General features: G+C 36.0%; 6 protein-coding genes, 1 long non-coding RNA gene and 1 pseudogene across 22 annotated transcripts; 3 read left to right on the forward strand and 5 right to left on the reverse strand.

Annotated features, from left to right (window-relative positions):
• The first annotated feature begins 9663 nt into the window (after window positions 1-9663).
• On the forward strand, window positions 9664-90625 carry LOC143304086 (omega-amidase NIT2-A-like). 7 transcript variants are annotated; one of them, XR_013060779.1, is made up of 6 exons: window positions 9674-9786; window positions 87987-88082; window positions 88159-88437; window positions 88513-88781; window positions 88865-88961; window positions 89124-89600. XR_013060779.1 is itself a non-coding variant. In XM_076626422.1 (4 exons), the coding sequence occupies exons 2-4, from the start codon at window positions 13445-13447 to the stop codon at window positions 14504-14506; spliced, it is 387 nt and encodes a 128-aa protein (XP_076482537.1). In that variant the 5' UTR covers window positions 9664-9786; window positions 13344-13444; the 3' UTR covers window positions 14507-16380. The 7 variants fall into 7 exon arrangements, 2 of the variants coding, with proteins under 2 accessions (XP_076482537.1, XP_076482538.1); XR_013060775.1 differs by lacking the exon at window positions 9674-9786 and adding an exon at window positions 87596-87803; XR_013060776.1 differs by lacking the exon at window positions 9674-9786 and adding an exon at window positions 87596-87774.
• On the reverse strand, window positions 10875-11700 carry LOC143304088 (venom serine protease Bi-VSP-like). 3 transcript variants are annotated; one of them, XM_076626428.1, is made up of 3 exons: window positions 11654-11700; window positions 11385-11582; window positions 10875-11186 (listed from the first exon to the last, which is right to left on the reverse strand). In XM_076626428.1, the coding sequence occupies exons 1-3, from the start codon at window positions 11670-11672 to the stop codon at window positions 11107-11109; spliced, it is 297 nt and encodes a 98-aa protein (XP_076482543.1). In that variant the 5' UTR covers window positions 11673-11700; the 3' UTR covers window positions 10875-11106. The 3 variants fall into 3 exon arrangements, with proteins under 3 accessions (XP_076482543.1, XP_076482542.1, XP_076482541.1); XM_076626427.1 differs by lacking the exon at window positions 11654-11700 and having other exon boundaries at window positions 10875-11019; window positions 11091-11186; window positions 11385-11652; XM_076626426.1 differs by lacking the exon at window positions 11654-11700 and having other exon boundaries at window positions 11385-11652.
• LOC143304113 (uncharacterized) lies at window positions 66600-67870 on the reverse strand. Its single transcript, XM_076626479.1, has one exon. It carries the CDS (start codon window positions 67517-67519, stop codon window positions 66689-66691), a length of 831 nt encoding a protein of 276 aa, XP_076482594.1. The 5' UTR covers window positions 67520-67870; the 3' UTR covers window positions 66600-66688.
• Window positions 68446-71090, forward strand: LOC117165279 (survival motor neuron protein-like). 5 transcript variants are annotated; one of them, XM_076626420.1, is made up of 6 exons: window positions 68446-68490; window positions 69608-69790; window positions 69916-70030; window positions 70418-70715; window positions 70836-70915; window positions 70984-71090. In XM_076626420.1, the coding sequence occupies exons 1-6, from the start codon at window positions 68461-68463 to the stop codon at window positions 71040-71042; spliced, it is 765 nt and encodes a 254-aa protein (XP_076482535.1). In that variant the 5' UTR covers window positions 68446-68460; the 3' UTR covers window positions 71043-71090. The 5 variants fall into 5 exon arrangements, with proteins under 5 accessions (XP_076482535.1, XP_076482536.1, XP_033204602.2 ...); XM_076626421.1 differs by lacking the exon at window positions 68446-68490 and adding an exon at window positions 68506-68941; XM_033348711.2 differs by lacking the exon at window positions 68446-68490 and adding an exon at window positions 68981-69427.
• LOC117165622 (katanin p60 ATPase-containing subunit A-like 2) lies at window positions 71090-74939 on the reverse strand (annotated as a pseudogene).
• LOC143304089 (uncharacterized) lies at window positions 75128-85093 on the forward strand. Of its 2 annotated transcripts, none has more exons than XR_013060782.1 (3): window positions 75128-75773; window positions 76528-76620; window positions 84437-85093. It is a non-coding gene; the product is annotated as an uncharacterized LOC143304089 (long non-coding RNA). The 2 variants fall into 2 exon arrangements; XR_013060781.1 differs by lacking the exon at window positions 84437-85093 and adding an exon at window positions 77203-77756.
• On the reverse strand, window positions 81733-87139 carry LOC143304087 (omega-amidase NIT2-like). Of its 3 annotated transcripts, XR_013060780.1 has the most exons (5): window positions 87028-87139; window positions 83289-83473; window positions 82788-82896; window positions 82180-82453; window positions 81733-82067 (listed from the first exon to the last, which is right to left on the reverse strand). XR_013060780.1 is itself a non-coding variant. In XM_076626425.1 (4 exons), exons 2-4 carry the CDS (start codon window positions 83370-83372, stop codon window positions 81976-81978), a joined length of 285 nt encoding a protein of 94 aa, XP_076482540.1. In that variant the 5' UTR covers window positions 83373-83473; window positions 87028-87139; the 3' UTR covers window positions 81733-81975. The 3 variants fall into 3 exon arrangements, 2 of the variants coding, with proteins under 2 accessions (XP_076482540.1, XP_076482539.1); XM_076626425.1 differs by lacking the exon at window positions 82180-82453; XM_076626424.1 differs by having other exon boundaries at window positions 81733-82453.
• A 40123-nt stretch (window positions 90626-130748) lies between the features above and the next one.
• LOC117165456 (uncharacterized) lies at window positions 130749-132933 on the reverse strand. Its single transcript, XM_076626478.1, has 6 exons — window positions 132514-132933; window positions 132108-132294; window positions 131863-132035; window positions 131407-131778; window positions 131221-131323; window positions 130749-131147 (listed from the first exon to the last, which is right to left on the reverse strand). Exons 1-5 carry the CDS (start codon window positions 132856-132858, stop codon window positions 131228-131230), a joined length of 1173 nt encoding a protein of 390 aa, XP_076482593.1. The 5' UTR covers window positions 132859-132933; the 3' UTR covers window positions 130749-131147; window positions 131221-131227.
• Between the last annotated feature and the right edge of the window lie 11246 nt (window positions 132934-144179).

A 144179-nucleotide genomic window follows, 5' to 3' on the forward strand; every position in this document is an offset into this window, starting at 1 on the left:
AGATATATAATTAAATTATTATTAATAATAGGTAATATTAATTTATAATTATTTATTTATTTATATATATATATATACGTCGGGTTTACATTAGAATTAGGGTTAGGGGCGTGAAACGAATCTTCGTTTGGGTTACACGTTGTCGTTATGCAATAGAGAAGACATTGACTAGTGCAAATACGATTACCATAGAACCGGACAAATAACCGTGGTAATTAGATACTCGAGAGACTAATGACAATGATCCTAGGTTCAATAACGAATCCGCGTTCAGAAGTAATGGTACTGACTGTAGAAACTATTATATATTAATGATATGAATGAAAGTACAGAAGAAAATATTGTTTTAACTGTACATGAAAAGGATGCTGTTGTAAATTCCAATGAAGAAAAAAAAATGTTTCTGCAGAACAAAGACGAATGAAGAACGCTGAAATTGTAAATGAAGAATTTAATTCGATAGGTTAAGCACGAAAAAGTGATGGAACAATTATAGAAGTAATTTCAACAGAAATTGTGGCTCAAGAAGTTTCTGAAAATTGTAGCCAGAAATACAATTATGACATATTAAATCATACAAAGACAAGAAACGATTCTATAACTCCTATTACCTCAGGAGTAATTAGTGATCTAGAAACTGCAGATGACATTGATATTAAAGAAAAGAATAACAAGAAACAACAAATGGAAATGGCAAGATTGATCTTTTGATAGTTCACATAAAATTAATGTAGAAAAGAAAATTATTCATAATAAAATTGTCGTACTTATACATGTTGCTAATACAGAAGGAAGGAATAAATCTATAAGTGAAGCAGATAAAGTGCGCATAACTAACAAAAGAAGTGTCATTCAGGATATCTTTGATGATTGGGGCATTGAAAATGCAGATGACAGTCAGTCGGTATCTAAAGCTCCAGATACTGTGGAAATTGAATTGAAAAGTTTACTAAATGACACAAAAACACGAACTATAGAGGAAAGCACAGTTGTACTGGTTGACGAAGAAATTACATGCATGGAAAAAGAACCAGTTGTAGATGCTGAAAAGGTTTTAGAAGTTGCTAGACAAAACAAAGAAATGCAAGTATCAAAGGAACAACTGGATAACAATCAAACTATAAAGAAACAACAAGATAGTATAAAACCATTACTCAAAGACCACTAACTCATTCTATATCACAGGCTGTTAGAAAGTCTACAAAAGATTCAACACGTGATACTGCGGCATTTCGTCAAACTTAGCAAATTATCCCTATTAATCGTAGTCGAAATTTAACCAGCCAACAACCTTCACAGGTTGAAATAGCAAAAGCATATACCACGACGAAGAAGAACAAGTACAAGTCGAGCCAGTCAGAGTCCAATTCCATCGCTCCATACTGAGGAAACACTAAGATTTTGGAGGACCAAAATCAATCTAAAGAGGGGGGTATGTGACATCAATCACATCTCAACCTACATCAGTGATAATACATCGACACCCGACCTTCGGACACTTTTGGACACATCACCACCTTATCATCATAGCATACACCAAGACTGTGAGGCACCTTAGTCCACATCAGAGATAGGATATGGACCCCCGACCTTTGGACACTTTTGGATACATCACCACCTTATCATCATAGCATACACCAAGGCTGTGATGCACCAAAGTCCACATCAGAGATAGGATATGGACCCCCGACCTTCGGACACTTTTCTACATCATAACCTACACCTATCCCCTCAACATCCTAAAACCAAAACGTATATAAACCGAGACTTCACCCAGCTCGGGCAGTTCTTGTTCCTCTTCTAGTTGCTGTACTCATACAACCCTTATTCTCCGGTTCGGTGTTATTTTGTAAGTGTTTATAATAAAGTTTTATAAAGGAAAATAAGTAGTTGGGTTACGACTCAGCCTTCTTACTACCACCCAAGTACCAACTTTACGTGACAGGAGCCGCCTCGGACCTAAGACTGATAATATAGGACTTGGGTTAAGTAGTAGAAAGGTAGTCGCGATACACTGTGTGGTTTTTAATAGTTCTTACACACGGTGTGTACGCGAACCTTTCCCACCAAACTAGATTAAGAGTGGGGCCGCTCCACTGGGATACGTCGCAAGAGAGGGTAGGAGATCCGACCGGCCTTGGATACAGTATCCGGCCGTGGGAGGGAGGAATCCGTCTTCAATGTCTCTGCCATGTACATAGCTTTGTTTCCCCCTCCTTCCATTGTATCTAAGGCATGAGCCTGCTAGGTAAGCCTTACTGATGAGTCCACTAGCAGGCTCTGGACGAAACACACTTTTTTTCTTCTTTTTCTCCGTCTTCCTTCATATATCCGTGATAATTGTAGCCTGCTGGCTGTAGATGTCGCTTGCCGGGGTGTAGTACTGCTGTATTTCCTTCTTATTTAGATGTCGTGGAAGAAAAATCGGACTTTGGAAGAGTACGAGGCGTCGGGATTTGAACCCGGGATCCGAACGTTTGTACTCTATGGCGCTAACCACTGCGCCGCCGTCGTCCGACACTAGTTGGTTTCGAGTGGTGAGATTTGCGTTCTCGTGTGCCGCCACGAGAGGAAATCTCAGTGTGGGTGTGCTTTCTGAACGAAGAACGCGGATTCGTTGTTCACACTTTTCGTTAGGAAAGTGAGGGTGCCCATTGATTATAGCCAACGTTAATGAATGAAGATAGGAGGAGGAAGCCTCCTACCAACGTGGCTCGTGGGTGACATTGTTTATTGGAAAAATAACTACCCGCTTTCTCCGTTATTTGTAAGAGTGCGCAATAAACCTAAGCATTGTTCTAAGGACCATCCATAAACCGAAAACACTTACAGGGTTAGAGATTCCTTCAAGCTATTAAGATTACGTCAAAGGATTCAGTTTATAGGATATAGTATGTAGTAGATCAGTATATAGTATAAAGTTTCAGACGGCGCACGGACCATCGTACGCGCCGTAACAGAGAGAGTTATAAGAATATACATAAAATGTAATTAAACATCGCAAAAGTAACTTAATTAGAAATGACTAGAATGTATGATGTATAATATAATGAATTCAAATTGTCTAAAAAATATTACAAATTTATAGAGATTTTACTATAAAATGTTTTTAACAGAAGCTGATACAGTTATATAGCATTTTCAAGCATTTACGAACATTAATGTACGAATTTGAAATTAGCAATATTGAAGCGCGGTACTCGGAAAGACGAATGTACATGGATAATTGTATGCACTAATCAACGATACGGTTATAATTGCATGCTTGATAGAAAAATATCATCGTAAAATTGATATGATTTCATGGAAACGCGTCTAACTTGGTATCTCGAAAGTATCTTAAGCAAACTAATTAGCGTGCCTGTTATGTCTTTTAAAATGTAAATTAACATGTAACAAAGAAACCTTCATCAATTTGATTCGCTTCAAACTGCGCAAATAAGTAGTATAAATAATATTTGTGATAGATTTGGCATCAATTCCATGTTTCCTTTAATATTTGCCTTTAGAAAGTTCAATTCGTTTCACGATTATACAAATTACTAAAAAAATGTCTATATTAGTAATTTATTTATTTTGCATTAATCGTGACATGTTAGTTGCATTATGTTATATGTAAACTACCACAGAGGAAAAATGATAATCTTTCAGTTATTAGTTTTCTGATTTTAATGTCATTTTATGAGTACTTTAACACGAGGTACTTGTAAATGAAAACAACCAATTAGGTCTAAAAACATAAGCCTGTTACCAAGACTCTTATTAAATTGAACAAGCTTTTCAAAAATCGAACGTGTATATTAACGCGAACTTATTATTTGACTGATTTGACTGACATCCGAAATTGGTGAGATCATATGAAATTTTGCTTTTCGCGGTTCGGTGTATAAGAACGCGTCACCGATTGCTCAACTTTCGATATAAAAAGCGGATCAAGTCTACCGGATTATCCTACAGACACGCATTAATTCGTAAGAGTTAGTCATCATCTGGATAATAATTATCTGAAGAAACTTTCAACGTGAAAATATAAAATTTTCATTGATTACATATTGCGTTCGCCATAATTGAAAAAATGGTAAACCTTCGATCTCATCTTTCTAATACACATTTTCTTTACCTCGTGATAAATAAATTCTTGGAAATTTAGGAAAATTTTCAGTGATCATTTTAAGGAATTTGACAAATTTCCAACGAGACTATGTGACACCGTTAGGTAAAAGTGATTCAAATGTAGTAGCGATATTAAACGAGAAATCTATAAAGGTGTCATTAGAAATTCTAAGAATGTCTCTGCATCTTTCTCTTAGGTATCACGCCAATAGTTTTCATTACCGTGATGTAATATTTATCATGCTTATTTTGTACGTAAAACGAATCGTTGGAATATTCCCGAAGCTAACGAAGCATTTCCCAAAAGTTAAACCGAAGAAATTAACGCGAATAGTTAAGTGAAATTTTTCCATTAACTTGCTGACCAACCGGCAAATAAAAAATCATAAAAATTGTTTCAATGTGTTGAGGTCACGGATAACTTCTTTTTTCATTGACGATTACCAAACAGGTAAAATTTCGAAATTGTACGAAGGCCACGTGACCAGATCGTATTGGAATTTGAAGTGCATGGAAAAAGACAACTCGAAGTACAAACCTTGAGCTGTACTACTCGAAGTACAAACGTGAACTAATGGATGCAGAAAAGCAATTAACGCCAAACATTCGAACAGCATCTTGGAGCCCGTCATTGTTCTGAAATAAAAGAAGTGACGAATTAAAAAGACGCAGGACTAATAATAATAAAGGAAACTTAGTTCGTATTATAAATTGAATTTACATTAGAAAAGAAGCACGATCAAGCGAAACAGATCGTAGAAATGACAAATATCATCGATATACGTTTCAGTGTAATTTCACTTTTGAAAATTATTTAGTTTAATACGATCGTATTCATCGCTCTGAAACTTTCATTGTGCTGCAATTTGTGCTGCGTCTTTTTAATTTCTCTATCTTTCTGTGTTTTCGGAAAAATTACTTGAAAGATTAAGAATTGCTTGCCTTATTTTATTTTCGATTAGTTAGGATTTGATTATTCCAGGTAAGCTTTATTATTTATAACAGGTTTTATCACTTGTTTATTATTTAGGAGTTTGTTATTTTAGGATTAGTACCTTTTAGGATTTCTTATCCTTCGAGTTTCTGTTTCAGATATCTAGGTCTATTTCAAGATGTTTTATTACATTAGGATTATTTATTCGATTAAGATAATTTAAGAGTTTCACAATGTACAAAGAAATAATCGCGTGAAATTTAGATTTATGCTTTAAACGTATTAAACACGCGGTAATTTCAATGTCTATAGCCTCGAACGTGTTCTGATTAGTTGTGTCATTGTCTGTGACATTGAAATCACAAAAATCCATTGCAAGTGTGCTGTCATGCAATGTGGATGTAATTGGGTTTTTTGGGTATTTCCTGTATCATCTGATTTGTACAGTACTATTTTAACGCAAGGACAGGAAACTTATTATATATTTCCCGTCCATTATTTGAATCGTTGTGAAGTGTAACGAATTATATTCGATTCGAGGAGATGTTAATGAATTACTCATTTCATATGTAATTACATGGAAATAAAAATCATTGCAAAAATAATTGATCTAATGACAACGGAATTTCCAATATTTTTTTGTTTCGTCACGTCTTTTTCATAATATATCTTTTATAGGTACGTGATTTATTAATCGTTCGAATGGAAATAATTATTCGTATGATATTCAAATGATTCTAGCCATAAAATAAATTAAAACGATACCTGTCAATGATATGCAATCTGCGTATGACGTCAACCTCGATCTATGCTTATACAAGAAATTTTATCAATCAATGACTAGATATACAATAATCAAATATTATAAAATTTCCTGAAAACCTTTAGGTGTTAATATTAAGGTGTTAATATCTTTAATATTTGCAAGTTATTGTTTAGCGCTAATTAGTTAGAATGTAACAAGTGGTGTACCAGAATTGAGATAATTAAGCCACACGAACAATCTTATTTAGATCTTTTTAATTTTTTAATTCTCTTTTGCTCTAATACTTCGTAAAATTAATCTTCATTAGCTACTACACTTCATAGAATAACAAGAGATAATTTTTCTTATATAACGTTTCATTCATAAAATCTATCATTAAAGTATATCTTCATAAAAATATCATTCCATACTAACGGTATATTTGGTGTCATACGAGATAACAGTTACCAGTGATGACATATGTAACTTTATAAAGATATCTCGTTTTATTATATATTAAAAGAATGTACTCATTGCTGCTATATTTCAGATGAAAAAAAGGAGGCAATGATTTTACAGTAAAATCGTTCGTTTACAACTGATTCATTTACATTTCATGATAATACTGTGCATTCTGAATATGCTATGATTTGGTTTAAAATAATAAATAGTCCATTCTTGCATACTATTGCTCCAGCTTTACTTGTATTTTCGATATTGGTATAAATAGAAAGACAATTAATGTCGTTCGAGTCTATTTTCGGATCATTTATATTACGTTTAATCCATATAGTTATTATATGAGACATAGTATCGTAAAAATTGAAAGAATAAAACGTTCGTACAGGAAGTACATTTTATAAGAACTCCAACAAATCTGCGTGTGCACCTAAAATACAAACTGATAGTGATTGTTCATAAGTTTATATAGATTATCTAATGTCAATCGAAGGTATCAATTCTTTTTCTCCATAAGAGTACTTTTTCATTTATATGTGTTCAAAAATACATGTGTTCAACCGTGAAGCATATGTCACCTACAACGAAAAAGAGTTTTCCTATACTTAATATTTCCTTTATATACCTATGAAAGTCTATTCTTCGCGTAGTATGAAATTATGAATAAATCTGAAATATTGTTCAATCTGAAAAGAAAAATAACTTATTGACATCATTCATTGATACGAGATTCAGAATGTTTGTTTTGTCTTGCAGAAAAAGAAGGCAGCCCTTTCTTTTAATGTGAAATAGAAAGCGAAAATTTGAAAACAGATTTTTTGGAAATTTACTTGCAAATATCGTTTTCAATATCGTGATTTTCTTCCCAATGGTACTGTACTTTCAAATTTTCCAGTATCCCTCTAAAAACAAAAAGTCGAACCTCGTTATTATTAACGTAGGCATTATAAGGAAGAGAAGTATTAGAAAGCAGCTCCTTTTTATTATGGATTTCTTTATAATCATGTAAATAAGAAATTCCGGAAATTTTTTCCTCAAGAATTTAATTCTTGTGTTTTGATTGATAATTATTACACTGCATACTAACTTTTCGCATACTGTTCGCGTCTAACAATTTCCTAATAATAACTACTTCAAAATTACATATGTTCTTGCACGAATTCAAAAGTACGTATGATACAATTACAATTGATTCTAAAATAATAATTATTTGAAGATATTAAGATACTAATTAAACGAGTCACTATATTTCAAAATCTGGAACAACAAATTTTTATTTATAAAAAATGAAACTGTGGTTATATATTCTTTGTCATGATGCTATTTCTTATTACCATGTCGACATTTTTTAAAATTCATTTTGTTATCTCTACGCAATATGAAAATTCATATACTGCTTAATATTTTTTACATATTATCCATCCACCGCATGATATCTCCTGAAAAATCAAAATATTAATGTTATATTATTACAATGCTTCTTAAATTTCAATTTTTGACAAATTTGAAATCCAATATATTTTGCACAATTATTATTTATCAAAAAATTCTAAGTTAGTAACTTTCTTTTCAAATGGCAAATAACATATACTTTGACTTACCTGTAACTTTTTGCTCCTAATCATCATTTCCCCTTATAGAACATCATTATTGTTCTTATAATTACTACCAGTGTCATAGATATTGTAGTGGCTACAACTGAATTAATAGAAAATGATAAATAACTGTGTATAACACTAACACATAACTGTGTATAACAATGACACATAACTTTTACTTACATATCAGTCGATAAGGGATTACTGTGATATCCTGTTGATGTTTCTTAAGGCACTTGATTAGGTGTGATACGGTATCATTCCTTATGGTATACTGTAGATAAGTATTTTAGAAAATGACAAGAATAAATATAAATTATTCAGAGGTTCCAGTTTCGGCTTAGACATAAATACAGGACCATTTGCAAAGAAGAAAGGGTGCGTTTCTACAGCCTCGTTATAGTAACCATGAATACCAATCTCTGAATTACTGGTTACTAAACATAAATATCCTATAAAATTTAATATATTTCTTTAATTTTTAATACATACATGAGTTAGTAGTTCTAAATTATGAATCATCCTACCTGTGATATTACACTTTTCCTTATAATATCATCACTCAAGTGAACAACATTAAGATCATGTAAACCATGTCATCCTATCTTACTGTGAAGATACTTAGTTATGTTATCTAACATTATAAAAATATCATCAAATTCAAGTCCTTTTATTCACATCACATGGCCACGACCATCTGGTTCTTCGTTATATAATGTTCTAAAATTTGTCGTACATATAGGATGTACAAACCGTGATATCAAGGTATCAGTTCTTCCTTCCCAAGGGACAGTTTCATTAAAATTCTGATAGAATTAAAAATTAATCATTAATATTCTAACAATCATATATGTTAAATACATTATAGTCAACGATATATACCTGAGCGAATGTAGGGGTCATTCCTTGATAATTATAAATGTCATCAGCCCACATCATTGTGCCACTTCTTTGTACTCCAGCCTCTAGATTAACAGCCTAAACAAACATACAAAATTTTATAGAAGCTGTACAAAATATAGTATATATGCGCAATATTGAAGCGTTCAAGGGGATATAAAGGTAATGTACATCACATACACGTGTACTCTCATGCAACAAAATACAATTAGATTTAATAGTATAAGCTCTTTTATTCATCATAATAGATTGGAAATTTAAGTGTCTTATGAGGGTGAGTAAAAAGTTACCCGCTCTGTCGGTATATAATTTATTTTAAGCAATTGTCAAAAAAGACATACATCATTTTTTGACGTAATCACTCAATTTCTGTATACACTTTGTCCATTTGCTGAAGGATCTTCGTATTTTCTCATTAAAAAATGTTTTGGGCTGAGCTGCGAACCACGAATGCATCGTCGTCTTCACCTTTTCATCAGCTTTTTCGGCATCCATCTCGCACAAACTTTTTAAAACCCAAATCTGTCGTGCACTATTGCATAAGCAGAGCCGTGGCTGATTTGCAAATGATTTGCCACATTATCCAGCGTCACTCGTCTATTCCATAGAGCATAAGTTCATGAGCACGTTCAATGTTGTCATCGTGGATGTGGACGGGCGTCCAGCTGTTTTTTCATAACACTTCTGCGATCTTCTTTGAACTTTTGTGCCCATTCAAACACACTTCGTGACAAAACACTTTCTCCATAATGTGCATTAAATCTTTGATAAATATAGGCATCAAACATAACCTTCGACCACAAGAAACGAATCACAGCATCCTGCACTGTTTTCCTGCAAATCACCATTGCAAAGCGCCATTACTCGCGCAACGGTCACAAACGAATTGACGTAACACAATGAAACCTACGCAGCAGCAATGAACAGATATTGACGTCATACGAAGAGTGCAGATGGATCAATACGGTGGACAGAAGTTTTAACTATCTGGAGTGCGGATAAATTTTTACCGAGAGTCGTATAGGAATCTATAATCTGTAAGTACACCCTTGGCTGAATGGAAATTTCTCTTACATATGGCCAAAAATGCAGAAACAGTGTATTGAATTGGAAAGTGATAAAAAATAAGTGAAGTTTCGAGGTTGCATGTGATTGCATGAGTACACAGGACGTTTTTAGCGAATAAAAAATAATTTTGAAAGACACGAGACTTATCTTGTATTTTATGCACTCTCTGTGTCTGAATCTCCAGAAGCACTCTATCTTATGAAGTGTTTTAGATTAGCCGGAAAATTTTGTATGTACATACAAGAAGTATACGATCTAAGTGGAATATTCCATTATTCTCTTGATACAACAGAAACGAAATTTACAGAACTTCTCAGAAAGTTGGTTTATTATTACCAAATTAATAGAATTAATATACGTTTATCATCTTTACATACCTAAGTCGTGAAGGTTTATCGTGCGTAGAAAATTAGTGTCGTTTCAAAGTTACATTTCGTACATTTTAAGCCTATAATTTGTAACGTACAAAACAATGTAAATTTGAGCTGTTTCTTATCTCCACAATAAGAAAATCCAACTTTACGTTTTTTACACAATGATATTTATGGAACAGTAATATCATATTACTGCATCGCTTGGAGAATGAAGTCAAGGTACGATGTGACCCTAGTGTAAACGCTGGGATACCCAGCTGTGCCGCACTTATAAGCATAAGACACAATACCTATTAAATACAAGGTTAATTCATGTTGTATCAGCAGTGGTCCGCCGCGGTCAGCCTGAAAGGATCGTTAAATTTTTAATCAAAGATACTGAAATATATCGATCGAATTGTATTGAAATTATACTTATATACAGTAATAATCTTCTATTGATTTGTGTATTGAAATACTCCAATTTATAATGTACATGTTATATGTATTTTGAGCAAAACTAAGATTAGAAGGAAATTAGATTAAATACCATAATGAGGTGTGAGAAGTGGGCAAAACTATTGAATTGTGTTTATCTATTATTTCTAATGTTTAAGACGTCGATTTGATGTTAATTCGAATTGACGTGTCTTCAGATACCGTATAGTTTGTAGTAACTCTGTAACTTAATTACCGTACAAGAATCCTCTCTACCCTGAGCATGTTCGGTGCATATTATACCATCAGTGATATCAGGTGCATTAGGAAATTTGGAATAAGCTATTTTGCATTCGGCGTTCTTAATCACTGGCATTTGTACTTCCATTAATGCATTACGTCGTGGTCGTCCTACGAAGAAAATAAGAAAGATATTTAAGACTGGAACTGTTTAATTTTATTATAAAATTGATATCACTTACTATATCTTAATGCTCCTCATCCAGCAACAAGGGGGTTATAGCCGACGAAGTTGCTCTTTCGTAGGGGCTCTTTCGTACAAATGGGATATACGTACCCTGAAAAATAAAAAAATAAATGAAAATGCAGGAAACGAATGACCAAAAGTATGAGAAAGAATTGTACACGCTTTATGACACAATATATGTGTAGAGTAAGAAATTTCAGGATATGATACTTCAGTAATACTCAATAGCATATATATATATATATATATATATATATATATATATATATATATATATTTGAGGACTTACTCGAAAATGGCACCTCCTCCACCAATCTAAGAATGGCAATATTATGATTGTGTATGTTTTCTATTCCACCCATATGTGCACAATGTGCTGCGGTCAAAACATGCCTAGCCGATATCAGGGAACCTCCGCACTTCCATAGTGGTTTGTCTGGGTTTCGGGGATTACGAAAACCTAATGCAGCGATCCATGGCCAAGCGCCTAAAATGCAATAGTCATAGTTGTGAATATACATAATTTTTTCTCACATAACGAGTAACAACGATTATTACCTATTCGATATTCGATCATACAGCAGACGATAAGTATATACGTACAAATACTCTGAAATAGAGATTTGATAAAGACAGAAATTAAATTTTTATTCCAGTGGAATAAAAATTATTAAATAATTCTATATAATTTCTATTTGAACTATACTGAACTATAAAGCTCAAACGTGTAATTTCTACCCTAACAGTTTTTGATCTCTATCCATATTATTACTCCTATATCAATTTTTTATTTCAAGCAAAAAGATACTCTTCCTAACATGAAGTAAAAGAAAGAAATAATTCAAGTTAATAAGTAAAGTTACTACCGATAAAATCATAGCATTATTATTTAGTCTAATTGAAATATACATTGATGTGCTGTTTAATGCCTTTAAAGTTCATTCTTTGCAGTAAATGGCTTATTATTAATCGGAAGGAAAGTCATAAAACGTACCAAGTTCAGCTGGTTTACCATCGACCACCCTGGTATGAGAGACGTTGCTAAAACCACAGTATGGTGGTCGCAAAGCCTTATACTTATACACAGTTTTTATTGAAATTTCTCTCTTCTCTTTGTTTGGATCGTTCGGACAGCAAACGATCGTAACATTGCCCTGGTATCTGCACACTGATCGTCTATAAAAATCGGTGGCTGTACGGTACTGTATCCGCCATATTTCTTGCAGAGGTTTACATTTTCTGTAGTCAAGGCACCTGCCTTCTTGATTGTCCGGTGTGGTACATTCTGGATCAAACAATTTTAAAACATTTATACAGTTCAAAGATGCGTAAGAAAGCGATACCGATTACTCAACCTTCGAAGTAAAAAGCTGATCAAGTCCACCGGATTGCCCTACAGACACGTATTAATCCGTAAGAGTTAGTCATCATGTTGATAATAATTATCTAAAGAAACTCACGTGAAAATATAAAATTTTAATTGTTATATTAATAATTTAATTATAATTTAATAATAATAATTTAATTTAAAATGAGTGAGGGCTAGGAGATCATTTGTATCGGTGGAGATAGGAGTTAGCGGGCGGGAATTGAGGACTGCTTCTATTTCTATGATAAGAGTATTACTGTGTTAAGCTCATATGTTTCTGTTTCTCCACTCGCGCTGCGCCATAATATCCTTTGATATTTCCGATCCTCTGGTCGTACGAGGAATTGCCGATACATTTTCTCGATGTCGCCAGTGAGTACGTACTGATGAGCGCGGAATCTAATTAATATACAAAATAAATTGTGAATTGATTCGAGAATATAGGATTTCCCCATTTTCATGATTATCGTGATTTTTGTATAAATATATTTTTTAACATACTAATAATTAGGTACTTATAAATTAGTATTATCAATTATTTTGCATTTATAATTCCGCCTCTAGTATAAGTGTTAATTGAAAACTAACTTTATGTTTCAAAAAGTACTAGCAAAGTCGTTGAGTAACAAGCCACTGATGCTAACACAAATAGCATTGTCGTAATTAAATATTTCTAAATATTCATTTTTCATTTTGAACCTGTAGAAACAATTTATTATATATACTATTAGCTAAGTAATTGCATATTTAATTAAGTCGAAATATAAAACTTAGTTATTTTGATAATTTAGAAAATAAAAAACTGACAAACATTTCAATTTAATTTATGGTTGGAACAAAAGACAGTTATTTTTCATTAATTGAAATATTGCAATGCAGAGTACTTTCCAAAATACGCCGAGAGTATTCCTGATGGTGAAACGAGCGTTGCTTCATCGAACGCAGCTAAAGAAAACAACATCTATGTAGTTGGTGGTACGATGCCTGAAATAGAGGGCGATAAATTGTACAATACCTGTACTATTTGGGGTCCCGATGGAACTTTGATAGCAAAACACCGAAAGGTAAGTAATATATTCCTTTATGGCTTTGAATTTGAAAATATTGGGGTGAAGAAAGTGACTCTATCTAGGAATAATTTAGGAATATACATATGTACATACGTATACTATAACCAATTCTATAATTTACGGTTTATAAAATACGTTATGATACGGGAAACGCCCATTTTTGTTGTAATGTGTTTGTTGTTGTATAAATTTTTCACATACTTAAAATATTATTATACTTATTTTTTCTCCTTTTTAAACATTATTAAATGATAAGATTTTTTAATAAAAGAAAGTGATAAAAACGCTGTCAGTTATTAAATAAAAAATAATTAAAGTTTAGGAGTTGGTAATTTTGATATTAAATTACAAAAGTTGCAGCAATAGAATTGGCGACCACATTTTTATGTTATTAGGTACATCTATTCGACATCGACATTCCTAATAAGATTACTTTTCGAGAGAGTGATTCACTCAGTCCTGGTAACTCCCTAACGACGTTCGATGTGAAGGGCTGCAAAATAGGTATTGGCATTTGCTATGATATTAGATTCGAGGAAATGGCACGCATTTATCGGAACAAAGGTACAGTAACTTAATCGATCAATACTTAACTAGCAAAAAATTAAATATCTTTCTTAAATATATTCTATATAAAATTAATATAATCTGTAACTCTGTATAAAAAGAAGCTTAATTTTAAAAACCAGTATATTTGCTGAAAATGAAACAAATAAAAGAATTAAAAGCACAATAAGAGGACTGTCCTCGCATATTCAGAAATGATGGAATGTGAACCGTGCAACTACGAAGTTAATTGGTATTCGGTGGCTTCATATTTCCTGCTTCTCTGGGTTAGGTTGCCAAATGCTGATATATCCAGCGGCATTCAAAATGACCACTGGACCATTGCACTGGTCATTACTTCAGCGTTCCAGAGCGAATGATAGTCAATTATACGTTGCCTGCATATCACCGGCTCGTGTTCCTTAAGCAAGTTACGTCGCATGGGGACATACACAGTTGACCAATCCCTAGGGAAAGAATCTTTACGATTTGGAAACTCAAGAGAATATGGCAGTCACCGATATCAAAAAAAAAAAAAAAAAACTGGCGAACCGTGTGTTACCACAACGAGACACGCGATGCTATTTGTCGCTTTAAATTGTGCCGCAACTCGTTTTTGAGATCTTTGCCAGGGGCACGTTAAAATATGCTGAAAATATATTTCTGGCTTTTCTGGGGTTTAACTGAAATATGACAAATAACGTTGTAAAACATATGTACTTATGACTTACAGAGTAATTGAGTGTACAAAATATATAGTATACAAAATAGCCAGCGATTTAGGACTTTAAAAGATCAAAAGAAAAGAAAAGAAAAGAAGAAAGATAATATGTTGTGGCAGTCTAAGTCGATCTAAGAAAATAGATAAAGGGAGGGAGGGGCAAAGCTAGTTAATCTGGAAAGAATCCAAGCGTCAATTTCAAGCATTTACAGAGAATCAAGCGGGCTGGTTAAAGTCGTGAGTTGAGCAATTATCCCGCGTTAGGTTCAATCAGGTTAGTCCCACGCGAAATTGATCCAACCATGCGAAAACGAGTGTATTCTGATTTCTGTCGCAGATACTTCTGGCTAGTGCAGTACCTACACGGTGGTTGTTGAAATAGCCGCTTCTCATCTACTTTCCGCAGCGCGGACATCATCCTTTGATCCCTTACGACTAACGAAGTTTTCAAAGATGTACGGCAGTTTGAGATTCTACTTGAAAATGATCATCATTGCGGTCTGTGTGCCGTCTGCTCTTCTTTTTGTTCTTCCGTTAAAGACTGGTAAGTTGATACTGATTAATTATGCGATCGAAACCCTATATAATTGCTATAAAAATTCCGCTAATATAATATTCCTTCTTTCTTGTATCTGTCTGCCACTCAGGTCGTTTTACTAATTACAATAAGTAATTTCGACTTCTTTGCGCACTCTTTTAACGCATTCTAGACCAAAAGAAATTCATATCAGTCAGTAGGCAGGGGTATAATATACATATTTTATATATAACTTATGTAATAATGTATATATCATGTTAATTTCATATTTTTTTCAATATAGAATTATTATGTATGTCGGGTTTACATTAGAATTAGGGTTAGGGGCGTGAAACGAATCTTCGTTTGGGTTACACGTTGTCGTTATGCAATAGAGAAGACATTGACTAGTGCAAATACGATTATTACAGAACCGGACAAGTAACCGTGGTAGTTAGGTACTCGAGAAACTAATGAAAATGATCCTAGGTTCAATAACGAATCCGCGGTCGACGGGATGATAGATGAACGTACTCACAAAATCAAAGTCGGACGCGTAATATTCACTGATCGTAAAGAGTTACTCCTTTCATCAATGAGATCGCGAGCGAGAATGCCTTTCCCGTCCCGATGATGCCACAGAGGAAAACTATAATGGGGTGTGTCTAAGGATACGAGATCATCGGGTTCATCGAGAAAAGCCTTTGTTCAGAAAGTAAGGGAAATTGGCGTTGTTGCTAATTGGTCAATCTCCATATCGGTGGTTAGAAAAAGATGCTAGCCGCCCTCGAGGGAAAGTTGCTAGTGGGAGACGCCGCTCGTTGAAAAATATGTCTCCCCTATCTTCCCGTAGTTGGGACAAAGACTGTTTGTCTGTTTGAAGGACTTTAGTTAACTAAACCTTAAGATTTATAACGGGCCCTCGGGCTAGTCGAACATGTACTGCGGAGACGCATCGACATCTGGCAATCATCTTACTCGAAGAATAGGGTCTGCGTGTGGCGAGCCACGGGACAGAAACCGTTGGAATGTTTACTGTCGCGTGTCGCCACGAATATTTCTTTTAAGGAGAGCTATAGAATTACTCCATACCTTTGTTAAACAAAGCGTTCATCCCGTAACCGCGGCTACGTTCGGCGACTGACTGTGGCCTCGAGCCCAAGCTCATTATCACAACTCTCGAACAATTACAATCGGATTGAATAACTACAATTGTTCAATTACAGACTCCGGTGTTCTTTCATCTCCGACATATATATATTTTTTACATTTGTAGTTGCGCACAGATTTTATTAAAGAAAAGTGTTAACAATGTGTTTTCATGATTTATTTCTCGCGACTGACTTCCATTAATCCCTAATATTCCTGTCGCTATACGCGTGTAAATCTAACATGGCTGCTCATAAATGTCATCAGTAAAGTTATAGTGACGGGTCTTTAGTTTTGTTTAATATCGAAGTAATTTTCCGTCTGCCGCTCGCTTTTCCTTATTCTACCGCAATTAGAACATTTATTTATTAATATTGCTTTAAAGTGACAAAAGTATAGTTCGTGTGAATATACGTATATATATATATATATATATATATATATATATATATATATATATATATATTTATGTTGTGTGTCATTTTAATATGGCTAATGTTTTGTAATTCTTCGATTGCGTTATTTATTGTTTTGAGTAGTTTATTTTATAGAGTATTCGATAATATAAATATATATATATATATATATACGTATTCATATGCATATTTCTCTTGGCAGTGTAGTATTCATACGAAATGAAATGTCAATTATTTATTTATCCTTTACCGGAATGTAGGCTAGTTTTAAGTATGTATCTTAGATTATCGGTTTGATAGAATTCGCACACATATATATATTTCTGACAATGTAACCTTCATTTCTTTAATAATACAATATTGTATGTTTTATGTATTCGTTAAACTATTAGTTTTTGACTTCATGTATACTTATATTTCATAAATTGATAATATTGTATTTGTTGCATAGTATTGGAAGCACTGTCTCTAATATTTACTAGGTTATTACATGTTCGGCATATATGTTTATACTTATATGTAACTCTCCAAATTGATTGATTGAAATATATTTATATATATATATATTCCTGGCGTTTCAATTATTTTCCCCTTTTGTAGTTATTCTTATTTCCTGGTTTATTTAGAATTGTGTGTATATGTATTTTGTTTATTGGTTGGATCCGTTAATCGCCCTCGTTTTGTTAATCCTTCCTTTCGTTTCGTAGTGCCGTGTGTTCCTTTGTGCATTCAAATCCTTATTCGCGTGTTTTGTATAGAATGGTTTTCTTGTTCTTGTTACGGCGCGTGCGGAGCGCGGGACGTGACATCCCCGCCCTTGGAGTTCAAATTTCCAAAGGAAATTTGACTGATGGTATCTCTGAGTTCGCTCAAGGCGGACGTAGATGTCGTTGGTAGTTGAGTGACTACCGGTGTTATCGATATCCCTTGAGGTTGTGCAGTTTGATCATCGATATTTCGTCTTCTTTTGAGGTATAGTAGCGGGTGGGTGACTGAGCCGCATATTGCTCCTAATAGGGCGATTCCGCATTCGTAAGTTTCACGTAACTGGTATCCGTGTGCGGCTATATATATTATTGTCTTGATTAGTTTAAATATTGCGAGTATTCCAAATATTGCTGCACTGACAGTTCCAAATTCCATAAAACCAGTCCATAAGCTTGATACGGTATTTTTCGCTATTGTCGTTAATGTGTTTTGTCCATCATTCCCAGGATGTTTACTGTTCCAGGGACGATTGTTTTTCCTGTTGCTCCTCTGGCCAATGCGTTCAAGACTGCAGATTTTCTGCCGGGAACATGACGTGGTCCCGTAGTGCATCGAGGTCTTTTGGGTATACATTCCGCTCGTGGCCAACGACGATGGTGCTGAATATCGCCACGTTTGGCGCACGTCCGGGCGGAGTTCCTGTGGTGCGATTCCTTTGCCAAACGGGTAGTTCCGAGTAGCATTTTGTTGTATGTCGTACCTTTACTTGTACCGGAATGCATTTGACTATATGGACCGCTTCTCCTGCGATCAAAGCCATGTGTCCTGGGTTTTGGTTATGATGTATGCAAATTCGTCGGGCGGTAAGTTTGCCAAGCTTAAAGCGTTCTCTATTAGTTTCTTCTGTGTGGTGTATCTTTGTGTCAGTGTATCATGGTATAATGTTTTCATTTCTCGAGTTTATCAGAAATAGGAATAACCTTTTATAGAAAAAGAAAATTTTATATTTATATATATTTGTTAAGGAAATTCGAGGATATGGGAATACAAATTATTGCCTACATTTCCCACACAACAGTTATACATCTATATTACTCTCTGAAGAACGTCTTGCACGCACGCTGGTCGCCAACCGACTATCCTAGATTCTTCTAACATCTGGCAACAGTCTTTTGTCACCACTAAGACCTTGACGCCCTCTGGCCCTTACACACACACTCTCATGTGCAGTGTAAATGTATCACTTCCCTAACAATGTTATATTTTTTTTCTTTCCTTTTTTCTTCTTCCCCTTTTTCTTTTTTTTTTGCTTTTTTTTATTGTTAAAACCTTTGTTTTATTTTAGGTTTTACGTACTTGTTATCAGTGAAAATAAATATTATGAATACTACTTGGATTGTAATTATATACATATATGCGTACGTATTGGTAAGTAGTATAAATGAGATTTGTTTTATTGTTATAAATATATAAGTATATATCATCAATAGGAATAAATATCACAAATGTACCTTGTTTTCGAGTATATATACATATATGCGCGTGCAATGGTAAATATGACGGCTTATTTTCATGAGTCACTTGCATTATCAATGGAAGTGAATGTTATAAATATCGCCTACTTTACAACATGCGTGTATATATATATAGTGATGAACATAAGTGAAAATTATATGCATAGTTATAAATGTTGTTTGTTTACAGGTGGATAGCATCAGTGTTTGGTTTCGTGAGTGGCGTACAAATACTTTGCAGTTCCACTGTGTGGATTGCTATTCATGTTTTTCCATCCGTCGTTCAGAAAATGGTTGATGAGTTCGCCATCAGTTCTGTACACACATATAAAAATAGTTAATGTATATATGTAGTATCGTGAGTGAGAGGCCTGGGAGTTGGCGGGTGAACCGCGTGGAATGTCGCGAGAGCCGAGGCGTTTGTTTTTGATCGCGTAGTTTTGGAAAGAGGAGACCTACGTGATCTTGGCCACGAGCGGTTGCCAAGGGACGGGAAAAAAGGAATCAACAAACAAAGTTTGCGAGTGGCGTTGCCGAGAGAGTGTTGATTGCATTTTGTGAAAGTCGAGTCGTTATCTAATTATTTAGTTGTGCTGTTTTCTGTACGTTTGGTGTGAATAGTTCAGGTTGAACAACAATCGTCTTTTTCTGTCCGATTAACATCTGTATCATCCATTCCTTGTAAATATATTATATCACGATATTACATTTTTGGGGGCTCGTCCGGGATTGGACAAGACAGAAAACGAAACGGTTTAACAGAGCTATTCGAGCTAGTTGTGAATTTACCGGTACGCGGTGCGATAAAAGACGATATCGTTGACTGTTTAAGTTTGTGTAGTGTGAAAAATGGCAAACGTTGGGGACGAACGATTGTCGGGTGAAGAGGGTTCGACGCTGGAGGAGCTGAGGAGTAAGCTCGCGCGAATGAACCTCCCTATATCTGGTGCGAGGTCAGTGCTGATTGCAAGGCTGAATCGGGCGTGTAGGGCTGGACAATCGTATCCTAAGGGATCGACGGGCGGTGAAGACCTAACCGGTCAACGAGATTTAGGAAATGTACAGAGAGCTGAGCGTGATTGTAACGAAGATGAAAATTTTGAGAAAATGAATACGAAGGAGTTGAAGGAGCGCCTCGCTAGTTTGGGTTTAAAAACGACGGGAAGAAAAGTAGAATTACGCGCACGGCTACAAGCGGCCATGGATGGTAATGACATATCGTCGGAAGAAGAAAGCGACGACGAAAGTGAGTATGAAGATGACAAAAAAGACGCAAGAGGATACAAGAAAGGTACGCGAAGGGTGTATCAGGACCGTGATGAATATTGTCGAAGGGCATGTGTTGGTTCGACACTGAGTTTTAGAGACGTCGAAGATGCATTAGAGTCGTTTAGTGGCAACAAAGGTGAAAATGTCGAACGATGGTTCGAGTCGTTCGAGGAAGTAGCTGATACGTGCATGTGGTCGGATGGGCAGAAGGCAGTCTACGCGAGGAAGCTGCTGAAGGGATCAGCGAAAATATTTGCGAGCTTCGAGTGTCATGCCAGGACTTGGCATGAGTTGAAGAGGGGGCTAGTGAAAGAATTTTCGAGGAAAGTCAACAGTAGGCAAGTACATCAGAAACTTGAAGAAACAAAAAAGGAGAGTGATGAAGCATGTTTGGCTTACATGTACCGCATGCTCGAAATAGCCAACCATGTGGACATAGAGGAGGAAGCAAAGGTGGAATACATCGTGGATGGAATAATAGACGACGAGAACAATAAGGCTATATTGTACGGCGCTACGTCAATCAAAGAGTTGAGGAAGAGGTTAGTGATGTACGAAGAGCAGAAGAGTCGCAGAGTAAAGTCGATTGTGAAGCCGGCTAAAACCCAGAAGAACGGGAAGCCCAGTCAATCTGTAGATGCAATGAAGAAAAGAAGATGCTTCATTTGCGGTAGTGAGGATCATCTAAGTGTTAAGTGTCCGGAGAGGGGAGAAGGTGTTAGGTGTTCCGAGTGCAGCGGATTTGGACATATTGCAGCGAGGTGTACGGCACGACTGAAAGAGACTTGCGTAGTGTCAAGATCCGAAAAGGGGAAGTATGTGAAGGAAGTGGCGATAGATGATTGTAGGTTTGTGGCACTAGTGGATACGGGTAGTGATCTCACGTTCATTCGATCAGACGAGTATGCGAGGTTAGGGTCACCACCCCTAGGTAAATGCACGCTTAAGTTCGACGGTGTTGGTTCCGCTGGCAATGAGACCTGGGGTGAATTCACCAAGGTAATGACGGTTGATGGGTGTAAACTGCCAATCACTTTGCACGTTGTTTCAAACAAAATATTGACGAAGCACGGCCTGTTGTTAGGCACTGATTTTCTGGATCAGGTAGAGTTACGGGTTAAACGAGGCGAAGTGACTTTCTTGCGGCTTGACGAACAGACTAACAAAGACGTGCCGGATGTGTTTAGAGTTAACGTGGTAGAACAGACCGACGAAACAGACCTAACACACGTACGGGAACCGCATTATCGTGAAGCGATTCGCGATATCGTTAGGGGGTATAGGCCGGAGAAAAAGCGGGACGTTGGGATAACGGCAAAAATCGTTTTAAAGAGTGACAAACCTGTGGTTCGAAGGCCGCGAAGATGGGCGCCTTCGGAGAAAAATGAGGTGGACGAGTTGATGGAATTATGGACAAATGAAGGCACAATAAAACCGTCAAACTCAGAGTATGCAAGTCCCATAGTTGTAGTTAGAAAGAAAGATGGTTCTATCAGAGTCTGTGTTGATTTTCACGAGCTTAATGAACTTATTGAGTGTCCACATTTCCCATTGCCTTTAATTGATGATATTTTAGATGCATTGCAAGGTACTCAGTTTTTCACAACGTTGGATTTAAGGAATGGTTTTTTCACGTGTGTTTAGACAAAGACAGCCGAAAATATACATCTTTCGTTACGCCATCGGGGCAATATGAATTTTTGAAGTTGCCGTTTGGTTTAAAGATTTCACCCATTGTGTTTCAGAAGTATATTTCGATGATCTTTAAGGAACTAGTAGGTAAAGGTATTGTTATCGTGTATATGGATGACATTATTATTCTTGCAAAGAATTTAGAGGAGGCGTGGGAACGTTTGCAAATGGTCATAGAGTTAGCTGAGCAGTATGGGCTAATTATAAACTGGGGAAAATGTCGTTTTCTGCAGCAGGAAATTGAATATTTGGGGTATATAGTCTCAAAAAATACCATAAGGCCGTCTACACATAAAACTAGGGCAGTAGCAAACTTTCCCAAGCCAACATCTGTTAAAAAGGTTCAGAGTTTTTTGGGACTTACGGGGTACTTTCGAAAATTTATTAGGGGATACGCGAAGATTGCTAAGCCTTTGACGGATTTGTTGAAAAAGGAGGTAAAATTTCAGTTCGGCGATCGAGAAGTAGAGGCCTTTGAAATCTTGAAAACAGCGCTTGTCAACGAACCAGTGTTAAAGTTGTATAGAATGGGCGCGGAGACTGAGTTGCATACAGACGCGTCCGCAGAGGGTTACGGAGCAATTTTAACGCAACTAGATCTGGACGATGGAAAATTCCATCCGGTCTACTTTGCCAGCGGAAAAACAACTCCCGCCGAGGCAAAGTACACCAGTTACAAACTGGAAGTACTAGCAATTGTAAAAGCGTTGAACAAGTTTAGAATATATCTGTTAGGTATGCCGTTTACTATCGTCGCGGATTGCCAAGCGTTTGCTATGACAATGAAAAAGAAAGATTTGTGTGTGCGTGTAGCCAGATGGGCCTTGTTACTAGACGAGTTTAAGTATCAGGTGTGTCATAGGCCAGGTAAAAGCAAGCAGCATGTGGATGCTCTGAGTAGAAACCCCCTGCCGAGCACTATGTATGTAACGGAAAGTGAAGACGGGCTGATTGCACGGTTGAGAAGTGCACAGAACAAGGACGTTGAAGTCCATAGGATTTTAGACGCCGCAACGTGCAATCAGGTCGATGGGTATGTAATAAGGAACAATATTTTGTATAAAGAGTGTAAGGATGATGTGTTAATAGTAGTACCGAAGGCTATGCAGGTTCAGGTAGTCAGGCAGGCGCACGAGCGTGGGCATTTTGGGGTCACCAAAACAGAAGCTATAGTCAAGAAGGACTTTTGGTTTAAGGGGCTACGTGAAAAGGTCGAGCATGTGGTATCTAACTGTCTCGATTGTATCCTAGCCGAACGAAAATTGGGCAAGCAAGAGGGATATCTAAATCCGTTAGACAAAGGTGACACACCGTTAGACACTTACCATATTGACCATGCGGGCCCTATGACAGCTACAAAGAAAAGATACGCACACATCTTTGTAGTAGTGGATGCGTTCACGAAGTTTACGTGGCTTTATCCTACTAGATCTACTGATACCGCGGATGTTATCGATCGACTGAAGAAGCAAGCGGCTGTTTTTGGGAAACCATGACGAATTATCTCTGATCGGGGAACAGCGTTCACATCCAACGCGTTCCAAGAGTATTGCGAAGAAGAAAATATAAAGCATTTATTAGTCACGACGGGGGCGCCGAGGGGGAACGGGCAGGTAGAGAGGGTAAACAGGACACTCATACCTTTACTAAGTAAACTGACTGCCCCTAAACCCGATGATTGGTATAAACATGTCGACCAAGTACAGAAATACCTGAATTTTACATTAAACAGGAGCACGGGAAAAACTCCTTTCCAGCTACTTGTCGGGGTCGAGATGCAAACTAAAGAAGACCCACAGATCCGAAAATTGGTTGAAGAGGAATGGGTGGTGGAATTCGAAGAGCAACGTCGTGAACTGCGTGAGGACGCGAAAAAGAAAATTGCTGCTACTCAAGAGGAAAATCGGAGGCACTACAACAAAAGAAGAAAAGGTGCGAAACAGTACCTAAGTGGAGAGTTGGTGGCCATAAAGAGAACGCAGTTTGGCCCAGGATTAAAACTGGGAGGAAGATTTTTGGGTCCGTACCGGATAGTGCGAGCAATGCGGAATGATCGCTACATTGTGGAGAAGGTAGGAGAGCATGAGGGGCCAAAACGGTCATCAACTACTGCTGATTTTATGAAACCTTGGGTCATAAACGCCGAAAGTGACGCATCTGATGACAGCGAGATAGAAGGCAACATCTGAGGGCAGATGTTATTGCAGGATGGCAGAGTGTAGTATCGTGAGTGAGAGGCCTGGGAGTTGGCGGGTGAACCGCGTGGAATGTCGCGAGAGCCGAGGCGTTTGTTTTTGATCGCGTAGTTTTGGAAAGAGGAGACCTACGTGATCTTGGCCACGAGCGGTTGCCAAGGGACGGGAGAAAAAGAATCAACAAACGGAGTTTGCGAGTGGCGTTGCCGAGAGAGTGTTGATTGCATTTTGTGAAAGTCGAGTCGTTATCTAATTATTTAGTTGTGCTGTTTTCTGTACGTTTGTGTGAATAGTTCAGGTTGAACAACAATCGTCTTTTTCTGTCCGATTAACATCTGTATCATCCATTCCTTGTAAATATATTATATCACGATATTACATATATATACTATTTATTTATTTTTTTATATATATAATTTTCGTTTGGATCTGTTCCTTTGTACGAATACTGTATCCCTGTATATAATATAATATGTATAATATGTTATAATTATGTTAGTTGTTATTTATTATATATAGTTTCCTTAACTCTCTCCCCCTTTTTCTTGTTTTTTTTTTTTTTTTTTTATTAGTACCTAACATTGCTATTATGATGCTGTATTGTATTGCATTGGCTGTTATTTGTATGTGCGCGCGACGAATTTTTCAACATGGTCGCTCGCGTGTCTCTTTGGTATGGCGTTGGTTTAATGTCAACAGTAACGTGTTGTTGAAATAACTAATTAATTGTTAATCACTATAATTTTATTTAGAAGTGTTTTGTAATATTGTTTTGTGTTTCATGATATTGTGTGTGTCAATACCGTGTGCTACTTTAATGCGATAGCGTGGATTGTATTGTTACCGAATTTCAATAGTCATTGTTTCGATTATACGTGACTTGCATTTATGTAAGTCTCGTTTAATTTATTTAATGTTTTGTGTATTGTGTTACCAGTTATTTCGTGTAGCATAACTTTATTCCTTTGCACCGAGTTCAGTCATGTCTTGTCGTTAATATTTAGTTAGTCTATCTTGATTAACATATATATTTAACAAATATTTAAGAAACAATGGCGAGTGTAGTGGAATCGTTGGACGAAGAAATGGTTTTGACATTGTCGGAAAAGCTTAAAGCATGGGATGCGAACTTTCCCGATATGAGTGCAAAACTCGCCGAATTACAAAGCGGCTTATTCGAACTTAAAACAACACAAGAACCTAAAACACCCGTATCGCCGCCGACAACGCAACAAGAGACGGTCCAGCCGAGTGGACATACCCAGCCAATTAAGCTAAAAGATGCGATCGAATCGGTGCCAGTGTTTGACGGATATCGACCATCGGTATTCCACTTTTTAAGAGCTTGTGAGCGCGCGCGAAATATGATTCCCAGATATCAAGAACCTCAATTGGTAAAATTGTTAGTAAATAAGCTCCGTGGACACGCGCTCCTCGCCATCGAAGACACAGAATTAATGAGTCTAAACGATTTCGGAAACAAATTAAAGGATCTATTCGGCCCAAAGAAATTTCTTAACGAATATAAAGGGGAATTAGGAACGATATTTCAACGACCCGGGGAAGACATATTACATTATATGGATCGCGTTAGAAATCTTAGATTGGCAATAATGGACGGAGAAAGAGGCGACTACGGCATCATATCCCCCGATATCCAAGATACTATAGATTGGGAAACGAAAGAAGCTTTCGTTAAAGGACTTCCGAACGAGGTATATGTGCGAGTAAAAATAGCAGGGTACCATACTTTAGAAGATGCGTATCGTCAAGCCGTCAAAGCAACACACGAATTGAAACAAATAACCGATAGAACGCGACCCCAACGACCGACACCCTCGAACTATTACAGACGCGACAACGCACATCCTTCGAACACTAACAACAATATCAGGAACAACCGCCAAGATCGAAGATCGCTACCTCCATCGCAGAATTTTTTGAATTCTACAAGACAAAATATCACGTGTAACTATTGCAAAAAACCCGGGCATCTAGTGAAAGACTGTTACAAATTTAAAGCCCGAGTAGATGCCGGATTAATCGTACCCTATGCTTCGAGACCATCGGGAAACCAAACACGTCCTTCGGGAGAATGGGGCGAGCCACGAAGGAACGATACGCCGAATCGCCCAAGAGTACAGGCGGCAACCAGGCGACCGGCGCCGACGGCAACAAACACAACAAGGACAGCCACCCCCGCGAGATCGACTCCACCACCCATAACGAGAGACAGAGCGAACGCAATGCCGACCATAAGATCGAACGAACAACCACTAAATATTGTGGGGGAGTCATCCCACAACCAAACGAGGTCACAGACAGAGAATCCAGAATCTCAAGGCAAAAGGAAAAGAGTGAAGCACAAGCAACCGGCGAAGGAAAATCATCAGGAGTTGAATTCAGATTCGGAAGGCGACCTCTCCGAATTATTTCAATAAAATTTAACGATTCCCCAACGACCCCAACTGCACGAATAGTTTCCCCAGATCTAAAGACTAAGACGAGTTTATTATTAGACTCTGGATCGGAAATCAACATTATCAAGAAACCTGCTATACTCGATTCAGCCATCATCGACGAAAAGGAATCAATCGAAGTGCGAGGAATTACGGCAACGAGCCTGGTCTTCTTAGGGCAGACGGTAATACAGGTTGCGGGCCATCCGGTTGTTTTTCATGTAGTCGATGATTCATTGCTAATCGATCAAGACGGAATCCTAGGATCCGAATTTTTTGCAGGTTGTAAGGCTCGTTTAGATTATGAGGGAAAACATATCAGATGGGGAAATATTTATATTCCCTTCGATACTAAAGAAAAAATAATTATACCGAAGCGAAGTTCAATAACGTGTTCGATTAATATCGCTAATCCAGAGATAAAAGAGGGATTTATTCCAAGAATCGAGCCGAACAAGGGAATCTATGTTGGTAATGCAGTTGTGAGGAATCATAAAGGAAAAGGTTACATAAGAGTAATAAATACTACTTCGAGAGATTACGTATTTACAACACCAACGATGGTAATTAAAGAATTTGAAAATCCCCCCCCCCCCGCCCCCCGCTTCCTAGGACAGCGTGCAATACAGTTCTAAGATCGGAGGAAAGTAGATACGATAAAATAAATGAGTTACTACGACTCGAACATTTGAACGAAGAAGAAAAGGAAAATGCTAGAAAATTGATTCGTAATAATCAAGATAGGTTTCATATTCCAGGAGATACATTGGAAGCAACCGAAGTTCTGGAACATAGGATAATTACAACGGATAATATACCCATCAATACTAAACAGTATCGATATCCACCAATACATCGAGAAGAAATAAATCGACAGGTCCAAGAACTACTAGATACGGGCGTAGTGGAACCATCAATATCTCCATATAACTCCCCGTTATGGATTGTGCCCAAAAACCCGATTCGCAAGGAAATAAGCGCTGGAGATTAGTCATCGATTATAGAAAATTGAACGATAAAACGATTGGCGATGCCTTCCCACTACCCAACATTACAGAAATATTGGATCAATTAGGAAGTGCAAAATATTTTTCCACGTCTGACTTGGCATCGGGCTTTCACCAGATCCGTATGTCACAGGAAGATGCCCACAAAACTGCATTTTCGACACCATACGGGCATTTTCAATTCAAAAGAATGCCCTTTGGATTAAAAGATGCCCCAGCAACATTTCAACGTTTGATGAATTCAATATTATCTGGTCTGCAAGGAATAGAACTATTCGTCTATCTGGATGACATAGCGATTTATTCCACGTCTCTCCAAGAACACGAAATTAAATTTAATAAATTAATGGAAAGACTGAGGAAAGCTAAATTACGATTACAACCTGATAAGTGCGAATTTTTACGACACGAGGTGAATTATTTAGGACATATAATTAGTGAGGATGGCGTGAAACCCGACCCAAAGAAAGTCGAAGCCGTATCAAAATTTCCACGACCAAAGAGGGCGAAAAATATCAAACAATTTCTGGGACTAGCAGGATATTACAGAAGATTTATACCCCGATTTCCCCAAGGTCGCGAAACCATTGACACAACTATTAAAGAAAGACACTCCCTTTAAATGGACAGAAAATCAAGAAAACGCATTCAATAATTTAAAGACAGCGTTAGTGACGAAACCCATCCTGCAATATCCAGACTTTTCTAAACCCTTTAACCTTACTACAGACGCATCAGGATATGCAATAAGCGGTGTACTGAGTCAAGGGCCAATCGGAAAGGATTTGCCGATTGCGTATGCCTCAAGGCTATTAAATCCCGCCGAACAAAACTACTCTACCATAGAAAAGGAGTGTCTGGCAATTGTTTACAGCGCAATGCACTTCCGACCGTATCTTTACGGAAGAAAGTTTACCATCGTAACCGATCATAAACCTTTAGTGTGGATGCATTCTATCAAAGATCCTACTTCAAGAATTTGGAAATGGAAATTAAAGTTATCGGACTTCGAATTTGATATTGTATACAAAGAAGGCAGGGCGAACGCAAACGCAGACGCATTATCTAGGAACCCTCCGAAAGTTTGTTTACCAATCAGAAAGAGAGAGGAAGTCTCACCGATTCGCTATCCTGTCTCAAAAAGATTCGAAATAGATACGTCAACCGAAGACTCTCCCATATTCGAAGCTAAACCACACGTCTTGCCTCAATCCAGTGATTCTAAAAATCAAGGAAAGGGTTTTAACCGAAAACATTTTACAATAGAAGAAACCCCCATAAAATATTTAGACCAAGCATTAGCAGAAATCGATGTAAGTACAGATAGAGAAATAACCAATCGAGAAAAAGAAGGCACGGATACAACAAGCGAAAAAGAGACCTCCACTGTAATTCCAGAACTAATTCAACAACGAGAAAAGGACACGAGACCTACGATAATTGCGGAACTAAGAATTTCAGAAACCCGAGACTCAATTGCGAGAGTAAATGACCATAAAGTAGTATTTATAGATATACATGGCAATCCGATAGATAAAGGAGCCTTAGAAATGAAGGAAACGGGAAAATTACCTCGTTATGAAGATTTAATGTTAGAAAAAGCAAGATTGAATTACGATTCTGGAAAATACATTGTATTCCTACCGATAAAGGAAAATAGAAATATTCCAATAACACCAGAAAATTTATTAAACTCGCTAAGATCTCTATTAGACGCAATAAATGAAAAACAGTTAACTTCGTTCAGCATTAGCAAAGGAAACTTGGAGGAAATACCCTGGCGATATACAATCAGAAAATTAAAGGAAATATTTATGGAAAAAACCTTAACCATCACCATTTGCACTGGGGAAGTAATTACCCCATCTGTGGAAGCGCGGAACAACATAATACGAGAAAAACATGAATCAAGCGTAGCAGGACACAAAGGAATAACAAAAACTTATCAAAGAATACGACAACATTACTATTGGGAAAATATGAAAAAGGAAATTCAAGATTACGTAATAACATGTAAGGAATGCCAATTGAAGAAACTCACAAGAATAAAAGCAAAGCAACCAATGGTACTTACAGACACACCAGGTAAAGCGTTCGATAAGGTTAGTATGGATATTATAGGTCCATTACCAAAAACCCAAAAGGGAAACGAATATATATCAACTATCCAAGACTTATTAACAAAATACTCAATTGGGATTCCACTAGGAGGAATCTCTTCAGCGGAGATAGCGGACGTTTTTGTAAAGCGATTTATTTGTCGTTTCGGGTCACCGAGAGCTATTCTCACTGATCAAGGAACGAACTTTACATCCTCACTAATGAAGAAAGTAGCAAAGAGATTCCGCATCAAACAATATACCACGACGGCATATCATCCACAAAGTAACGGTTCAATCGAAAGATCTCACCACGTGCTGATAGAATATCTCAAATTATACATTGAAAATTCCAAAAATTGGGACGAATGGGTAGAATTAGCTATGTTTTCCTATAATACCTCTGTACACGAAGGAACGAAATTCTCCCCGCACGAATTAGTTTTTGGACATCTAGCCAGAGAACCTACTGGTGAAGTAATAATCGAAGAGAACATGGAACCAACTTACGCAGAATATCTCGAAGATCTGTTCGATAAAATTAACACCGTACAACGAATGGCAAGAGAAAATTTGATAAAATCCAAACTAAGATCAAAAGAATATTACGACCGACGAATCAACCCCCAAGATTTTAAAGTAGGAGATTCGATATATTTACTAAAAGAACCCAGTAAAGGAAAATTCTCCGATCAATATACTGGACCATACAAAGTGCTAGAAATCTTGCAGAACCAAAACGTCAAGATCGAAGTAAAAGGGATTCCGCGAACGGTGCATTTAAACAAGTTAAAACTAGCGCATAATCGAAATAAGCAATGAATAAAGCGATTTCAGTGGGCAACGTAGTGCGGTAGTATATGTTATAGTGCTGTTCGTCGAATAATACAGATATCGAACACCTAAAAGGAAAAAGGAAAATTATTATACGTGTGTCAATTATTGCTTAAATATAAAACGTGTTAACTCAATGAACAATTAACTAGTGAAAGTGAAAGTTACCTTGTGAACAAGTGATCAACATACAAGAAAGTGTACGTGCAAGTATAGGTTATGGATCGTTGTTCGTGGAACACAATGTATGACAGCTACCTAAAATAAGTGAATAAATTAGTTTCAATTGTCTCGGTGCAAAATACAAGATTACTAAATGTTATAATTATATTATGGATAAATCAAAAGGAGGTGTAACACTGTTCGTCGAATAATACAGATAGCGAAAACCTAAAAAGAAAAAGGGAAAATTATTATGTGTACTCCAATTATTGTTTGAATATACAACATGTCGATTCAATAAATAATTAAAAGAGGGGAAGTGAAAGTTACCTTGTAAACAAGTAATCATCATACAAGAAGGTCTACATGCAAAATAGGTTATGGCTCCCTGCTCGCGGAACACCATGTACCAGCTGAAAATAAACGAACGAATTAACTTCAATTGCCTTAATGCAAAGAGCAGCATCGCTAAATGTTATAACGGTGCTGTGGAGGCGTGGCACTGTTCGTCGAATGACACAGATAGCGGAAACTTGGAAAAAGAAAAGAAGTTTATTACGAGTGTTCCAATTACTGTTTGAATGTAAAACGTGTTAGTTCAACGAATAACGAAAACAGTGAAAGTGCAACTTACCTCGTGAACAATCAATCACCATACAAGGAAGTGTACATGCATGGATTTCGCAGATTAACAAGAAGAAATAAAATAGCTGATAAATATAGAAAGTGGTTAGAAAATAATTAAGATAGATTAATTGAGAGTTAGTAATAAATATAACCGGAGTAAAAGGATATTTTATTATGTATTAATCTACGTAGTATTGTTATATTATTATATCTAACATGTAGAAATGGATTTTGTACGCATATATGTATATAATTCCAATCCAAGTAGTATTCATAATATTTATTTTCACTGATAACAAGTACGTAAAACCTAAAATAAAACAAAGGTATTAACAATAAAAAAAAAAACAAAAAAAAAGAAAAAGGGGAGAAGAAAAAAAAAGAAGAAAAAAAAGGAAAGAAAAAAATATAATATATATAAATATAAAATTTTCTTTTTCTATAAAAGGTTATTCCTATTTCTGATAAACTCGAGAAATGAAAACATTATACCATGATACACTGACGCAAAGATACACCACACAGAAGAAACTAATAGAGAACGCTTTAAGCTTGGCAAACTTACCGCCCGACGAATTTGCATACACCATAACCAAAACCCAGGACACATGGCTTTGATTGTTATTTAATAAGGTTTTGGGTTTATAAAATAACGATTCACTTAGATTCGTTTTCTCCAATATATTTCAGTCTTATAACACGTCTTACCACACAGGAATCTCCAAGTCAATAGAACAACGTGGTCGACTTCTAAGACAAAAGAGCGTCGTTAGAAGTCGTACCAACTTAGCTTGTAGTAAGCAGCGATCGTACCAACTTAACATTTCTCAACACTCCCCTTTGATCGCTAGTTTCTACAAGCCCCATAGCTTTGGTAAATTGCTGAGTCTTAATCCTATTTAGGCCTTTGGTGAGAATGTCAGCCACATTCTCAGGACTAGGTACATAAGTATAATCTAGTATCCCCCTCGATACGCAGTTCTTAACGTAAAAGTAACGCACTTGGACGTGCTTAGAACTCTCAGCAACTATCTCGTCCTTTGACCATGAAATAGCTCCGATATTATCGCAGAATATCTTGCAGGGGCGAGGGCAATATGACAGTTGACCCAATTCCTTTAACAGTAAAGAAATCCACACTGTTTCCCTTGCTGCTTCCTGCATTGCCACAAATTCCGCTTCGCACGTCGATTGAGCTATAATCGGTTGTTTTTTGGATAGCCAGGATATCGCACCACCAGCGAGTATGAACACATACCCGCTCCTGGATTTCCTGTCTACCGTACAACCCGCAAAATCCGAGTCGCAAAACACCTTCAGAGGTTGCCCGGTCCTTTGGTATACTAACTTCAAGTCTTTGGTCTTTAGTAAATATCTGAATACCCGCTTCACTGCTTTCCAATCGGATACAGTCGGATTCGCGCATCTTTGGCTTAGTTTCCCTATTGCACACGCAACATCAGGACGACTTACAGTAGCTACATACATTATGTGCCCCACAGCTTGTTCATATAATTTACTGTCGAAAGGCTCATCACGTTCAATATCAAAACCAGCCTCACATTCTCTAGCTAGCGGTGTCGACACTCCCACCACCCCAACCTCACGAGTAATGTCAAACAGATCCAGCATTTGACCTATCTGTACAGATTGATCGAATACTACAGTGGTGCTGTTTGGCTTACTCAGGTGGATGGACAGAAATTGAGTGTCTACACCTAGCATTCTAACATCTAATTTGTCCTTAATCCTAGTTTTGAATATCTCAATCCACTCATTCGTCCCAAACACAAGGATGTCGTCCACATACACAGCTACAATAAATTTTTTAGACGCATCCACATACACGCATGGACCACTCACGCATGGGTTCAGACTCATACCTCTTAAAATGCTATTGATGTGTCTAAATCACATTCTTCCAGCTTGCTTCAGTCCATACAGGCTCTTTTTGAGCTTACACACAAATTTAGTTCTGTCTTTACCTGGAACTCTAAAGAGTTCTGGTTGCTCCATGTATATATCCTCATCCAGAGGGTTGTTGAGATACGCACATTCGGCGACTGGCTGTCGCCTCGAGCCCAAGCTCATTATCACAACTCTCGAACAATTACAATCGGATTGAATAACTACAATTGTTCAATTACAGACTCCGGTGTTCTTTCATCTCCGACATATATATATTTTTTACATTTGTAGTTGCGCACAGATTTTATTAAAGAAAAGTGTTAACAATGTGTTTTCATGATTTATTTCTCGCGACTGACTTCCATTAATCCCTAATATTCCTGTCGCCATACGCGTGTAAATCTAACATGGCTGCTCATAAATGTCATCAGTAAAGTTATAGTGAAGGGTCTTTAGTTCTGCTTGATATCGAAGTAATTTTCCGTCTGCCGCTCGTTTTTCCTTATTCTACCGCAATTAGAACATTTATTTATTAATATTGTTTTAAAGTGACAAAAGTATTGTTCGTGTGAATATACGTATATATATATATATATATATATATATATATATATATATATATATATATATATATATATATATTTATGTTGTGTGTTATTTTAATATGGCTAATGTTTTGTAATTCTTCGATTGCGTTATTTATTGTTTTGAGTAGTTTATTTTATAGAGTATTCGATAATATAAATCTATATATATATATATATATACGTATTCATATGCATATTTCTCCTGGCAGTGTAGTATTCATACGAAATGAAATGTCAATTATTTATTTATCCTTTACCGGAATGTAGGCTAGTTTTAAGTATGTATCTTAGATTATCGATTTGAATCAATAATGTAGAATGCGCATACATTAATAGTAGTTTAGTTTAGAATATAATTTATATATTTATATATAGACATGCATGTTCCGTAATATAGTTCTTATTTTATAATTCTTTACCGGAATGTAGGCTAGTTTAGGTATGTATCTTAGATTATCGGTTTGATAGAATTCGCACACATATATATATTTCTGACAATGTAACCTTCATTTCTTTAATAATACAATATTGTATGTTTTATGTATTCGTTAAACTATTAGTTTTTGACTTCATGTATACTTATATTTCATAAATTGATAATATTGTATTTATTGCATAGTATTGGAAGCACTGTCTCTAATATTTACTAGGTTATTACATGTTCGGCATATATGTTTATACTTATATGTAACTCTCCAAATTGATTGATTGAAATATATTTATATATATATATATATATATATATATATATATATATATATATATTCCTGGCGTTTCAATTATTTTCCCCTTTTGTAGTTATTCTTATTTCCTGGTTTATTTAGAATTGTGTGTATATGTATTTTGTTTATTGGTTGGATCCGTTAATCGCCCTCGTTTTGTTAATCCTTCCTTTCGTTTCGTAGTGCCGTGTGTTCCTTTGTGCATTCAAATCCTTATTCGCGTGTTTTGTATAGAATGGTTTTCTTGTTCTTGTTACGGCGCGTGCGGAGCGCGGGACGTGACATCCCCGCCCTTGGAGTTCAAATTTCCAAAGGAAATTTGACTGATGGTATCTCTGAGTTCGCTCAAGGCGGACGTAGATGTCGTTGGTAGTTGAGTGACTACCGGTGTTATCGATATCCCTTGAGGTTGTGCTGTTTGATCATCGATATTTCGTCTTCTTTTGAGGTATAGTAGCGGGTGGGTGACTGAGCCGCATATTGCTCCTAATAGGGCGATTCCGCATTCGTAAGTTTCACGTAACTGGTATCCGTGTGCGGCTATATATATCATTGTCTTGATTAGTTTAAATATTGCGAGTATTCCAAATATTGCTGCACTGACAGTTCCAAATTCCATAAAACCAGTCCATAAGCTTGATACGGTATTTTTCGCTATTGTCGTTAATGTGTTTTGTCCATCATTCCCAGGATGTTTACTGTTCCAGGGACGATTGTTTTTCCTGTTGCTCCTCTGGCCAATGCGTTCAAGACTGCAGATTTTCTGCCGGGAACATGACGTGGTCCCGTAGTGCATCGAGGTCTTTTGGGTATACATTCCGCTCGTGGCCAACGACGATGGTGCTGAATATCGCCACGTTTGGCGCACGTCCGGGCGGAGTTCCTGTGGTGCGATTCCTTTGCCAAACGGGTAGTTCCGAGTAGCATTTTGTTGTATGTCGTACCTTTACTTGTACCGGAATGCATTTGACTATATGGACCGCTTCTCCTGCGATCAAAGCCATGTGTCCTGGGTTTTGGTTATGGTGTATGCAAATTCGTCGGGCGGTAAGTTTGCCAAGCTTAAAGCGTTCTCTATTAGTTTCTTCTGTGTGGTGTATCTTTGTGTCAGTGTATCATGGTATAATGTTTTCATTTCTCGAGTTTATCAGAAATAGGAATAACCTTTTATAGAAAAAGAAAATTTTATATTTATATATATTTGTTAAGGAAATTCGAGGATATGGGAATACAAATTATTGCCTACATTTCCCACACAACAGTTATACATCTATATTACTCTCTGAAGAACGTCTTGCACGCACGCTGGTCGCCAACCGACTATCCTAGATTCTTCTAACATCTGGCAACAGTCTTTTGTCTCCACTAAGACCTTGACGCCCTCTGGCCCTTACACACACACTCTCATGTACAATGTAAATGTATCACTTCCCTAACAATGTTATATTTTTCTTCTTTCCTTTTTTCTTCTTCCCCTTTTTCTTTTTTTTTTTTTTGTTTTTTTTTATTGTTAAAACCTTTGTTTTATTTTAGGTTTTACGTACTTGTTATCAGTGAAAATAAATATTATGAATACTACTTGGATTGTAATTATATACATATATGCGTACGTATTGGTAAGTAGTATAAATGAGATTTGTTTTATTGTTATAAATATATAAGTATATATCATCAATAGGAATAAATATCACAAATGTACCTTGTTTTCGAGTATATATACATATATGCGCGTGCAATGGTAAATATGACGGCTTATTTTTATGAGTCACTTGCATTATCAATGGAAGTGAATGTTATAAATATCGCCTACTTTACAACATGCGTGTATATATATATAGTGATGAACATAAGTGAAAATTATATGCATAGTTATAAATGTTGTTTGTTTACAGGTGGATAGCATCAGTGTTTGGTTTCGTGAGTGGCGTACAAATACTTTACAGTTCCACTGTGTGGATTGCTATTCATGTTCTTCCATCCGTCGTTCAGAAAATGGTTGATGAGTTCGCCATCAGTTCTGTACACACATATAAAAATAGTTAATGTATATATGTAGTATCGTGAGTGAGAGGCCTGGGAGTTGGCGGGTGAACCGCGTGGAATGTCGCGAGAGCCGAGGCGTTTGTTTTTGATCGCGTAGTTTTGGAAAGAGGAGACCTACGTGATCTTGGCCACGAGCGGTTGCCAAGGGACGGGAGAAAAGGAATCAACAAACGGAGTTTGCGAGTGGCGTTGCCGAGAGAGTGTTGATTGCATTTTGTGAAAGTCGAGTCGTTATCTGATTATTTAGTTGTGCTGTTTTCTGTACGTTTGGTGTGAATAGTTCAGGTTGAACAACAATCGTCTTTTTCTGTCCGATTAACATCTGTATCACCCATTCCTTGTAAATATATTATATCACGATATTACATTTTTGGGGGCTCGTCCGGGATTGGACAAGACAGAAAACGAAACGGTTTAACAGAGCTATTCGAGCTAGTTGTGAATTTACCGGTATGCGGTGCGATAAAAGACGATATCGTTGACTGTTTAAGTTTGTGTAGTGTGAAAAATGGCAAACGTTGGGGACGAACGATTGTCGGGTGAAGAGGGTTCGACGCTGGAGGAGCTGAGGAGTAAGCTCGCACGAATGAACCTCCCTATATCTGGTGCGAGGTCAGTGCTGATTGCAAGGCTGAATCGGGCGTGTAGGGCTGGACAATCGTATCCTAAGGGATCGACGGGCGGTGAAGAGCTAACCGGTCAACGAGATTTAGGAAATGTACAGAGAGCTGAGCGTGATTGTAACGAAGATGAAAATTTTGAGAAAATGAATACGAAGGAGTTGAAGGAGCGCCTCGCTAGTTTGGGTTTAAAAACGACGGGAAGAAAAGTAGAATTACGCGCACGGCTACAAGCGGCCATGGATGGTAATGACATATCGTCGGAAGAAGAAAGCGACGACGAAAGTGAGTATGAAGATGACAAAAAAGACGCAAGAGGATACAAGAGAGGTACGCGAAGGGTGTATCAGGACCGTGATGAATATTGTCGAAGGGCATGTGTTGGTTCGACACTGAGTTTTAGAGACGTCGAAGATGCATTAGAGTCGTTTAGTGGCAACAAAGGTGAAAATGTCGAACGATGGTTCGAGTCGTTCGAGGAAGTCGCTGATACGTGCATGTGGTCGGATGGGCAGAAGGCAGTCTACGCGAGGAAGCTGCTGAAGGGATCAGCGAAAATATTTGCGAGCTTCGAGTGTCATGCCAGGACTTGGCATGAGTTGAAGAGGGGGCTAGTGAAAGAATTTTCGAGGAAAGTCAACAGTAGGCAAGTACATCAGAAACTTGAAGAAACAAAAAAGGAGAGTGATGAAGCATGTTTGGCTTACATGTACCGCATGCTCGAAATAGCCAACCATGTGGACATAGAGGAGGAAGCAAAGGTGGAATACATCGTGGATGGAATAATAGACGACGAGAACAATAAGGCTATATTGTACGGCGCTACATCAATCAAAGAGTTGAGGAAGAGGTTAGTGATGTACGAAGAGCAGAAAGTCGCAGAATAAAGTCGATTGTGAAGCCGGCTAAAACCCAGAAGAACGGGAAGCCCAGTCAATCTGTAGATGCAATGAAGAAAAGAAGATGCTTCATTTGCGGTAGTGAGGATCATCTAAGTGTTAAGTGTCCGGAGGGGGGAGAAGGTGTTAGGTGTTCCGAGTGCAGCGGATTTGGACATATTGCAGCGAGGTGTACGGCACGACCGAAAGAGACTTGCGTAGTGTCAAGATCCGAAAAGGGGAAGTATGTGAAGGAAGTGGCGATAGATGATTGTAGGTTTGTGGCACTAGTGGATACGGGTAGTGATCTCACGTTCATTCGATCAGACGAGTATGCGAGGTTAGGGTCACCACCCCTAGGTAAATGCACGCTTAAGTTCGACGGTGTTGGTTCCGCTGGCAATGAGACCTGGGGTGAATTCACCAAGGTAATGACGGTTGATGGGTGTAAACTGCCAATCACTTTGCACGTTGTTTCAAACAAAATATTGACGAAGCACGGCCTGTTGTTAGGCACTGATTTTCTGGATCAGGTAGAGTTACGGGTTAAACGAGGCGAAGTGACTTTCTTGCGGCTTGACGAACAGACTAACAAAGACGTGCCGGATGTGTTTAGAGTTAACGTGGTAGAACAGACCGACGAAACAGACCTAACACACGTACGGGAACCGCATTATCGTGAAGCGATTCGCGATATCGTTAGGGGGTATAGGCCGGAGAAAAAGCGGGACGTTGGGATAACGGCAAAAATCGTTTTAAAGAGTGACAAACCTGTGGTTCGAAGGCCGCGAAGATTGGCGCCTTCGGAGAAAAAAGAGGTGGACGAGTTGATGGAATTATGGACAAATGAAGGTACAATAAAACCGTCAAACTCAGAATATGCAAGTCCCATAGTTGTAGTTAGAAAGAAAGATGGTTCTATCAGAGTCTGTGTTGATTTTCGCGAGCTTAATGAACTTATTGAGTGTCCACATTTCCCATTGCCTTCAATTGATGATATTTTAGATGCATTGCAAGGTACTCAGTTTTTCACAACGTTGGATTTAAAGAATGGTTTTTTTCACGTGTGTTTAGACAAAGACAGCCGAAAATATACATCTTTCGTTACGCCATCGGGGCAATATGAATTTTTGAAGTTGCCGTTTGGTTTAAAGATTTCACCCATTGTGTTTCAGAAGTATATTTCGATGATCTTTAAGGAACTAGTAGGTAAAGGTATTGTTATCGTGTATATGGATGACATTATTATTCTTGCAAAGAATTTAGAGGAGGCGTGGGAACGTTTGCAAATGGTCATAGAGTTAGCTGAGCAGTATGGGCTAATTATAAACTGGGGAAAATGTCGTTTTCTGCAGCAGGAAATTGAATATTTGGGGTATATAGTCTCAAAAAATACCATAAGGCCGTCTACACATAAAACTAGGGCAGTAGCAAACTTTCCCAAGCCAACATCTGTTAAAAAGGTTCAGAGTTTTTTGGGACTTACGGGGTACTTTCGAAAATTTATTAGGGGATACGCGAAGATTGCTAAGCCTTTGACGGATTTGTTGAAAAAGGAGGTAAAATTTCAGTTCGGCGATCGAGAAGTAGAGGCCTTTGAAATCTTGAAAACAGCGCTTGTCAACGAACCAGTGTTAAAGTTGTATAGAATGGGCGCGGAGACTGAGTTGCATACAGACGCGTCCGCAGAGGGTTACGGAGCAATTTTAATGCAACTAGATCTGGACGATGGAAAATTCCATCCGGTCTACTTTGCCAGCGGAAAAACAACTCCCGCCGAGGCAAAGTACACCAGTTACGAACTGGAAGTACTAGCAATTGTAAAAGCGTTGAACAAGTTTAGAATATATCTGTTAGGTATGCCGTTTACTATCGTCACGGATTGCCAAGCGTTTGCTATGACAATGAAAAAGAAAGATTTGTGTGCGCGTGTAGCCAGATGGGCCTTGTTACTAGACGAGTTTAAGTATCAGGTGTGTCATAGGCCAGGTAAAAGCATGCAGCATGTGGATGCTCTGAGTAGAAACCCCCTGCCGAGCACTATGTATGTAACGGAAAGTGAAGACGGGCTGATTGCACGGTTGAGAAGTGCACAGAACAAGGACGTCGAAGTCCGTAGGATTTTAGACGCCGCAACGTGCAATCAGGTCGATGGGTATGTAATAAGGAACAATATTTTGTATAAAGAGTGTAAGGATGATGTGTTAATAGTAGTACCGAAGGCTATGCAGGTTCAGGTAGTCAGGCAGGCGCACGAGCGTGGGCATTTTGGGGTCACCAAAACAGAAGCTATAGTCAAGAAGGACTTTTGGTTTAAGGGGCTACGTAAAAAGGTCGAGCATGTGGTATCTAACTGTCTCGATTGTATCCTAGCCGAACGAAAATTGGGCAAGCAAGAGGGATATCTAAATCCGTTAGACAAAGGTGACACACCGTTAGACACTTACCATATTGACCATGCGGGCCCTATGACAGCTACAAAGAAAAGATACGCACACATCTTTGTAGTAGTGGATGCGTTCACGAAGTTTACGTGGCTTTATCCTACTAGATCTACTGATACCGCGGATGTTATCGATCGACTGAAGAAGCAAGCGGCTGTTTTTGGGAACCCACGACGAATTATCTCTGATCGGGGAACAGCGTTCACATCCAACGCGTTCCAAGAGTATTGCGAAGAAGAAAATATAAAGCATTTATTAGTCACGACGGGGGCGCCGAGGGGGAACGGGCAGGTAGAGAGGGTAAACAGGACACTCATACCTTTACTAAGTAAACTGACTGCCCCTAAACCCGATGATTGGTATAAACATGTCGACCAAGTACAGAAATACCTGAATTTTACATTAAACAGGAGCACGGGAAAAACTCCTTTCCAGCTACTTGTCGGGGTCGAGATGCAAACTAAAGAAGACCCACAGATCCGAAAATTGGTTGAAGAAGAATGGGTGGTGGAATTCGAAGAGCAACGTCGTGAACTGCGTGAGGACGCGAAAAAGAAAATTGCTGCTACTCAAGAGGAAAATCGGAGGCACTACAACAAAAGAAGAAAAGGTGCGAAACAGTACCTAAGTGGAGAGTTGGTGGCCATAAAGAGAACGCAGTTTGGCCCAGGATTAAAACTGGGAGGAAGATTTTTGGGTCCGTACCGGATAGTGCGAGCAATGCGGAATGATCGCTACATTGTGGAGAAGGTAGGAGAGCATGAGGGGCCAAAACGGTCATCAACTACTGCTGATTTTATGAAACCTTGGGTCATAAACGCCGAAAGTGACGCATCTGATGACAGAGAGATAGAAGGCAACATCTGAGGGCAGATGTTATTGCAGGATGACAGAGTGTAGTATCGTGAGTGAGAGGCCTGGGAGTTGGCGGGTGAACCGCGTGGAATGTCGCGAGAGCCGAGGCGATTGTTTTTGATCGCGTAGTTTTGGAAAGAGGAGACCTACGTGATCTTGGCCACGAGCGGTTGCCAAGGGACGGGAGAAAAGGAATCAACAAACGGAGTTTGCGAGTGGCGTTGCCGAGAGAGTGTTGATTGCATTTTGTGAAAGTCGAGTCGTTATCTAATTATTTAGTTGTGCTGTTTTCTGTACGTTTGGTGTGAATAGTTCAGGTTGAACAACAATCGTCTTTTTCTGTCCGATTAACATCTGTATCATCCATTCCTTGTAAATATATTATATCACGATATTACATATATATACTATTTATTTATTTTTTTATATATATAATTTTCGTTTGGATCTGTTCCTTTGTACGAATACTGTATCCCTGTATATAATATAATATGTATAATATGTTATAATTATGTTAGTTGTTATTTATTATATATAGTTTCCTTAACTCTCTCCCCCTTTTTCTTGTTTTTTTTTTTTTTTTTTTATTAGTACCTAACATTGCTATTATGATGCTGTATTGTATTGCATTGGCTGTTATTTGTATGTGCGCGCGACGAATTTTTCAACATGGTCGCTCGCGTGTCTCTTTGGTATGGCGTTGGTTTAATGTCAACAGTAACGTGTTGTTGAAATAACTAATTAATTGTTAATCACTATAATTTTATTTAGAAGTGTTTTGTAATATTGTTTTGTGTTTCATGATATTGTGTGTGTCAATACCGTGTGCTACTTTAATGCGATAGCGTGGATTGTATTGTTACCGAATTTCAATAGTCATTGTTTCGATTATACGTGACTTGCATTTATGTAAGTCTCGTTTAATTTAGTTAATGTTTTGTGTATTGTGTTACCAGTTATTTCGTGTAGCATAACTTTATTCCTTTGCACCGAGTTCAGTCATGTCTTGTCGTTAATATTTAGTTAGTCTATCTTGATTAACATATATATTTAACAAATATTTAAGAAACAATGGCGAGTGTAGTGGAATCGTTGGACGAAGAAATGGTTTTGACATTGTCGGAAAAGCTTAAAGCATGGGATGCGAACTTTCCCGATATGAGTGCAAAACTCGCCGAATTACAAAGCGGCTTATTCGAACTTAAAACAACACAAGAACCTAAAACACCCGTATCGCCGCCGACAACGCAACAAGAGACGGTCCAGCCGAGTGGACATACCCAGCCAATTAAGCTAAAAGATGCGATCGAATCGGTGCCAGTGTTTGACGGATATCGACCATCGGTATTCCACTTTTTAAGAGCTTGTGAGCGCGCGCGAAATATGATTCCCAGATATCAAGAACCTCAATTGGTAAAATTGTTAGTAAATAAGCTCCGTGGACACGCGCTCCTCGCCATCGAAGACACAGAATTAATGAGTCTAAACGATTTCGGAAACAAATTAAAGGATCTATTCGGCCCAAAGAAATTTCTTAACGAATATAAAGGGGAATTAGGAACGATATTTCAACGACCCGGGGAAGACATATTACATTATATGGATCGCGTTAGAAATCTTAGATTGGCAATAATGGACGGAGAAAGAGGCGACTACGGCATCATATCCCCCGATATCCAAGATACTATAGATTGGGAAACGAAAGAAGCTTTCGTTAAAGGACTTCCGAACGAGGTATATGTGCGAGTAAAAATAGCAGGGTACCATACTTTAGAAGATGCGTATCGTCAAGCCGTCAAAGCAACACACGAATTGAAACAAATAACCGATAGAACGCGACCCCAACGACCGACACCCTCGAACTATTACAGACGCGACAACGCACATCCTTCGAACACTAACAACAATATCAGGAACAACCGCCAAGATCGAAGATCGCTACCTCCATCGCAGAATTTTTTGAATTCTACAAGACAAAATATCACGTGTAACTATTGCAAAAAACCCGGGCATCTAGTGAAAGACTGTTACAAATTTAAAGCCCGAGTAGATGCCGGATTAATCGTACCCTATGCTTCGAGACCATCGGGAAACCAAACACGTCCTTCGGGAGAATGGGGCGAGCCACGAAGGAACGATACGCCGAATCGCCCAAGAGTACAGGCGGCAACCAGGCGATCGGCGCCGACGGCAACAAACACAACAAGGACAGCCACCCCCGCGAGATCGACTCCACCACCCATAACGAGAGACAGAGCGAACGCAATGCCGACCATAAGATCGAACGAACAACCACTAAATATTGTGGGGGAGTCATCCCACAACCAAACGAGGTCACAGACAGAGAATCCAGAATCTCAAGGCAAAAGGAAAAGAGTGAAGCACAAGCAACCGGCGAAGGAAAATCATCAGGAGTTGAATTCAGATTCGGAAGGCGACCTCTCCGAATTATTTCAATAAAATTTAACGATTCCCCAACGACCCCAACTGCACGAATAGTTTCCCCAGATCTAAAGACTAAGACGAGTTTATTATTAGACTCTGGATCGGAAATCAACATTATCAAGAAACCTGCTATACTCGATTCAGCCATCATCGACGAAAAGGAATCAATCGAAGTGCGAGGAATTACGGCAACGAGCCTGGTCTTCTTAGGGCAGACGGTAATACAGGTTGCGGGCCATCCGGTTGTTTTTCATGTAGTCGATGATTCATTGCTAATCGATCAAGACGGAATCCTAGGATCCGAATTTTTTGCAGGTTGTAAGGCTCGTTTAGATTATGAGGGAAAACATATCAGATGGGGAAATATTTATATTCCCTTCGATACTAAAGAAAAAATAATTATACCGAAGCGAAGTTCAATAACGTGTTCGATTAATATCGCTAATCCAGAGATAAAAGAGGGATTTATTCCAAGAATCGAGCCGAACAAGGGAATCTATGTTGGTAATGCAGTTGTGAGGAATCATAAAGGAAAAGGTTACATAAGAGTAATAAATACTACTTCGAGAGATTACGTATTTACAACACCAACGATGGTAATTAAAGAATTTGAAAATCCCCCCCCCCCCCCCCGCCCCCCGCTTCCTAGGACAGCGTGCAATACAGTTCTAAGATCGGAGGAAAGTAGATACGATAAAATAAATGAGTTACTACGACTCGAACATTTGAACGAAGAAGAAAAGGAAAATGCTAGAAAATTGATTCGTAATAATCAAGATAGGTTTCATATTCCAGGAGATACATTGGAAGCAACCGAAGTTCTGGAACATAGGATAATTACAACGGATAATATACCCATCAATACTAAACAGTATCGATATCCACCAATACATCGAGAAGAAATAAATCGACAGGTCCAAGAACTACTAGATACGGACGTAGTGGAACCATCAATATCTCCATATAACTCCCCGTTATGGATTGTGCCCAAAAACCCGATTCGCAAGGAAATAAGCGCTGGAGATTAGTCATCGATTATAGAAAATTGAACGATAAAACGATTGGCGATGCCTTCCCACTACCCAACATTACAGAAATATTGGATCAATTAGGAAGTGCAAAATATTTTTCCACGTTTGACTTGGCATCGGGCTTTCACCAGATCTGTATGTCACAGGAAGATGCCCACAAAACTGCATTTTCGACACCATACGGGCATTTTCAATTCAAAAGAATGCCCTTTGGATTAAAAGATGCCCCAGCAACATTTCAACGTTTGATGAATTCAATATTATCTGGTCTGCAAGGAATAGAACTATTCGTCTATCTGGATGACATAGCGATTTATTCCACGTCTCTCCAAGAACACGAAATTAAATTTAATAAATTAATGGAAAGACTGAGGAAAGCTAAATTACGATTACAACCTGATAAGTGCGAATTTTTACGACACGAGGTGAATTATTTAGGACATATAATTAGTGAGGATGGCGTGAAACCCGACCCAAAGAAAGTCGAAGCCGTATCAAAATTTCCACGACCAAAGAGGGCGAAAAATATCAAACAATTTCTGGGACTAGCAGGATATTACAGAAGATTTATACCCCGATTTCCCCAAGGTCGCGAAACCATTGACACAACTATTAAAGAAAGACACTCCCTTTAAATGGACAGAAAATCAAGAAAACGCATTCAATAATTTAAAGACAGCGTTAGTGACGAAACCCATCCTGCAATATCCAGACTTTTCTAAACCCTTTAACCTTACTACAGACGCATCAGGATATGCAATAAGCGGTGTACTGAGTCAAGGGCCAATCGGAAAGGATTTGCCGATTGCGTATGCCTCAAGGCTATTAAATCCCGCCGAACAAAACTACTCTACCATAGAAAAGGAGTGTCTGGCAATTGTTTACAGCGCAATGCACTTCCGACCGTATCTTTACGGAAGAAAGTTTACCATCGTAACCGATCATAAACCTTTAGTGTGGATGCATTCTATCAAAGATCCTACTTCAAGAATTTGGAAATGGAAATTAAAGTTATCGGACTTCGAATTTGATATTGTATACAAAGAAGGCAGGGCGAACGCAAACGCAGACGCATTATCTAGGAACCCTCCGAAAGTTTGTTTACCAATCAGAAAGAGAGAGGAAGTCTCACCGATTCGCTATCCTGTCTCAAAAAGATTCGAAATAGATACGTCAACCGAAGACTCTCCCATATTCGAAGCTAAACCACACGTCTTGCCTCAATCCAGTGATTCTAAAAATCAAGGAAAGGGTTTTAACCGAAAACATTTTACAATAGAAGAAACCCCCATAAAATATTTAGACCAAGCATTAGCAGAAATCGATGTAAGTACAGATAGAGAAATAACCAATCGAGAAAAAGAAGGCACGGATACAACAAGCGAAAAAGAGACCTCCACTGTAATTCCAGAACTAATTCAACAACGAGAAAAGGACACGAGACCTACGATAATTGCGGAACTAAGAATTTCAGAAACCCGAGACTCAATTGCGAGAGTAAATGACCATAAAGTAGTATTTATAGATATACATGGCAATCCGATAGATAAAGGAGCCTTAGAAATGAAGGAAACGGGAAAATTACCTCGTTATGAAGATTTAATGTTAGAAAAAGCAAGATTGAATTACGATTCTGGAAAATACATTGTATTCCTACCGATAAAGGAAAATAGAAATATTCCAATAACACCAGAAAATTTATTAAACTCGCTAAGATCTCTATTAGACGCAATAAATGAAAAACAGTTAACTTCGTTCAGCATTAGCAAAGGAAACTTGGAGGAAATACCCTGGCGATATACAATCAGAAAATTAAAGGAAATATTTATGGAAAAAACCTTAACCATCACCATTTGCACTGGGGAAGTAATTACCCCATCTGTGGAAGCGCGGAACAACATAATACGAGAAAAACATGAATCAAGCGTAGCAGGACACAAAGGAATAACAAAAACTTATCAAAGAATACGACAACATTACTATTGGGAAAATATGAAAAAGGAAATTCAAGATTACGTAATAACATGTAAGGAATGCCAATTGAAGAAACTCACAAGAATAAAAGCAAAGCAACCAATGGTACTTACAGACACACCAGGTAAAGCGTTCGATAAGGTTAGTATGGATATTATAGGTCCATTACCAAAAACCCAAAAGGGAAACGAATATATATCAACTATCCAAGACTTATTAACAAAATACTCAATTGGGATTCCACTAGGAGGAATCTCTTCAGCGGAGATAGCGGACGTTTTTGTAAAGCGATTTATTTGTCGTTTCGGGTCACCGAGAGCTATTCTCACTGATCAAGGAACGAACTTTACATCCTCACTAATGAAGAAAGTAGCAAAGAGATTCCGCATCAAACAATATACCACGACGGCATATCATCCACAAAGTAACGGTTCAATCGAAAGATCTCACCACGTGCTGATAGAATATCTCAAATTATACATTGAAAATTCCAAAAATTGGGACGAATGGGTAGAATTAGCTATGTTTTCCTATAATACCTCTGTACACGAAGGAACGAAATTCTCCCCGCACGAATTAGTTTTTGGACATCTAGCCAGAGAACCTACTGGTGAAGTAATAATCGAAGAGAACATGGAACCAACTTACGCAGAATATCTCGAAGATCTGTTCGATAAAATTAACACCGTACAACGAATGGCAAGAGAAAATTTGATAAAATCCAAACTAAGATCAAAAGAATATTACGACCGACGAATCAACCCCCAAGATTTTAAAGTAGGAGATTCGATATATTTACTAAAAGAACCCAGTAAAGGAAAATTCTCCGATCAATATACTGGACCATACAAAGTGCTAGAAATCTTGCAGAACCAAAACGTCAAGATCGAAGTAAAAGGGATTCCGCGAACGGTGCATTTAAACAAGTTAAAACTAGCGCATAATCGAAATAAGCAATGAATAAAGCGATTTCAGTGGGCAACGTAGTGCGGTAGTATATGTTATAGTGCTGTTCGTCGAATAATACAGATATCGAACACCTAAAAGGAAAAAGGAAAATTATTATACGTGTGTCAATTATTGCTTAAATATAAAACGTGTTAACTCAATGAACAATTAACTAGTGAAAGTGAAAGTTACCTTGTGAACAAGTGATCAACATACAAGAAAGTGTACGTGCAAGTATAGGTTATGGATCGTTGTTCGTGGAACACAATGTATGACAGCTACCTAAAATAAGTGAATAAATTAGTTTCAGTTGTCTCGGTGCAAAATACAAGGTTACTAAATGTTATAATTATATTATGGATAAATCAAAAGGAGGTGTAACACTGTTCGTCGAATAATACAGATAGCGAAAACCTAAAAAGAAAAAGGGAAAATTATTATGTGTACTCCAATTATTGTTTGAATATACAACATGTCGATTCAATAAATAATTAAAAGAGGGGAAGTGAAAGTTACGTTGTAAACAAGTAATCATCATACAAGAAGGTCTACATGCAAAATAGGTTATGGCTCCCTGCTTGCGGAACACCATGTACCAGCTGAAAATAAACGAACGAATTAACTTCAATTGCCTTAATGCAAAGAGCAGCATCGCTAAATGTTATAACGGTGCTGTGGAGGCGTGGCACTGTTCGTCGAATGACACAGATAGCGGAAACTTGGAAAAAGAAAAGAAGTTTATTACGAGTGTTCCAATTACTGTTTGAATGTAAAACGTGTTAGTTCAACGAATAACGAAAACAGTGAAAGTGCAACTTACCTCGTGAACAATCAATCACCATACAAGGAAGTGTACATGCATGGATTTCGCAGATTAACAAGAAGAAATAAAATAGCTGATAAATATAGAAAGTGGTTAGAAAATAATTAAGATAGATTAATTGAGAGTTAGTAATAAATATAACCGGAGTAAAAGGATATTTTATTATGTATTAATCTACGTAGTATTGTTATATTATTATATCTAACATGTAGAAATGGATTTTGTACGCATATATGTATATAATTCCAATCCAAGTAGTATTCATAATATTTATTTTCACTGATAACAAGTACGTAAAACCTAAAATAAAACAAAGGTATTAACAATAAAAAAAAAACAAAAAAAAAAGAAAAAGGGGAGAAGAAAAAAAAAGAAGAAAAAAAGGAAAGAAAAAAATATAATATATATAAATATAAAATTTTCTTTTTCTATAAAAGGTTATTCCTATTTCTGATAAACTCGAGAAATGAAAACATTATACCATGATACACTGACGCAAAGATACACCACACAGAAGAAACTAATAGAGAACGCTTTAAGCTTGGCAAACTTACCGCCCGACGAATTTGCATACACCATAACCAAAACCCAGGACACATGGCTTTGATTGTTATTTAATAAGGTTTTGGGTTTATAAAATAACGATTCACTTAGATTCGTTTTCTCCAATATATTTCAGTCTTATAACACGTCTTACCACACAGGAATCTCCAAGTCAATAGAACAACGTGGTCGACTTCTAAGACAAAAGAGCGTCGTTAGAAGTCGTACCAACTTAGCTTGTAGTAAGCAGCGATCGTACCAACTTAACATTTCTCAACACTCCCCTTTGATCGCTAGTTTCTACAAGCCCCATAGCTTTGGTAAATTGCTGAGTCTTAATCCTATTTAGGCCTTTGGTGAGAATGTCAGCCACATTCTCAGGACTAGGTACATAAGTATAATCTAGTATCCCCCTCGATACGCAGTTCTTAACGTAAAAGTAACGCACTTGGACGTGCTTAGAACTCTCAGCAACTATCTCGTCCTTTGACCATGAAATAGCTCCGATATTATCGCAGAATATCTTGCAGGGGCGAGGGCAATATGACAGTTGACCCAATTCCTTTAACAGTAAAGAAATCCACACTGTTTCCCTTGCTGCTTCCTGCATTGCCACAAATTCCGCTTCGCACGTCGATTGAGCTATAATCGGTTGTTTTTTGGATAGCCAGGATATCGCACCACCAGCGAGTATGAACACATACCCGCTCCTGGATTTCCTGTCTACCGTACAACCCGCAAAATCCGAGTCGCAAAACACCTTCAGAGGTTGCCCGGTCCTTTGGTATACTAACTTCAAGTCTTTGGTCTTTAGTAAATATCTGAATACCCGCTTCACTGCTTTCCAATCGGATACAGTCGGATTCGCGCATCTTTGGCTTAGTTTCCCTATTGCACACGCAACATCAGGACGACTTACAGTAGCTACATACATTATGTGCCCCACAGCTTGTTCATATAATTTACTGTCGAAAGGCTCATCACGTTCAATATCAAAACCAGCCTCACATTCTCTAGCTAGCGGTGTCGACACTCCCACCACCCCAACCTCACGAGTAATGTCAAACAGATCCAGCATTTGACCTATCTGTACAGATTGATCGAATACTACAGTGGTGCTGTTTGGCTTACTCAGGTGGATGGACAGAAATTGAGTGTCTACACCTAGCATTCTAACATCTAATTTGTCCTTAATCCTAGTTTTGAATATCTCAATCCACTCATTCGTCCCAAACACAAGGATGTCGTCCACATACACAGCTACAATAAATTTTTTAGACGCATCCACATACACGCATGGACCACTCACGCATGGGTTCAGACTCATACCTCTTAAAATGCTATTGATGTGTCTAAACCACATTCTTCCAGCTTGCTTCAGTCCATACAGGCTCTTTTTGAGCTTACACACAAATTTAGTTCTGTCTTTACCTGGAACTCTAAAGAGTTCTGGTTGCTCCATGTATATATCCTCATCCAGAGGGTTGTTGAGATACGCACATTCGGCGACTGGCTGTCGCCTCGAGCCCAAGCTCATTATCACAACTCTCGAACAATTACAATCGGATTGAATAACTACAATTGTTCAATTACAGACTCCGGTGTTCTTTCATCTCCGACATATATATATTTTTTACATTTGTAGTTGCGCACAGATTTTATTAAAGAAAAGTGTTAACAATGTGTTTTCATGATTTATTTCTCGCGACTGACTTCCATTAATCCCTAATATTCCTGTCGCCATACGCGTGTAAATCTAACATGGCTGCTCATAAATGTCATCAGTAAAGTTATAGTGAAGGGTCTTTAGTTCTGCTTGATATCGAAGTAATTTTCCGTCTGCCGCTCGTTTTTCCTTATTCTACCGCAATTAGAACATTTATTTATTAATATTGTTTTAAAGTGACAAAAGTATTGTTCGTGTGAATATACGTATATATATATATATATATATATATATATATATATATATATATATATGTTGTGTGTCATTTTAATATGGCTAATGTTTTGTAATTCTTCGATTGCGTTATTTATTGTTTTGAGTAGTTTATTTTATAGAGTATTCGATAATATAAAACATATGCGCCCACATACATATATATATATATATATATATATATATATATATATATATATATATATATATATGTCGGAGATGAAATGAAAACCGGAGCCTTCCCTATGCAATTTTGAGGAGGCCTTTTAATGCTTTAGCCCAGATCTTATCATAACTGTAATTAAGTAATTGTCATCTGTAATTGTTTGACATTTGTGAAAAGCGAAAGTGGGTTCGAGGTGACAACTGGTCGCTGAACGTAGCCACGGTCACGGGATAAACGTTTTGCCTGACGAAGGTGTGGATCGGTTGTATTGTTCTCCCTAGAAATCACATAGAATTGTACTTTAGAGATGTCGATATAATGGGACACACGTTGTATGAGGAATCAATCTCCAGACAGAAACTGCCTAGCAACGGCGTTTGGATCTTTCTCGATGTTTCCAAGGAGTATATAACAAACTTCTGACAGATATTGCCTAGCAACAACGATTGGAACCTTCTCGATGTTTCCAGCGAGAATATAACAAACAAAATGCAGTCGGATTACGAAAAAGATTTTATGCAGAGAGGCATTCGTGTGATCGCCTTGGAAAGTGATACATCGAGTAATTTTTCCGAGTGATTCGGCAAACGTATTTTTGTGTTATAAAATTGTTTAAAGTTTTCCCGTTGACCGTGGATTCGTTTGAACCCCGGATCATTGTTTATAGCGTAAATTAAATTCAATATTTGTAAATTTATCAATCGTTAATTTTCATTATTCGTTAAATTAGTAAATCGTAAGATATATTATTCGTTTCTTTTATTGTTCGATAAAACTTATTATTCTTTAATCTAATTAATAATTTAATTTATCATTTGTTAATCAATCATATCATTTATAAAAATTCATTATTCATAATATTTGTAGAACCTTGTTTATTCGTGTAAATATATTCTCTGTTTTGTAAAACAATGGCTAATTCAAACGAAGAATCGTTACGCGCCTTAAATCCTAATGTTAACCCGACATATATATATATATATATATATACGTATTCATATGCATATTTCTCCTGGCAGTGTAGTATTCATACGAAATGAAATGTCAATTATTTATTTATCCTTTACCGGAATGTAGGCTAGTTTTAAGTATGTATCTTAGATTATCGATTTGAATCAATAATGTAGAATGCGCATACATTAATAGTAGTTTAGTTTAGAATATAATTTATATATTTATATATAGACATGCATGTTCCGTAATATAGTTCTTATTTTATAATTCTTTACCGGAATGTAGGCTAGTTTAGGTATGTATCTTAGATTATCGGTTTGATAGAATTCGCACACATATATATATTTCTGACAATGTAACCTTCATTTCTTTAATAATACAATATTGTATGTTTTATGTATTCGTTAAACTATTAGTTTTTGACTTCATGTATACTTATATTTCATAAATTGATAATATTGTATTTATTGCATAGTATTGGAAGCACTGTCTCTAATATTTACTAGGTTATTACATGTTCGGCATATATGTTTATACTTATATGTAACTCTCCAAATTGATTGATTGAAATATATTTATATATATATATATATTCCTGGCGTTTCAATTATTTTCCCCTTTTGTAGTTATTCTTATTTCCTGGTTTATTTAGAATTGTGTGTATATGTATTTTGTTTATTGGTTGGATCCGTTAATCGCCCTCGTTTTGTTAATCCTTCCTTTCGTTTCGTAGTGCCGTGTGTTCCTTTGTGCATTCAAATCCTTATTCGCGTGTTTTGTATAGAATGGTTTTCTTGTTCTTGTTACGGCGCGTGCGGAGCGCGGGACGTGACATCCCCGCCCTTGGAGTTCAAATTTCCAAAGGAAATTTGACTGATGGTATCTCTGAGTTCGCTCAAGGCGGACGTAGATGTCGTTGGTAGTTGAGTGACTACCGGTGTTATCGATATCCCTTGAGGTTGTGCTGTTTGATCATCGATATTTCGTCTTCTTTTGAGGTATAGTAGCGGGTGGGTGACTGAGCCGCATATTGCTCCTAATAGGGCGATTCCGCATTCGTAAGTTTCACGTAACTGGTATCCGTGTGCGGCTATATATATCATTGTCTTGATTAGTTTAAATATTGCGAGTATTCCAAATATTGCTGCACTGACAGTTCCAAATTCCATAAAACCAGTCCATAAGCTTGATACGGTATTTTTCGCTATTGTCGTTAATGTGTTTTGTCCATCATTCCCAGGATGTTTACTGTTCCAGGGACGATTGTTTTTCCTGTTGCTCCTCTGGCCAATGCGTTCAAGACTGCAGATTTTCTGCCGGGAACATGACGTGGTCCCGTAGTGCATCGAGGTCTTTTGGGTATACATTCCGCTCGTGGCCAACGACGATGGTGCTGAATATCGCCACGTTTGGCGCACGTCCGGGCGGAGTTCCTGTGGTGCGATTCCTTTGCCAAACGGGTAGTTCCGAGTAGCATTTTGTTGTATGTCGTACCTTTACTTGTACCGGAATGCATTTGACTATATGGACCGCTTCTCCTGCGATCAAAGCCATGTGTCCTGGGTTTTGGTTATGGTGTATGCAAATTCGTCGGGCGGTAAGTTTGCCAAGCTTAAAGCGTTCTCTATTAGTTTCTTCTGTGTGGTGTATCTTTGTGTCAGTGTATCATGGTATAATGTTTTCATTTCTCGAGTTTATCAGAAATAGGAATAACCTTTTATAGAAAAAGAAAATTTTATATTTATATATATTTGTTAAGGAAATTCGAGGATATGGGAATACAAATTATTGCCTACATTTCCCACACAACAGTTATACATCTATATTACTCTCTGAAGAACGTCTTGCACGCACGCTGGTCGCCAACCGACTATCCTAGATTCTTCTAACATCTGGCAACAGTCTTTTGTCTCCACTAAGACCTTGACGCCCTCTGGCCCTTACACACACACTCTCATGTACAATGTAAATGTATCACTTCCCTAACAATGTTATATTTTTCTTCTTTCCTTTTTTCTTCTTCCCCTTTTTCTTTTTTTTTTTTTGTTTTTTTTTTATTGTTAAAACCTTTGTTTTATTTTAGGTTTTACGTACTTGTTATCAGTGAAAATAAATATTATGAATACTACTTGGATTGTAATTATATACATATATGCGTACGTATTGGTAAGTAGTATAAATGAGATTTGTTTTATTGTTATAAATATATAAGTATATATCATCAATAGGAATAAATATCACAAATGTACCTTGTTTTCGAGTATATATACATATATGCGCGTGCAATGGTAAATATGACGGCTTATTTTTATGAGTCACTTGCATTATCAATGGAAGTGAATGTTATAAATATCGCCTACTTTACAACATGCGTGTATATATATATAGTGATGAACATAAGTGAAAATTATATGCATAGTTATAAATGTTGTTTGTTTACAAGTGGATAGCATCAGTGTTTGGTTTCGTGAGTGGCGTACAAATACTTTACAGTTCCACTGTGTGGATTGCTATTCATGTTCTTCCATCCGTCGTTCAGAAAATGGTTGATGAGTTCGCCATCAGTTCTGTACACACATATAAAAATAGTTAATGTATATATGTAGTATCGTGAGTGAGAGGCCTGGGAGTTGGCGGGTGCCTTTTCCCTTGACTTCCAGGTACCCCTTACCAATCCGGATCTGTTCAGTCGCAGGCACGAAGTCCACGAACCGATACCTATCCGGGGTCATATGGTTTGAGGCTCCCGAGTCAAGATAGCTGATCCTGTCCCTTTCCACGTGGTTGATAGATGATAAAGCCAGTGTGGAGATAAGTCCCTTGGATCTCGGTTTATCTTCCGATCCTTTCTCCACTTTGTTTTCTGGGTCTTTCTCTTCCTCGTCTTCTTTTCCCTCATGGCAGTTGTACGATATGTGGCCTCGTTTTCCACATTTATAGCATTTTTTATCCTTTGGGTTTTTGTGCTTTTTCTTAGCGCCATCTTGATTTTGTTGGGGCTTGGTCTTCGATTGTTTGCAAGCCGCCATTGCACTGTTCTTCTCGGAGGGACCCATGGCCGCTTCCATTCTCCTTTCCTCAAGTAGGAGATCGGATTTCACGACCCTCGAGGTTAGATTCTTATCGAGTCTTACCGTCCTAAGATATGTCGTGTAGTTTGGGTCCGCCACGAGGCCGGCTAAGATGAAACACGCCATCATGTGGTCTTCGGTTCTTAAACCTGCGTTGGAAATTTTTTCGCACAGATCGTATATCTTTCCGCAGTATTTTGCGACGTCCATATCGGGGTTTTTTCTATGGTACCCAGTTCCCGTATGCATAGGACAGTGTCCATCGACGTGGACCTTCCATGGACGTCCTCTAGCGCCTTCCAACAATCTCTCGCTGTCTTCAAGGATTTAATTTCTCCGATATATTCGGGGCGAATATGTCGGAAAAGATATGCACGTGCCATGTTATCCTTCCTCATGCATTCTGGGTCCAGCCTTTGCGCTTCCGTAAATCCTGGTTCTATTGCCTCCCAGCAACCCAGGAAAATTAGCGAGGCTTCCGTCATTGTCTTCCAATACTCGTAATTCCCCTTTCTTAGGACCGGCTTCATATCGCTGTCCACATCACTTACTTTGTCGTGATCGGCCATGGCGTGGTCTCTTCTCGGGTTGTCTTAGAAAACACAAAAAACTCAAAAAAATAATACCGTTTTTCCCCGCAGTTTACTGCTCTGGGCCCATAACCTGTTATTTAATATGGTTTTGGGTTTATAACGATTCACTTAGATTCGTTTTCTCCAATATATTTCAGTCTTATAACACGTCTTACCACACAGGAATCTCTAAGTCAATAGAACAACGTGGTCGACTTCTAAGACAAAAGAGCGTCGTTAGAAGTCGTACCAACTTAGCTTGTAGTAAGCAGCGATCATACCAACTTAACATTTCTCAACATTGATCGCAGGGGAAGCGGTCCATATAGTCAAATGCATTCCGGTACAAGTAAAGGTACGACATACAACAAAATGCTACTCGGAACTACCCGTTTGGCAAAGGAATCGCACCACAGGAACTCCGCCCGGACGTGCGCCAAACGTGGCGATATTCAGCACCATCGTCGTTGGCCACGAGCGGAATGTATACCCAAAAGACCTCGATGCACTACGGGACCACGTCATGTTCCCGGCAGAAAATCTGCAGTCTTGAACGCATTGGCCAGAGGAGCAACAGGAAAAACAATCGTCCCTGGAACAGTAAACATCCTGGGAATGATGGACAAAACACATTAACGACAATAGCGAAAAATACCGTATCAAGCTTATGGACTGGTTTTATGGAATTTGGAACTGTCAGTGCAGCAATATTTGGAATACTCGCAATATTTAAACTAATCAAGACAATAATATATATAGCCGCACACGGATACCAGTTACGTGAAACTTACGAATGCGGAATCGCCCTATTAGGAGCAATATGCGGCTCAGTCACCCACCCGCTACTATACCTCAAAAGAAGACGAAATATCGATGATCAAACAGCACAACCTCAAGGGATATCGATAACACCGGTAGTCACTCAACTACCAACGACATCTACGTCCGCCTTGAGCGAACTCAGAGATACCATCAGTCAAATTTCCTTTGGAAATTTGAACTCCAAGGGCGGGGATGTCACGTCCCGCGCTCCGCACGCGCCGTAACAAGAACAAGAAAACCATTCTATACAAAACACGCGAATAAGGATTTGAATGCACAAAGGAACACACGGCACTACGAAACGAAAGGAAGGATTAACAAAACGAGGGCGATTAACGGATCCAACCAATAAACAAAATACATATACACACAATTCTAAATAAACCAGGAAATAAGAATAACTACAAAAGGGGAAAATAATTGAAACGCCAGGAATATATATATATATATAAATATATTTCAATCAATCAATTTGGAGAGTTACATATAAGTATAAACATATACGCCGAACGTGTAATAACCTAGTGAATATTAGAGGCAGTGCGTCCAACACTATGCAATAAATACAAAATTATCAAATTATAAAATATAAGTATACATGATGTCGAAAACTAATAGTTTAACGAATACATAAAACATACAATATCGTATTATTAGAGAAATGAAGGTTACGTTGTCAGAAATATATATATGTGTGCGAATTCTATCAAACCGATAATCTAAGATACATACTTAAAACTAGCCTACATTCCGGTAAAGGATAAATAAATAATCGACACTTCATTTCGTATGAATACTACACCGCCAAGAAAATATGCATATGAATACGTATATATATATATGCATGTGTGCGCGTATGTTTTATATTATCGAATACTCTATAAAATAAACTACTCAAAACAATAAATAACGCAATCGAAGAATTACAAACACACAACATAAAATATATATATATGCGTATATTCACACGAACAATACTTTAAAGCAGTATTAGTAAGTAAGTGTTTAATTGTGGTAGAATAAGGAAAACGAGCGGCAGACGGAAAATTACTTCGATATTAAACAAAATTAAAGACCCGTCACTATAACTTTGCTGATGACATTTATGAGCAGCCATGTTAGATTTACACGCGTATGGCGACAGGAATATTAGGGATTAATGGAAGTCAGTCGCGAGAAATAAATCATGAAAACACATTGTTAACACTTTTCTTTAATAAAATCTGTGCGCAACTACAAATGTAAAAAATATACATATGTCGGAGATGAAAGAACACCGGAGTCTGTAATGGAACAATTGTAGTTATTCAATCCGATTGTAATTGTTCGAGAGTTGTGATAATGAGCTTGGGCTCGAGGCCACAGTCAGTCGCCGAACGTAGCCGCGGTTACGGGATGAACGCTTTGTTTAACAAAGGTATGGAGTAATTCTATAGCTCTCCTTAAAAGAAATATTCGTGGCGACACGCGACAGTAAACATTCCAACGGTTTCTGTCCCGTGGCTCGCCACACGCAGACCCTATTCTTCGAGTAAGATGATTGCCAGATGTCGATGCGTCTCCGCAGTACATGTTCGGCTAGCCCGAGGGCCCGTTATAAATCTTAAGGTTTAGTTAACTAAAGTCCTTCAAACAGACAAACAGTCTTTGTCCCAACTACGGGAAGATAGGGGAGACATATTTTTCAACGAGCGGCGTCTCCCACTAGCAACTTTCCCTCGAGGGCGGCTATCATCTTTTTCTAACCACCGATATGGAGATTGACCAATTAGCAGCAACGCCAATTTCCCTTACTTTCTGAACAAAGGCTTTTCTCGACGAACCCGATGATCTCGTATCCTTAGACACACCCCATTATAGTTTTCCTCTGTGGCATCATCGGGACGGGAAAGGCATTCTCGCTCGCGATCTCATTGATGAAAGGTGTAACTCTTTACGATCAGTGAATATTACGCGTCCGACTTTGATTTTGTGAGTACGTTCATCTATCATCCCGTCGACCGCGGATTCGTTATTGAACCTAGGATCATTGTCATTAGTTTCTCGAGTACCTAACTACCACGGTTACTTGTCCGGTTTTGTAATAATCGTATTTGCACTAGTCAATATCTTCTCTATTGCATAACGACAACGTGTAACCCAAACGAAAATTCGTTTCACGCCCCTAACCCTAATTCTAATGTAAACTCGACATATATAATAATTCTATATTGAAAAAAATATGAAATTAACATGATACATACATTACTACATAAGTTATATATAAAATATGTATATTATACCCTTGCCTACTGACTGATATGAATTTCTTTCGGTCTCGAATGCGTTAAAAGAGAGCGCAAAGAAGTCGAAATTACTTATTGTAATTAGTAAAACGACCTGAGTGGCAGACAGATACAAGAAAGAAGGAATATTATATTAGCGGAATTTTTATAGCAATTATATAGGGTTTCGATCGCATAATTAATCAGTATCAACTTACCAGTCTTTAACGGAAGAACAAAAAGAAGAGCAGACGGCACACAGACCGCAATGATGATCATTTTCAAGTAGAATCTCAAACTGCCGTACATCTTTGAAAACTTCGTTAGTCGTAAGGGATCAAAGGATGATGTCCGCGCTGCGGAAAGTAGATGAGAAGCGGCTATTTCAACAACCACCGTGTAGGTACTGCACTAGCCAGAAGTATCTGCGACAGAAATCAGAATACACTCGTTTTCGCATGGTTGGATCAATTTCGCGTGGGACTAACCTGATTGAACCTAACGCGGGATAATTGCTCAACTCACGACTTTAACCAGCCCGCTTGATTCTCTGTAAATGCTTGAAATTGACGCTTGGATTCTTTCCAGATTAACTAGCTTTGCCCCTCCCTCCCTTTATCTATTTTCTTAGATCGACTTAGACTGCCACAACATATTATCTTTCTTCTTTTCTTTTCTTTTCTTTCCTTTTGATCTTTTAAAGCCCTAAATCGCTGGCTATTTTGTATACTATATATTTTGTACACTCAATTACTCTGTAAGTCATAAGTACATATGTTTTACAACGTTATTTGTAATATTTCAGTTAAAATCCAGAAAAGCCAGAAATATATTTTCAGCATATTTTAACGCGCCCCAGGCAAAGATCTCAAAAACGAGTTGCGGCACAATTTAAAGCGACAAATAGCATCGCGTGTCTCGTTGTGGTAACACACGGTTCGCCAGTTTTTTTTTTTTTTTTGATATCGGTGACTGCCATATTCTCTTGAGTTTCTAACTCGTAAAGATTCTTTCCCCAGGGATTGGTCAACTGTGTATGTCCCCATGCGACGTAACTTGCTTAAGGAACACGAGCCGGTGATATGCAGGCAACGTATAATTGAATATCATTCGCTCTGAAACGCTGAAGTAATGACCAGTGCAGTGGTCCAGTGGTCATATTGAATGCCGCTGGATATATCAGCATTTGGCAACCTAACCCAAAGAAGCAGGAAATATGAAGCCACCGAATACCAATTAACTTCGTAGTTGCACGGTTCACATTCCATCATTTCTGAATATGCGAGGACAGTCCTCTTATTGTGCTTTTAATTCTTTTATTTGGTTCATTTTCAGCAAATATACTGGTTTTTTAAATTAAGCTTCTTTTTATACAGAGTTACAGATTATATTAATTTTATATAGAATATATTTAAGAAAGATATTTAATTTTTTGCTAGTTAAGTATTGATCGATTAAGTTACTGTCCCTTTGTTCCGATAAATGCGTGCCATTTCCTCGAATCTAATATCATAGCAAATGCCAATACCTATTTTGCAGCCCTTCACATCGAACGTCGTTAGGGAGTTACCAGGACTGAGTGAATCACTCTCTCGAAAAGTAATCTTATTAGGAATGTCGATGTCGAATAGATGTACCTAATAACATAAAAATGTAGTCGCTAATTCTATTGCTGCAACTTTTGTAATTTAATATCAAAGTTACCAACTCCTAAACTTTAATTATTTTTTATTTAATAACTGACAGCGTTTTTATCACTTTCTTTTATTAAAAAATCTTATCATTTAATAATGTTTAAAAAGGATAAAAAATAAGTATTTTCGTATGTGAAAAATTTATACAACAACAAACACATTACAACAAAAATGGGCGTTTCCCGTATCATAACGTATTTTATAAACCGTAAATTATAGAATTGGTTATAGTATACGTATGTACATATGTATATTCCTAAATTATTCCTAGATAGAGTCACTTTCTTCACCCCAATATTTTCAAATTCAAAGCCATAAAGGAATATATTACTTATCTTTCGGTGTTTTGCTATCAAAGTTCCCCCCCAAAGGGACCCCAAATAGTACAGGTATTGTACAATTTATCGCCCTCTATTTCAGGCATCGTACCACCAACTACATAGATGTTGTTTTCTTTAGCTGCGTTCGATGAAGCAACGCTCGTTTCACCATCAGGAATACTCTCGACGTATTTTGGAAAGTACTCTGCATTGCAATATTTCAATTAATGAAAAATAACTGTCTTTTGTTCCAACCATAAATTAAATTGAAATGTTTGTCAGTCAATAGTATATAGCTTAGCTAATAGTATATATAATAAATTGTTTCTACAGGTTCAAAATGAAAAATGAATATTTAGAAATATTTAATTACGACAATGCTATTTGTGTTAGCATCAGTGGCTTGTTACTCAACGACTTTGCTAGTACTTTTTGAAACATAAAGTTAGTTTTCAATTAACACTTATACTAGAGGCGGAATTATAAATGCAAAATAATTGATAATACTAATTTATAAGTACCTAATTATTAGTATCTTAAAAAATATATTTATACAAAAATCACGATAATCATGAAAATGGGGAAATCCTATATTCTCGACTCAATTCACAATTTATTTTGTATATTAATTAGATTTGTGACGGATGAAAAGAGAGGGAGAGTTGTGCGTTTCGTCCCGGGACTACCGGTGGACTCGTCAGTAAGGCTATGCCCGGTAGTCCCTGCCTTAAACGTAGAGGGAGTCTCGCTAGGTGCGGTATTTATATCAATCGCTCGTATATTCGACCGCTAGCGAGTTAGACAGACAGACTCGTTGTCGTCGTAGCCCTCTAGTGTTGGCGGTTGGTACCCGCGGATCGCGCGGGAGGTGTTGCACCGCGTTGATGCCTCGACCTGTCGGCGTCCTGTTGATACCGATCCGCCACAGATTCCGCGCTCATCAGTACGTACTCACTGGCGACATCGAAAAAATGTATCGGCAATTCCTCGTACGACCAGAGGATCGGAAATATCAAAGGATATTATGGCGCAGCGCGAGTGGAGAAACAGAAACATATGAGCTTAACACCGTAATACTCTTATCATAGAAATAGAAGCAGTCCTCAATTCCCGCCCGCTAACTCCTATCTCCACCGATCCAAATGATCTCCTAGCCCTCACTCCCGGACATTTCCTCATTGGCGATTCATTAATGCGCTTACATGATCGAGATTTCAGGGACATTCGATCGAACCGACTCTCCAAATGGTAGCATATCCAACAGCTTAAACAACATTTTTGGAACCGCTGGCATAAGGAGTATTTGAACGAGCTAACCAACCGCAATAAATGGAGCAAGGGTGGACACAGCATCCAAAAGGGCACAATCGTCATCCTCAGAGAGGACAACGTTCCCTCCATGCACTGGCCTCTGGGCCGAGTTATCAAGGTTCATCCAGGCGCCGATGGTATTGTCACGTAAAATAACAAAATAAAAAAGGAATTTGAGGTAAAAAATAAAAAAAAGAAAACTTTATTTTTTTTCTAACATCAATACACTTTACAATCTACTTCCGAACTCTAGGCGTGACTTTCTAAGACTGACTCTTATGATTTTACTTTCGATCGGATCCGATTACTTTCTTTTGTCATCCCTCAACATCCCCACCGTCCATGCATTTGCTAGGCGTCCGCAATCGTTGCCACGTGCTCTTTCTTCTAGAACCTTCGGTGGAAGGACCGTTGGGATGTTGATGGTTCATTAGGCACTTCCGCGATATACATTGTCGCCGAGTGCTTTATCTCTATCGTCAGTCCGTCGGATTTGAAGTATGCCGGTCGTGACATACCCCCCTGGTTAGATTGATCTTGGTCCTCTAAGATCGTAGTAGAATGGAATTATTTAAATGTAGATCAAAGGATATGTTTACGCTTTTTTTTCAGGGATCGCTATGAATTGATTTTCTGCATGTGATGGTACAAAAGTTATTTCGTTAATCTTAAATATAGCAATTTTACAATATTTGTTAGTGTTCGAGAAGCTAATAATTTCAGAGGCGTAATCATGTTGTAGTTTTCGATCGTGAATTGGTTGGGTTTGTTTACAAAGCGTAATTCCTATCCCGTGAATTTAAGGCAACTAATTAAGGGTATTGTTACTAGTGCTAGGGTCAGCATTATCCTGAAAAAAGTACGCTTTCAATCGGTTACCATGTATCTTTTTCTTAGCATTGTCGATAGAAATAATGTAATAAGGAGTTTTCACATCGTTAATCCTGTAGGGTCCTAACCATTCAAGGTCCAACTTATCTCTTTTATGGTCGTTGTGAATTAAAACAAAGTCTCCTTTCCTAAACACAGTCTGAGTTTTAACAATCTTTCTTTCTTGGTCTCGCTTGTATCGTTGCTTATTCTGAATAAGTGTTTTGTGAGCTGTTTCCCAATATTTATTCAACTGTTTTTGCCAAAGTAAGTACATATCATCATATGTAAGTGTGGGAAATTTGGATATTGCGGAAGGTAAGTTAGCTTTTCGCCCAAAGGTCAATTCAAAGGGAGAGAATCCTGTTCCTTCATGTTTCGCGGTGTTGTACCCTAAACAAATGAAATTAAGTACTTCATCCCATTCTTTGTCATTGTCGTGTAATGCAATACGAATTAAATCTTTAACTGAGGCATGCGTTCTTTCGAGGGATCCGTTATTTTGTGGGTGAAATGAAGTTGTTTTGATGTGTTTGATTTTAAAAGCTTCTTCAAATTTCGTCATTAAATCACTAACAAAATTTTGTCCCTGATCTGTTAGGATCGTTTTTGGTGCCGAAAATATGTAAATATAGTGTTCAATGAGCGCGTTAATTATGGATTCAGTTCGTTGCGTTTTAAGGGGAACTAGTATCAGATATTTCGTAAGTTCATCGTGTATTGAAAGTATGTATTGGTTTCCGCGTTTGGTTTTCGTCATCGGTCCTATGATGTCCATAGCGATTTTGTCGTTAGGGTTAAGTGGCGTGTCTGAGATTTGTGGGGATTCTTTGGGTCTGATACGTGTTAGTTTCCCCTTTTGACATGTGTCGCATGTTTTCACAAAGTTTTTTACTCTTTCTAAAAGTCCGGAAATTTTGAATTTATCCTTGATCCGTTGATACGTTTTCTGTATCCCTAAATGTCCTACGGTGTCGTTATGGTTTTCCTTTATTGCTTGTATTATTTCGTTTTCGTCTAGTTTTAAGATGGGATTAGGTGCATAAGTAATTTTCTTGTACGTGTCGTTAAAATATATTAGCGTGAGTTTAATCTGTGTTTTCTCTAATTCAGTGAAATCGCTATTTCCTATGCCGATTTTTGTTGTATCTTTAAGAATTTTGTAAAGTCTTCTGATCCAAAGTGTCTCGTCGTATTCTCCTAAGTCGTTTCGAGTTAATTGGTAAAATGTTTGGTCATTTGGTTTAATTTCTAAGAGTTTCGGATTCTCGTTGTTGTCTTTCCATGCGTTGAATGAATTAGTGTGATCAACTACTAGGTCGAGGTTAACTACTTCGTCGCGAGTTACTGCGTGAACTCTAGATAAAGCGTCTGCAGCTGTGTTATCTTTACCCTTTGTATATTCGATTTCATAGTCATATTCTTCGAGTCTAAGTCTCCAACGAATCAGTCTGCTAGAAGGGTCTTTGCAATTGTGTAGCCACTTAAGAGCTTGGTGGTCGGTTCGAATAATGAAGCGTCGTCCTAACAAATATTGTCTTAATCTTTTCACGGCCCATAAGATGGCTAAGAGTCCCTTTTCTGTCGTGGTATAGTTTCGTTCGGGTGGATTCAGTGTTCTTGAAATGTAACAACAAGGATGACCGTCTTGCGACAGTATTGCTCCTAGTCCTTCGTTACTTGCGTCGGTAGTTAAGGTAAAGGTTTTGTTAAAGTCTGGATAAGCTAATATTGGGAAATTACAGAGTTTGTCTTTTAAAGTATCAAAACTAATCTGGTGTTTGTCAGTCCAATGGAATGGTGTGTCCTTTCTTGTTAAGTCTGTAAGGCTTTTCGCGATTTTGGAAAAGTTTCGAATAAATTTGCGGTAATAACCTGCTAAACCTAAGAATGATTTCACGTCCGTGGCACTGCGGGGTAATCGAAAGTTTTTTACAGCGTCTAATTTCTTGGGGTTTGGTTTGACTCCTTCGGATGAAACTACATGGCCTAAGTATTCTAATTCCGGTTTTATGAATTCACATTTGTCCGGTTGCAATTTAAGTCCTAATTCTCTGAGTCTCTGAAATACTATCGTGAGGTTTTCGTTATGTTCTTGAATCGTTTTTCCGAATATCACTATGTCATCCAAATAAACAAAGCAGTATTTTCCTACAAGTCCAGCTAAAGCTCTGTCCATTAATCTTTGAAAGGTAGCGGGTGCGTTTTTAAGTCCGAATGGCATTCGATTGAAATGAAAATGCCCTTGCGGTGTCGAAAAAGCGGTATATTTTTTAGATTTCTCGTTCATTGGAATTTGATGGAATCCTGAGGATAAATCAAGTGCCGAAAAGAATTTTGCGTTTCCTAGTTGTGTTAAAATGTCGTCTATATCAGGTAAAGGGTAAGCGTCTTGTTCTGTGAGTTCATTTAGTTTCCTGAAATCGATAACTATCCTCCATTTCTGTTTTCCTGAGGCGTCTAATTTTTTCGGAACTACCCATACCGGAGAGTTATAAGGGGATTCGGATTCTTCTATAATATTTTTCTTCAACATGTCTCCTATTTGTCGCGAAATCTCGTCACGGTGACATTCCGGTGGTCTATACGATCGCGTGTTAATAATTTTGTCTTTGGTTAACGAAATTGTGTGCTGAGTTAAATTAGTACAGGGTAAAAGATCGGTTTCTAAATTAAAGATGTCAATATAATGGAGGATAATCTTTTCGATGGATTCACGGATTGGTTTTTCAATGTGATCTGTTCTCACTAGGCTTTTTAGTTTTGATACGTTGGAAAAGTCATGAGAATTTTGAATATTGCTAGAAATTTCAATGTTTTGCTCACCAGTGTTGATAAAACATACTTTAGTTGGTTTGCCTTCCAAATAGATTGTTTGAACTCTGTTTTCTCCAGGAGTCAAATGTATTGGTTTCTGAAATAAAATGGTTTTGTCGTTTAATCGGATTTTGTCATTGGATATTGAATAGTTATACTTCTCTAAACATGGTAGCCCAATGATTCCGTCTTCGATAATAGGGAAATTGTTCGGTACTATGTGAAAAATGTGATTTTGTCCAAAAATTCGTTTCGTTACGTATTCGTTAGTTTCGTATTTGTCTCGTCCCATAGAAAATTTTTGTTTAGGCCCTATTTGTATCGCGTTGACAGTTTTGTTACGTTTCACCAGGTTTATCCCTGCTCCTGTGTCGACCAGAAATACTCGCTCTTCGGTTCGGGTTGACAAAGGTATTGCGAGCAGTCTTCCCGTGGCGATGTTGACTCGTATGTCTCGTACGGTTCGTCCATCTCTTGGTTCGATGTTGTTTCTTGTATTTCGTCCCATTCCTGGACTGCCTGAATCCTTGCGGGTGGTTGATCGCGCTGGATCGGTGGTAGAAAATTTTGACACTTGTTGGCAATGTGTCCCAGCTTTCCGCACTTGAAGCACTTCATCTACGCGCGTTCAGCAGGTGATCTATTTTCTACTTGGTTAAACGTAGCAGGTTTCTGAGCTACTGGCGTGTTAGGCGATCTTGATGGTACAGATCGTCTTACCTGCATATGCTGGTTGTCGGGGCGATTACTAACCGAAGGTAAGCGATTACATGACCAATTAGGTTGTCGTTCTTCTCGCAAGTAGCGTTCTACATCGGCTGCCTTTTTTTCAGCTTCCGGAAGATTCAAGGGTTCACTGCTTAATAGTATTCGTCCTATGTCGCGTCTGAGTCCCTTTAGGTATACACGAACAGTCTTCTTCGTGATTTCTTCAGTCATAATTTTACGCGTTAGTGGTTGTGGGTACTCATTGGTTACTGCGTACAGCAAACGGTTGAGTATTCTTCTAAACCGAATATTAAAACTTTGCACTGATTCCTCGCGTCCCTGTCTCAACTCTCGTAATTGTTCTTGGTACTCATCCGAAGTCAGTTGTGCTGCTAAGTTATTTCTCAGTGCGTCGTACAGATCACTGTAACACTCAATAGGAATGTTGCGAATACTTTGGGCTGCTTTCCCCACGATTTTTTCCACTTTTATTGCTTTTAGCAATAGATCTTGCTCCATACAGCGATCCTTCATACTTCTCACTTCTTTGATGAAGTCTTCAACTCCTACATCATCATCTCCGTTGAGCGTTGGGATGTAGCGTATTGCATCCTTAGCTCGTAGAGTGGGAGGAGCGGGCGGAAAATAGCCTCTTTCTTCCACCTCGGGTTGTTCGATGTCGAGGTGGACAGGTGGGGTGTCTGGAGCTGCTAACCCTGACAGTTTGCGTGCTTTTGCCATATTCACGGTGCGATTGATTGCTGTCGACGCACTTTAATTGTCTTCGGTGATAATGGAAGCAAATTCATCGGTCGCAGGGGATCCGAACCCAGTCCGTAGCGCTGCGACGGTTTTTCCGAGATTCTCGATTTCTGCTGCCCTGTGTCTGTTCTCTTCGTCATTTTGCATAGACAAACGTAACATTTCCTCTCGTAAAAGGGCAATGTTCTCGTTCTGTTTTTGAATACTGTCCCATATTGCTCGCAACATTGGGTCAGTTGAGGTTGAAGTTTGAGATTCGTTTGCCTTAGACATTATTGCGCTGATTTATAATTTTCAGACGAAGACGAGTCTTGGCTACTGAAGCTAAATTTTCTTTCACGGTAACGTACAAAGGAATTCAGTTTACCTTTTATTGTTACTTCACTTGTTTCGCGATAGTTACTTTGTTGTTGCGGATGACCGTAGTCCCAAATAATTCGATCTTCCGTAGATGATGAATGTCTTTTGGTTTCCGAACAAACATTTTTCACTATCCTGGCAGGATCGCCAAAATGTCACGTAAAATAACAAAATAAAAAAGGAATTTGAGGTAAAAAAATAAAAAAAGAAAACTTTATTTTTTTTCTAACATCAATACACTTTACAATCTACTTCCGAACTCTAGGCGTGACTTTCTAAGACTGACTCTTATGATTTTACTTTCGATCGGATCCGATTACTTTCTTTTGTCATCCCTCCACATCCCCACCGTCCATGCATTTGCTAGGCGTCCGCGATCGTTGCCACGTGCTCTTTCTTCTAGAACCTTCGGTGGAAGGACCGTTGGGATGTTGATGGTTCATTCATGATGGTTCAGCGATATACATTGTCGCCGAGTGCCGCCACATCTTTATCTCTATCGTCAGTCCGTCGGATTTGAAGTATGCCGGTCGTGACATGCTCTTCGGGCCACACGTTTTATGATACAAGACCAGCAAAATGATCAATGTGTAATTTTACATATCTTACATTTTTTCCAAATGAAATATTGTTTTTATTAAACGTTTAAAACCTCAGGCAACATTTATTTCATCTGATTTCAGTTTTACAAATATATATCTATAATACATATCTGTATAAATTACGGTCTGGTTATATCAAACAGGGACCGACACTCGCTAGGGAAAACTGCCCAAAAATTGAATCGTAAAAACCAATATGAAAGACAACAAATTTCTCGTTCTGCGGAACAAATAGAAATGAGCAGAGTATCTTTATCTTTATCTGAGACATTCAAAGCGTATCACGCATACGCTAAACCTGAAGAAAACTTTCTTGTCTTCCATGTTCATTTTTCCCTTTCCATTTCCGAACGGTTTCTTCTATATTTATTTATATGTTCGTGATTGATGCTATTGACAACATACAACTAAGGGGAAATACGAATAGTAATAGATAGATGTATAATTCATTATGCAATTTTATAGAATTAAATCTTATTTATCTTCAGATATAAAAACTATATTTACCAGCTGAAACACTAACGCATATGCAGTATAATATAATCTACTTAACAATCTCGTTTTAGTTATAATATGTGATTAATTCTTTTGCTATTTCGCTATAAACAGTTTCTTGTGCATACAATATTTTTTTATAGTATTCTAATATATTGTTAGATATTGTAAAGAAAGTAAAATACAGTTATTGAAGTTTGGGAACATTCAATGTTAACCTTGCTTCAAAAAATAATCTTTCGAATGAATGGGGAATAGATTTTTAGTATTATAGTTGGCATAATGTCATCATTGTTTACAATGTGTTAGAGTTAAAGAAATGAGACAAATTAATATTTCAGAAGCAAATTCAATATTTAAATGATGTTATTTTAAAATGGCAGATGATATGAATGTTCTTTTTATACGAGGAAATGGAAACGTATGTATGGTAATGGAAACGTAATGGTTTTAACATTATTTTAGTACAAGATTTTAGCATAATAGTAATTAACAGTATCCACTACCTTTTAGTCAATTTTTGAAAAATGACATATATGATAATTTGCAATAGTTTGATAATAAAATACTTGTATCAATATTAATAACGTATAATTTGCTATCTCAAAAGGATACAGACACAGCCAATGATAATGTTTGGGATGATAGTGCATTAATAGAAGCATATGATAAAGCAATAAATTTAGCAAAAGAAGAAGTTATCAAGCGAATGGGAATGGATGTTGGAAATTCTCAACCGAAAGAAAACCTACAAAATCTTAAGCAGCCTAAACACGCAAGTAAATTACACAAGGTTGTGATTTTGATAGAATATTACAAATTTGATACAGAATATTATTAAATATATTGATTAAGAAGCAAATTATTTTATTTTGCTATTTACTTATATTTATTTGTATACACATCTTTTCTCTATAGAAATGGATCATAGGAGCACCTTATCGTGCAATATACTCAGAGGATGGAGAAATTTATGAAGCTATAATATCAAAAATTTACGAAAACAATGGCACGTGTGTTGTAAAATTTGTAGGTAATACCTTTAGCATGATGGTTATGTCAATTAAGAAATGTACTAAAAATACATATATATATGAAGTAAAGGCTTTCGCATAGTCTATCACAGTGTCATTCAGCAGGTCCTTAACTGGGCAGGAGTACCTGTCAATGTCTATGGGGAGACCCGTGGGATATAGGGTCATGAACCATAAACATGCATGTTACTTATTGTTCATTATTAGCTGCTTGGAATATAATTCTCCTCATTAGACGAGTGATTATTACTACATATATCAAGGCAAACATTTATACATATACATTTATGCACGGGAAATTCTAATACATTGCCTGTAAGGACAGTAACTGAATGGCACTCAGTAATTCTATTAAATGACAAAAATTTCTTTTACTTTGTGTTTAGGCTATGGTAATACAGAGAAAGTCGAGTTGAGTTCTCTTTTAGAATCAGAAGGTTTGCAAAGTCAAATAGCACAACAAAAGAAAGCTTTGCAAGAGAAATTCAATGAAGAGAACGATAAGACTTGTGAGACTAATTTTTCTACAAATGTAAATTCGAAAAAATATAATGTAGAAAAAATGGATTGTGACTCTGAAGAAGCAAATGCGTATAAACATCACTTCATACCGGGACCATCTTTCAATTCGATGACTGATATAATGCCACCTGCACCTCCTTTACCACCACAATTAATGGCCAAGTAAGTACACTTTAAAAATTCTAATGGAATGCTGAATACTTCTAATATTAATAAGTAATTTGGAATAAGTTTAATATTTTATTTGGAAAAAAAATACGAAATTTTAATAAAATGTACTAGATTACCAGATAATGATACAGACGCACTTTCAAGTATGTTGATGTCATGGTATATTAGTGGTTATATGGTATATTACACAGGTAATTATTTCATATAAGTATTTTATTGTATATTAAATTTTCAATGGACTATGTTATTTCTTTTGTAGGTTATTATCATGGTTTGAAACAAGCAAGAAACAATCAAGAGAACAGGAAGAACTGTTGATTATATCAATTTTTTCAATAACAATATAACAATAATATAAGATATAATAAAATATAAAACTCATTGTATTTATTTACTTCAATTATTTGAAATAAAGAACAGCTTTATTTTCATATAAGACTTTAAGACTTTTTAAAAAATAATTACTAAGATAAGAAAACATAAAAAACATATTTTTGATAAAATACACTCACATATATATGTCGGGTTATCATTAGCATTTAAGGCGCGTAATGATCCTTCGTTTGAATTAGCCATTGTTTTACGAAACAGAGAATATATTTACGCGAATAAACAAGATTTTACAAAATATTATGAATAATGAGTTTAATAAATAATAAGATTAACAAACGATAAGTTTAACTAATAATTAGATTAAAGATTAATAAGTTTAACGAACAATAAGAGGAACGAATAATATGTCTTACGAATAATGAATTTAACGTATAATGAGATTAACGATTGATAGGTTTCACGAATAATGAATTTAATTAACGCTATTAACAATGTTCCAGGGTTCAAACGAATCCACGGTCAACGGGATAACTCTTTACTATGTGTAGAATAATTTTAAACACAAAATACAATTGCTGAGACACTCGGTAAATTGCTCGATGTATCACTTTCCAAGGCGATCACACGAATGAATATCTGATGAAAATCTTTTTCGCTATACGACTGCATTTGTTTGTTATATGCTCGCTGGAAACATCGAGAAGGTTCCAATCGTTGTTGCTAGGCAATTTCTGTCAAAAGTTTGTTGTATACTCTTTGGAAACATCGAGAAAGATTCAAACGCCGTTACTAGGCAGTTTCTGTCTGGAGATTGATTCCTAATACAACGTGTGTCCCATTATATCGACATCTCTAAAGTACAATTCTATGTGATTTCTAGGGAGAACAATACAACCGATCCACATCTTCGTCAGGCAAAACGTTTATCCCGTGACCGTGGCTACGTTCGGCGACCAGTTGTCACCTCGAACCCACTTTTGCTTTCACAAATGTCAAACAATTACAAATGACAATTGCTTAATTACAGTTATGATAAAATCTAGGCTAAAGCATTAGAAGGCTTCCTCAAAATTGCAAAGGGAAGGCTCCGGTTTTCCTTTCATCTCCGACATATATAATACAAGGATATAATACAACCGAATATTTTAAACTTAGCCTATAGCGCGTGCGCGCACACACACGCACACACATGACACACATGACACACATGCGCGCACACACATGCGCGCATACACACATGCGAATGATTTCTCGGACGATAATCCATTTATTTATATTTTTCAATATCTGTCCTTACGATTGCGTATTTATTTGTTCCACGTATCATATTTATCTATTTGCATAACTGTAGGTGACTTTTTTTAAACAATTTTGCTAATATTTCATAACTTTTTAATTCATATTTCAAAGTGGTAACAGGTGTTTCTTTCTTTTCAAGTCTCCTCCATATCGGGCTTATTTCTAGTAGCCACGCTTGCTTACAAAGCAATTTTATATCTGCACAAGAATATCTTTCAGTACATTTTACTATGTGGTTTACAATATCTGTATTTTCTAATAAGTGGTTGCTAAGGTATAATTTGAATATACCAAGTCGAGCAACTTCATTGGGTAATGATACGTATATTTGCTTTTCGAGACGCCTGAGTAAAGCTGCATCAATGCCCCTAGTAACATATTTACAATAAATATTATCGTTCTATTATACTAATAATAATGAAGGAATACTTCAAACAACACAATAACATATTTGGAATTTGGAGAAATATTACGATATTTTCTACTTAGAAAACATTGAAATAACGTGATATACGTACCAAGGGGAATTAGTTGTAGCCAGAAGAACTACATTAGAATTCTCATTAGACACTAATCCATCCAATCTAGAAAGAAGTTCTGATCTGAATCTCTTTGCAGGTTCAGACAATATACAGTCTCCTTTATTTGTGGCGATCCAGTCAATCTCGTCGATAAAAATAATTGTAGGCGAATGACTATAGGCAAGTTCAAATAAAACCTGTTCAGTTTAACAAATGTATTATTCATTAAATATTATATTCGAAATTCCTTAAATTCATTGCCTCATCACGAATATGATATCATTTCGTTTTCCAAACAACTATTCTATTTATATGTAAATGACGAAAAATAAAATCAAATCTTTTTATACCTAGAATCTCTCCTTCATAGACAAAGGAACAAAGAAACTTACATAGCAAAGCAACTTACACGTATATACTTCTCGGAATCGCCTCTCCATTTGCTGACCAATGAGCTGGCAGTTATGTTAAAAAAAGGTGCAATGGCATTCTGTCGCGACTGCCTTCGCTAACTTCGTTTTCCCTGTTTTGTATATTTCTTGTAAACACGTACAGAAATGAAAAGAATACGAGTATCTTACCTGTACCAGGTGGGCCGTACAGCAAAATACCTTTCCAGGGGGAAAACGGGCTATCAAAAAAGATATGATACTTAAGGGGATACACAACGGCCTCCTTAACAGCGGTTTTACATTCCTCTAGGCCTATAACGTCATCCCAATGTACATTTAATTTGTTTACTATGATCTCCTGTGAAGATACAAAGATAAAATGGCGTCTTCTCTATATTAAGTAAGTGTTACGTAATTTGATATTTGAAGCGTTACTGAAATCATGTCATCGTCGATATACATTGGACGGTTTATCGACGGGAATTTTATCGTTTAAAAGGTTTACGATACGTATATTAATCGAAAATAACTTACGCATGAGATGTCCTCAGCAATCTTTCGTAATTCCGGATTATCTGAATAAAGCTTTTCAATGCATTTCAATATCTTCGATTGCATGGATTGTTCCATTGGGACGTTAAATAGCTCTTCTGATGAACGTCCATCACTCTCATTGGGGAATATTGACGTCACTGTCATTGCGAGATTAATATGATTCGCATTATCATCAGTTATCTTCTGCTGTAGATTCGTCTCTTTCACAGGCTCACTTCTCGCTTGTTTACTAACAGATTTGGCTTTTGTCTCAATACTTCTACAAACACTGGATCATATTGTAATACGATACGTTGAATACGATACGTTGAATACGTTGAATACCGTTTAATATCGTTAAATAATTTAAATTCTTCCGTTTTGCTTGCATTTGTCACTTCCCTCGTCATTTCCCTTCCAGTTATTTTCTTACACAATATGGGATATTTTTGAAATTTCATCTTGTAATGATTTTCATACTCTGCAACGATAATTTCCAAATCGATGTTGTCGCAGACCCGATGTTCGGGAGATAGACGAGCTTCCCGGAATAATACATCGCTAATGTCTATATACCTAAAGAAATGTAGTTTTTAATTAATTATAGTTTTTAACCGATTAAAAATATTTTTCGCAATGACTGAACACTATAAGATAACCATCAAACAACTGTTTTATCTCTAGGTAATACAGGCAAAAGAATGTATTTACTATATAAATCCTCGAAGATAATTTCTTGTCTTCTGCTCTTTAATTTCCAATTTTTAGATGGATAAGAATAATTTGAATTTATATTTCATATATTTGTTTATAACTAGTTAATCTACATTATCGATTGAGTTATTCTTAACTACTGAATTACCGATGTCGAATTTTCAAATTTGGTTTCGCCTTCTCTTTCCACGATGTCCACTGATTTCTATTTCGATTGGTCACTGACACTATTCAAGAGAATTGGAACTAGGAATATATTTTAATTATAATATACTCACCCATTGTGTTCCAAATAATCACATACAAGGTATAATATGTTCCGATGACGTTCCGAAATACGACTCTCCTCCTAATATAATTATTTTTTCATTACAATAATATAAGTTTTTTCATGTAATTTTTTGTTACATTTGCGAATTCAACGAGTTACACATGATTTTTCATGAAACACGAACGTTAAAAATATTTGATACAGCCTAATTATAAAAATTGTTAGAAGCAAAAGTCATAGATACTATGTGCGAGTATCGCATGAAACGAACAGCTATTAAGAGAACTGCAGCAATATTACAAATCAAATAACAAAACACACTCGTCTGTGACGTGGAAATTCTAAAATCTAAAATCTAGAATATTCCTTACCTTTTTTCGCAGATTATAAAATATCTTATTCATACTATCTTGCATCGATAAATCACCGTTCATAGTGACACTTTCAAATCGCCTATCGTTTCTCAATGGATACGAGAATTTCCGTTTATTACTTTAAAAACAACCCGTCCATTACGTTTCTCTTAAAAAATTCTTTCAACTCCGTTGAAAACCGAGCATCAAACAAGAGACAAACGATTTGTTGTCATGGAAATGTTTGGTTCACACATAAGCAACGCACAAATATAATGATAGAATAGCTGAGTGTGTGTACTGTATAGTAAGATGGATGCAACATGGAAATAGAAAGAGAACACCATGTATAGATACTTCCTGTCCTTGTTTAATCAGGCATGCACACTAGTGGACACTGACGCTGCTCGTATACCCCTGTTACATATTTCCTGTACAAGTGCGCGTCATTAGACAAGGACGGAACATCCTCTCTCTACTTCTCTATCGCGTTTTTAGTTCGCTCACGCGCTCTGTATTTATATCTATTACATTTCCACCATAAGCAGCGGCCGTGCAGTGACTTACAAAAGTTCCGAACGGTTCCATCCTGGGCGGACGGTTAATTGCGTTCGGTACTTCGAGGCAGGAAGGTGAGTACAGAATCGCTCCTCTTAGTACTCTTATTAGAAGTGTTATCATCGAATATAAGTTTTTTCAATAAATTCTTAATGTTTTACAATCTTTCTAGAATACAATGACGTCAGCAATCGATCATTTTCGCGAATTTATTGTAAATTAATTGGGGGAATATCTGGAGTTCTTTATCGGTTTCGACTGTAAAATCAGCAACTATTCGAATTTTTCATTCATAATTGTGACGTTTTCGACTCTTCCGTTGCCAAGACCCTCTTGAGAGATTTTTGGCACGTTCCATCACCCTTGTTAAACGAGTGCACATTGGTGGATATATTGATTTTAAAAACCAATACGTGAACGAGGTTTATTATCTCACTGGGACAAAGAAATCCGTTTTATTCGCGAATTTTCCGTGTTTCTTCTTAATTTTCGTGAGTGTCTGGCGCGGAGCATTATTTGAATGAACTTTTCATCGTTCAGATTATATTTCGTTTAAAAAGATTGAAATTGATGTCGAGAAGAAATGAAACAAGGTGCTCGGGCATTCCATCGTTTCCCGGGGAAAGAGAAATATGAAAAAAACGGTCGTTCTTCCTTCTGCCATTTTCGTCCATTACCAAAATGGTATGACCCAAATGTCCCGGGTCGTGAATCAATCAAGCGAATTTTGAATAATTTTTGAATAATATTCAGTTAATAATTTGTGAAACAAATTAATTTCATTTTATCGTTGGAAACAAATTAGTTGGATTTTTCTTTCTTTAGCAGTTTTCGCCGGAGTTGACCTGACGTGCTACTTCAGTTTCCATCTTCGCTTCTCGAAACTTCCAACGTCCTTGGTGTTGGAGTCTCCTTGCCCAGGTGAGTACATAGCTTCTAGATACTCGTCGCTGTTCATCCTTACGAGCCTCTCGAGCTTTAGTTGTCAATTGTTATCGTTAAAGGAAGAGAAGCTCGCGACAGATGTTATCGAACAAATCGTTTATTCTCGAAAAGTTCGAACTTGTTCGTTGTGTTTGAATATATATGGACGGACTCCATTTTTCATGACATCTTCATGATTTGTCATGTCGTGAGTATAGCTTCTGACTACCATATGTTTGTGATTTATGTGAAATTTGACCACTATACCGTGATAGAAAAATATTCCCAATGAATTATAAATATTTTACATTGTGAATTATAAATATTTGTTACAAATTATATCGTACTTGAGGTGAAAATGAACCATATATCTGCTTATGGAATACGAGGTAGTAAATCATTCGAAACATAATAACGATTAATTAAGCACATATACAATAACGTTTACGAATGAATATTGCGAATTATTGTATGGCTTTAATGCGGTATTTAATGTTTTGATTGCGGTCTTTGAAATGGTATCATAGGTGCTGATATAATATCGCGCGAAAAAGGAAAGACCAGTGGTTAATATTGCAGGTGCACCAGTGCGTTGCGCTCGTCGGGGGTGGTTTTGACGCCGGTGCCGAGGAGAGACGCAGAACGTGTTGGATCGACCCGCGAACGTAGCCCGTGCTCATACTGCGACAGAGTTCGTTTCAGTTAGGCTCAGTCGCTGTTTGTCCGTCGACAGCGTATAGTCGCGTCGGCCTACGATTCCTTTTTTCTTCTTGTTTCTTGCGAACTCTCTCGCAACAGCCGTTCTATACGTACGCCGCCAGTATATCGCGTGATCATCGTTCCCGTTGCTTCCCTTACCCTCTCACGTCCCTCGAAGAAGACCTCCCTTGGTTTTTTCCTTGTTTGGAGGGAATTCATCGCTCGGACACATGGACTGCGAAGCACGAGGGTTGATCGAGGCATCAGCGTGATGTACTTTTCAGGTTTCATATTTTCTCTATGATACTTTCTAAGGAGAATTTGGAAGATATACATTTTTAGGAAATAAAGGTTTTTATGGAGTCATCGATAGGTTAGAATTTAATTAACTCTCTTATAACAGGTATTCCAATTTTTTAATATATAAATTTAGTTTCCTCTATGGTGTTAGAGAACATAACGCAGGCATTTTATGATATAACGAATATATTCGTATATATTTTAGTTTATTCATTCGTCAAATTTCCCTAGTAGGCCGGCCTGCAGCTCACATGCAGCACTTAGTAAAAATTTGTTTTGTTAGAGGTTGGCCATTCTTCTTGCTATAAAAATATCGTGAAGTCATATCATATGATAAAGCATCTTCTGAAAGCTAGATGCTCGATAACGAGCCTAATGATTCTCGGTAGTTTGTAATGAGGTGGTATAGTGATAGGTGCGTAAGGAACTACTCTTGGTGTTTTTAACGAATAACAGTTTATTAGAACTAATCAACAATCAGAGTTAACAATTAACGGTCAACAATAACATTTAACGGACAACAGGTAACAACTAACAAATAACGATAGACACCGAGATGTCGTTCGTCGCGTTGCTATCGAAAAGGGACCGAGGAGTTACACTTCTAATGACGCAAGCCAGACTGACTCTGCTTTTTGTTTTTCTTCGCGCAGACCTTCCCTTCGTAGCCCATCGATATCCCCACTCGCGTGCATTCATAAGATGTGTCGCCTGTGCTGGCACGAGTATGCTCTTCCGAGAATTCGGCGGAAGGAGTGTGAGGATATCGATGACAGATTGGGCACATCGGTGTTGCGCTTTGGTGGCGTCGCGCTTTGTATCTGGAGCCGTTGAAAAGTTGCGTGGCCTGTGCCGCCACAGTAATGTCAAGCTTTGAATTGGCGAGATCGCTCTGCTGTCAAAACGCCGTCCAGCGGCGACCACATTCTTTAACCACGTTCAAGGGGTATATCACGCTACAGAAACCATCAAAGGGTTTGCAAGTTAGTTGCCTTTTAGAAGTGGGGCAGTTGGTTGTTACATGTAATCCGTAGTTGCTGGCTGTTCTCCTTAGTCACCATACATCATAGAGACGACAGTTATAGTCGCCAGTTGTCCTTGCTAATGGTTGCTTGTTGTCGCTAGTTAGTTCTCGTTATCGTTATGTATTCCATCAATCACGCGAAATTTAACGTATGGGAATTTATTCTTCTTTATTCTTTCTGTAGGGAGATTTTTTAAGACGAGGAAAATATAGAATATTTTAAGACGACGGTAAGATTTGAATTTAAGTAACTGTTTTATGATACAACAAAGTGGAAAAACGATTTAATTTTATAAAGTTTAAGGTAATTTTTTAAAAAACTTCGAATTTAAAAGATTCAAATAGATATCTTAAACGTAATTAAACCCTCCATATCGTAAGAAATTAAATGAAACTGCGCAACAAAGTTAATACATTTAATGTATTATTTTAAACATTTATTTAAAAACATTTATTTAAAATTGAAGTGTAGGCGTTGACGCGCGCGCGCCATTCGAAGCATTTGTCAGTTCGTTACATCTGCGGTAAAAGTTGTAACTACGAAGAAGCTTAACATATGGTGCGTCTCAAGACGACAGTAAAAAGTATTAAGAGATTTTTCGAGATTTTTTCTTTTAAGTTTCCAAGTACTTTTTCTATTTAACTTCTTTTTTTTGCATTTTCTAACAATATTCGATAAATAGAGACGAAATATGACAGTTCTTAGTTCGGAGATTTATTGGTTCGAAAGTTACTATATATATATATATATATATATGTCGGATCAGGATTCGAATTTTGGGCGCGCGACGACTCTTCATGTGGACTAGCCATCGTTTCACAAAGCCGAGATTTTATTTACACGTATATACAGGTCTATCACTAAGCTTAACAAATAATAAGTACAACTAATAATAAGTCTAACAAACACTAAGCCTAATGAATAATACGATCTACGAATAATTAAATTAAATAATACTATTAGCAATGTTTGAGTTCAAACGAATCCACGGTCACCGGGATAACTCCTTACTAAGCGAAACTAACTTAGACGCAAATGCGATCCTCGAAAACGCTCGATGTATCACTCTCCAAGGCAATCGCAAGAATGCCAGCCTCGTGGAGATTTTTCTCCCTGTACGATTGCATTTTGTTTTCTATACTCGTTTGGAAGCATCGAGAAGGTTCCAAACGCCGTTGCTAGGCACACTCGTTGGAAGCATCGAGAAAGTTCCAAACGCCGTTGCTAGGCAGTTTCCGCCTGGAGTTTTGATTACTAAATACAATGTATGTCCCATTGCATCGGCACCTCCGAGGCAACATCACACGTGGCTCGGCCCGCTCTCGAGGCCGCATGCCGCCACAACCACATTTCTCGGAAAACACGTACAACCACTCCAGACCTCCGTTAGATAAAACATCCATCCCGTGACCGTGGCTACGTTCAGCGACCGATTGTCACCTCGAACCCAATCTCGCTTATTACAAATCTTAAACAATTACAACTATAATAAAATCTAGGCTAAGGTACTAGAGGATGTTCCCAAAATTTCCAAGGAAGGGCTTCGGCTTTCCTTTCATCTCCGACATATATATATATATATATATATATATATATATATATATATATATATATATAATAATTCTATATTGAAGAAAATATGAAATTAACATGATATATACATTACTACATATGTAATTTCGACCAATTGCGGGGAGACGTAATCGCGAGGAGAGACGTCAACGGGGGTCGTAAATCCCCGTTACGACTGTAGCAGTCGACACCACGAATTGATCGATCCCCTGATTTCCGTTGAGATAATAAGGGGTGATTGAGTTTGTATAACCCTGTGATTCACAGAGTTATAAATTATATATGTCCAACACTTAGACTACACTGATGCCGAAATAAATAGTTAACAACCTGTCGCACGACGATGCGATAGATATGTGCGCTAGAGCAGGGCTCTTATACTGGAAATTAGTGTATTAATGGACTTAGCACTATGATGTATTTAGGAGAGAAGATGTATGTTCGACCACACCGAGAACCGACAAAGATTTGCGGGAAGTATGCGACTCTCGCGCTATGTGCAGACTGCCGCGTTAGGCGTTAGTTTTTAGACTGACTGTCGCTCTTTTTTTAATACGGAAGAAAAGTTCGGTGTGGGTGTGCCCCTGTGCCTAAAGAACGCGGATTCGTTGTTCCCAATTTCGTTAGGAAAAGTGAGGGTAACGAACCGAGGTGTCGATTGGTCATGACCTGCATTACTGCTCGAAGGGATGAGTAGGAAGTCTCCTACCATCGTGGTGGATAGATGACTGTGTGCGTGAGAAAACCTAGCTTGTTTTATTACAGGGCTATTCGGATTTTCCTCATGGGTGCATACCCGCTTTCTCCGTGTTTTAAGTGCGACTAATAAACCCAAGGACCTCTCTAAAAAACCAGATGTGCGTCGAAAATACTTTTAGGCTGAAGAAATTCTTCAGGACAAACGGATTGACGACACATGGCGAAACAATACAGGAAAGTGAAAGTTATGGTGGGCCCTTAGGTTTATTGAGGGTCGAAGTGACGTTACGCAGGTCGGTTGTTGTCCGGTCGCGCGGGCTGGCGTGCAGATGTTTTAGGCAGCGTAACAACATAAGTTATATATAAAATATGTATATTATACCCTTGCCTACTGACTGATATGAATTTCTTTCGGTCTCGAATGCGTTAAAAGAGAGCGCAAAGAAGTCGAAATTACTTATTGTAATTAGTAAAACGACCTGAGAGGCAGACAGATACAAGAAAGAAGGAATATTATATTAGCGGCATTATCATGTTTTTGCTCTCTTTAAGTCTTTCATCGAGACAGACAATCTACAGGTATTAATCGACCAATTTCTCCAAGCTGATAACTTCGAATTGATGTTTATATATAAGAAGTGTTATGTGTTAATCTGTCTAAATGTTTAAAAGGTGTTATAAATTAAATGTTGTTAAACGATACGTAATTGCCTTTTGATCGTAAATTTTACTATCAAGGGGTCTTTTATGTATGCGTAATCATTGTGAATTATAACAATTTATGTGATCGATATTAAAGGTGTTTAAAAGCATGTGTGTTTTTCTATATTATTATTTTCCTATATTATTATCCTATATTATTATAGCATTCCTATATTATTATAATATCCAATTACATGTTGATACACAGGATATACAGATTATTATTTATAACGTTTTGGTTTTTTTAATTGAGTCATTCATTTAGTACAAATGATAAGAAATTAGTAATAATTCACAAAAAAAGAATATGGTAGTAGAAATATTATAAAAAAACATTTTCTGTTTTAGTGTAGAGTTACTCCTTCTTACAGACAGTGTCGTACAAATCTGTACGTCTCTGAGAAACTGTAGGTATCTGAGCCCTTACTTCCTCAACAACTTTTAGATCTGATAGAAAAAAAGAAACATACGAAGTAATAAGTAATGCTTACTAATAAATTCAACAAATACAGAGGAAGATGGCTAAATCGATAAATTAACGAGGCTAAAAATTAATTACATCATGGATCTCTCGCTTTTAATTTTAAGCTGTAAATTACAGATATCGGTGACTGCCATATTCTCTTGAGTTTCCAAATCGTAAAGAATCTTTGCCCATGGATTGGTCAACTGTGTATGTCCCCATGCGACGTAACTTGCTTAACGAACACGAGCCGGTGATATGCAGGCAACGTATAATTGATTATCATTCGCTCTGGAACGCTGAAGTAATGACCAGTGCAATGGTCCAGTGGTCATATTGAATGCCGCTGGATATATCAGCATTTGGCAACCTAACCCAGAGAAGCAGGAAATATGAAGCCACCGAATACCAATTAACTTCGTAGTTGCACGGTTCACATTCCATCATTTCTGAATATGCGAGGACAGTCCTCTTATTGTGCTTTTAATTCTTTTATTTGTTTCATTTTCAGCAAATATACTGGTTTTTTAAATTAAGCTTCTTTTTATACAGAGTTACAGATTATATTAATTTTATATAGAATATATTTAAGAAAGATATTTAATTTTTTGCTAGTTAAGTATTGATCGATTAAGTTACTGTATCTTTGTTCCGATAAATGCGTGCCATTTCCTCGAATCTAATATCATAGCAAATGCCAATACCTATTTTGTAGCCCTTCACATCGAACGTCGTTAGGGAGTTACCAGGACTGAGTGAATCACTCTCTCGAAAAGTAATCTTATTAGGAATGTCGATGTCGAATAGATGTACCTAATAACATAAAAATGTGGTCGCTAATTCTATTGCTGCAACTTTTGTAATTTAATATCAAAGTTACCAACTCCTAAACTTTAATTATTTTTTATTTAATAACTGACAGCGTTTTTATCACTTTCTTTTATTAAAAAATCTTATCATTTAATAATGTTTAAAAAGGAGAAAAAATAAGTATTTTCGTATGTGAAAAATTTATACAACAACAAACACATTACAACAAAAATGGGCGTTTCCCGTATCATAACGTATTTTATAAACCGTAAATTATAGAATTGGTTATAGTATACGTATGTACATATGTATATTCCTAAATTATTCCTAGATAGAGTCACTTTCTTCACCCCAATATTTTCAAATTCAAAGCCATAAAGGAATATATTACTTACCTTTCGGTGTTTTGCTATCAAAGTTCCATCGGGACCCCAAATAGTACAGGTATTGTACAATTTATCGCCCTCTATTTCAGGCATCGTACCACCAACTACATAGATGTTGTTTTCTTTAGCTGCGTTCGATGAAGCAACGCTCGTTTCACCATCAGGAATACTCTCGGCGTATTTTGGAAAGTACTCTGCATTGCAATATTTCAATTAATGAAAAATAACTGTCTTTTGTTCCAACCATAAATTAAATTGAAATGTTTGTCAGTTTTTTATTTTCTAAATTATCAAAATAACTAAGTTTTATATTTCGACTTAATTAAATATGCAATTACTTAGCTAATAGTATATATAATAAATTGTTTCTACAGGTTCAAAATGAAAAATGAATATTTAGAAATATTTAATTACGACAATGCTATTTGTGTTAGCATCAGTGGCTTGTTACTCAACGACTTTGCTAGTACTTTTTGAAACATAAAGTTAGTTTTCAATTAACACTTATACTAGAGGCGGAATTATAAATGCAAAATAATTGATAATACTAATTTATAAGTACCTAATTATTAGTATGTTAAAAAATATATTTATACAAAAATCACGATAATCATGAAAATGGGGAAATCCTATATTCTCGAATCAATTCACAATTTATTTTGTATATTAATTAGATTCCGCGCTCATCAGTACGTACTCACTGGCGACATCGAGAAAATGTATCGGCAATTTCTCGTACGACCAGAGGATCGGAAATATCAAAGGATATTATGGCGCAGCGCGAGTGGAGAAACAGAAACATATGAGCTTAACACCGTAATATTCTTATCATAGAAATAGAAGCAGTCCTCAATTCCCGCCCGCTAACTCCTATCTCCACCGATCCAAATGATCTCCTAGCCCTCACTCATTTTAAATTAAATTATTATTATTAAATTATAATTAAATTATTAATATAACAATTAAAATTTTATATTTTCACGTGAGTTTCTTTAGATAATTATTATCAACATGATGACTAACTCTTACGGATTAATACGTGTCTGTAGGGCAATCCGGTGGACTTGATCGGCTTTTTACTTCGAAAGTTGAGTAATCGGTGTCGCTTTCTTACGCATCTTTGAACTGTATAAATGTTTTAAAATTGTTTGATCCAGAATGTACCACACCGGACAATCAAGAAGGCAGGTGCCTTGACTACAGAAAATGTAAACCTCTGCAAGAAATATGGCAGATAACAGTACCGTACAGCCACCGATTTTTATAGACGATCAGTGTGCAGATACCAGGGCAATGTTACGATCGTTTGCTGTCTGAACGATCCAAACAAAGAGAAGAGAGAAATTTTAATAAAAACTGTGTATAAGTATAAGGCTTTGCGACCACCATACTGTGGTTTTAGCAACGTCTCTCATACCAGGGTGGTCGATGGTAAACCAGCTGAACTTGGTACGTTTTATGTCTTTCTTTCCGATTAATAATAAGCCATTTACTGCAAAGAATGAACTTTAAAGGCATTAAACAGCACATCAATGTACATTTCAATTACACTAAATAATAATGCTATGATTCTATCAGTAGTAACTTTACTTATTAACTTGAATTATTTCTTTCTTTTACTTCATGTTAGGAAGAGTATCTTTTTGCTTGAAATAAAAAATTGATATAGGAGTAATAATATGGATAGAGATCAAAAACTGTTAGGGCAGAAATTACACGTTTGAACTTTATAGTTCAGTATAGTTCAAATAGAAATTATATAGAATTATTTAATAATTTGTATTCCACTGGAATAAAAATTTAATTTCTGTCTTCATCAAATCTCTATTTCAGAGTATTTGTACGTATGTACTTATCGTCTGCTGTATGATCGAATATCGAATAGGTAATAATCGTTGTTACTCATTATGTGAGAAAAAATTATGTATATTCACAACTATGACTATTGCATTTTAGGCGCTTGGCCATGGATCGCTGCATTAGGTTTTCGTAATCCCCGAAACCCAGACAAACCACTATGGAAGTGCGGAGGTTCCCTGATATCGGCTAGGCATGTTTTGACCGCAGCACATTGTGCACATATGGATGGAATAGAAAACATACACAATCATAATATTGCCATTCTTAGATTGGTGGAGGAGGTGCCATTTTCGAGTAAGTCCTCAAATATATATATATATATATATATATATATATATATATATATATATGCTATTGAGTATTACTGAAGTATCATATCCTGAAATTTCTTACTGTACACATATATTGTGTCATAAAGCGTGTACAATTCTTTCTCATACTTTTGGTCATTCGTTTCCTGCATTTTCATTTATTTTTTTATTTTTCAGGGTACGTATATCCCATTTGTACGAAAGAGCCCCTACGAAAGAGCAACTTCGTCGGCTATAACCCCCTTGTTGCTGGATGGGGAGCATTAAGATATAGTAAGTGATATCAATTTTATAATAAAATTAAACAGTTCCAGTCTTAAATATCTTTCTTATTTTCTTCGTAGGACGACCACGACGTAATGCATTAATGGAAGTACAAATGCCAGTGATTAAGAACGCCGAATGCAAAATAGCTTATTCCAAATTTCCTAATGCACCTGATATCACTGATGGTATAATATGCGCCGAACATGCTCAGGGTGGAGAGGATTCTTGTACGGTAATTAAGTTATAGAGTTACTACAAACTATACGGTATCTGAAGACACGTCAATTCGAATTAACATCAAATCGACGTCTTAAACATTAGAAATAATAGATAAACACAATTTAATAGTCTTGCCCACTTCTCACACCTCATTATGGTATTTAATCTAATTTCCTTCTAATCTTAGTTTTGCTCAAAATACATATAACATGTACATTATAAATTGGAGTATTTCAATACACAAATCAATAGAAGATTATTACTGTATATAAGTATAATTTCAATACAATTCGATCGATATATTTCAGTATCTTTGATTAAAAATTTAACGATCCTTTCAGGCTGACCGCGGCGGACCACTGCTGATACAACATGAATGAACCTCGTATTTAATAGGTATTGTGTCTTATGCTTATAAGTGCGACACAGCTGGGTATCCCAGCGTTTACACTAGGGTCACATCGTACCTTGACTTCATTCTCCAAGCGATGCAATAATATGATATTACTGTTCCATAAATATCATTGTGTAAAAAACGTAAAGTTGGATTTTCTTATTGTGGAGATAAGAAACAGCTCAAATTTACATTGTTTTGTACGTTACAAATTATAGGCTTAAAATGTACGAAATGTAACTTTGAAACGACACTAATTTTTTACGCACGATAAACCTCCACGACTTAGGTATGTAAAGATGATAAACGTATATTAATTCTATTAATTTGGTAATAATAAACCAACTTTCTGAGAAGTTCTGTAAATTTCGTTTCTGTTGTATCAAGAGAATAATGGAATATTCCACTTAGATCGTATACTTCTTGTATGTACATACAAAATTTTCCGGCTAATCTAAAACACTTCATAAGATAGAGAGCTTCTGGAAATTCGGACACAGAGAGTACATGAAATACAAGATAAGTCTCGTGTCTTTCAAAATTATTTTTTATTCGCTAAAAACGTCCTGTGTACTCATGCAATCACATGCAACCTCGAAACTTCGCTTATTTTTTATCACTTTCCAATTCAATACACTGTTTCTGCATTTTTGACTATATGTAAGAGAAATTTCCATTCAGCCAAAGGTGTACTTACAGATTATAGATTCCTATATGACTCTCGGTAAAAATTTATCCGCACTCCAGATAGTTAAAACTTCTGTCGACCGTATTGATCCATCTGCACTCTTCGTATGACGTCAATATCTGTTCAGTGCTGCTGCGTAGGTTTCATTGTGTTACGTCAATTCGTTTGTGACCGTTGCGCGAGTAATGGCGCTTTGCAATGGCGATTTGCAGGAAAACAGTGCAGGATGCTGTGATTCGTTTCTTGTGGTCGGAAGTTATGTTTGATGCCTATATTTATCAAAGATTTAATGCACATTATGGAGAAAGTGTTTTGTCACGAAGTGTGTTTGAATGGGCACAAAAGTTCAAAGAAGATCGCACAAGTGTTATGAAAAAACAGCTGGACGCCCGTCCACATCCACGACGACAACATTGAACGTGCTCATGAACTTATGCTCTATGGAATAGACGAGTGACACTGGATAATGTGGCAAATCATTTGCAAATCAGCCACGGCTCTGCTTATGCAATAGTGCACGACAGATTTGGGTTTTAAAAAGTTTGTGCGAGATGGATGCCGAAAAAGCTGATGAAAAGGTGAAGACAACGATGCATTCGTGGTTCGCAGCTCAGCCCAAAACATTTTTTAATGAGAAAATACGAAGGTCTTTCAGCAAATGGACAAAGTGTATACAGAAATTGAGTGATTATGTCAAAAAATGATGTATGTCTTTTTTGACAATTGCTTAAAATAAATTCTACACCGACAGAGCGGGTAACTTTTTACACACCCTCGTAAGACACGTAAATTTCCAATCTATTATGATGAATAAAAGAGCTTATACTATTAAATCTAATTGTATTTTGTTGCATGAGAGTACACGTGTATGTGATGTACATTACCTTTATATCCCCTTGAACGCTTCAATATTGCGCGTATATACTATATTTTGTACAGCTTCTATAAAATTTTGTATGTTTGTTTAGGCTGTTAATCTAGAGGCTGGAGTACAAAGAAGTGGCACAATGATGTGGGCTGATGACATTTATAATTATCAAGGAATCACCCCTACATTCGCTCAGGTATATATCGTTGACTATAATGTATTTAACATATATGATTGTTAGAATATTAATAATTAATTTTTAATTCTATCAGAATTTTAATGAAACTGTCCCTTGGGAAGGAAGAACTGATACCTTGATATCACGGTTTGTACATCCTATATGTACGACAAATTTTAGAACATTATATAACGAAGAACCAGATCGTCGTGGCCATGTGATGTGAATAAAAGGACTTGAATTTGATGATATTTTTATAATGTTAGATAACATAACTAAGTATCTTCACAGTAAGATAGGATGACATGGTTTACATGATCTTAATGTTGTTCACTTGAGTGATGATATTATAAGGAAAAGTGTAATATCACAGGTAGGATGATTCATAATTTAGAACTACTAACTCATGTATGTATTAAAAATTAAAGAAATATATTAAATTTTATAGGATATTTATGTTTACTAACCAGTAATTCAGAGATTGGTATTCATGGTTACTATAACGAGGCTGTAGAAACGCACCCTTTCTTCTTTGCAAATGGTCCTGTATTTATGTCTAAGCCGAAACTGGAACCTCTGAATAATTTAGATTTATTCTTGTCATTTTCTAAAATACTTATCTACAGTATACCATAAGGAATGATACCGTATCACACCTAATCAAGTGCCTTAAGAAACATCAACAGGATATCACAGTAATCCCTTATCGACTGATATGTAAGTAAAAGTTATGTGTCATTGTTATACACAGTTATGTGTTAGTGTTATACACAGTTATTTATCATTTTCTATTAATTCAGTTGTAGCCACTACAATATCTATGACACTGGTAGTAATTATAAGAACAATAATGATGTTCTATAAGAGGAAATGATGATTAGGAGCAAAAAGTTACAGGTAAGTCAAAGTATATGTTATTTGCCATTTGAAAAGAAAGTTACTAACTTAGAATTTTTTGATAAATAATAATTGTGCAAAATATATTGGATTTCAAATTTGTCAAAAATTGAAATTTAAGAAGCATTGTAATAATATAACATTAATATTTTGATTTTTCAGGAGATATCATGCGGTGGATGGATAATATGTAAAAAATATTAAGCAGTATATGAATTTTCATATTGCGTAGAGATAACAAAATGAATTTTAAAAAATGTCGACATGGTAATAAGAAATAGCATCATGACAAAGAATATATAACCACAGTTTCATTTTTTATAAATAAAAATTTGTTGTTCCAGATTTTGAAATATAGTGAAACGTTTAATTAGTATCTTAATATCTTCAAATAATTATTATTTTAGAATCAATTGTAATTGTATCATACGTACTTTTGAATTCGTGCAAGAACATATGTAATTTTGAAGTAGTTATTATTAGGAAATTGTTAGACGCGAACAGTATGCGAAAAGTTAGTATGCAGTGTAATAATTATCAATCAAAACACAAGAATTAAATTCTTGAGGAAAAAATTTCCGGAATTTCTTATTTACATGATTATAAAGAAATCCATAATAAAAAGGAGCTGCTTTCTAATACTTCTCTTCCTTATAATGCCGACGTTAATAATAACGAGGTTCGACTTTTTGTTTTTAGAGGGATACTGGAAAATTTGAAAGTACAGTACCATTGGGAAGAAAATCACGATATTGAAAACGATATTTGCAAGTAAATTTCCAAAAAATCTGTTTTCAAATTTTCGCTTTCTATTTCACATTAAAAGAAAGGGCTGCCTTCTTTTTCTGCAAGACAAAACAAACATTCTGAATCTCGTATCAATGAATGATGTCAATAAGTTATTTTTCTTTTCAGATTGAACAATATTCCAGATTTATTCATAATTTCATACTACGCGAAGAATAGACTTTCATAGGTATATAAAGGAAATATTAAGTATAGGAAAACTCTTTTTCGTTGTAGGTGACATATGCTTCACGGTTGAACACATGTATTTTTGAACACATATAAATGAAAAAGTACTCTTATGGAGAAAAAGAATTGATACCTTCGATTGACATTAGATAATCTATATAAACTTATGAACAATCACTATCAGTTTGTATTTTAGGTGCACACGCAGATTTGTTGGAGTTCTTATAAAATGTACTTCCTGTACGAACGTTTTATTCTTTCAAATTTTACGATACTATGTCTCATATAATAACTATATGGATTAAACGTAATATAAATGATCCGAAAATAGACTCGAACGACATTAATTGTCTTTCTATTTATACCAATATCGAAAATACAAGTAAAGCTGGAGCAATAGTATGCAAGAATGGACTATTTATTATTTTAAACCAAATCATAGCATATTCAGAATGCACAGTATTATCATGAAATGTAAATGAATCAGTTGTAAACGAACGATTTTACTGTAAAATCATTGCCTCCTTTTTTTCATCTGAAATATAGCAGCAATGAGTACATTCTTTTAATATATAATAAAACGAGATATCTTTATAAAGTTACATATGTCATCACTGGTAACTGTTATCTCGTATGACACCAAATATACCGTTAGTATGGAATGATATTTTTATGAAGATATACTTTAATGATAGATTTTATGAATGAAACGTTATATAAGAAAAATTATCTCTTGTTATTCTATGAAGTGTAGTAGCTAATGAAGATTAATTTTACGAAGTATTAGAGCAAAAGAGAATTAAAAAATTAAAAAGATCTAAATAAGATTGTTCGTGTGGCTTAATTATCTCAATTCTGGTACACCACTTGTTACATTCTAACTAATTAGCGCTAAACAATAACTTGCAAATATTAAAGATATTAACACCTTAATATTAACACCTAAAGGTTTTCAGGAAATTTTATAATATTTGATTATTGTATATCTAGTCATTGATTGATAAAATTTCTTGTATAAGCATAGATCGAGGTTGACGTCATACGCAGATTGCATATCATTGACAGGTATCGTTTTAATTTATTTTATGGCTAGAATCATTTGAATATTATACGAATAATTATTTCCATTCGAACGATTAATAAATCACGTACCTATAAAAGATATATTATGAAAAAGACGTGACGAAACAAAAAAATATTGGAAATTCCGTTGTCATTAGATCAATTATTTTTGCAATGATTTTTATTTCCATGTAATTACATATGAAATGAGTAATTCATTAACATCTCCTCGAATCGAATATAATTCGTTACACTTCACAACGATTCAAATAATGGACGGGAAATATATAATAAGTTTCCTGTCCTTGCGTTAAAATAGTACTGTACAAATCAGATGATACAGGAAATACCCAAAAAACCCAATTACATCCACATTGCATGACAGCACACTTGCAATGGATTTTTGTGATTTCAATGTCACAGACAATGACACAACTAATCAGAACACGTTCGAGGCTATAGACATTGAAATTACCGCGTGTTTGATACGTTTAAAGCATAAATCTAAATTTCATGCGATTATTTCTTTGTACATTGTGAAACTCTTAAATTATCTTAATCGAATAAATAATCCTAATGTAATAAAACATCTTGAAATAGACCTAGATATCTGAAACAGAAACTCGAAGGATAAGAAATCCTAAAAGGTACTAATCCTAAAATAACAAACTCCTAAATAATAAACAAGTGATAAAACCTGTTATAAATAATAAAGCTTACCTGGAATAATCAAATCCTAACTAATCGAAAATAAAATAAGGCAAGCAATTCTTAATCTTTCAAGTAATTTTTCCGAAAACACAGAAAGATAGAGAAATTAAAAAGACGCAGCACAAATTGCAGCACAATGAAAGTTTCAGAGCGATGAATACGATCGTATTAAACTAAATAATTTTCAAAAGTGAAATTACACTGAAACGTATATCGATGATATTTGTCATTTCTACGATCTGTTTCGCTTGATCGTGCTTCTTTTCTGATGTAAATTCAATTTATAATACGAACTAAGTTTCCTTTATTATTATTAGTCCTGCGTCTTTTTAATTCGTCACTTCTTTTATTTCAGAACAATGACGGGCTCCAAGATGCTGTTCGGATGTTTGGCGTTAATTGCTTTTCTGCATCCATTAGTTCACGTTTGTACTTCGAGTAGTACAGCTCAAGGTTTGTACTTCGAGTTGTCTTTTTCCATGCACTTCAAATTCCAATACGATCTGGTCACGTGGCCTTCGTACAATTTCGAAATTTTACCTGTTTGGTAATCGTCAATGAAAAAAGAAGTTATGCGTGACCTCAACACATTGAAACAATTTTTATGATTTTTTATTTGCCGGTTGGTCAGCAAGTTAATGGAAAAATTTCACTTAACTATTCGCGTTAATTTCTTCGGTTTAACTTTTGGGAAATGCTTCGTTAGCTTCGGGAATATTCCAACGATTCGTTTTACGTACAAAATAAGCATGATAAATATTACATCACGGTAATGAAAACTATTGGCGTGATACCTAAGAGAAAGATGCAGAGACATTCTTAGAATTTCTAATGACACCTTTATAGATTTCTCGTTTAATATCGCTACTACATTTGAATCACTTTTACCTAACGGTGTCACATAGTCTCGTTGGAAATTTGTCAAATTCCTTAAAATGATCACTGAAAATTTTCCTAAATTTCCAAGAATTTATTTATCACGAGGTAAAGAAAATGTGTATTAGAAAGATGAGATCGAAGGTTTACCATTTTTTCAATTATGGCGAACGCAATATGTAATCAATGAAAATTTTATATTTTCACGTTGAAAGTTTCTTCAGATAATTATTATCCAGATGATGACTAACTCTTACGAATTAATGCGTGTCTGTAGGATAATCCGGTAGACTTGATCCGCTTTTTATATCGAAAGTTGAGCAATCGGTGACGCGTTCTTATACACCGAACCGCGAAAAGCAAAATTTCATATGATCTCACCAATTTCGGATGTCAGTCAAATCAGTCAAATAATAAGTTCGCGTTAATATACACGTTCGATTTTTGAAAAGCTTGTTCAATTTAATAAGAGTCTTGGTAACAGGCTTATGTTTTTAGACCTAATTGGTTGTTTTCATTTACAAGTACCTCGTGTTAAAGTACTCATAAAATGACATTAAAATCAGAAAACTAATAACTGAAAGATTATCATTTTTCCTCTGTGGTAGTTTACATATAACATAATGCAACTAACATGTCACGATTAATGCAAAATAAATAAATTACTAATATAGACATTTTTTTAGTAATTTGTATAATCGTGAAACGAATTGAACTTTCTAAAGGCAAATATTAAAGGAAACATGGAATTGATGCCAAATCTATCACAAATATTATTTATACTACTTATTTGCGCAGTTTGAAGCGAATCAAATTGATGAAGGTTTCTTTGTTACATGTTAATTTACATTTTAAAAGACATAACAGGCACGCTAATTAGTTTGCTTAAGATACTTTCGAGATACCAAGTTAGACGCGTTTCCATGAAATCATATCAATTTTACGATGATATTTTTCTATCAAGCATGCAATTATAACCGTATCGTTGATTAGTGCATACAATTATCCATGTACATTCGTCTTTCCGAGTACCGCGCTTCAATATTGCTAATTTCAAATTCGTACATTAATGTTCGTAAATGCTTGAAAATGCTATATAACTGTATCAGCTTCTGTTAAAAACATTTTATAGTAAAATCTCTATAAATTTGTAATATTTTTTAGACAATTTGAATTCATTATATTATACATCATACATTCTAGTCATTTCTAATTAAGTTACTTTTGCGATGTTTAATTACATTTTATGTATATTCTTATAACTCTCTCTGTTACGGCGCGTACGATGGTCCGTGCGCCGTCTGAAACTTTATACTATATACTGATCTACTACATACTATATCCTATAAACTGAATCCTTTGACGTAATCTTAATAGCTTGAAGGAATCTCTAACCCTGTAAGTGTTTTCGGTTTATGGATGGTCCTTAGAACAATGCTTAGGTTTATTGCGCACTCTTACAAATAACGGAGAAAGCGGGTAGTTATTTTTCCAATAAACAATGTCACCCACGAGCCACGTTGGTAGGAGGCTTCCTCCTCCTATCTTCATTCATTAACGTTGGCTATAATCAATGGGCACCCTCACTTTCCTAACGAAAAGTGTGAACAACGAATCCGCGTTCTTCGTTCAGAAAGCACACCCACACTGAGATTTCCTCTCGTGGCGGCACACGAGAACGCAAATCTCACCACTCGAAACCAACTAGTGTCGGACGACGGCGGCGCAGTGGTTAGCGCCATAGAGTACAAACGTTCGGATCCCGGGTTCAAATCCCGACGCCTCGTACTCTTCCAAAGTCCGATTTTTCTTCCACGACATCTAAATAAGAAGGAAATACAGCAGTACTACACCCCGGCAAGCGACATCTACAGCCAGCAGGCTACAATTATCACGGATATATGAAGGAAGACGGAGAAAAAGAAGAAAAAAAGTGTGTTTCGTCCAGAGCCTGCTAGTGGACTCATCAGTAAGGCTTACCTAGCAGGCTCATGCCTTAGATACAATGGAAGGAGGGGGAAACAAAGCTATGTACATGGCAGAGACATTGAAGACGGATTCCTCCCTCCCACGGCCGGATACTGTATCCAAGGCCGGTCGGATCTCCTACCCTCTCTTGCGACGTATCCCAGTGGAGCGGCCCCACTCTTAATCTAGTTTGGTGGGAAAGGTTCGCGTACACACCGTGTGTAAGAACTATTAAAAACCACACAGTGTATCGCGACTACCTTTCTACTACTTAACCCAAGTCCTATATTATCAGTCTTAGGTCCGAGGCGGCTCCTGTCACGTAAAGTTGGTACTTGGGTGGTAGTAAGAAGGCTGAGTCGTAACCCAACTACTTATTTTCCTTTATAAAACTTTATTATAAACACTTACAAAATAACACCGAACCGGAGAATAAGGGTTGTATGAGTACAGCAACTAGAAGAGGAACAAGAACTGCCCGAGCTGGGTGAAGTCTCGGTTTATATACGTTTTGGTTTTAGGATGTTGAGGGGATAGGTGTAGGTTATGATGTAGAAAAGTGTCCGAAGGTCGGGGGTCCATATCCTATCTCTGATGTGGACTTTGGTGCATCACAGCCTTGGTGTATGCTATGATGATAAGGTGGTGATGTATCCAAAAGTGTCCAAAGGTCGGGGGTCCATATCCTATCTCTGATGTGGACTAAGGTGCCTCACAGTCTTGGTGTATGCTATGATGATAAGGTGGTGATGTGTCCAAAAGTGTCCGAAGGTCGGGTGTCGATGTATTATCACTGATGTAGGTTGAGATGTGATTGATGTCACATACCCCCCTCTTTAGATTGATTTTGGTCCTCCAAAATCTTAGTGTTTCCTCAGTATGGAGCGATGGAATTGGACTCTGACTGGCTCGACTTGTACTTGTTCTTCTTCGTCGTGGTATATGCTTTTGCTATTTCAACCTGTGAAGGTTGTTGGCTGGTTAAATTTCGACTACGATTAATAGGGATAATTTGCTAAGTTTGACGAAATGCCGCAGTATCACGTGTTGAATCTTTTGTAGACTTTCTAACAGCCTGTGATATAGAATGAGTTAGTGGTCTTTGAGTAATGGTTTTATACTATCTTGTTGTTTCTTTATAGTTTGATTGTTATCCAGTTGTTCCTTTGATACTTGCATTTCTTTGTTTTGTCTAGCAACTTCTAAAACCTTTTCAGCATCTACAACTGGTTCTTTTTCCATGCATGTAATTTCTTCGTCAACCAGTACAACTGTGCTTTCCTCTATAGTTCGTGTTTTTGTGTCATTTAGTAAACTTTTCAATTCAATTTCCACAGTATCTGGAGCTTTAGATACCGACTGACTGTCATCTGCATTTTCAATGCCCCAATCATCAAAGATATCCTGAATGACACTTCTTTTGTTAGTTATGCGCACTTTATCTGCTTCACTTATAGATTTATTCCTTCCTTCTGTATTAGCAACATGTATAAGTACGACAATTTTATTATGAATAATTTTCTTTTCTACATTAATTTTATGTGAACTATCAAAAGATCAATCTTGCCATTTCCATTTGTTGTTTCTTGTTATTCTTTTCTTTAATATCAATGTCATCTGCAGTTTCTAGATCACTAATTACTCCTGAGGTAATAGGAGTTATAGAATCGTTTCTTGTCTTTGTATGATTTAATATGTCATAATTGTATTTCTGGCTACAATTTTCAGAAACTTCTTGAGCCACAATTTCTGTTGAAATTACTTCTATAATTGTTCCATCACTTTTTCGTGCTTAACCTATCGAATTAAATTCTTCATTTACAATTTCAGCGTTCTTCATTCGTCTTTGTTCTGCAGAAACATTTTTTTTTCTTCATTGGAATTTACAACAGCATCCTTTTCATGTACAGTTAAAACAATATTTTCTTCTGTACTTTCATTCATATCATTAATATATAATAGTTTCTACAGTCAGTACCATTACTTCTGAACTACTATCAACTAGTTTAGACAAATCTGTGTCTGTATCCGTGAGATGCAATGTTTGGGCTTTATCATCAAAAGTTTCACCAAGTGTTTTAATTAATGCTTGACACTGAGCATTAGTAACACTAACTGTATCTATATTTAACACTGTACAAACGTTGTGTTTCTCAATGTTTTGTTCACCCTCATTTGTATTAAATATTTCAACATCGTTCGTACTTTCTTTATCTAAAGATGTGTCACCTGCATATCTTGAATGATCTCCAATCTCAGTTGTATTCTCTGCTTGCTCTTCTTGAAATTTCTCATCTTTTTTCTTTTTTATATTGATCATCAATTTGTGGGTCCTTATTTATTATTTTTTGTTCTACTTCATTAATCGCAGCGTTCTTTATGCTCTCTGTCTCACTACTTTCCTTATTTAAAAAATTTTTTTTTGTTTTTATTTAAATCTGTTACATCACATTTATTTACTACTAAACCATCTTGAATTGTATTATCTGTACATTCCTGTGACTTTTTTTTTTTTTTTTTTGATCATCTGGAATATCATGCGCATTCTTTATAATATCAGTCGTTGATTCTGATATTAATGAAGAAGATACATCTACTTTTATCGATGATTCTACTTTATTAATGTCACTGTGCACTTCATCTAGTTGTTCCATAGTAAAACATCAAGATTGTTACAATTACTTAAGAAGTCATGGATTGTTATTTAAATATTTACTGCACTTTTCCATCAATGTAACCCTTTATGGCAGTTTGACATTCTACAGAACACCAATGCTGTATCAGTTTATATTTTTCTTCATCATGAAGTTTTATTATATCACCTAATTCTTCCTGATGTTTTTTTTCTTTTTTTTCAATTTTCAAATAAGAGTGTGTTTTCTATGTGAATCTTTTAATTCTTGGTTCGCCTCGAGTAAGCGATTATTAACATCTTTGGAAAGTTTTTGGACGTTTTCCAGTTCTTTTCTAAGAAAATTATTTTGTTCGTTCATATCTTTTACTTTACCCTCAATTTCTACCCTACGCAATATTTCAAATTTATTTTCATTGACAAGGATCATTTTTCTTATTTTTCAAAATCCAGTTTCAATTTATTAGTTTCTTCTTCATATTTATATCCAAAATCACCCACTTTTTCATATTCACCCTTTAGTTCGTCTAGTTCATATTGAAGGGCAGATTATTTGTCCTTGTGGTTCAAGAACTACATTTTATCTCTTTTGCATCTTTAGCTCCAGCTTCACGTTCCTCCATTGAATTACTAACACATGAATTAAGTTTGGCCTTTTTTTTTTTGTTCCAGCAAGTCAACTTCATATTTGTGACTTATGTTATTTCTTCTAATTTTATTGTTAGTTCTTCAATTTGTATTCCAAAAGATTGAACTCTTTTTACGTGCGTGTGTGTGTGTGTGTTTTTTTTTTGTAACTCGTCGAGTTGCAATTCTAATTTTTGCACTTCCTCCTTCATGTCCTCTATGTGCTTCTCGAAATCTTGTGTCGTCCTGTTTTTGTCGGAACATTCTACTTGAAGATCAGCGAGTTGATGCTCGGGATCGTAATTCAATTTTTGGTCGTTAGCAGTAATAAGCTCACGTAACTTCACTTTTGAACTTGATCTTGTTTGGTCTTGATTGTGTTTTCGTGGTGCTTGTGGTGTTCTAAAAGTAATCGTCACGTTGCTTGCATTTTTAGTGCACATTGATACACTGCACTCTGCACAGGCAATGCTTTTGTTGTCATGAAATCTCTCTAACTTTTCAGTAACAAAACCTTTTATTTTATTATTTAATTTTGGATCATGCGCCCCTGGTGAAGATACATTATGTGTTCTCTTTACCTTTATTATGCACACGTTTTCCTTTTACTCTCAATTTTTCGATCATCTTGTGCTGTTCTATATATTGTGTTCTTATGTTCTTCGCATATAAATCCTGTCGATTGATTTTATCTTTCAGTTGAGGTACATGTTTAATTCTTTACCTGTGATTATGATGAACAACCTCAGCGTATTTCCTTTCTCTCTTTTTTTTTTTATGGATTTCTTGATAATCTTTTAGAAGTTGCTCGTTATATTTGGAAAGCTTTCTCACTTCGTCTTCAGCTGTTTCCTAACGGGATTTTTCTTCTTCAAGTTTTTCTGTAATCATTTTTTCTAAATTTCTCCATTTATTCTGTTCTTCTTCGAGTAATTCATTACGTTTCGGTATCTGGCTATCTTTTCCTTTAAAACATTTAATTTTATCAGAGAGTTCTCCTATTTTCAAACTTGCTTCATTTAAGGTAACTTTATGAATCTCCGATTGATGCTTTAACATTTGATGTAAGTCTTCTATTGCTGTTTCACGTTCTTTCAACTGTTCATTAAATTCGTTGTTTAGCATATCCACTCGAGAAATTTCGAGTTCTTGAGCATCGTTTCTTCTTTTAGAAATTTGGCTTATTTTCTCTCGCCTGCTGCTACATGTTGCTGTCATTTTATCAACTTCTTTCTTCTTTTTTTTTCTTTTTTTTTTTTGAACTTAAAATCTTGATTTAAGGTTTGTGTTTCACTATATGATTTATTATTATTAACTAGTTCAACATTATTCTCAGTAGATTTTTTTTCGCGTGATTTTTATACTTATTTAAATAGTTTAACATGAGCAAATGCATCGTACGTCAGATATACCATTTTTAATAAATTGTCGCCTTTACAACTCGAGTTACCTCTGAACGAGTCGCATGATTGATCAATAAGCCATGAGTAATTATGCAAATTCAGTTTTTTTTTCATCTATCTATCTGAATATTATAACAAAGACTTTACATTGAATATTTTATTAAAATTGTAAGTTTTTCATAAACGCTTCAAAATCCACAGTCTATTGATCAACTCTTCTATCCTTTCTCTTTCTCCTCACTAAAATAGATAAATTCCTAATGTAGTTTGTGGATAATATTTTTTTTTTTTCTAAAGCAAATCACATTTATCATCTGATATATTTTTTGAAATAATTTCTGTCTGTACATTTTCTTCTTTTTCCTTACTCCTCTTTCTCTCTCTAATGAATTCTTTTTATTCCGTAAAATAGTTTTTGTATATTCAATTTTGTTAAGTGCAATCCTTATTTCTGATAACTTACTTTTATTAGATAATTCTTGTGAATCTTCTACTACATCTTCCATATCATTTTGAGTGCGGCTTCTACCTTCAGTAAATTTAATATCTTGAACCGTATCATTAATTTCAATAGCTCTTTCGGTATCAAGTAAATCGCACTTATTATTTAATATACAGTCAATTTGAATTGACTTCTGTCTCTGCAGTTTCTTCTTTTGTATCTTCTTCGAGTTTTCTTTGTTCTTCTAATCCACCCTTCTCATTTTGTAGGATCTTCCTTGTATCTTCATCTTTTTTAACTTCGACTTTATCCGATCTCCTAGGTCTGCCTCTATGTTTCGCTTCATCAGTTGCTATTACACCCGTTGCTGCATTATCATTTTCTACAGATTTATACCTATCGCTATCACTAGCTGTGTTCGTTAAAAGAACTTCCCTTCGTTGACGAGTATCAGTTGTTTCGTTTTCACTATCTGAAATTGATTTTTGTTTAACACCTCTTTTTTCTTCTTTGGCAAATTTATTTTCTACATTTTCCGATGCCTTTTGTTTATTAATTATTTCAGACTTGTCTTCGATTAATTTCGTCTTTAAAGCGCTTCGCAAAATTTTATTTGTGTTTGATTGTCTGGTTTGATTATAAACAATTTCTTCAAATTTTGGCGAAGTAGCAGGCTTTGCAGCAACATTATAACGACTGCTCCGTTTACTACTATCTAACATAGATGGAGATGGATTCTTGTCATCTTTATTCTCTAAAGACTTCTCTTGTGTATTAGCATCTAAATTTCTCGACATAAGATCTGCTGAAGTTTTTGATTCTGTAGTGTCACACGCATTTTTCGCTGTCATCATTTGGTCTTCTTCTATAAGCAAATGTTCATTATTGTAAGCATTATCTCTTGCTTTTTGTATGGATTCTAATGATATATTTTGTTCAACGTTGTCTATTGATTTTGTATCATTTTCAGCAGTTGATTTACTAACTGCTTCTAATTCCTTCGTTTCAATTTGGTTTTCTTTATTTGTATCGCCGTCCAAAATATTTCTCATTGAAATATTATCCTTCTTGTTATGATCTTTTTCTGCTTCTCCTAAACTTTTACTTTTTTTGTCAAACCATTCTTGTAAATTTTGAGTATCTTGTGACGAAGATGGTGACAAATCATTATACAATACTGCAATATCTTCTTTCCTTCGTTTCACAGACTCTTTCTGGTATTCTGTCGAGCTATTGACATCAAACATTAAGTCTGTTTTAATGAAAATATAATCCTGTGAAGCGGTGTCAATTGATACTTTCTTTTCATAAGAATTTTCTACATTAGACTGCAATTCTTTTGAAAATTCTTTCAAAACCATTTCTTCATTTCCTACAGTAACGTCTGTTTTCTCCAAGCTTTTGTTCAAATTATTAGAAACTAAACTACCCTGATAACTCCGACTAGTAGCTTCTTTAATAGTCTCCTTTAACAGTTTTCTTAACTTGATTTCGTTCTGCTTCTGCATAGCGTCTAGTATGGCCCGAATACTTGGATTCACACCAGTAGCCATAGGGCTAACAGAAGATGTGTCTTCTGATTTTTTGCTCATAGTGGTTATTGTACTGTTGTTGGAGTCTGTACTAGCGAAGCTATTGCGACGAGTACGATAATATTTAAAAGAATCCAGTTCTTTACCTGAATATTCTTCTTTTCGTGACCAGTTTCAGTTTTGGTGATGACCGTAGTCCGCTTTCCGTAGAAGTCGTTTTCACGCAAAGTGAGCTGATCTGCAGTCGATCGCATCCGAAATGCGTAATTTCGTTTTCTTGAAGTTGATGGATCCTGGCACGGATCGCCAAAATGTCACGTAAAATGGATACTTGGGTTGCGAGAGAAAAGAAAGCTGAGTCGTAGCCCAACTATTAATTCTCTTTTATCGAACTTTATTATGACTTTGGCACTTACAGTAGAATAACGTTGAACAGAGAAAGGGGTGTTGTACAAGAACAGCAACTAGAACGAGAACTCCCCGGGTTGGGTGAAGTCTCGGCTTATATACACCCTGGCTTGGGGATGTTGGGGGGTTTGGTGTGGATTCCAAGGAGTCCGAAAGTCGGGGTTGGGGCCTTATCTCTGATGGGGACTAAGATGCGTCGCGGCGTCGGCGTCCGACAGTCGGGAGTCGATGTCTTTTCTCTGAGAGGTAATTGGTGTCACACGGTCAACGGGACGAACTCTCCATCTAACAAAGGCATTAAGTAATCCTATAGCTCTCCTTAAAAGAAAGATTTGTAGCGGCACATGGCAGTAAACATTCAAACGGTTTCTGCCCCGTAGCTCGCCACACGCAGATCCTATTCTCCGGGCAGGATGTTTACCAGATGTCGACGCGTCTCCACAGTACGTGATCGGCTAGCCCGAGGACCGTCATAAACACTAATATCTAGTTACCTAAAATCCTTCAACAGATACACAGTCTTTGTCCCAGTTACGGGAAGACAGGAGAGACCTATTTTTCCACGAACGACGTCTCCCACTAGCAACCCTCCCTCAAGGGCGGCTAGCATCCTTTTCTAACTACCGATATGGAGATTGGCCAATTAGCAGCAACGTCAATTTCCCTTACTTTCCGAACGTAGGATGTCCCCGACGAATCCGATGATCTCGTGTCCTTAGACACACCCCGTCATATTTTTCCTCTGGGGTATCACCGGGTCGGAAAGTCTCTCTCTCTCTTGCAGTCTCATCGACAAAAAAGGATTAACTCCTTACGGTCAGCGAATATTAACACAGAATCCGACTTAGATTTTTTGCGAGTGCGTAGGACTACCGTCCCGTTGCCCGCGGATTCGTTATTGAACCTAGGATCATTGTCATTAGTCTCTCGAGTATCTAATTACCACGGTTATTTGTCCGGTTCTATGGTAATCGTATTTGCACTAGTCAATGTCTTCTCTATTGCATAACGACAACGTGTAACCCAAACGAAGATTCGTTTCACGCCCCTAACCCTAATTCTAATGTAAACCCGAGGTATATATATATAAATAAATAAATAATTATAAATTAATATTACCTATTATTAATAATAGTTTAATTATATATCTCAAGATAATAAAATATTTATAATTTATATTAATTTTTATATATAAATATTTAATTATATATAATACATTTTTTTCGATTTAAAGTTAAAATATTTATATTTATATTTTAATTTTTTTATAAAATTAAATATATGTATAAAGATTTTAAAATTAATATATTTAAAATTAATAATTATATATTAATATATACTTATATACAAGATAATTCAATTTTTATCAATTTTATTAAAAAATTTCAATTTTTTATTAAAAAATTTTATTTTATTACGTTAAATATTTATAAATTATTCTAATTTAATTATCTAATTAAATTATTATTAATTAATTATAATAGCAATATTTATAATAGTATTGTTAATTTTTTATTTTTATATTTTAAAATATATATATAATGTACGTATCCATTATGTATTTCCAATGTACGTACAGCAGATACTCACAGGAAAAACCAACGAGACTAATAATAAAATCAATGAATTAGAAAAAAAGAGCTATAGACAAATATCTTATAATATACTGTGGCATAATCTGCAATTTATTATAAAATAATTGATCCGAGCAGTATTAATTATAAAAGAAGATGGCTGAATATGATAGACACTGTCGAAAACTAATCAAATATAATCATTTAGTTAATCTTTAAGATTTAAGTTAAGATACATCTTTGAGGAATCAATAAGTCTTTCGCTAATAGCCTAATAGATCTCTTGGTAGATTAAACGAAGAAATACCTAACCGCGATTACAGCCAATTGGTACATATTATTCGATACATAATTAATATTTGTATCACGTACAGCGATGCAAGTGGTATTGAAGAAAATAGCCATTTTATGTTACAACTATAACGAGTAAATTTACTCGTTTAACTTGAGAGGAATTAAAAAGGTACCTGACTTTTAAATAAGCATTAAATAAGAAATTTAAATATCGCAGACGGTGATGTAGGTGTTATTCAAGAAAGGAGAACATTTTATTTTGTAATTAGAACGAGTAAATGAACGAATATCGATAATATAATATAATGATTAATATGAATTTTATCTGGCTGATTATTTAAATACCATAACATATTTCACAGTAACGTCATCGACTGCCGTTAGGCTCCTTTCCCTTTTTGTTCAAACTAATTGATAGTCGAAAACTAGTATCAAGGAGGTGTGAATTTAGTCTTAGTTTGTAGAAACTATTAAAATGATAAAAATGGATACCGTATTAAATCGTCGAAGGCGCCAATTTACGATAAAAATTAAGAAATTGTTCAATTTGATTTTATTATAATGGAAAACCCGTCCTTTGCTATGTCAAGAGATCGTTAACGTTTGATTGACATCTCGACACCTTGTCAAGATATATAAGGAACGCGGAAGTCGCGCGCGAGCTCTTTCGTGCCTGAAATTCCGGATAGTGAATATCCAAGAAGAATTTAAATATAAGGTAAATAAAAAAAATATCAAATAACAACATTGTAACTAGTAATTTATAACGTCTAAGCCATTAATTTACAATACTTGAGAAATTAATTTATAATATTTAAGCTATTAATTTATAACATTTAAGCCATTAATATATAACATATAAGCAATTAATTTATAACGTCTAAACTATTAATTTATAACATTTGTTGAGATATGTATAATTTTCTGTGTTGGACTGGGTTAAATGTGTAGTAGAGATACTTGTATGTCAATATCAGCGTGTGGATGTATGTGTGTGCGCGGCGTCTCGAAAACAGATGAATGTAAACTGTTCAGTCCGTTAATAGTCGGGTATAGAAGAAAGTGCTGAGACGCGTGCAAGTGTGTATCGATGAATATATAAGAAATCGTCCATGAAATAAATATATTACTATTTTAAAATTAATCCTCAGTATAAATTTAGTGTTCTTATAACATTATTTCGACTTCAAAGATCCACAATTCTCAACAACATTTGTGCTATTAATTTATAACATTTAAGTTATTAATTTACAACATCTAAGCCATTAATTTACAACATTTGAACTGTTATTTTATACATTTAAGTTATTAATTTATAACATTTAGGCTATTAATTTACAACATCTTAGCCATTAATTTACAATATTTGAACTATTATTTTATACATTTAAGCCATTAATTTATAACATTTAAACTATTAATTTATAACATTTAAGCCATTAATTTATAACATTTAAGCTATTAATTTTCAACATCTAAGCCAATAATGTACAACATTTAAACTGTTATTTTATACATTTAAACTATTAATTTATAACATTTAAGCTATTCATTTATACCTTCTAAGCCATTAATTTATAACATTTAAGCCATTAATCTAAAACAATTACATCATTAATTCTTAACAGTTATACCAATAATTTATAACAACATTTTCCCATTAATTCAATGTAATTATGCTCTTAATTTATAACAGTTGTACCCTTAATCGGAAGTAACTCTACATTCATTGATTTTAATCAATACCATAAATTCGTAGTGAGTGAATTAAAGATTTATTTTGCTTTATTTTATTAACGAAATCTATCAAGTCTTTGAAGTGCTATTTCATTTCCATATAGCATTATATTTTAACTCTGAATACAGTATTCAATTTTCAATTTCACTATTTCGTATAAAATCTGTGGTAACACAGAGTGTCGATGTATGTGTCACGTAAAATAACAAAATAAAAAAGGAATTTGAGGTAAAAAATAAAAAAAGAAAACTTTATTTTTTTTCTAACATCAATACACTTTACAATCTACTTCCGAACTCTAGGCGTGACTTTCTAAGACTGACTCTTATGATTTTACTTTCGATCGGATCCGATTACTTTCTTTTGTCATCCCTCAACATCCCCACCGTCCATGCATTTGCTAGGCGTCCGCGATCGTTGCCACGTGCTCTTTCTTCTAGAACCTTCGGTGGAAGGACCGTTGGGATGTTGATGGTTCATTAGGCACTTCCGCGATATACATTGTCGCCGAGTGCTTTATCTCTATCGTCAGTCCGTCGGATTTGAAGTATGCCGGTCGTGACATATGTAACGATATATGGTATAACGTTATAACGTATTACTTTACATGATATAACTTTATAACGTATTACGTTATATGTTATAACGTTATAACGTTATAACGTAATACGTTATATGGTATGACGGTATAACGTATTATGTTATATGGTATGACGTTATAACTTATTACGTTATATGGGATGACGTTATAACGTATTACGTTATATGGGACGACCTGTTTCTGTCTGGAGATTGATTCCTAATACAACGTGTGTCCCATTATATCAGCATCTCCAAAGTACAATTCTATGTGATTTCTAGGGAGAACAATACAACCGATCCACACCTTCGTCAGGCAAAACGTTTATCCCGTGACCGTGGCTACGTTCGGCGACCAGTTGTCACCTCGAACCCACTTTCGCTTTCACAAATGTCAAACAATTACAAATGACAATTGCTTAATTACAGTTATGATAAAATCTAGGCTAAAGCATTAGAAGGCTTCCTCAAAATTGCAAAGGGAAGGCTCCGGTTTTCCTTTCATCTCCGACATATATAATAATCTGTTAATAGCAGCGTTCTCTTCATGTTAACTACCCTCATTATCCCAAAAGAAATAAGGGATTGAACGATTCGTGGCGTCGATTAGTCAATCGTAACGGGAATTTACGATTCCCGTTGGCGCACTTCCTCGAGATCGCGTCTCCCCACGAACGTGCGAATTTACATATTTAACAATATATATATGGCGGGTTAATGTTGAAATTTTGGGTGTTTGGGCGTTAATTTTAGTTTCTTTACATTTTTTTCCTTTAGGAATACCTGCACTTTATCATTTATGGAAGTTTTGTTAACAGAAACGAAAAATTTAGAAAAGATATGTATAATCAAGGAACCTCAGGATAGCACACTTAGACTGCAGATTTTTCTGTATGCAAAAGTAAGTCAAAGGAAGAGGATGAAGTTTTCTTGTATAAGGCTTTGTTTCTGCTTGAGCTAGCTTACAATCAAATACATTCAGTGTGACAGAGTATCGACAACTATTTCAAACTTTAGCTTTAAATACAAAAAGTTTACGCGCAAAAATAAGCTGAAGAAAAGAAAAATGTTTTTTTTCTTGTTTGACGTCTTATCCTGTCTGGCGGTATGGAATTATTCTGGAAAAGCCTGTATATGTACAGAGTATATAAAAAATACACTTATTTGACCGGACCATCCTAATTCTACAACTCTGGATGATACAGTTTTACAAACGTCTACTCATCGCGAGGACCAACTTGCCAACTTTTCAAAATAAGCTATGAGTCGCAATTGAACCGTTTTCTGGAGAAATGACGTTGAAATTTCATTGGGTCTTACATCGAGATTATTCGCAACAAGTTTATATTTCGCAGTCAGGTAGAAAGTAAGCAATGTGACATCAACGAGAAAACAACAAGTTTTCGTTAGCAGGTGGGATAGCCCGTGATAAACAGAATGGAGCAATCAGCGTGATTTCACATTATTACAGAATTATCTACTGCGTGAAAAAAGACTTTCAAACAAAGATTCTGATTTTATTAGCTTTCTTTTAGAATAAATAGAAACTAAAATTTGTAAATAACAATTAATCTCATTATTTTAAATAATATATCTAAACTTGTTGAAATTGCAAATAATTTATTTCTGTCTTTTAACATTTAAACAATTATTTAAATGAAAATTTATTTAATAGTGCCCAGTATTGCGCGCAACACATTTTTGAAACAACGAACAATTCGATAGTCGGTAATAGAGATAGATGGCAAAATAATTGGATTTATTGATAAAATGAGGATTAAATTGATTAAAAAAAGTAAATTGATTAAAATGTATAGAAATCCTACATATACAAGAATAATATCTTGCACGTCATGGTATCCAAATATACTTTCCCAGTAAAGTTCCATTTGATCCTCGTGCTAAGTAGCATACGGTGCCAGCAAACGTCAATTTTTACAAAATTTTGCATGAATCAATCGATCCAGAGGCTCCGATCCTCCGAAATCACGCTAGTGGACACTTATACGCCCTGACACTTTTTATACATGCTGTACATAAAAATATATGTATCGAAACTGTTGTTATTTCTATACTCAGAGGTAAGATCAGAGTAGTTATTATTTTATTGAATGGATAAATCTATTACACCGTTCTGAGCCAAAAAAAGCCTTTATTGCACACGCTTACAAAAACTAGGGATAAAAACAAAAAAGCATCTTAAGCCTATCGATTAAATCTATCGATTGTAACTAGCATCATCCTCTAGTTACTATTTCTTATCACTAACGCATCTGCATATGGATGGCGAGCACGAACTCACGTTGTCATTTTCAACAGAAACTTTGATACAAAGTACGCAGATTTGTGTATAAATACATTACGGTTGAAAAATTGTTGAATATTTACTACTGTATCTGTTATACTTGATCGTTAACACCTATTTTTTTCGCCTGCCTAACTTACTATCCTCAAAACGTTATCAGATTATACATTTTGTTCGGCTGATAAAATGGAATTTCTTGGAATTTAGAGCTCCCTTTACATTCACTTGTTATTGTACGAGTATTTTGCTCGTTCACCAGCCGTTCACTCATTTTATTTCGCAATCGTGACAATTTGATGCTGCTTCTCCACTCTGTATAACGTGTTACCTACAAACACCGATATGTATATAATCTGATGCATTAATTACTATACGATACACCATGAGAACGTTAATACACGCAAAACGAAATAGATAAACAGTATCTGCTAAAATTATAGCTATAATATATAATATAATATATAATATAATATAATATAATATATTTTTGTTACAGTCGACTTCTCCAAAAGTCAAAAGCTTGTCTTGTTATTGGCACGTACCGTAAACACTCGACTAATTGCGTATTTCTTAAAGCTATATTTCTCCTCTTTACAACTTTTTTACGAGATTAGTTTGAAATCAGCCCAATTGATAAACCATTTCAATTTTCAATCTCCTATATTCAAAATTTATTATAATCAATTCTATTTTAGTTTTTGCTATCAAAGGAACATAAATTGGAAGTTGAAACAAAAAACATGGGTTCTAATTAAATATTACTATCTGCTTCTATTCTTAATCGTTACGAATTATTTATACATTATTACCAATTATCAGTTGTTTATTATACATTGCTCGTTGCATTCACCCTATTACCCCTACACTTCCGTATCATCAACCATATTGCTATCTTCGAATAATTTTCCTCAAACGCAAAATCTCCCACGTACCTAACCTTTTAATTTCAAAGCTAATTAATTCACGGACATCTTCGATCTTTAACAAGCGTGTATCCTACCAATGATTAGCAGTTACTCTTCATTAATTCATTAATTCATTGATTCAATCTGTAACGTTTCGAGTATGTACATCGCATGTCGTATCATTGTATCGGTATTGTATCTGTTGATTCGAAAGATAGCTGGTTACTCAGGTGGCTAAATTGATCTCGCCATAGACGAAACTTATTTGTGTATCCATCTATGTATATATAAAAGATATACACAAGCAAACAGATAAGGCAATCGAGAATCAATGGATTCAATAGCCGGTAAATATTTACAAAAAAAGGAGATACCGCCGATTTTGACATTTTTTAAATATTTTGTTAATGTTATCAGTTTGAGTAAGATTTTATTCGAGGATTGCCGTTCATTAAAAAGTTAATATCAAAAAAGTTCAATGAGTCATTTGCATTTAAGAGAGTGTACTTAGTCAGATTCTTAGTAAACACTTATCCAACAGCCGATCGTTTAGTAATTTTCGATTCGATTATTCGTGTTCGTTTTTTCGTGTTCGATAACGTTTTGCAGAAGAAGATTCGATTCAATGTTTGTAATATGTCGTGTATACAATTTTAATAATTACATTCGATAATTGCACAAAAATCGGGACTGAAACGTTACAATTATGGAGACGTAGGAACGACTCTATTCCTCAAAATTGACAACGCGAATGAAAGAGAAAGAGAGCCTCGTTAAAGACTGGCGATAAGTTGAAAGATTCTTATTTGCGATTTTTGATCAATGAAATTTTTGCTAATATGTTTCTCGCGTTTTACTGGTTAAAATGACACCAAACACGATAAAATTTGGAACATATTTGCTTACTTAATAATTGATAATTAAATATTATTCATATTATATCATGTTTGATCTTATTTTAGTCGGGGAAATCCTACAAATGCGTTAGTGGAAATTTAATTTTAAAAAGCCTAAAATAAGGCAATTTTCAGTTTTGAATGATTACTCGGATACATTGTCTCAACGATAACTGATAATATTGGATCATGTTACACTGCTCGATCGCAATGGACCGCCAAATTTCCGCGATACCTCAGGGAAATCTGTCCTTCTCAAAGTGGACACGACGGCTGTGTAACTACGTAGAGGACTTTTTCGTGCAATTATCGAATGTTTGTACTAACCGTTTAATTTTTTGTTCCAAAATTCTTATTCTTTATATTAGATGAATAATTCAAATATCTCACTGTGAAGTACCTGTGTTATTATTGATTGGTGTTTTATAATTATATTAAACAACGAATACTGAATAACGAAGTATTTTTCGGTTAAGGATTTCTTTCGTTATTCATAATTAATAATTATTATACATAGCAATTTCGACAAAGTAACGAAGATGTAGAGTCGAATTCGAGTACGATAAGTAGTCACAGAAAATTTATCTTTTCTCCAATTGATTGCGTCTCCTAGTTTAATGGTGTTTTATAAACGGGCCGCTTATCTTGAAAATGGTAAATCCATTTTCCTTTGTTTCGGAATATTGAAACATTACGTTCGATTGGACTATTTTACTACGTTTTATGACCTTGAGTGACCTTAAATGACCGCGATATTTAAATCCGTCTTCAAAAGAGCAACAATGGGACAAATAGGTATTCAAAACTACACGGCTACACTTAAAAGAAAAAACGAAGCCTATTAAAGTGTTCTTTAAAACTCGTAAACGCGTCCATCTGAGAAAAACTTTTTCCATCGCGTAATAGCCTCCTCGAAACCAAACAACTTTTGTTTCAAACATTTCCCTGCGTCTCAAAAAATTGAAAGAATTATTCAGGTGGTTTGCTGTTGAAGACTCAGCCTGTATATCCCCAAAATTCCATGTAGTTCTGATTGTTAGGCAAACTGATATTGTAATCTAACACGAGTCAACCTCATCAAGGGGCGAGAGGGAGGGGGTGTCAATAGACTAAACACAGAAGTATTCGCCTCTATATGTACCTCTATTCGCTATTTTGAACATGAACAGAAAGATAACAGTACGGAGTGGGTGAGAAAAGCATTAAGAATTTTGATCCAGCATTTTTTAATCTCTTTATTGTGACATGAAAACTACGGAAAAAGTAATTTAAAAAAGCGACCAGATATCAATGACCTACGAAAAAGATAAAATTCATCCGGACAGAAAGAAGGAAGAAAACTATTTAACGTTTCATCAGAGAAAAAGAATCGAGGAAAAGGCTTGGTTATTGATCTTGTGAGACAGGAACGTCATAAATGCTAGTATAGGTAATCTTGCAGAAGTTGTTAAGAATCTTTATCGTAGTTTGGTATGAAAAATATCGAATAATTTGGATTTCGAATCACATACAAATTAAGATGCAGGGGAGAGTCGCACGGTACCTTGTGCTAGAGTTGATAAAAGTGAGAATTTACAAAGTGACTTTATAGCACAAATGGAACTTGATAAAAGTAGGAAAATTAATTTTATGAAATTCAATAATACGAATTGACGAATTAACAATGTGCAAGAATAGTAATGTCGGAATGTTTTAAAAAGTCCTCTAGATGTCAGTATACATATTCTTATTCAAATTTGATTATTATGTATATCGTATGGAAAATACTTAATATTTTCTTGATCTGCGCATTCGACGTGTGCCCAGACTTCACATTCGTCGTTTTTGAAACATTGAAAGCTTCAGTGACCTGTCTTTGGGCCATTTTATTTTTGAAGAGTAGCTTCGAAGCCCCATTCATGTTCTCCTCTGACCATTTCTCTCTTTTCTGTTTTGGACTTTCAAACATTTTTCTATGGGAAAAGGTAGAAGAAAAATTAAACGGACACCTTCTAATTTAGTCTCAGTTGCCAAAATATTGAACTTACAGGTAAAAGAAATTCGGTCTATGACTAAATCATCGGTATTGGACGACAAATACGTTGAACAAATACGTTTTAGATTATAATGTATATAATATACAAAGGAAATTATAAAAGTGGGGCAAATAACTAGTAATTACACTTAATAAATTAGATATAGTATACATTAAAAAACATTTTACTTACCTGAAAAACAACATGTCAACTCTAGAAAATAATTTTTAATTTTCGAAATATCAATGTATATGTTTGACATATCAGATCAATATGGCTCCGAAATATGTTACACGGAATTGTTCATTTTCATTTGTTTGTTCCAATAAAAGCGCTAATATCTGGTGAAAAATCCTATGTATTTAGAAATTAACAGAAGTGTTAAGTGAGCTGTTATTTTGCCCGCATTGTATTTCTTACATGTAATGCCTGTTACACGTTTTATCTTTAAAATAGCAAACTCATTATTTACTCGAGATTTATTCCTAGCGCACGAATATTTTTCAATAGAGCGATGCAAAGTTTTACTGTATCTCGGATCATCACAAGTTAATCAAAATCTTGAGGATTCGATTTCACCTGCTCAAAGTGACTTTTGCAGGCAAAAGAAATTGTTCCTCGGATACTTTAATATTTTTTACTAAATTTCATCAAAAATAGAATTTTATTTGCTAATAGAAGATAACTATGTTTTGGTACTCCTACAGAACAATATCACGACATTCGCTAAAATTACAAATATTGTACAGTATATTCACTACAAGGCTAATTGAAATAGCTTGTAATCCAACATATAAGAATGCTACTTGCAAAGTATTTTTGCTAGTAACAGTTTAAAGTAGAGAGATATTCCTAAAAAATCATATATTTTATACATATATGTACGTAGTATATACAGTGGATATAACTATGTTTCTGAATTTATAAAATAACAATTGTCTTGTAATACGTAAAAATCTCGAGAAGATTTAAATAAAAATTTTGATTATTTGTTTGAAAATAATTTATTATTTGCACTGAAATGTTACATCTCGAATGCACTGTACTTTGTTACGCGATTCGTTCCTGCACAATTTTTTCAGCAAGCTATCTACATAAACAATACATGATAAAAACAAAATTAGGTATATTAGTTCCACCAGTATTTTAATTCAAATTAATAATTTACTGAAGAACATTTATTAACACGTTGACTACCACGACACCCGCATTCGGGTGTCAGCAAAGTTTCTGGTCAGGCCGCGTAACCCATATTCGGGTGTCGCTTATTTGACTACTTGCTAAGGATCGTCGTAGGTATTTGAAAAGATATTTCATAATAATAAAACTGTTGAATTGTTATAAAATAAAAATACGTTGTAATACGTTGTAAATAAAAATTGTTATAAAATAAAAAATATAAAATAAAAATAAAATAAAGAAAAACATTCTATACATAGCTGAGGTTGGTCGGGACAATTTGGACAAGAAGTTGTTGTTTTCTTCAAATTCTTTTGTGCCTTTGTTCGGTCCATTCGACGTCTTTTACTTGCATAACATAGTTTGCACGCGCGTCTAATGCTTCTTCCGGAATCATTTTTCCGAACGGCGATATTGTGCTGACTCTGTCGAAGACAAGGATTCTTCGTATTTTTAGACAACCCTAATAATTTTGCAACTAGTAATTGTCTAAATATTCCAATATTTATATTTTTCCTTGTTGCAATTTTGTGAACCGTCAAAGCGTTTACAACAGAAATTCCCAGAAGGAATTGAATGCCACGTTTTCTGTACCATTTGATTCCTTTTCTAATTGTGGTGGCATAAGAAACCATTTGATCGGAATAATCTATACCACACTTTCCTTCGTTATATTCGACAACAGCTAGCGGTTTTAATGTAGCGAACAAGCGAAACGAAAGATCATTCTTGAGACCACCACTTGAGCGATTCGCATTACTAAAATATCGATAGGAGCACCTAGCAGAGAACGCTTGGTACTGCTGTACGCGTGGCCTGACGCAGATTTTTTTGAAAACACGCGTGGCAGTCAATGTGTTAATAAACTATTAAACTACATGTCGTGAAGAAGTATCCCCTTTATGAACATTTATTAATAGCTCTAGAGTTGATAATATTAGCTTGAGGAAGTTCTGTATGTACGTGTAATTGATAGTACTCGCGTACACCTGTGCGTGTAAAACGTTTCAAGTTAATAAAGAGAACATGATACACGTGGAATAGGTATGAATAAAAATTACAAGAAGCCGGAGAATATTCTAAAACATATGCCATGATAAAATATAAATTGTAAAGAGTTATAGATCATGTTATTATATATTAAAATTATGCTTAACAAGCAGATATTAGCGTAAATATGACGCTGCGTTAATTAAATCCAACAATATTGAGAAAAGAACAAATTGAACAATACCTAGAAATAATTTAGAAAAACACTGTTAGATCAATTTCAAATTGGGTTTTCTTTACTCGATGTCAAACTTAACTCTTATTCGTCTTTTGCATAAACTCTTTTCGTGATATGAAACTTTAGAGTTGACATGCTGCTGGTATTAATTGCACACGCAGAATAAGATTTTCCAAATTGAACCGAAACGATTTAGACAGAAAAATGTAATACTTTCAATACTCATAACAATTATTTATGCATTCCGCATATAAACCTACCGAATATTTATTACTTACTTTTAGCTCAAAAATATTTGATATACTACTACCAAGCAAATATTAGATTGAAGAGGAAATCATACATGAAAGATGTCACTTTTTTTAATAAAAAGTTCGTTCTCATCAAAGTTTCTGGCAATTTATTACATACCTGTATACAAAGTGGATTACTTTGTAACACAACTGGAAAGTAACTTTCTTTAGTAATGATTTGCGTAATAAATTACGCAAAAAGTAAAAAGAAGATTATATTTTAAATCATATTCTAAGAATAACTGTATTTTAAACGTGATTTCAAAAGAATTTTGAATTTAAAAATTCGTCAAAAGTACATACGTACTTACTACTTCGACACGATCTAGGCTAATTATGTGTTCTAATGTTTATACATCTTGATAGTAGCTGTATTCAAAGAGCGCGTCGAATCTTTTTATAGTATTTGCCTTTTGATGTATTAAAAGTATCATTAGAGATACTTTATCTTCTTATTATCGCAAATATGTATAGTTCTGCTCATTGCATCGACAAGTGAACGGATTTTAAGCTTCCTATTCTTTTACATTTTCAATATTTCCAGAGTTATTTGTTTTCAGAATAAAAAAATATTAATTCCTGCCACTTTTGAGAGAAATTGTTTAGAAGTGTATCCTGTTTATCTCGAATCGCTCAAATATATCGGGGAAAAAATGAATGATACAAAAATCGAATGACATCGAAAGGGATATACTATTATATTCGTGTGTATTTACTTTGCGTGTATTGTCTTAACATGAAATCTCTTGCGTGTTAAAATATTTCAGTGGATATCTCCATTTTTTGTTACATAATCACGCAGCTGACGTTCAGACATCTCTAAAATACTAGAAACTTGCGTCTTTCGCACCATCCGCTATCGTAATAGAAACTTTCAAATTCGACAGAGCAATACAAAGCACGCGAAAAGTGACTGACCAAAAAAGAACTGAATGTTTTGACGACATTACGAAACTGCAGCCTTGTATTTCAGCAATATCATACCAGCAATAACAAATTTTGAGAAATATCTTTATGTTCTATTCCTGTGGCGTACTTTGGATAACGCTAATCCCGGCGACACACTAAATTTTGAAATCCATACGACTGATTCTACAGAAGCGGGGATTCTACAGCAGCGATTTCGCTTGCACAGTTGTTCATTTAATTTATGAATTGTAAGAAACCTCAAGTATGTCAGAGGACATAGTGATATTGCTACAAAAGCGACTAGACAAATAGAGAGCTACATGTGATTTTATCGTATTTTTTTAACCCTTTCGCTTCGGCAATCCAGTCCGCCGAAGTACTGTCACTGAACGGAAACGCGCGCCAGAAATACGCACAGTGTGCGTGGCTACTGTATATACGTTTTCCTAAGTCTTAAATAATAATAATTCTTGTAAGAACCGTATACGAAATATCGTTTCACTGTCAATGGATTTAGTAGATTTTTTAGCACGAAACAATATACGATTTTGATGTTGTTTCAAGAACGAGTAACTTAAAGAAGTGATTAATCCAGTATGTCAATAAAATCAAGGGAAAATGTTCTGTCGATAACGAAAAAATATATTAATGACCACAGATAGCATTTGTATATGCATCATTTTTGTCAAATTTTGTCTTCCAAACACAACTTTTTAATATTCCTATTTTATCTACTTTTGCTAAAATACATTAAACACATTTCAATACTAAACTAAAGATCTTTAAACTTAAAAATGACTTTTGCTTATTCCCATGTCACAAACAATTGGCTTTAATAATTATCGATCAATACTCTCTTATTCGTAAGCACATCAGCATATTCGATCCATGCAAATTCACGTAAAATGTTACTACTTCCTGCCTTTCGTTACATGTATCTTAATAAATTGTATCTTATTAAATCTTAATAAATATGAGTCTTAATAAAAAGAAGTTACTTTTTACGTAGACCAAACCTAGTTCTATTATTAAGCGCGTAAGCAGATAAGATGAAGATCAAATAGAGGCAAAGCTAAAAAATAACGACTATATATTTTCATGTTTCAGCGTTGAAAACTTATGTGGGTGAAACGCTAGAATTGACTGGAGTTCTTCGACAAGAAATGGGCACTTGTCTTTGCATAGACAGCAACAATGTGCCTCCGACAGTCAGCAAACGTTACTCTCTACAAGTTCACTGTATGTATTATTAAGCGCTTATCATAGAGTTATTATACAAATATATTTGCAATTATCATTCTTATATATTATACAAGGTGAATCAGAACACGTGGAAAATATGGCAGAGGTTGATTCTGAATACTGAAATAAGAAGAAAATTTTATATAACATAATATGCCTAATATGACCATACGTTCCGCTTATAGCTTATTTTGCGATGCTAAACATTACACAGATGAACGATTTCTTGGAAAATAGATAAATCGTGCTGGCCTTATTTCCGGACCAATACGCTCTTCGGATCCGAATCCGTTCGATTATTAAATACGGGGGCGTTTAAAATCTCTTACTTATAAAACGTTAGTTGACGTGACGATCAAAATTTTCGACAAATTCGTGTAAGCTGTTCGAACAAGATGGACGATCTATGACGCGACGCATTCGCGTTTCCGTAGAAACTGGAACTGATCGATTCGAGTAATTTCTCTAAAGATAGGTAAGAAAGTACTGTGACACAAAGCAAGCGTCTACTCGAAAACGTTTATACGAAATTTTCTTCTTATTTTAATGCGCTGAATCAGCCCCTGCTTGCCTGGAAGCCGTACTTTCCACATGTCTCGAACTCTATCATACCGATCCACTAGGTAAACAAAATAAAAGCCTGCCAAGCACTGTGGCGGCACGGGCCACGGAACTTTTCAACGGCTCCGGATGCAAAGCGCGACGCCGCCAAAGCGCAACACCGACGTGCCCAATGTACCATCGATATCTTCACACTCTTTCCGCCGAATTCTCGGAAGAGCATACAGCTCGGAAGAGCTACGATATCGATGGGCTACGAAGGGAAGAATCTGCGCGATCCGAAACAAAAGCACAGGCAGTCTGTCTTACGCCATTAAATGCGTAACTCCTCGGTATTATTTGCATAGCAACGCGTCGAATGATCTCTCGGTGTCTATCGTTATTTGTTAGTTGTTACCAATTGTCTGTTAAGTGTAATTGTTAATTGTTAATTGTTAACTCTGATTGTTGATTAGTTCTAAATAAGCTATTGTTCGTTAAAAACACCAAGAGTAGTTCCTTACGCACCTATCACCATACCACCTCAGCACGAACGCCGTATAGATTGTTTTCACCTGTTCGATTCGTGCTAGATTTGACTAAAATACTCATGCGAAGTTATTGAACATATAAAATCCGAATTAACATCCAGTTTTCAACAACCTGTCTAAAGATACCGCTCACAAACAAGCTATCATTTCTTGAAACAAATATATAAGATTTATTTACGTTATCAATTTTGTCGTGTGTCGAAATACAGCCCACTCAAAACATTCTATGGACCAAACGAAAAAATTGTTGACATTGATTGTCAACAAGTCCTACAAACTAGGATCTTTCATATTTCTTTCGCTTTTGATAATTAGACACAACCTCCCGCTAGCCGATGAGTCATTCTGCTATATTTGGCTTATCCTTTGTTATTATACAAATTACTGCCATTGTTCACGGCTGATCTACTAATTCGTTTGGTGACTAGACACTACGTTAGATATTTTAATCAAATAAACTCATAATTGTATCGATAAAATACTTCCTATCAGTACAATATATGATCCAAAATTTAAACATCCTGCTTCAGGGCGACATATCCAGTGAATTAACGGCGCCTGAACAATCCCTTAAAACGGGTAAATCTATAACTTTATTATCTAATTTCAACCTAATATCCACAAACTGATCAACATAATTTCACTATGCCCAAAAAGAATCGCCTTGCAAATGATATCGATATTTACGACATTTCTTTGCTATATTAATATAGTATTATTTGTTATAGATCCAGACCACCGACCTCGACCAGGGCTATCAAAATTCGCCTTCGTCATGGCCAATAACCAATATAATATTAACTACGATGGAAACTGTCATTGTTAATTTAACACTAGCTATCGCTGCTATAATACGAATAGCCTGTATACATATTAAATAAACTGTAATAAATAACTTATTATTTTTAAATACACCCTGTCTTATTTATCTACACCTTCCTTTGTCTTACGTCCACCCTGACCTACGCATTGTCACGTAAAATTCGTGATAAAAAAGGATTTTTGCAATCCACTAGCGATAAAAAGTTCGCGTACAAGGTAAATAGCGGGCAAAAGAACGGTATAAAGCATAGAGTGTAGAGTATAGTAGCATTGCAGAAAAAGAAAAATCAACAGCTTGCTCGGTCATTGCGCAGCAACAGATCGAGCAACGATACAAATGATCATGGAAGTGCGTTTCTGCTTCCCGGTCTGTTCGAACTATGACGATTTGTCTTTCTGATTTTTCCGACTCGACCGTTGCACCGTTCACTCGACCATCGACCATAAATTGTTTCGAATTTTCTAGAGAACGGACACTTGAAACTACGTGCTTGCGGTACATTCGATAGCCAGAACAGAGGGATCCTTCGTGAGCCTGTTTTCGTCCTGCGAGACGAGCAAATTATTAGAAATTTCCTGATGCAATTGTACGCGGTTTTATGCAACTTTGATTATACACGTGAACGATATTTGGCACAGAGGAGTAACATTTTCGGGGTAACATTTGCGCACTAATAGGTTCCCACGTAGCTAAAATAAAGCAAAAGTTGCGCGAAATTAACGGATGACAATTGAGAAATTTCTTGGGTGATCTACGTTTATTACGAAATGGTTGGATGCGAGAATCGATATCTGGTAGCATCTAAGTTGTCCGAGAGAGTTTCACGATAAAGGAACAGATCTCTGCCGATACTCTCTATCCGACTATCGTAGCAGATTTGCGTACTTTTGCAAGGTTCTCCAAATTAATACAAATTTCTAACTACCGTAACATCGAGATATTATACATCGTAAGGCAAAGTTAAGGAGAGTGGCGATGACCTCGGAAACGCGAAAAATATCTCAGAAGATAGAATTTTGGTGGCGCGAAGGACAAATGTTCGTGATGGTTTTTGCCAATAGCGATTCTGATTCTCCCTTGACGTGTCTGCTCGGCGCCACTTCCGGCATCGTGACAACCACCGTAAGCCCTAGGACACCCTTACAGCCTCCTTTACATCGCATATGCCCTTCTCGCTGTTGATGAAAATCCAATTTGTGAAATTAGACGTTTGCTCGCTTTGAGACAAAGTAAACCGCGTTTCTCACAGGTGTTCGGCAGATGGCGATGATGAGATATATAGTGCAACAAAGTGAAATTTTACGCGCGTAAATCTAACAGGATTATAATGTAACAGAAGCACAACAAAGAGGAAACTTGTGATGAAAAAGGAAGAATATATTACCAAGGAAACTCTTTTGCTCCATTTTCTTTCGTAGAATTATATTTCACTTGCGAGTATTATAGCAGGTCTGCCTTTGATACAAAAATCATAAAAGGTTTACGTATCTGCACGTATATTTACGCTGTATGAACGACACTCGAGTATTACACGCATGCATTATCGACAAATAGATCCACGTTCGAGATAAGAGTTCCTCTTTGATACTTTCTTATGGTATAAATAACGAGAAATTATCAGGAAGTATGTTACAGTGAAACTGCTCGTACTTCGTTACTTTTACTCGCATGTATGACACCTACAACGATATTCTTTGTTGAATCAATAAATAAAAGCGCTCCCCAGCGTACATACAAGACTAGATCTTGAAATATAAGAATCGACGTAACAATAAGACTAAAAAAGTTCGAAATGAAAGTAATTATGTATATTCGATATATCTTTGGTAATCATTTCTTTAATCTCCTTCTTTGATCCAGTATCCATATTTAAAATCTACGAATAAATGATATATATTTAATATATACATTAAACTATACTTTTTAATAATACATACCATAATTTAATATTATGGTTGAAATTATGACGTATATAGCAATTAATACATACACATGTGTTTAGTTCTATTAACTTAGAAGCACATGTAAATTAAAAAAAATATATATATATATGAAACAATAATAAAATAATGAAGTAACATTGAGAATAGAATCTAGTTTAATTACACATATATACCCTTTTAATAATTCCGTTCTTATAAATTTTATTAAATTTACAGTGAAGCTTACAATTACACTAATGCCAATGAATATTAACGTATGCGTTTATTATTACACTAAATAAAAATGAAAGTAATGCAATGAAAAATACAATATACCTTAATGGAAATAAAATAAGTAAATAGCGAAGTATTTATTAATATTATTATATAGCATTATATTATATTATTATAATATTTATTAATATTTACTTACCTTTTACGTTTGCACAAAAACTATAAAATTTTAAATATAAAGAGAGATTTATAACAGAGATAAAGCAAGTCACAGAAATTAGTGTCTTTCAATGGCAAAAATGCGTTAAAGGAAGTGAAACGATAATCTCCGTCTCGCGTCACAAGCGGAACTGTGTCAGTTTTGCTCCTTGAAAGTACACGTAGCGGTACATGAGCTAGAGAACATTTCAAATCATGTTGTTGTTTTTTTGCTTCGGAGTATCAAGATCGTGAGGACATACATAATATATTAATAAATAAACTCCGGGCAAAACAATGTCGCCGTTACGTTACCGTCGAACCGTCGAACAAAGACGAATTTGAATTCTCCGACTCTCCCCCGATCTGTTTATACTATACCAGTTTAAACGGACGCAATCGTAAGGAGTTCACGAGAGTTATGGATCAGTATCTACGAGTATCTACCGTCTTTGCGAACATTATCTATAATTATTTATTTAATCATTTGAAAATATACTTGAAGGTTTCAACAACGAGCAATCTTGTCTAATAAATCTCACGATCAACCATCCTCTACACACAAGTCCTCTGAAAACATAACGACTTTTCAGTTCAATTTGAATCGTTGCGTTCAACGCCATCAGGGTGTCCTGCATAACGCGGGCATCCGACTAGGTGCTGATACCACATACAAGAACAAATCGAATATGTGAAATAAAGCTTTTTAGCTTAAGGTCCCGTTTTGAAAAAAATACAGTTTGAACGTGTTCGGTTGGCAATTGGCTTAATACACGCGTATGATAAATAATAAGATTTATTACATGATTTTACAAAATTTGTTAAAATTGATTAAGAAGTTACTTTCAAGAAGTAATATTTACATAATTGTAAATTGAACCCTATGTTTAACAAAATTAGGCATTCTTAAGTATTTGTTATTGTAAATTACTATTATGCTTCGCCAAGTGTGATTGGCTATTTCTGGAACACAGCGTCCATCGATGTCTTCAATGAAAGAACATAAGTTTAATAACCTAACTTATCGACGAAATAAATCCCTGGCCCCCGGGTACCGTGTTAGGAAGCTTCCGTGGTAATTCTTTTAAAAGCAATTAACGAGTGATCTGTTCGCGAATTATTGTATTGTATTATATATTATGTGGCATCATGATATCATAAGAAATACAAGTCACTATGATTTCTTCGTACTATTTCACAGATGGAGTGTGCAAATTTGACTTTACAATGAACAAAGTCAAACGTGACAATGACAAAATTGTATGTGGCAAAACTGGATACCTCAATGTTATACAGTGTGTCAAGAAAGTGTTTGTTGTCATCTTATGTCTTTGGGAGGTAATTCTACACCTTCGGATTTGCGAAGATCTGTTGAAAAAGAGGATCACAAAATTGACCTCGAGCATTCTATTGCACGTATTGCGTGTTTGTGCGCGTATTTATCCATCGATGTATTGCAAAGAACAGTTTGTCCAATAGGGGTTTCACACGCAGCAGTGGGAAAAATAATACTCTCACCCTGAGAGAATTGACCGGCGAGGGCGCGGCAGAGGCCATGGAAGCGCTTCGGTGAGGTGCGCTAGGTCCGTCGCAAATCTGCCCGGCAGGGGAACCGGATTGTCTGGCACGGCGGCTCCGGCGACGAGGCGCGGTGTAACGTGGCCGCATATCGCTCCATTAGGGGGTGTATTGAGCGCGGAGGGGGTGTATCCCTCACACCAGTTCCCGGGCTCCTCTAGATCGCTGCCGGGACGGTCATCGTGGAGGTTTTAGTCCGTTGGCGTCTGCCACTACCACGCCGCTTTTTCCCAGAAGCGACCTGGTGTCCGTGCGGATTTCCTCCACGTTAATAAAAAAAAAAAAAAAAAAAAAGTGGGAAAAATAATACGCCAAAAAGGTGTACGTTATAAGGTTCGCCGTGTGCGAAATTATGTCGTTTGACGAATATTCGATGGTTAGCCGCTAAGAAAATTATAACGCAATCCTTGGAAATATCTTGTTTACGGATGAGAGCGATTCTTCCGATAGCAATATTCTCGATCGTCAGACTGCCAGGATTTAGGCTTGTGAAAGTTCTCACATTATGATACAATGATACAGAGATTCAAGCAGGCTCGAGCAAGTCTGATTTATTATTATATTATTTATATATATATATATATATAAATAATATAATATATATTATATATATATATATATATATATATATATATATATATATATATATATATATATATATATATATATGTCGGGTTAACATTAGAATTTAAGGCGTGTAACGATTCTTCGTTTGAATTAGCTATCGTTTTATGAAACAGAGATTATATTTACGCGAATATACAAGATTTTACAAAATATTATGAGTATTGAGTTTAATGAATGATAAGATTAACAAATGATAAGATTAACAAATGATAAGTTTAACTAATGATTCCAAACGAATCCACGGTCAACGGGATAACTCTTTATTATGCGTAGAATAATTTTAAACACAAAATACAATTGCTGAGACACTCGGTAAATTGCTCGATGTATCACTTTCCAAGGCGATCACACGAATGAATATCTGATGAAAATCTTTTTCGCTATACGACTGCATTTGTTTGTTATATGCTCGCTGGAGACATCGAGAAGGTTCCAATCGTTGTTGCTAGGCAATTTCTGTCAAAAGTTTGTTGTATACTCTTTGGAAACATCGAGAAAGATCCAAACGCCGATACTAGGCAGTTTCTGTCTGGAGATTGATTCCTAATACAACGTGTGTCCCATTATATCAGCATCTCCAAAGTACAATTCTATGTGATTTCTAGGGAGAACAATACAACCGATCCACACCTTCGTCAGGCAAAACGTTTATCCCGTGACCGTGGCTACGTTCGGCGACCAGTTGTCACCTCGAACCCACTTTCGCTTTCACAAATGTCAAACAATTACAAATGACAATTGCTTAATTACAGTTATGATAAAATCTAGGCTAAAGCATTAGAAGGCTTCCTCAAAATTGCAAAGGGAAGGCTCCGGTTTTCCTTTCATCTCCGACATATATAATAATCTGTTAATAGCAGCGTTCTCTTCATGTTAACTACCCTCATTATCCCAAAAGAAATAAGGGATTGAACGATTCGTGGCGTCGATTAGTCAATCGTAACGGGAATTTACGATTCCCGTTGGCGCACTTCCTCGAGATCGCGTCTCCCCACGAACGTGCGAATTTACATATTTAACAATATATATATGGCGGGTTAATGTTGAAATTTTGGGTGTTTGGGCGTTAATTTTAGTTTCTTTACATTTTTTTCCTTTAGGAATACCTGCACTTTATCATTTATGGAAGTTTTGTTAACAGAAACGAAAAATTTAGAAAAGATATGTATAATCAAGGAACCTCAGGATAGCACACTTAGACTGCAGATTTTTCTGTATGCAAAAGTAAGTCAAAGGAAGAGGATGAAGTTTTCTTGTATAAGGCTTTGTTTCTGCTTGAGCTAGCTTACAATCAAATACATTCAGTGTGACAGAGTATCGACAACTATTTCAAACTTTAGCTTTAAATACAAAAAGTTTACGCGCAAAAATAAGCTGAAGAAAAGAAAAATGTTTTTTTTCTTGTTTGACGTCTTATCCTGTCTGGCGGTATGGAATTATTCTGGAAAAGCCTGTATATGTACAGAGTATATAAAAAATACACTTATTTGACCGGACCATCCTAATTCTACAACTCTGGATGATACAGTTTTACAAACGTCTACTCATCGCGAGGACCAACTTGCCAACTTTTCAAAATAAGCTATGAGTCGCAATTGAACCGTTTTCTGGAGAAATGACGTTGAAATTTCATTGGGTCTTACATCGAGATTATTCGCAACAAGTTTATATTTCGCAGTCAGGTAGAAAGTAAGCAATGTGACATCAACGAGAAAACAACAAGTTTTCGTTAGCAGGTGGGATAGCCCGTGATAAACAGAATGGAGCAATCAGCGTGATTTCACATTATTACAGAATTATCTACTGCGTGAAAAAAGACTTTCAAACAAAGATTCTGATTTTATTAGCTTTCTTTTAGAATAAATAGAAACTAAAATTTGTAAATAACAATTAATCTCATTATTTTAAATAATATATCTAAACTTGTTGAAATTGCAAATAATTTATTTCTGTCTTTTAACATTTAAACAATTATTTAAATGAAAATTTATTTAATAGTGCCCAGTATTGCGCGCAACACATTTTTGGAACAACGAACAATTCGATAGTCGGTAATAGAGATAGATGGCAAAATAATTGGATTTATTGATAAAATGAGGATTAAATTGATTAAAAAAAGTAAATTGATTAAAATGTATAGAAATCCTACATATACAAGAATAATATCTTGCACGTCATGGTATCCAAATATACTTTCCCAGTAAAGTTCCATTTGATCCTCGTGCTAAGTAGCATACGGTGCCAGCAAACGTCAATTTTTACAAAATTTTGCATGAATCAATCGATCCAGAGGCTCCGATCCTCCGAAATCACGCTAGTGGACACTTATACGCCCTGACACTTTTTATACATGCTGTACATAAAAATATATGTATCGAAACTGTTGTTATTTCTATACTCAGAGGTAAGATCAGAGTAGTTATTATTTTATTGAATGGATAAATCTATTACACCGTTCTGAGCCAAAAAAAGCCTTTATTGCACACGCTTACAAAAACTAGGGATAAAAACAAAAAAGCATCTTAAGCCTATCGATTAAATCTATCGATTGTAACTAGCATCATCCTCTAGTTACTATTTCTTATCACTAACGCATCTGCATATGGATGGCGAGCACGAACTCACGTTGTCATTTTCAACAGAAACTTTGATACAAAGTACGCAGATTTGTGTATAAATACATTACGGTTGAAAAATTGTTGAATATTTACTACTGTATCTGTTATACTTGATCGTTAACACCTATTTTTTTCGCCTGCCTAACTTACTATCCTCAAAACGTTATCAGATTATACATTTTGTTCGGCTGATAAAATGGAATTTCTTGGAATTTAGAGCTCCCTTTACATTCACTTGTTATTGTACGAGTATTTTGCTCGTTCACCAGCCGTTCACTCATTTTATTTCGCAATCGTGACAATTTGATGCTGCTTCTCCACTCTGTATAACGTGTTACCTACAAACACCGATATGTATATAATCTGATGCATTAATTACTATACGATACACCATGAGAACGTTAATACACGCAAAACGAAATAGATAAACAGTATCTGCTAAAATTATAGCTATAATATATAATATAATATATAATATAATATAATATAATATATTTTTGTTACAGTCGACTTCTCCAAAAGTCAAAAGCTTGTCTTGTTATTGGCACGTACCGTAAACACTCGACTAATTGCGTATTTCTTAAAGCTATATTTCTCCTCTTTACAACTTTTTTACGAGATTAGTTTGAAATCAGCCCAATTGATAAACCATTTCAATTTTCAATCTCCTATATTCAAAATTTATTATAATCAATTCTATTTTAGTTTTTGCTATCAAAGGAACATAAATTGGAAGTTGAAACAAAAAACATGGGTTCTAATTAAATATTACTATCTGCTTCTATTCTTAATCGTTACGAATTATTTATACATTATTACCAATTATCAGTTGTTTATTATACATTGCTCGTTGCATTCACCCTATTACCCCTACACTTCCGTATCATCAACCATATTGCTATCTTCGAATAATTTTCCTCAAACGCAAAATCTCCCACGTACCTAACCTTTTAATTTCAAAGCTAATTAATTCACGGACATCTTCGATCTTTAACAAGCGTGTATCCTACCAATGATTAGCAGTTACTCTTCATTAATTCATTAATTCATTGATTCAATCTGTAACGTTTCGAGTATGTACATCGCATGTCGTATCATTGTATCGGTATTGTATCTGTTGATTCGAAAGATAGCTGGTTACTCAGGTGGCTAAATTGATCTCGCCATAGACGAAACTTATTTGTGTATCCATCTATGTATATATAAAAGATATACACAAGCAAACAGATAAGGCAATCGAGAATCAATGGATTCAATAGCCGGTAAATATTTACAAAAAAAGGAGATACCGCCGATTTTGACATTTTTTAAATATTTTGTTAATGTTATCAGTTTGAGTAAGATTTTATTCGAGGATTGCCGTTCATTAAAAAGTTAATATCAAAAAAGTTCAATGAGTCATTTGCATTTAAGAGAGTGTACTTAGTCAGATTCTTAGTAAACACTTATCCAACAGCCGATCGTTTAGTAATTTTCGATTCGATTATTCGTGTTCGTTTTTTCGTGTTCGATAACGTTTTGCAGAAGAAGATTCGATTCAATGTTTGTAATATGTCGTGTATACAATTTTAATAATTACATTCGATAATTGCACAAAAATCGGGACTGAAACGTTACAATTATGGAGACGTAGGAACGACTCTATTCCTCAAAATTGACAACGCGAATGAAAGAGAAAGAGAGCCTCGTTAAAGACTGGCGATAAGTTGAAAGATTCTTATTTGCGATTTTTGATCAATGAAATTTTTGCTAATATGTTTCTCGCGTTTTACTGGTTAAAATGACACCAAACACGATAAAATTTGGAACATATTTGCTTACTTAATAATTGATAATTAAATATTATTCATATTATATCATGTTTGATCTTATTTTAGTCGGGGAAATCCTACAAATGCGTTAGTGGAAATTTAATTTTAAAAAGCCTAAAATAAGGCAATTTTCAGTTTTGAATGATTACTCGGATACATTGTCTCAACGATAACTGATAATATTGGATCATGTTACACTGCTCGATCGCAATGGACCGCCAAATTTCCGCGATACCTCAGGGAAATCTGTCCTTCTCAAAGTGGACACGACGGCTGTGTAACTACGTAGAGGACTTTTTCGTGCAATTATCGAATGTTTGTACTAACCGTTTAATTTTTTGTTCCAAAATTCTTATTCTTTATATTAGATGAATAATTCAAATATCTCACTGTGAAGTACCTGTGTTATTATTGATTGGTGTTTTATAATTATATTAAACAACGAATACTGAATAACGAAGTATTTTTCGGTTAAGGATTTCTTTCGTTATTCATAATTAATAATTATTATACATAGCAATTTCGACAAAGTAACGAAGATGTAGAGTCGAATTCGAGTACGATAAGTAGTCACAGAAAATTTATCTTTTCTCCAATTGATTGCGTCTCCTAGTTTAATGGTGTTTTATAAACGGGCCGCTTATCTTGAAAATGGTAAATCCATTTTCCTTTGTTTCGGAATATTGAAACATTACGTTCGATTGGACTATTTTACTACGTTTTATGACCTTGAGTGACCTTAAATGACCGCGATATTTAAATCCGTCTTCAAAAGAGCAACAATGGGACAAATAGGTATTCAAAACTACACGGCTACACTTAAAAGAAAAAACGAAGCCTATTAAAGTGTTCTTTAAAACTCGTAAACGCGTCCATCTGAGAAAAACTTTTTCCATCGCGTAATAGCCTCCTCGAAACCAAACAACTTTTGTTTCAAACATTTCCCTGCGTCTCAAAAAATTGAAAGAATTATTCAGGTGGTTTGCTGTTGAAGACTCAGCCTGTATATCCCCAAAATTCCATGTAGTTCTGATTGTTAGGCAAACTGATATTGTAATCTAACACGAGTCAACCTCATCAAGGGGCGAGAGGGAGGGGGTGTCAATAGACTAAACACAGAAGTATTCGCCTCTATATGTACCTCTATTCGCTATTTTGAACATGAACAGAAAGATAACAGTACGGAGTGGGTGAGAAAAGCATTAAGAATTTTGATCCAGCATTTTTTAATCTCTTTATTGTGACATGAAAACTACGGAAAAAGTAATTTAAAAAAGCGACCAGATATCAATGACCTACGAAAAAGATAAAATTCATCCGGACAGAAAGAAGGAAGAAAACTATTTAACGTTTCATCAGAGAAAAAGAATCGAGGAAAAGGCTTGGTTATTGATCTTGTGAGACAGGAACGTCATAAATGCTAGTATAGGTAATCTTGCAGAAGTTGTTAAGAATCTTTATCGTAGTTTGGTATGAAAAATATCGAATAATTTGGATTTCGAATCACATACAAATTAAGATGCAGGGGAGAGTCGCACGGTACCTTGTGCTAGAGTTGATAAAAGTGAGAATTTACAAAGTGACTTTATAGCACAAATGGAACTTGATAAAAGTAGGAAAATTAATTTTATGAAATTCAATAATACGAATTGACGAATTAACAATGTGCAAGAATAGTAATGTCGGAATTTGTAGGAAACGAAAAATTGTCGTCCAGTACCGATCAATTATTTAATTATTTGATCTTTTGCTCTAAATGGTTAATAATGTTTTAAAAAGTCCTCTAGATGTCAGTATACATATTCTTATTCAAATTTGATTATTATGTATATCGTATGGAAAATACTTAATATTTTCTTGATCTGCGCATTCGACGTGTGCCCAGACTTCACATTCGTCGTTTTTGAAACATTGAAAGCTTCAGTGACCTGTCTTTGGGCCATTTTATTTTTGAAGAGTAGCTTCGAAGCCCCATTCATGTTCTCCTCTGACCATTTCTCTCTTTTCTGTTTTGGACTTTCAAACATTTTTCTATGGGAAAAGGTAGAAGAAAAATTAAACGGACACCTTCTAATTTAGTCTCAGTTGCCAAAATATTGAACTTACAGGTAAAAGAAATTCGGTCTATGACTAAATCATCGGTATTGGACGACAAATACGTTGAACAAATACGTTTTAGATTATAATGTATATAATATACAAAGGAAATTATAAAAGTGGGGCAAATAACTAGTAATTACACTTAATAAATTAGATATAGTATACATTAAAAAACATTTTACTTACCTGAAAAACAACATGTCAACTCTAGAAAATAATTTTTAATTTTCGAAATATCAATGTATATGTTTGACATATCAGATCAATATGGCTCCGAAATATGTTACACGGAATTGTTCATTTTCATTCGTTTGTTCCAATAAAAGCGCTAATATCTGGTGAAAAATCCTATGTATTTAGAAATTAACAGAAGTGTTAAGTGAGCTGTTATTTTGCCCGCATTGTATTTCTTACATGTAATGCCTGTTACACGTTTTATCTTTAAAATAGCAAACTCATTATTTACTCGAGATTTATTCCTAGCGCACGAATATTTTTCAATAGAGCGATGCAAAGTTTTACTGTATCTCGGATCATCACAAGTTAATCAAAATCTTGAGGATTCGATTTCACCTGCTCAAAGTGACTTTTGCAGGCAAAAGAAATTGTTCCTCGGATACTTTAATATTTTTTACTAAATTTCATCAAAAATAGAATTTTATTTGCTAATAGAAGATAACTATGTTTTGGTACCGCCGCTTCGAGCTTTTTACAATCCACTAGCGATAAAAAGTTCGCGTACAAGGTAACTAGCGGGCAAAAGAACGGTATAAAGCATAGAGTATAGAGTATATTAGCGTATCTCGCTTAGCGTAGCTAAGCATAGAGTATCTCGCGAATGATTACACAACAGTGATAATAAGGCAAATCTAATAAAATTTACTTCTCATTAAAAAGTCGTACCAAAACAATTATTTATTAATTGGTTTATTTATTAATTCTTAAGAAGATACATATAAATAAGAAAAAATGGTAAAATTTGAGTAGTATAATAAAAGTAATATATGCCTATGATCATTCTAAAGTATAAAAAGTGAAATAGTCTTACGTTCATTGGTATATTTTAAGAACACATACATCTTTTAACGATAGTTGCAATGTAACATCATTTTTATATTACACGCAAGGTATGGCAAGTATTCCTGCTCTAAGGCACAATTTGAAATCAACAACATTCAGTTTAACAAATTATAACTTCTATTCGTTTTCCATCATGGAATAACGCGGTGGTGTCTTCCATATTGCACTGGACGTGCGTTGTAATCTACTCCTATCTATATTTTCAAACATTTCAGTTAAATCTGGTGTGCACATTCTTCTATCAAAGAATTTATAGACTGCTTTCTTCGAAATTTATCATTGCATTGCAAGTTCATTTTCGCGTATGTACGCTAAAATTGATAAAAATTCCAGTACTCCATGCATTATAATGTTTATTAACTCATTAAGTAAAACAACACTTACATTGCGCCTAATGTGGAATTGTACGACTTGGTCTGGCTTTATCGTCCGATGTGTCGTCGTCAGGTTTACTGTGCAAAACAGAAGTGGACCTTACTGTTTGGAGCTATATTTTGGATAAAATATCGAATGAATAATAGCTTGTGTTTTTATAACAGAAAAATACTTTGATACTGTTTGTAATGTTACCTGCGATGTCATCATCTCAGTTTCCTTCTTTTGTTTCGCTAATAAGATTTTTTTAGCTTTTTCGACAGATCGCCGTGCCAGTTTTTGAACAACGGCTTTTTCTGAAATTTGTTTTTTTTCCAAAGATCCTTTTTTTCTATGTAATTTTAGAATTGCCCGTTCAAAGGCCTCGATTCTCCTTCTTACGGGCACATTGGCGTCTGCATCGAATAGCAAATTCGATGCATACGCATTTTCCTTAATTTCATTTTGGATGTCCTGTTTCGTCATGTTTCTATTAGACATTTCCCTTTCACGGGATGGCTCATCTTCTGCGAATAATTCTTCGAACTCGGTGAGTCGCATCGCTTGGTTCAGCTGCTGAACCTCCTCCTGCAGAGTTATTGGCGACCGTGATGTAAATTTAGGTTCATTATTTTTTCCTATACTACTAGCCAAGTTTTTATTAATTACTACCGTTTCGTTTGATTTTATTGGTGATAAAGGTTCTACAATTGCGGTAGCGTCCATCATCTTCTGCGTATAAGTAGAATTGATGTCTATCGTGGAATTCATAAGAGGAGTAAATTTCTCAAGTGCATCCTCGCACATTGGAGGATCTTCAATATCATTTCTTGCTGATGGAATTACTGTAACATCAATAATATTAGAATATTTACCCTTCGTGTTTTCACTCCGTGAAAAAGTTCTCTTTATATTACTATCTCTTGTTGTCATTGAAGACTTTAATGGTTCAATCCTTTCTGGTTGTATTGCATCTTCTTTTGAAATTGTTTCGCTTAAAACATTCTTTTTTGTTTCACTATGTTTTGTAGGACCTTTTGTGTTTTTTTCATCTGAACTACTTTCAGCACTTTCCTTTTTTTCAGGTCGGCCTCCACGTTTCCTCTAAAAATTTAGAATATATTTAACAACGTTATAGTAGTATTTATATACACAATGTACATACAATTGTATAAGCAATTAGATTTTGACGTATTAATTAACCGATATCAAACATTATTGGGTACTACATATAAGGGTTAGTATTGATTAGTAACATAAGATAAGATAAGATTAGTAACATAAGATTAAAAGTATTATATTTCATCATAATATGACACAAACATTTACATTACTGTCATCATCAAGAGATAGCCTTCGTAATTTTGTAACAAGTGACGTTGACTGCTGCTTTTTAATATTAATTGCAGCTTTTATTGCAGCCTTTCTTTTTGTTCGGTCAATTGTTGTTTCCAGCACATCCCCAGTTTTTACATCTTTATTTTCTGTTTTATCATGTACTGCTGAATCTGTTACTGTATTATCAGTATTGATAATATCATTTTCTGGGATAGTCTCTTTACAGCGACAACCTTTTTCCTTCAAAACTTTCGGCCTCTTTGTAGTTGAGGGGCCAGGGACTGATTTGGTAATCATTTCATTAATCTCCTTCTTTGATCCAGTATCCATATTTAAAATCTACGAATAAATGATATGTATTTAATATATACATTAAACTATACTTTTTAATAATACATACCATAATTTAATATTATGGTTGAAATTATGACGTATATAGCAATTAATACATACACATGTGTTTAGTTCTATTAACTTAGAAGCACATGTAAATTAAAAATATATATATATATGAAACAATAATAAAATAATGAAGTAACATTGAGAATAGAATCTAGTTTAATTACACATATATACCCTTTTAACAATTCCGTTCTTATAAATTTTATTAAATTTACAGTGATGCTTACAATTACACTAATGCCAATGAATATTAACGTATGCGTTTATTATTACACTAAATAAAAATGAAAGTAATGCAATGAAAAATACAATACACTTTAATGGAAATAAAATAAGTAAATAGCAAAGTATTTATTAATATTATTATATAGCATTATATTATATTATTATAATATTTATTAATATTTACTTACGTTTTACGTTTGCACAAAGCTATAAAATTTTAAATATACAGAGATATTTATAACAGAGATAAAGCAAGTCACAGAAATTAGTGTCTTTCAATGGCAAAAATGCGTTAAAAGAAGTGAAACGATAATCTCCGTCTCGCGTCACAAGCGGAACTGTGCCAGTTTTGCTCCTTGAAAGTACACGCAGCGGTACATGAGCTAGAGAACATTTCAAATCATGTTGTTGTTTTTTTGCTTCGGAGTATCAAGATCGTTAGGACATACATAATATATTAATAAATAAACTCCGGGCAAAACAATGTCGCCGTTACGTTACCGTCGAACCGTCGAACAAAGACGAATTTGAATTCTCCGACTCTCCCCCGATCTGTTTATACTATACCAGTTTAAACGGACGCAATCGTAAGGAGTTCACGAGAGTTATGGATCAGTATCTACGAGTATCTACCGTCTTTGCGAACATTATCTATAATTATTTATTTAATCATTTGAAAATATACTTGAAGGTTTCAACAACGAGCAATCTTGTCTAATAAATCTCACGATCAACCATCCTCTACACACAAGTCCCCTGAAAACATAACGACTTTTCAGTTCAATTTGAATCGTTGCGTTTGTCACAGACGAAATTCGAGCAACTGTATATAACAAACCGAAATTCCGAACGCCTTATCGCGTGTGACCGTCCGGTCAGCACCCGTTCTCAGCCGCCTGAGTGGCATTCGATCACTCCAGCCGTTCTCCGAATTTTACACTAAGTATAAACAAAACCTTCTCCCACTCCAACGAATGGAAGAATATAAATGCTCCCTTCAAAATCATCCAGTCAGTCTAATAAAAAAATTCTTAACTAATCCAAGTATCGAAAGTGTATCATCGCGAACCGAAAAAATTGTATAAATTGAGTAAAAAAATAAAAAGAACTTAATCTCCTTTTCGGAAATTAACAAGTTCCTTATTTTTACCTTAATTTTACACGACATTTTTGGCGATCCGTGCCAGGATCTATTCACTTCAGTGCAAACGAAATTACGATTTCGGCGTACGCGCATCATTGAAGATCGAAGGATCAACGGACCCAGTGCGAATCTTGGCTACTACGAGGCCCTGCAGCAACTTTCAATGTTCCATTACGGTGAAACTAGACGAGAGGACTACGGTCAGCGCAGAGCAAGCCTACGAATAAGATTCGGAATCTAAAACCAACCAGAGAGGAAACATCCCTGAGACTCCTCAACGGCCATAGCTACTACGGTAAACTGAAAAATCTGGATTCATTTTCACGATACCGTGTGAGAAAACCCAGTTTCTCAAGCGCTTCGAGTCCAAATAGCAACAGTAGTTCAGACTCAATAAGCTCAATTAGAATCATGCCCACATCACGAAAAGACAAAGTCGAAACTATTGAAACCGTTTCTACAAACGGAGGTACGGACAATTCGATTCGTGCCATACTCGACGTAATTCAAAAACAAATTGAAATTCTTGCGCAACGTGTAGAAGAGACACAACGGACGGCCGACAGTGAAAATAAGAAGCGTGCAGCGGAAATAGAACTATTAGGCAAAAATATCTCTAAAATAAAAATAGGACGCGACGCTACTACAGAACTAGGCTCCCTTATTACTATGGACGAATCTGTTGCCGCGAGAGATAGAACTTCCCCACCATGCGTTCCAATTCGAACAGAAGAAGACAACCATCCCTCTTACGAAGACCGTCCACCGCAATTCGCCTCTCCGAGCTTACGGGCCAAAGACGCGATAGTATGTATTCCGCAATTAAACGGCGAAGACAATATCGGAGTAGAAGAATTCATACGCGAAGTACGTGAATTACGAGCCATGTGTAGCGAACCCACGTTACTATTAAAAATGATTAAAATCGGGAAAATCACGGGTAAAGCCGCAATGGCCATCTGCAATATATCGATATACGAATACGGACACCTGTACGATGCCCTAAGACGAAACGTAGCCACCCAAGACTCTGTTAGAGAACATCAAGACCAGCTACGCGAAACGAGACAGCGTCACGACGAAAGTGTGCAAAGTTATATCATCAGGTTCCGCAGAGCACTCAATAAGTTACAATACAGTATAACGAACGAATACCGTGACGAAATTACTAGACGAGCTATGAACGACAGGATTTTAAAAGACTCCGTGATCGATTTTATCCGAGGCCTGAAAGGCGAAATAGGACAATTACTACTCGCCAATCCACCATACAATATCCTTGAAGCCGAAAAGAAAGCCACCGACATCGAGCGATTCTTCAGGGAAGATCGAAATCGACGACTAAAACCAATAGAACGATTACGACTTAGTGAGCAGCAACGACTAACAACCAATAATCCTAATCCGATCACTAAAAAACCAACTCCAACACCCAATCCAATGCCAAGAAGCTTCCGACAAACCGAACAAATACCACTTGCCCAAAGGACACAATTAAAATGCTTCAAATGCAACCAAATCGGACATGTCTCCAGTCAATGTAAAAATTTTCGAACACCCAGCCAATTTCCGAGACCACCAGCAGTCCACAATCTCGAGACACACAAGGAAGAAATAGAGGAACCAATAGACCAGACCTACGAATTAACGCCACAACAGGAAGACTACCCACAGTACTTTTACGATCCGACGGACAGCGACATAAATTCCTCATTGACAGCGGAGCAGGAATTAATATACTCAAGCGAAGATGCGTATTACGACCAAGAATAACAAAAGAACGGAAATTCTCGATGGGACACTCTAAATTTAAAACCAACGAACACGCTTTGATAAAACTATTTGGCAAAACTCTAGAATTTTTTGTGGTAGAAGACAACTTTCCAATTATAGAAGACGGCATACTCGGTTTGCCAGCCCTATCTAAATTCAAATTTGAACTCTCGAATCAACAATTAAAACTTGACAATAATATACTTTTATTGCAACAGGAAAACGACGTACCTCCAAAACAAGCAGTGTCAAAAACAGTCTACCTGGAAGGAAAACCGACAACGATATGCTTTATCAATGGTGGTGAGTGCCCAGCCAAAATGACTAATTTTATCGAAAATTCAAATACGTATGATCAAGTCTCCACGTTTAAAGATTTAGTTAGACTTTCGCATATAGAGAAAACCCTCCGTGAACCAATCGAAAAGATATTGCTGTTCTACCTTGACGTATTCAATCTAGAGACCGACTTATTACCATGCACTAATCTTGCTAAACACACAATAACGTTAAAAGAAAATAAAATCATTAACACAAAATCTTACCGACCGCCTGAATGCCATAAAGAAGAAATCAAACGACAAATGGACGAAATGCTACAAAAGAACATTATAGAACCATCTGATTCTCCTTACAATTCACCAGTCTGGGTAGTATCAAAAAAGGCAGACGCCTCAGGGAAACAGAAATGGCGAATTGTAATAGACTTCAGAAAAATAAACGAACTAACTGACCAGGACGCATATCCATTACCTGACATAGACGACATACTATCTCAACTAGGCAACGCAAAATTCTTCTCAGCCCTCGATTTATCCTCCGGATTCCACCAAATCCCAATGGACATAGACTCTAAAAAGTACACAGCATTCTCCACACCACAAGGACACTATCATTACAATAGGATGCCATTCGGTTTAAAGAATGCACCTGCAACATTTCAACGCATGATGGATACCGCGCTAAGAGGACTCATAAATAAACATTGCTTCGTATATTTAGACGACATTATAATATTCGGACAGTCGATTGAAGAGCACAATAGCAACCTCGCGATAGTATTGCAACGCCTACGCGAACTCGGACTCAAAATACAGCCGGACAAGTGCGAATTTCTCAAACCAGAATTAGAATATCTTGGACATATAGTAACCGCCGAAGGTGTAAAGCCAAATCCCAAAAAATTAGAAGCCGTTAGCAATTTCAAACAGCCACGTAATCCCACAGACATCAAATCGTTCTTAGGACTAGCAGGTTATTACCGTAAGTTCATCAGAAACTTTTCTAAGATCGCGAAACCATTGACCGAACTTACAAAAAAGGAGACACCATTTCATTGGACAGATAAAACCCAGGAAGCATTCCAGACATTAAAAGACAAACTCTGTTCATCACCCGTACTAAAATTCCCAGACTTTGCGAAACCATTCACATTAACGACTGACGCCAGTAACGAAGGTATAGGTGCAATCTTATCACAGGACGGACATCCATGTTGTTATATCTCGCGAACTCTAAACCCACCGGAACGAAATTATTCCACTACAGAAAAAGAACTTTTAGCAATAGTATGGGCCGTGAAACGCCTCCGACAATATCTGTTAGGACGGAAATTCCTCATCCGAACCGATCACCAAGCACTAAAATGGTTACAGAATTGCAAAGACCCCTCATCACGCTTGATGAGATGGCGATTAAAACTAGAAGAATACGAATACGACATAGAATACACGAAAGGAAAAGATAATACTGCAGCCAACGCACTATCTAGAATACATGTTCTGACCAGACGACGCGAAAATTTGAACATAGAACTCGATAAAAAATATCACGATTGGGAAAAATCTACCGACACGTTACCCAAAATTCTCAAAATGACTCCGAACCGTAAATCTTTCTATCAATTATCCAAAACAGAGCTAGGAAATTACGACAGAATCGAATGGTTAACTAAATTAAACGAAATTATTCATATAAACGAAAAGATAGGTATAGGCGACGACAGTTTCACAGAGACCGAAAAGAACGCGATCAAACAAATTTTACTATTCCTGAACGACACCGTAAAAGAATTAAATTTTGCATGGGAACCAATTCAAACATATAGCGACGAAGAAATAGACGAATTATTGAAAGAAAATCACGATTTAGTAGGACACCCCGGTATACAAAAGACATACGATCGCATTCGTGAACGGCACAGAGTACCAGATTTGATGAAACGTATACAACAACATATAGAATCATGCGACACCTGTCAAACATCTAAAACTACACGTATCAGACCGCGCGAAGAACCTTGTATCACCGACACACCCCTCGAACCAAACGATAAAATTGCTATGGACTTATTAGGCCCACTGAAAAAGACGAAAAAAGGCAATCAGTACATTCTATCCATACATGACGAATTGACAAAATACTTAATACTCGTACCACTAAAAACTCAGCAAACGGAAACAATTTGGAACGCACTCTTGAATCATTACATTTACATCTTTTCCGCTCCAAAAAAGATATTAACTGACCGCGGACAGAATTTTATATCTAGTTTAATGCAACAGTACGAAGACGCGTTCAAAATCAAACATATCAAAACGACATCCTTCCACCCACAAAGTAACGGATCGTTAGAACGGACACACGCAGTAATAACAGACATGTTAAAATCGATACAGCGAAATTCGGATGAAGAATGGGACGATCAACTTAACTTTGTATGCCTTGCATATAACACAATGATACACGACTCTACTGGTTACACGCCATTCGAACTCACATTCGGACACCAAGCCAATCTTCCCTCCACAATATCCAAGAATCCCCAACGCACATACGCAGACGAAGTCACGTTCCGCAAAAAGGAATGGGACTCTAGACTCCGACACGCTCGCGAAACATTGGTCAAAAGTAAACAGCGATATCAGCGCGATCAAAAACGTAAAATTATAAAACCTCAATCAGTTTTCAAAGAAGGAGACTCCGTTTTAATACATAACGATCATAAAAAGCATAAACTTGATGTGGAATGGTTAGGACCGTACACGATTGATAAAGTATGTACTCCGTACTATCTGATTCAAGACAAAAAGATACACGGTAATCGTTTAAAACCTTACTTTCCAGGTCGACGCTCCTCTTTGCCGGAATAGTATCCGCGCAAATAAATATTACACCATTAGAAGGAAACTCTGTATTCGTAGAAAACATAGGAAAAGGATATTTATACAGCGACACTGCCAATGTAATAGTAGGATTAGACACTAGCGACATATACGAACAGATAAGCGCAATAGAATCATATAAATTAACAATAGACTCACGTGCAATCAGCAAACAATACGTCGAAGAGTTAGGCGGATTACAAAATCGCATCAATAACCTAAAACAACTCGCAAAACACTTGAAAGCGTTAACACATACCCGGAGCACACGAGGTTTGCTTAACATCATAGGTTCCGTATCGAAAAGTCTGTTCGGGACTCTCGACGATGATGATCTTACGCTCATAAACAAAAATATGGACAAACTATTCGATGATAATAATAAAATCAAGACCATAATAGCTAATCAAACAGCACTTATTAGAAAAATTGTAAACTCAGAAAACCTAAACCACTTAGAGAGATCATATAGTGATATATTAAAATTACAACAGCAGGCAAATATCGATAGATCTATGCTTAAGATGATCATGAAAGTCCACACCGCGATGCAAACTTTACACTTCCAATTAGATGAAATACTCAACGTCATGATATTAGGCAAACAAGGAATAATTAGTCCACAAATACTTGACCCCAATGAATTCATAGAAAATTACGTCAAGGCAATAGGTAGCCAGATGTACAACACCGCGATTTCTGCCAAAACCGAACATTTTCAATTCATACTCGACATCAGTGATCTTAAAATCTTCACAATAGATGACAAAATATTTTTCAAAATCATAGTACCTTTAGTCTCTAACACAGAATGGAACATATTACAAGTATATCCTATCCCGAGTAAAAGAAATGGAGTATTTTTGGCTCCAGTAGTCGAACATCAGATATATTTAACTTCAGGTCTTTCATTTATAAACGCTGATATCGAGTATTTCAACAAACTTTGTAAAAATCGAGCCGGAACCACTATATGCAAACAAACACTACCAATCCATGACAGAAATTCAAGAACCGATTGTCGCAGCGAAATAATAAATTTCAAACCACACATTGAACATTGTCAAATAACTGTACTTAAGATTGAAGACATTAGCTTTATACCGCTCAAAACTAGCAACTGTTACATTGCGATACCAGCAAATCCGATAGAAATAGACACAATTTGCCAAACGAAACATACCTTACAAAAACTTGACAAGCCTTCCATCATAAGAGCTAACACTTCTTGCGATATATTGTACAAAGACGAACACATGCGTATAGGCGAAACAAAAAACGAAGTCATATACGAAATCAAAACAAAAACCCTAGCGTTCAAAACAAACGATAGTTTCACTCATCTATTAGATAAACTCGAGCGAGCACCGAAAATAATAGATAATTTACAAGGCTATAAAACAACGATCGATAAAATAGGCGACGAGATAGAAACTCTTAATTTCGAACACAGAATTAAAAATATACAGTATTGGGGACTGACCACGCTCCAGATATTAGGGTACATAGCATTAGGCATACTAGGTATATATGGATTAAACAAAATAGGGGTATTCAAATGCATCAGGAAATGTATACCGAACAAATTATGTATCAATTTATTTTGCTGCCGAAATGAAACTGTAATCAACAGCCACAATGCGACAGCCCCACCAGTACCACTCACCCTGGGCTCAACACCCAATATCTATATTCCAACCAACACATACCACTCAGATGGAGAGGAGGAATCAGCTGTAATTTTCAAGCCACGTCAAGTCCGATTCCACAAAAGTCTTCTGAAGAAAACTTGAGGGATCAAGTTCAATCTAAGAAGGGGGGAATGTCACAGACGAAATTCGAGCAACTGTATATAACAAACCGAAATTCCGAACGCCTTATCGCGTGTGACCGTCCGGTCAGCACCCGTTCTCAGCCGCCTGAGTGGCATTCGATCACTCCAGCCGTTCTCCGAATTTTACACTAAGTATAAACAAAACCTTCTCCCACTCCAACGAATGGAAGAATATAAATGCTCCCTTCAAAATCATCCAGTCAGTCTAATAAAAAAATTCTTAACTAATCCAAGTATCGAAAGTGTATCATCGCGAACCGAAAAAATTGTATAAATTGAGTAAAAAAATAAAAAGAACTTAATCTCCTTTTCGGAAATTAACAAGTTCCTTATTTTTACCTTAATTTTACACGACACGTTCAACGCCATCAGGGTGTCCTGCATAACGCGGGCATCCGACTAGGTGCTGATACCACATACAAGAACAAGTCGAATATGTGAAATAAAGCTTTTTAGCTTAAGGTCCCGTTTTGAAAAAAATACAGTTTGAACATGTTCGGTTGGCAATTGGCTTAATACACGCGTATGATAAATAACAAGATTTATTACATGATTTTACAAAATTTGTTAAAATTGAATTCAATGAAAGAACATAAGTTTAACAACCTAACCTATCGACGAAATAAATCCCTGGCCCCCGGGTAGCGTGTTAGGAAGCTTCCGTGGTAATTCTTTTAAAAGCAATTAACGAGTGATCTGTTCGCGAATTATTGTATTGTATTATATATTATGTGGCATCATGATATCATAAGGAATACAAGTCACTATGATTTCTTCGTACTATTTCACAGATGGAGTGTGCAAATTTGACTTTACAATGAACAAAGTCAAACGTGACAATGACAAAATTGTATGTGGCAAAACTGGATACCTCAGTGTTATACAGTGTGTCAAGAAAGTGTTTGTTGTCATCTTATGTCTTTGGGAGGTAATTCTACACCTTCGGATTTGCGAAGATCTGTTGAAAAAAAGGATCACAAAATTGACCTCGAGCATTCTATTGCACGTATTGCGTGTTTGTGCGCGTATTTATCCATCGATGTTTTGCAAAGAACAGTTTGTCCAATAGGGGTTTCACACGCAGCAGTGGGAAAAATAATACTCTCACCCTGAGAGAATTGACCGGCGAGGGCGCGGCAGAGGCCATGGAAGCGCTTCGGTGAGGTGCGCTAGGTCCGTCGCAAATCTGCCCGGCAGGGGAACAGGATTGTCTGGCACGGCGGCTCCGGCGACGAGGCGCGGTGTGACGTGGCTGCATATTGCTCCATTAGGGGGTGTATTGAGCGCGGAGGGGGTGTATCCATCACACCAGTTCCCGGGCTCCTCTAGATCGCTGCCGGGACGGTCATCGTGGAGGTTTTAGTCCGTTGGCGTCTGCCACTACCACGCCGCTTTTCCCAGAAGCGACCTGGTGTCCGTGCGGATTTCCTCCACGTTAATAAAAAAAAAAAAAAAGAAAGTGGGAAAAATAATACGCCAAAAAGGTGTACGTTATAAGGCTCGCCGTGTGCGAAATTATGTCGTTTGACGAATATTCGATGGTTAGCCGCTAAGAAAATTATAACGCAATCCTTGGAAATATCTTGTTTACGGATGAGAGCGATTCTTCCGATAGCAATATTCTCGATCGTCAGACTGCCAAGATTTAGGCGTGTGAAAGTTCTCACATTATGATACAATGATACAGAGATTCAAGCAGGCTCGAGCAAGTTTGATTTATAATTATATTATTTATATATATATAATATAATATAATATAATATAATATAATATATAATATATATATAATATTATATATATTATATATATTATATATGTCGGAGCGGACATTAGAATTAGGGTTAGGGGCGTGAAACGAATCTTCGTTTGGGTTACACGTTGTCGTTATGCAATAGAGAAGACACTGACTAGTGCAAATACGATTATTATAGAGCCGGACAAGTAACCGTGGTAGTTAGGCACTCGAGAAACTAATGACAATGATCCTAGGTTCAATAACGAATCCGCGGTCGACGGGATGATAGATGAACGTACTCACAAAATCTAAGTCGGACGCGTAATATTCACTCGTCGTAAAGAGTTACTCCTTTCATCAATGAGATCGCGAGCGAGAATGCCTTTCCTGTCTCGATGATGCCACAGAGGAAAACTATAATGGGGTGTGTCTAAGGACACGAGATCATCGGATTCGTCGAGAAAAGCCTTCGTTCAGAAAGTAAGGGAAATTGGCGTTGCTGCTAATTGGTCAATCTCTATATCGGTGGTTAGAAAAGGATGTTAGCCGCCCTCGAGGGAAAGTTGCTAGTGGGAGACGCCGTTCGTTAAAAAATATGTCTCCCCTATCTTCCCGTAGCTGGGACAAAGACTGTTTGTCTGTTTGAAGGACTTTAGTTAACTAAACCTTAAGATTTATTACGGGCCCTCGGGCTAGCCGAACATGTACTGCGGAGACGCATCGACATCTGGCAATCATCTTACTCGAAGAATAGGGTCTGCGTGTGGCGAGCCACGGGACAGAAACCGTTGGAATGTTTACTGTCGCGTGTCGCCACGAATATTTCTTTTAAGGAGAGCTATAGAATTACTCCATACCTTGTTAGGCAAAACGTTCATCCCGTGACCGCGGCTACGTTCGGCGACTGGCTGTCGCCTCGAGCCCAAGCTCATTATCACAATTCTCGAATAATTACAATCGGGTTGAATAACTACAATTGTTTGATTACAGCTATAGTAGACTCTAGGTTACAATGTTGCGGGGTTATCCAAAATTCCAAAGGCTCCGGTGTTCTTTTCATCTCCGACACGGCCATCCTGACTATCACACGTCCTCGTGTGTAACTAAAATATCGTATTTCTTACATTAGATTCGCTACAACCGACATTGTTTACGATTTAACTAAATGTCTAAGTAAGTCAAGGGTCCAGTGCAATAACAAAGTTTCGTTCGGAGGTTTGACAACAGAAAAATAAAAGAGAATAGGAATTTGTAATGTTATAATTTGTACTCAAAGTGTCAGGTGCGTTCTGTGAGTCGCCAGTCAGACCGTAATGACACAACAGATCATTTTCGATTTCGTACACTGGTGAACCTCAGTTTGTTGGATCATAT

The sequence above is a fragment of the Bombus vancouverensis genome, unplaced genomic scaffold, assembly GCF_051014615.1.
Source record: "Bombus vancouverensis nearcticus unplaced genomic scaffold, iyBomVanc1_principal scaffold0022, whole genome shotgun sequence".
Lineage (NCBI taxonomy): Eukaryota > Metazoa > Arthropoda > Insecta > Hymenoptera > Apidae > Bombus > Bombus vancouverensis.

What these genes read in the sequence shown, in the direction of transcription:
- LOC143304087 (XM_076626424.1), bottom strand. Translation starts at nt 83,372, where the DNA reads ATGCCTGAAATAGAGGGCGATAAATTGTACAATACCTGTACTATTTGG. An exon ending in TGATAGCAAAACACCGAAAG is followed by an intron (nt 82,897 to 83,288) that starts GTAAGTAATATA and finishes TTATGTTATTAG; the next exon opens with GTACATCTATTCGACATCGA. An exon ending in TGTGAAGGGCTACAAAATAG is followed by an intron (nt 82,454 to 82,787) that starts GTATTGGCATTT and finishes TCTCTGGGTTAG; the next exon opens with GTTGCCAAATGCTGATATAT.
- LOC117165279 (XM_033348711.2), top strand. Translation starts at nt 69,374, where the DNA reads ATGGCAGATGATATGAATGTTCTTTTTATACGAGGAAATGGAAACGTA. An exon ending in GAAATGGAAACGTATGTATG is followed by an intron (nt 69,428 to 69,607) that starts GTAATGGAAACG and finishes CTATCTCAAAAG; the next exon opens with GATACAGACACAGCCAATGA. An exon ending in TTATATGGTATATTACACAG is followed by an intron (nt 70,916 to 70,983) that starts GTAATTATTTCA and finishes TTTCTTTTGTAG; the next exon opens with GTTATTATCATGGTTTGAAA.
- LOC143304113 (XM_076626479.1), bottom strand. Translation starts at nt 67,519, where the DNA reads ATGGCAAAAGCACGCAAACTGTCAGGGTTAGCAGCTCCAGACACCCCA.
- LOC143304086 (XM_076626422.1), top strand. Translation starts at nt 13,445, where the DNA reads ATGCCTGAAATAGAGGGCGATAAATTGTACAATACCTGTACTATTTGG. An exon ending in TGATAGCAAAACACCGAAAG is followed by an intron (nt 13,529 to 13,929) that starts GTAAGTAATATA and finishes TTATGTTATTAG; the next exon opens with GTACATCTATTCGACATCGA. An exon ending in ACGCATTTATCGGAACAAAG is followed by an intron (nt 14,099 to 14,372) that starts GTACAGTAACTT and finishes TCTCTGGGTTAG; the next exon opens with GTTGCCAAATGCTGATATAT.
- LOC117165456 (XM_076626478.1), bottom strand. Translation starts at nt 132,858, where the DNA reads ATGGATACTGGATCAAAGAAGGAGATTAATGAAATGATTACCAAATCA. An exon ending in ATGATGACAGTAATGTAAAT is followed by an intron (nt 132,295 to 132,513) that starts GTTTGTGTCATA and finishes CTAAATTTTTAG; the next exon opens with AGGAAACGTGGAGGCCGACC. An exon ending in CTGAGATGATGACATCGCAG is followed by an intron (nt 131,324 to 131,406) that starts GTAACATTACAA and finishes TCCAAAATATAG; the next exon opens with CTCCAAACAGTAAGGTCCAC.
- LOC143304088 (XM_076626427.1), bottom strand. Translation starts at nt 11,616, where the DNA reads ATGTATATTCACAACTATGACTATTGCATTTTAGGCGCTTGGCCATGG. An exon ending in GGAGGAGGTGCCATTTTCGA is followed by an intron (nt 11,187 to 11,384) that starts GTAAGTCCTCAA and finishes TTTATTTTTCAG; the next exon opens with GGTACGTATATCCCATTTGT.